Here is a 144,179-nt window from a genome sequence, read left to right as displayed (position 1 = left end):
TTTTCTTTTTAAGTTCACTGTCCCTCGTGCAGGTCCATAAATATCAGTTCAAGAAACTCTGGATTATGTTATCATAAGTCCAGAACTTGAAGGAATTTTATGAGTCTTCTAGGCTAATTTCCTCATTTGACAAGTAAGTGATAGAAAAAATATTCAAACCCATATGCTGATTCCAAATCTAGCACCCTTTTCTTTTGTGCCTCATAGGATTTGAGCACTTTAGTTTTTCAAGGGTGTGCTCGTAAATATTTGAGAACTAAGTCTGAAAAAAAGGAATGTAGCACAACACCCTTTTAAGTTCAATGTACATTATTAAATTACTCCATCACTCTCTTAAATCTAGATAATCATCAAGATTAAAATAACTGAGCCTGATTTACAATGCTTGATTATTTCCAAGGTGTAAATGTTTACACAGAATATTTAACTATCAGCTCTCCTGAGCCTTGACAAGCTAGCTCCAACACACTCCTGAAGAAAGGTCTTAATTAGTATCATATATATTCCTTGTCCTCAGTAAGAATAATTTCAAATGATCAAGATAAGAGAGGAAAGTATACAGTCATTATAAATAAAGTAATGAATTTATTTTATTTATACAGAGGGAGGGAGTAGGAGATGAGTCATATTAATGGATCAAGAGGGCTACTTTCACAAGGTAAAGATTTCCCAAAGAAGTACTGTAAAGTGTAAATTTATAAACGATTCATCTTGGCACAAATGAAAATAAAAGGACTCATCCATGCAAGATACCTGAGGTAAAGTTAAGTTGTGGGAGAAAGAAGAAAAAAAGTACAGTGAAAGCAGTAAGATGATCTTGTCTGAAACTGTACATGCTGTCCAGAATCCATGTTTTCTACTGAGGGGGAAAGAGAGGGAAATCCGAGATGGATTATGAAGAGTCTGCAAAGTCATTCACACAGAAATTAACATTTGATCTGGAAGATAAATTGGGGCTTATTATAAACCTGCAAGAATGAAGTGAAATGATTTTAGTAAAAAGGTACCAATCTAGTTTTATAAAGACTAGCTACAGTAAGGTCATCAAGAAAAGATTGCATTTCTTCAGATGTGGAGTATTTTTATATTTACCAAATATCATTCCTTATCTACTTAAGGATTACAAATTAAGTTGCTTTTTTTTTTTTTTTTATTCTGGCATCTGGTAGTACCAGGATAATTAAGGTGACATGCACTATTTTCATCAAAGGCCATAATTTTTGAATCACACAGTTCAGTACAGCTTTATTAATTTTTATCTGAATGAAACCTTAAACCTAATGCACTCTGAAGCTCATGCATTGGACAACACTAGGCCCCTGCCTAAGGGCTCTCTTCTGGACCCTCCTGGCTTCAGAGTGATTATCAGTAGTAACTGTTGCTGTTTCCCTCTCAACTTGATATCTTTCTTTTCTTAGCCTCATTAAAGGGACCACACCCTGGCTACTTCTTAAACAGGGCTATTCAATGAATGGGCATTACCTCACCCTAAGCGAGTACCTACATAGACCTTGGCCTAAAGGGGCCAAGGTCTCTCAGTGCATCCTGGGGCATCTCCAGTCATCCTGATGAATATCTGGTCACTGGATTCAGATGGTTCTGGAGGAGAAGTGAATCTGGTGATCTTTCACAGCCCACCCTCACTCAAAACAAAGTCAAGTGCAAGTCATGTCACCATTTCTCTGATGTCATGGTCTTCTTCGGCAATGAAGGACGAACACAACAACAAATAATTTTTATTAAAATGAAATTTACAACCAAAGCCTTGTTTTATATATGCATACAAATCTGTTTATTTTACTGACCTACCAAAATTAAAAGAAGAAAAAGAAAACCATATATTTGTTCCAGATATTTCTACCTTGGAACACTTTCCAAAAAATTAGATGTCTTCTTCCAAGGACTTATATATAAACATCCAGTTGAGGCATTTTGTTGGATCAATTAGAGACCAAAATTTCAAATGTCAATAATTGTCTAATGTGCTTGCTCAGTACATAGTTTTTGCCTGTAAACTTTGAAAAGGCTTAAATAAAAGCAAGATCATTGCACATTATAATAATGCAATTATATGTATTTACACTAATTATATACTTAGGCATAATTATGATAATTATGTAAATACATGACATTTGAGTAAATATTATTTTTAAAAACTAGGTAAATGCATATAATAAGAGAAGTAGGAAATGGATGTTAGGATTATATGATAAAAATTAAGGCTAAAAATACCAAAAACCCTGTAGGAGAGATTCTATTTCAGTGCATCCTAGTGTGACTGTATCTTGGCATTGTTTTAATCCCTACCATCTTGAGCTTGAGTCTTTATTGAAGTATTTATTATAAATAATATTTCTAATTTGGTGGAGTTTTTGTTTTTTTTTTTTACTAAGGTGCAAAAGTTCTCTTTGCATTAGACCAATAGGGATGATGAGGGGCCAACATTAAAAGTCGCAAAGGCTATAATCTCTTCTTATTCAGTAATCTTTCACTTGCACCTAGTGACCATCTGTTCCTTGGAGAGGGGCTGCTCTAATATTTACTGAGTATAGCTAGAAGGCATAGTGGAAGATTATTGGATCTAGAGTTACGAAGAGTTGTCTTTCTGCATTCAAATCTAGTCTCAGAGATGTGCTAGTTGTGTGAACTTAGGCAGGTCCCTTAACCTTGCTTACCTCAGTTCCTCATCTGTAAAATGAGTGGTGATGGAAATGGCAAGCCACTCCAGTATCTTTGCCAAGAAAAGCCCAAATGAGGTAACAGAGTCAGACACAATTGAAATGACTGAATAACAACAATGCTTATGCAAGAATAGGGATGAAAAACTAGACTTGAGTGCTACTGCTGACAGCTTGACTATAAAATACCATGTTTAATTATGTACTCGAAAAATTGCAATATAAATATTATCCATATCATTTGTTTTCCAGAGATTTGAATGAAGATAATGTTAAGATTTCTGTCAAGTATACTTGTTCAAACCTTGATCTATAATATCTGTGATGAGGAGGAGGCCAGAGACCAAGTTTCCAAGGCCTTTTGGTAAAACTATCCTTGAGAAGATATTGAGAGCAAAGAGAGGGCCCTATAAAATGGCTGAAGAGACTGATCTGAGATTCTGTAATTTAAAAGACATCATAAAGTCTATCCTGTACATTTGATTTGGTCTGCTAGAAATTAGGAAGTGAAATAAAAGTCAAAGCTTTCTTGGCCTATCCCAAAGTTATAACTAAAGAGGAGATAAACAGAGTTTTGGTCTAGAATAATGAAATTTAGAGGGCATGCAAATTAAACATATATTTGCCTTCAAAGACACAGAAGTTAGACACTAGAGTAACTAATATTCAAACTTGATTAATTGAACTTATCTTAAGTACTTCTTAAATTAGTTTCACATCAGTAATTACAAACACATTTTTAAAGGCACAATTTATGCTATTTGTCTGGGATGTATTTTGAACTATTTCCATCAGTTGAAAGTAATGCAGTGTCTAGAGACTTGGACTTGCAGTCAGGAAGATAAATTCCAATGTGGCCTCAGATACGACATATAAGACCCTGAGCAATTCTCTTAACTTTTGCCTGTTTCCTTAATTTATAAAATGAGAATAATGATAGCGCTTATCTCTTAGAGTTGTTGTGAAGACCAGATGAGATATTATGTGAAAAAGTGCTTAGCACAGTTCTGAGCACATAGTAGGTACTTAATAAAGGCTTGTTTCCTTCCTTTCCCCTTAACCTCTGACTTCAAAATCAATATTCTTTCTGTTGTGTCTGACAGCCTCCCAAACATTTATAAATGGCTGTGAATGAATCAGTGGGTGAATGCGCTTGTTGATAATTTCAAAACCATTACATAGTGTCAAACCCCAGACTGATCATCACGTAGGTCTAGTCCTTGGTTGCTCTTAGATAGGCTCTGCTTGTTCTACTTAAACAAAAAACTTAAAATCATCAAGCAATCCACCAGCTCCTTGACAATTTTCATGAACTCTTTTAATAATTTTCTAGTAGTAGAATTAAAATCACTTTTCATGGTATTGTTGAAGGAATCTAAAACTTTCAAGGAAAAGATTAAATTTTGAGGACTGTCACTAATTCATGTATAACTCTCAAACTCCCTTTCTGGGCCTCAGTTTGCTCCTTGGAAAATGAATAGGCAGAACAAGGTGATCTTTAGTGTCCCTTTCAGCTACTATTTTCTGTGGTTCTATATAATCACAATGCAGACATTTGTTTTATTTTATTTTTTTATCACAAGAATTCTCTCACTCTCTCTCTCTCTCTCATACACACACACACACACACACACACACACACACACACACATATACACATATCTATTAAATTTTCTGATAGACTATTCTTTGTCTTCTTGCTCTTGTTCAGCTATCTAGTTCCAGAGTAATCAACCCAACCTGAACAAACTATTGCTTTGTTCATAATCATGGCTCAGATGGGTGTCCTTGAAATCTTTACCTGCTTCCACTAGTAAGTTTACTATCTCCTTTTATAGAATTGTGGTGGTTTTCATGGATAAAATGAGATTAGCCCACATATTCTATGGCTAAGAGGTCCACAAGTGAGCCCTCGTAACCTTCAGTCGGCCTCAAACTCTATTATTCTACACACATCACCAAGGATTAGTTTATGAAACAGCTTCTGACAGCATTTGGGAGAATAGATCTAGAGTATCAAAGGAAATGATTAATTAGGGAGGATAGCACTTTCATACCCCAAACTATATTGTGAAACAACAGTAATCAAAACTATTTAGTACTGATTACAGATTAGAAAGACAGGTTGGTGAACAGACTTGACAAGAGAGATTCAGAAACAATAAAATTCAATAATCTAGTGTTTGATAAAGTGGAAAACACAAATTACCTAGGTAAAAACTCCATATTTTATAAAAACTGATTTGAAAACTGGAAAGTAGTTTGGCAGAAAATAACGTTAGACCTACACCAACCTGTACCTATACCAATTCCTTAATCCTTTTTAAATGAATATATGAGCTCAATGTTATATATGATAAATTTAAAAATAGGGAGTAGAGCCAAAATGGCAGAGTAGAAGTAGGAACCTGCTTGAGCTCTTCCCCTAAATCCCTCAAAATACCTGTAAAAAAAAAAAAAAACTCTAAACAAATTCCAGAGCAGCAGAAGCCACAGAGTGACAGAGTAAGACAGATTTCCAGCCCAAGACAATCTGGAAGGCTGAAAGGAAAGATCTATTACACCAGGATGAGAGTTGAGCACAGTCCAGCATGGTCTGCACAGACACAGACAGGACTAGAGCAGGCCTCAGGGTACTGAATCTTTGGCAGGTGTAGCTGTCTTCAGATTTCTCAACCCACAAACACCAAAGACAGCTTGAAAAATCAATGAGAAATCTCTCTCACCTGGGTAAAAGAGAAATGTGATCTGGCCCCAACTCCACCTTCTGCCCCAGGGCGACTACAGCCAATGCTAAAGCTTCAGTGGTGGCTGGTTCTGGAGCTCTAAGCCGATAGATAGATAGATAGATAGATAGATAGATAGATAGATAGATAGATAGATAGATAGATTTACATCATAGAATCTCATTCAGGTGTTGATTGGTGAATTTTTTCTTCTATTTCTACTTTCCCTTCTTATTCTAATGCTTCAGGGCAACTTTATTTAATTATTTCTTGTAGTATTGTATTGAGATTCTTTTTTTTTTAAATCATAGCTTTCAGAGAGTCCAATTATTTTTATTTTTTCTCTCCTTCATCTGTTCTCCAGATCAGTTGTTTTTCTTATGAGAAGTTTCACATTCTCTTCTATTTTTTCCATTCTTTATATTTTGTTTCATTATTTCTTGATCTCTTATGACTTTGCTGGCTTTCCTTTGCTCAAATACTATTCTCAAGTAATCATTTTCTTCCTTAAGATTCTGTATCTCCTTTTCTACTTGGTTGAATTTTTCTTGATAATTTTCTGAGTTTTCTTGGATTGTTCTTATTTTTTTCAGTTTTTCCTCAATGTCTCTAATGTGATTTTTAAAATCTTTTTTTAAGTTCTGTGAATTCTTTTTGGGTATGTGATCATTTGATATTATTTTTTGAGCTAGAAGAAGTTTTTTCTTTTTCTTTTCTTTTTTTTTTGCTTCACTATTCTCCTCTCAAGATGAATACCAGTCTTCTCTATTTCCATATTAACCCTCTATGGTTGGTTTCTCCTTTGCCTGTGCAGTTTTTTTTTTTTTGTAATAGCTTAATTTTCATTAATACCTCTAGTTCTGAGGTATGAAGAATGAGTAGTGCCTCTAGCCTAAGATCCTTCTTCAGTTCTCCTCTCTAACCTTGTGTGGGGTGGCAAGACCCATACTCAAATTGACTACTTGGAGGCATCTCAAGGTACAAATAAGAAATCCTTTATTTGGTTCTCACAAGAAGTGGATGTCACCTTCCCCTATGCAGTCTAGAAGAGGGAGGCACAGTACAGAAGCAGAAGCATGGTTATATAGCTGAAAACCACAAACCCACTCCCTCCCTCCTGCCCCTTACCCTTTTGGTCAAGAGCTTGAGCAAGCAACTTATTTTCAGAAATTTATCCCAGATACAAGGCATAAGGAAATGGAACTAAGCAAACAAGGGGAGAAAGATGGTAAAGGGTCTCACAATTTAGAGTTCCCCCATGTCACTTGATTCCCAAGAAATTGAAACTTAGGCTTAGGGTCAGATCTACTTTAGACTTGGGTTCCTGAGAAGTTTTCACTGATTTATCACATTTACCTTTAATCCAAAGTAAGTCCAACCTCTTACAAGTGCCCATAGCCAGTCCCACTGCTTCTGCACTCACCAGACCTGTGTTGATTCCTTCTTTCCCTGGCTTTTTCTCCTTATCACAACTGGGTCTGGTGTTCCTTGTCAGCAGAGATTCTCTCAATCTTCCCCAGCTCAGACACTCAACCCTCCTCACCATCTAGGGGGTAAAAGTCCCTGTGACTGAGTCTGAGGCAGCCTCCCAAATCAGGTAATCTCAGAGTTTGCTGACTATTATTTAAGCAGACCCTATCCTAGAGGGGTTTACTCTTCAAAGGGACCTAACTTGTCCCAGGATGTTTCTCCAGATCTTCCATTGTCTTAGGAGGACCCCTGTTCTGCCTCTTATTTATTTTTGCCACTCTATGTTTGTCCTGAGGAGCTGTTTCATCTGTTTTGTGTAGAAAAATCTTGAGAGCTGACCTACTCTGCAATCTTCCTAGAATCCTTTCTAAGAGATATATTCTTAATCAACAAGAAATAGAGGAAATTGCAAAAGATAAAATAGAAAATCTCAATTGCTTTTAACTGAGAAGATTCTGCATAGACAACATTAATGCATCAAGGATAAGAAGGAAAGTGGATGAATGGAGAAAAATAATATTTGCATCAAGTTTCTCTGAAAGGGGGTTGTTATCTAAGACATAGACATATATATGTACACACATATGTATATATGTGTGTCTGTATGTATGTTTATACATATGTGGGGGTAGCTAGGCAGTGCAGTGGATAGATCACCAATGCAGGAGTCAGGAGGATCTGAGTTAAAATCTCACCTCAGACACTTGACACTCACTAGCTGTGTGACCTTTGGCAAGTCACTTAACCCCAATTGCCTCATCCTGGGTCATCTCCAGTCATCCTGATGAACATCTGGTCACTGGATTCAGATGGCTGTGGAGAAGTGAGGCTGGTGACCTGCACAACCATCCCTCACTCAAAGCAAAGTGCAAATCACATCATTATTTCTCTGATGGCAGGTCTTCTTCGGCAACAAAGGATGAACACACACATATACATATGTATATAGATACAAAAACATGTACATATAGGAATAGTTTTATGTATTTATGCATGTGTGTATATATATACACATATATATGTATGCATACATACATATGTCAACATATCCCAATGGTCAAGGGATATGAACCAAACAGTTTTCACAAAAACTGCCAAGTATTCATAACCACATGAAAGTATGCTCCAAATCACTTATATTAAGAGAAATGCAAATCAAAACAACACTGAAATTTTACCTCATACTATGCAAATTGGCATAGATGACAATAACTGTAGCAGTCAATGTCAGAGGGGTTGTGGAAAAATAGATTAGTATTTTAAAAGTATTATGGGTGTAGGTGCAAATTTGTACAACCATTTTGGAAAGCAATTTAGAATTATGCAAATAAATTATCTAAGTTGTCCATGTCCTTTGAACCAGAGACTTCATTACTAGACTTATAGCCAAATGAAGCCATAGATAAGAAAGAAGTCCCTACGTACTCCAAAATAGAATCACTTTTTGGGATCTTTAAGAATTTGAAACAAAATAGGTACCTATCAACTGGGGAATAACTAAACAAATTATGGTACATAAATGTAATGAAATATTACTGTGCTGTAAGAAATTATGTCATGAATACTGAGAAGCATGAAAAGATATACATGCAAAAACAAATAAGCATTACTCCAAAGCACTATACATGATAACTATAACAATGTAAATGGAAAGATCAATGACAACAAAGAATTTAAAATAAATGAAAAAAATTATTAATATTTTGATGCCTGGATGAGTTTACACTGGAGAAGAAGCAAAGGATGTTAAATGTGATAGATTTTTTATTGCTGACTTTCCTGTGAGTACAACACAAGAGTGATAATAACTGTATCCAACCCTAAGATATGATTAGTGAAACTTTGCTGTTAAATCTTTGAGATGGTGAATTTTCTTTGTTTTCAGGTATGTTTGTGTCATTAAGTCAATGTTTCACTGCTTCAAGAAAAGTGTCAGCAGCTCATTGAACTGCTACTGGTGGGTATCTGTCCCTAAGGAATATTTTGGGGGGGAGGAATTGTGGGAGAAGTAAAGTCATGACCCTGAGACAGGATTTAGAACCTAGGGAGGAGTGCAGGTCTGTCACCAGGTACAGCCTTCATCAAGGCCCCCTTTTCTGAATCACATGCAGAGATGAATTCATCCAAAGAGTTCATTAGCTTCATATTATTTTTCCCGAAGAAATTATGATTCATGTGATCACCAGTGTCCTGACAAATACAGATGAAGAAACACATGCAGTTCTAGAGGCATGAAAAGTGAACAAGAAATCTAGAACCACATATGTCTTCTACTGTTGGGAAAGGATGAAACTATTTTGAACAACCAAATATTCAGGATGGGTAATTGTTCTAGAAATGACCTTGAAGCAGAAAGCTAATTTAGGTGGTAGTAGTGGGGTAGTGATTAGTTTTGGCCTAGAGTACCCTAATTTAGAGGTTTCTGAAAAGACGTAATCTTTCACTAGTGCTGAAGCCTTGAAATACTGGAATTTAGCACCTAGTTTATAAGAAGAACTAGTGAAATACCAGACTATCAGATGACTACCCCACTTTCTAATGCTCCAAAAAAAAAAAAAAATGAGAGGAAGGATCCTTTTAGGCTATTAGCCTCAGGTATGGTTTGTGTTGCCCCAGGCACAAATTCATTGTGGGAGAAGAAGAAAGCTAGCTCTTTGGACTCCTTATGTTAAAGTCTGAATCATTACAAAATTGAATACAGAAAGGTCCTTGTCAGAGGGCACGTTGATTATTGCACAAGCTACTTGAGCAGCTAATTAGGAGAGTTTGAATCTGTTGACCTTCCTTCAAAATTCATTTATTAAGTCAAAAGTAAATTTCCAGGGAAATCATGGTTTGGATTTTTGTCTCCTTGGGAAGAATATGTTGTCAAGAAGAATTCTCTAAGTTTCTCTTTCCTTCTTTTCCTTCTTCTTCTTCTCTTCCTCCTTCCCCCCTCCCAGGTAAAGGTTTAGGAATAGTCTTCAAAACCTGATTTACACCTGAATATAAGCAAGTGTTAAAAATAGCAGCAGCAATGTGTCTTTAATCAGTATGTTTAAGAACTATTCTAATATCAGTTCATCAGATATTTGGAGCAGCCGTTGATAATCAAAATGCTAATCTTCACAGGCCATTTGTAATCTCGTTGTGCTTATGATAAATAAATCTTGAGGGTTAATATGTATTCCTTATGTTTCTGTGACTTGGGCTGAAAGAAAAGCAGCTTTAAAGTCTCATGTAAAACTGATGCACACATTCCCTTCTTGTTTGCATTCATTCCTCATAAATCCAACCAAACAGATGTGTACACTTGTTGTCAGCTGTATTTGTCACTGTACAAGCTGTCTCTTGCCAGTTTTCCAGCATGTTGTTAGATATGATTTATTGGATGCTGTCAGTCCAGTGGTTTCTTTACAAAGGAGCAAATTTAACTATGGATCCTGAAAAAAAAAGTCGTCACAGCAGTCATCAGAAGAAGGCAGAACTTAACTAGTTCTATCTTGCTTGAAGTTTACCAGATCTCTCTTCTGGGTGTCAATTGCCTGGGCAATTCTTTTTTTTTATAATTAAAGTATTTCCACCTTAGGGAAAAATTGATCAGACTAGAAATACTATACTATTAACTAAATACTGCAATCTTTGCACTGTGTATTTTTTAAAAGCCTTTTATTACTAACAGTGAATTTCTTAGTTATCAGAATGCAGAACCAGTTCCCCATTAGCACACCGTAAAACTCTGCATAAGAGATGATACATGGCCCTCGCATAAATCTTTTCTTCGATTTCTCTGTCTCATCAAAAAAATCTAGCTCATGCCAAATGCATCAGTATAATCGAGTCACCTGTGGATCCCCACTGGAGAGCTCTCTTTTGGTTAGAAGAGGGATGAAGATGGTTAAAATAGACTGTAGCAGTTGCTAACTAATCCTCAACACCCAGGGGGGTTTAAAATCCAAGTCAGATTTGGCATATGGCAGACTTTTAAGGGGAAAAAAAGGAAATTCTTTAACAATCGTCAGTCTCTTATTCTTGAGTTCAACCTTCGAGCTCTCAGACCTTAAACCTAAATCATTCAGGCTCTCTTTGACTGGCCAACAGTGGGTTCCAGCCCAGCCTCACTTGGTTTGTTTGGATTCCGATGACTCATAGTGAGTGTAAATAGCAATTGTTTCTGTTTTGGCCAGAAACCCCAAGGGTATTCTCCTCCCAGGTTTATTTTTTTTTTTATTTGACCATCTAAAAGAGGCCATTCTTTGACTTATTTTTTACCTAGCCTAAATCACTGAATGGGAATGGGCATCACCTCAGACAAACTGAGAGCTGGGAAAGATCTTCACTTAAAAAGACCAAGATTCCCCACTGCTTCTGGGACCATCTCCCATCATCCTGATTGCTATCTTGCACAGGACCCAGATGGTCCAGAAGAGAGAGTGAGGCTGGTGGCTTTGCACAGCTCTCTCTCACCTAAATCTAATTCAGTTGCAAGTCATGACATCTCCTTCCTGATGTCATGGTCCTCTTCAAGAATGAAGGACAAACCACAAGAGCTCTCAGAACTAATGCATCCCCATGTGAGAAATGTTCCAAACTGCTTTTTAGTATCTTGTCTTATAAAAAAACAAACAAACAAACAAACAAAAAAAAAACGAATCTGCAGGATATGAGTACTCCTAACATTTCTTGGCCTTTAATACATTATTTGTCCCTTTTTAAATTGTCTGTGGAAGGAGAAGAATGCTTGTAAATATATGGCAAGGTCAGGGACTGACCCACTGAGAGCTCTCTAAATTCCATTCATTTCAGCTATTATTTATTAAATATCTTCTCTGTGTCCTGCTAGGTTCTAGATATCCAGTGACCGAAAAGATAAAACAAAACAAAACATTTGCCCTTAAGATGTTTACATTCTGGGAACAGAAGGGTAGAGTCTTCTCCCTTGTTCATCATGTGGATATTAAAAAAAATATCTTTTGGGGGGAAGTGAAGAGGAAGGAAAGATTTTGACCAGGGATGAACAACTGATAGCTGAATCTCTCTTAACACTAGCAACCCTAACTTTATTAAAAAGGAAAGATGGGAATCAGCTCTCAGGAACCCCAAGCATGAGAAACTGACAGTAACATTAATACATTCCACTTTGTTCTCTGGCCAAACAAACTAGTTGTCCCATAGACTCAGACTGAGAACCTACTTCTAATCACTTCTGATCCACTTCAATAACCATGCCTTCTATTAAGTGAGGGTCAAAAAACAAGGTCATTAAGACATACAGATGCCAATTGGGTAATAAAATATGCAAAGCACCCTGGTAAGTTTGAGAAAGTTCTTTCTGACAGAAAGATATAAATTCAATGAGTTATATCCATATTTTGAGTTCGGGGAAGGAGACAATATAAGTACGTGGAAGCTTTATTTTTATTTTATGAGCATGTCAAAGGTGATGGCACAGAGGCACTTTAGAAACTGGCAAAGACTTGCCAACCAAATTACTTAATCTTTCATGACAACCAGCTTTTTTTTCCCCTTAGCTTCCTACTGACTTTCACACAGACTCCAAAACAAAATCCACCACCGACTTCCTGAATTTTCCACATATTTTCCATTAATATACTTTTGTAAGCTTCAACTATAACCCTAGATCAAAAAGAGAAGCCAGAAGGACTTGATGAGTATACATGATCCTGCGCTGTTTATTTGAATCTTAACCAAAGTATTTATTTCCCAAACTTCTGGATGGGGCAAATGATTAAAGAGCATGTGAATTCAAACTCCAGTTTCTTCACCAAAAGGCAGGAGGGAGGAAGTACATGGTGTCTTCTGTTCTTTCCTGTGCTTGAAGTTGAACCCTGCTTATACCTCAATCCCCTGCAAGTACTTTATTCCTCATACAAGGCAAGAAACAGAATGGTGAGCTGTATTGCATTCTCTTCTCTTTTCTGAAAACTCCATGCCAACCCTGAGATGACCTTCTAGTCTATCCTCTTTCCTATTTTTTTTTTCTTTTCCCAAAGAGGAGAAATGAAAGAGAAGAGTTACATATGGGAAAGTAGCATCTGGGAGAAAGAAGTAAAACTCATGATCTAAGTAGTGCAGAGGGAAGAATAAGGGCAAATGCAGTTTGAGAAATCTTTCTAAAAGGGAACCCTGGAGTAGAGTTTGCCTGTTTTGGAAGCATGGCTCCAAAAAGAAAAAACAAATCTGGAAATGAGAGAATGTTTTGAAGGATATGACTTCTGTTTGAAGTCTAACTCATATGGGTCCCTGTAATACGTTTTGCCATCTACTGATGCAGAAAGATGAAAGCACTGTGTTCAATTCTAAAACCAAGTCAGATATTTCACAAATTCAATAATTTTGGGTCTTGGTATGGAAATATCATTGAAGGCATGATTTTCTGTTGTATTGACTAAATTTCAAAGACTGTATTTAAAATATACTTTGGGAACCAAAATAATAATTGTTAGAATGAAAAGAATAAATAATCAAACAAATCTGCTGCATTAACAGAGAAAAGAGGGAGGAGGGGAAGGCAAAGAAAAATCCTCCCACTCTCCTAAAATATGTTTCTGTCTCTAATACAGTACTTCATAGAGTATAGACAAGACTTCATTTCTATCTAAGGCTAATGCCCCCTCTAAATCTGTCTTCATACTGTGGAACCAAATTCTTTAAAGGAATGAAAGAAAATCAAATAATAAGGGAAGAGTATAATAGAGGATTTTGAAGTGAGAAGAGATGTGAGTATTTTCAAGATTCCCCATATTTCCTGACAACCTATCAGATCTTTCTTAAAGGATTCTTGGATTTTAGTTTCTGAGTTTGGTGAGTATTTGAAAGTAGGTATACAAATGTGAAGAAAAAATGAAAAATAACCCTCTAGAATTCTGATACTTTCACAAACACACACGTACAATCACTTCTTTCTGATCAGCTTGAGATTGAGGGGAAAAGATTTGAGTGGATGATGACTTTATTAAGGACCACCATCACCATGGTGTTTATAACCTAAATGGACATATTCCATGAGCTGAGAAAAACAAAAATTCCTTGTAGAAATTAGTGGGAAAATTTCCTTCAGCTATATGTTTAGTGAAGCTCATTTTCATTTCATTTAATTCTCTTGGTTATATAATAAGGATTTTATAGTTTTTGATATTGGTTTACTAAATGTCATTTTTTTAAATTAGGTGAAAGGGAGTCAATGGGTCATTTTCATTTGTGTAACATTCACAAAACTCATATTTAAATTGTTTAATATCAAAGACTTCACTAGTATACAATGATAGTAATAATAATAAAAACATTCTTTCACGTAATACATTGCCTGACAGATTAAACTGAGTAAATTTGAACAGTCAGAACAAAATCACATCCTGTCTCCTTCTGCCAAAGGTACAAATAATATGCTCAAAACTAAGTCCTCCAGACTCATGGATATAGCCATCTGTAGGTGAGAAATGGTCTGTAATCACTCTGGAGATAACATCTGGAGATACTGTATTGCTATTTGGAGAGAAATGACTTGGAGCAAATATCTTTTCTACTCTAGCTTCCCACTTTAATTCTTGAGACCTACAGACCAGGATGAATTTCATAGAGTTTCTATTATTTTCTAATAAGGCCCTGGGGAAATTAATACCAATGAGTGATCCACCTAGATAGTTCCATTTACCTGGTAACCTTTCTGCAGATGTGGTGCTGCAGTTGCAGTAAACAGATGTTTCTGGATGTCCCTAGCACAGTCTCAATGGCACTAGAATTTCCCAGATTCAAGTTTCTTGAGGGATGTAGGTAGAGGACATAAGTAGGGTCAAGGCAGTACTGTTCAGCAGTTCTTTAAGGTCATCATTGTCATTCCTGAATTGGCCCAGCCTGGCAAATGCTTCCTTGTGTGATGCCTCAGCTTCATTCTTATGCTGCAAACAATGCACCAAGGAGAATTACTTTATCAGCAAGGATTGCATCTCCCTTCCCTCTTCTCCCCCACCCCCCATTCTAAATTCTCATCTGGTACAATACTTATTTATTATCTCCTTTGGATCATTTTCATCCATTGTGTTAGAAATTTGCCTCTATGGATGGTAAAAATATTTTGTCAATGCTAAGGCTGTACTTAGGTTGTGCATTTGATATTCCTTCCTCTCAAGAAATACAACTAAATAGTGCAGTAGATAGAATACTAGGTATTGAGTAAGGCCCAATTTCAAATTGAGCCTTAGACACTTGCAAACTATGAGAACCTGGGCAAATCATTTAACTTCTGTTTGTTTCAGTTTCCTCAACTGTAAAATGAGGATAATAATATCTGCCTCTCAAGGGTTGTCACAAGGATCAAAATGATAATATCTGGAAACTGCTTAGCGCATGGTAAGTGCTACATAAATGCCTGTTTACCCACTGGAGGAGTGGTTCTGTCAGAGGACCTGAGTTCAAATCGCAATTCTAGTACTTTCTGTGTAACCTTTGGTCAGTTTCTTCACTTGCCTAGATCTCAGTTACTCATCTTCAATAAAGGCATTGAATTAGATGGTTTCTGAGATTTCTTCCACATAGAGATAAAAAATAAAAATACTTAGTGCTCCCTACAAGGTAGATGAAGTAATTTGGCATGAAGTCCCTCAAAGTGAAGATTTTTCTTTTTTTTTTAAATATGCTTAAGTATATAGTGAGGACAATTATTGCTGACCACTACCTATTTTCTGGGGCACCTAAATGGCAAAGTGGATAGTATACTGGGATGGAGTCAAGAAAACTCATCTACCTGCGTTCATATCTGGCCTCAGACACTTATAGCTGTGTAATAATGGACAAGTCACTTACCCTGCTTGCCTCAGTTTCCTCATTTGTAAAATGAACTAGAGGAAGAAATGGCAAACCACTTCGATATCCTGACAACAAATCCTCAAAAATAGGGCCATGAAGAGTTGGACATAACTGAACAAGCAATTTTACAGGGCTCTACTACTATCTGCATTGACCCAGTTAACATTGTCTTCCTGAATATTTATTTAAAGGAGCAGGACATAAGCATCTTCCACAACTCAACTTCCAGAGAAACCAGAGTGTGAATCACAGAATCTGTAAGCTGGAAGAGGACGTCAGATATTGTGCAGCCCAATTCTCCCTGAACAGGAATTCCCTCTGCAACATTCTCAATAAAGGGTTCTAGATCTTGTTCAAAGGTCTCAGTGTTGGCATGTCCACTGTAATAGTAATATTAGTAACAAATTTGCATAGGGCTTTCAGGTTTGTGAAGTGTCTTCCTCACAACCATCTTGTGAAACAGATCTATTTCATGTGAGGACAGTTTTACTGTAATTTTTACGATGTTTCTCTGATTTGAACTAAAATCTTCTTCTGTGAAACTCCTCCCTGGATACAAATAGAATAAGTCTAATCCCTCTTGGAGGAACAAAGATCTAGAACCAGAGAAAATTTCAAAGATTGTCCAGTGCACCCTCTTCATTTTTACAAATCAAGAAACTGAGACACAAAGAGTTAGTGGCCTGCCAGAGGTCATGCAAGTAGTAAGTAACACAGCTGGATTTGAACCCAGATCTTAGACCTTGTGCTCTTCCCATTCTGCTATATTATCTCCAGACATTCAAATACCTGAAGACAGTTGTCACTGTCCATTAATGTCTTTCATTTTCTTTAGGTTAAATGCCTTTCTTTCCTTCAACTGATCTAAATACAGATCCCAAGATTAACCATTGGTATTATCAACTCTTTTTTGGATACTGATGCTGTATTAATGCATCCTAAGATCACCTTAACTGTTTTGCCTATAAGGACTCTCTACTGACTCATACTGAGTTAGCAGTGCTCTAAGATTCCTTCAGATTTTCTACTTTCTCATTAGACTAGAAGAGCCCCAGCAGGATAATAAAGATAATATATCCCCAGGGAATAAATAAACTATTTCAGGTAAGCATGAGTGAATGGAAGGGGAAAAAATATATTTAGTGCTTATCATGTTCCAAGAATTGTGCTAAGCTCTAGATTTGAAAGGGTTGAAAATTTCACAGAGGTTTACTTGGTACTAAGCTTAAAATAAATTTCCCTAGAAATTTTCACTTAAGTGAGACACTGTTTTCATGAAGTGCTAATTGAATGAATATTCCTTCAAGATGTAAACTTTGACATGTTTCTCCTTCATAATCCCACTCCACCAGAAAGCACTGATGTCTCTCGACCACCAACTAAGCAGGAGCTAGTTGAACACACATTGATACTCATCTTTATTTGTATAATTCATTGACCTTTGGAAATTCATCTCAGTGGCTACATCTGGTTTCATCAAGTTCCTACACTGGATTAGCTATTCAACTGCTGTGCTGCTTGAGGAGCCTAAAGTATCCTATGAAGCTATCCATTTAACAAACAACCAAACAACAAGCCTTTCTCCAACTGTTCTCTGCAAGGGTAGAGGGCACATACTGAGTGTTCTGCTATGATGAATGAAAAACTAGCTTACAGCTTACATGAAAGTAATAGATGTAAAACCCTTCTCAGGTCAGGTAAAAAGATTCAGTTATCTTGTTGAGATAGAAATAATTACTTGGGGAAAATATCAAGAAAAAATTGCAAAACAGTAAGTCCTTCCACAATAAAAGTTACTACATAATCTCTAACCTGTATGACCATCGCCTCTCACATAAGAAAGAATGAATGACTACAACACCAACCGATAAGCATTTTTTTAATTGAGTGTTTCTCATGTTTCATAAAGTTACTGGGCTAGAACTATGGGTACTACAAAGAAACCCACTCTTCCCTTAAGTAGCTTACAATAGACATGAGAGAATTAGACATGTGTAAAAGAAAGTAAAACTACTTGATAAATATTAAATGATAGGTAGAAAAATTATTTCTTTCAAAGATGAGAAGCAGATCATTTACGGCCTCTGGGCCACACACATCCTGGGGGTCTGGAGACAGCAACGCTTATCTCTTTCCTGCCTTCACAATCTGCTCTGGGTTCATTGCTCTGGGGTTGCACGTCTCCATATTAGGGGAATTTCACCTCCATTTCAGACTCCTGAGGGACAACTCCAGTCTAAGAGATCTTCTATTATTTTAATTATGTGTATCTTACTTTCCTTGTCAGGTAAAAACAGACCAACAGAGACCATGAAAGTTCTCTTCTCTCCTTGATCTTCTTGGACGACATAGCAGAAGAATCTTTTCTCTTTTTCTTTCTATAAAATTAAGACTTGAACCTCACAATTGGCACTACAGTACATTCTTTTCTCCTGCCATCTTGGCAAGTAAGCAGTTCTCTTTCTGTGTACTGTTTAGCTTCTCTTATTCAGGACGGAGCAAGAGAGGAAATTGTTGCTTTTTTTGCCATTTTTGTGGTCAATAATAGAAAGCTGGTTGCTCTTCTGGTGAGTAGAAATATAAGAAAAAATCTTTTTTTCTCTCCTTGCTAGTATTGGAAAATCAGTGTGGCCTCACTGTTTCCAACCTCAGCTACACACACACACACACACACACACACACACACACACACACACACACACACACACACACACATGCACACACATACACACACACACGCACACACACACACTCACACGCACAATAATGTATGTATATTGATTGATAGCAACAATTCATTTGTGACTGCCATATTTGATATATTAGATATGTCATATTTATATAGACACATATAGTATATACACTAGCTTTCTATATAAACTCAAATAGTAAATATTTATTTTCAGATCTGAGTTAAGGATACTAACTACATATTTGTAAATACATTTATTATTTATAACATCTATCAATATAGTTCATGTTTTAAAATGCAAATTGTACAATATTTATACATATGCTTTATGATTATAACTATCTTAAGATAAATGGTATATATATAATGCTATATATGTATATATGTATGTAGATATAAAACACACATCATATAACATATCATATGTGTCATTATATAAACGTAAAATGCATAACTATGTTATAGGTATCAAGGTAGTAATGTATATGTGTATATATACGAATATGTATATATGTGTATACATACATCTATGGATGTATATATGCATACATACACAATGTATATATACATGCACACATATATGTGTATATATGTATATTACACATGTGAGCTACCTCAACAGGAGGACATAAAGATATTCTGCTTTCAGAAATAATTATATATTTCATATTTTAAGATTAGTGTTAAGAATGCTACATCATATATATATTATATATATACAAACATTCATATACATATATTTATATCTATCAATGTGTCTGTCTTTAAAATAATTGCATGTATTTTTACTCAGCAAGGATTTTCCCAAGAGAATCCATGTCTTTAGTATTTCCTTATCAATTGCCCCTCTTTCTATCTGTGCAAAAATATTTGTAAACTTTATGTGATAACCTGTCCTGTACTTCCTTTGTGGATAGGTGAGAGAGGTAGGTAGGGCAGGTCATGAGCTCTGTAATAGTCAAGGAGTATGAAGACTTGGGGGGGTTGGGGGTGGGGAAGAGACACCAGGGGCTTCTGGGGGAGAGTGGAAGCAGTAGCAGCAGTGAATAGGCAGTTACAACAGGAGGAAACTGTGACCGAAAGATGAGTTGCTAAAAGTGTCTAAGGCGCTTCACTGTTCTTTCCTATCCTGAATAAATACTATATATTTTAATGTTTATTGTTAGTCTGTTGCTTGCAGGATTGAAATTGAACATCCCTAAGCGAGAGCTAAAATGAAGTTAATGGTTAGCTCTGGTGTAGGGCAAAAGTCAAAGAGAATATTAACTAATTAAGAAGCACTTTCATTTGGACACAAAGTCATGTATCCCAGAGCATTGGTTATGAGCAATAAGTTGTAATTGTTTGTGTATTTAATGAGGATCAATTTGCGTGGCTATAGGTCAGTGACTAAGAACACCTTGATAACATAGGACTTCAGGTTATTTAGGTTAAAGTATTTCACAGAACAGAGTGAAGGTATGTGCATCCCCTAGCTAGCTCCTCCTCTCCTTCAGAAGGGTGTCCCAAGGGTGATCAATGAACATTCTAGGAGCTTGATCTTTCTCTTATGGGGCAGGGAATGAAATATGCCATCTTCCATATCAAGTAAACAAAAGTCTTTTCATTCACTCATTAATTAATACAATTGTGCCATTGAGAGTACGATTACTTCCATTTTACAGATGAGGAAAGGATGACTCAAGGTGATTAAGTGACTGACCAAAGGTCACCCAATAGAGAGTGTTCAAAACCATTTCTCTCCTTCCAAGTCACATCTAGCTGTTTTCCCCACTTCCCATGTTGATCCTATTAAGAGATAAGGTTTAAAATGTGTTATCTCACCCAAAAGCATAGCCATTTAAACATGTGATACCTAACTCCAAAAGGAATCCAACTGGAATGGCAGTATTTTAGACATTAGAGACAACCTGAGTAAGGAGGAGCAGATGGGGGGGGGCACAATGGGAGAAACAGAAAGGTCTTTATGATACTTGTCAAGTTCCCCATGAAAGGGTCATCTATCTCTGTCTATGACTGAGGTCAGGCCTGTTATTACTGCTGGTTTGTAGGGCTAACTACTTTAGAAATACTCTTGCCCAAATATAAAAGGAAGTGATTGCAATTTACAATAAAAAAAAAAATTGCTTATCCAAACACCGGTCCCACACACTTCCACAGTGAAAATAATATTTAAGGGAAAACAAAACCAAACCAAAAATGTAACTGTCAGCAGCTAACATTGCTCTTGGAAAAAACCACCTGCTTCTTTCTCATTCGCTTTTTATCTTTTTTGGATTCTGGCTCCTCCACAACTTATGCTTGTAAAACTATATGAAGCAACTCCATTTCGTTTGTTTGAAGGGTCTTGTCAGATCTGATACTGTTACATAAAAAGCTTACAGAGATTTTGTTGAGTTTCATGCAGCCAACTTGAAAGCTTCCACCAGCAATCTCCTAATGAATTTCATTCATGCAGTCCTAGCAAATGAAAACGACGACACACCATTTTTGTGTGAAGGGTAGCTTATAACTGCACATATGTAACCCCCTTTGGCAAAGTAATGAAAGGAGAATTTTGAGAGCCAAGATGATTTCAGGTGAAATTCAGCTTAAAAAAAAAACACAGAAAAAACAAAAAAGCAAAAAAAAACCCTTTTAAATCTAAAATGAGAAATACAGAAAGACACAGAGAGAGGGAGAGAGAGAGAGAGAGGGGGAGAGAGAGAGAGAGAGAGAGAGAGAGAGAGAGAGAGAGAGAGAGAGAGAGAGAGAGACAGAGACAGAGAGAGACAGAGAAGAGAGAGGAGAGAGAGAGCTGAGGATGATTGACTGGAAACACTGCTCAAGTGTACAGAAAATCTGCTGCAATGATAAGAACTTTTCTGATATGAGTCAACTTTATTTTGTAAATTGTTTCAAAAAGAAAGCAAAGACAAGAAGCTGAGGCTGCGTTTTTCCACAGGGGTCTTTAATGAGAGGAAGAGCCTGAAAGAGCCAGAGTAAGAACCAAAAAATGACTTTAGGCTTATACTTTCCCTCTGTGGTCCCCAGGCTACAACTGGAAATTCCCTTGGCTGCTGAATGCCTTGGGGCAAGGTCATCCCATCACCATGGACAGTAAATTGAAGGAGACATCTACACCATTTACCTCAAATAGCTAGTGATGTATTTCCTTAGGATCAAGACTTGAGAACTGGTAGGAAACTGAGGCATCAGCTAGATAATCTATCACTTATTAAATGTCAACTGTATTCCAGGAACTGTACTAGGCAACAGAGATTCAAAAACAGAAAGAAAATAATCCCTGACCTCAAGAAGTTTACATTATATGAGAGGAGATGGCATGTGTATAAAAAAGGAAATAGGCACATGCATACATGCACATTTATACACACATACATATATTTGTACTCATATGAACTATATATAGTATATACACACACTATATATGTATATGTACACATTATAAAATACGTATGCATATAGACATGAACATATATTAACTCCTATATATGCAAACATGTGTCTATATGTGGGCATATTAGCTTACATGTGTAGATGTGGACACACACACACACACATATATATATACATACAGGCATATACGTGTGTATATATATACATATATATGTATATATGTATGTATGTAAATATATACATACACACACATATATATACACATATATGTATATGTATGTATGTATATATATACACACATATATAAAATTTCATTAGTATGAAGAATTCCAAAGAGAAAACTTCCCTTACCAATGCAGATCAATATCTTTGCTGTCACTTGTCATCTGGGGCAGGGGTGGGGAGCCTGCTGCCTTGAGGCCACATATGGCCTTCTAGAGCCTTAAGTGTAGCCTTAATTGAATCCACATTTTACAGACCAAATTTGATCTGGGGAGATTGCCTAGAACAATTAGAGAATAACTGATTGGCCCAGAGTTTTGCTGTTCAGTCAGTGATTTCAGTCATATCTGACTCTTTGTGACCCCATTTGAGGTTTTCTTGGTCAAGATCCTGAAGCAGTTTGCCATTTCTTTCTCCAGCTTATTTTACAGATGAGAAACTAAGGCAAATAGAGTTAAGTGACTTGCCCAGAGTCACACAGCTAGTAAGAGTTCGAGACTGAATTTGAATTCATGAAGATGAGTCTTCCTTACTTCAGGCTGAGCACTCTATCTGTTGTACCAGTTAATTGCCTAAGGTTATATAAACAGCATGTGTCAGAGATGATACTTGAATCCAGGTTTTCCTGTCTTTATGACAGATGCTTCTCTATATAAACTATAAGGCAAAGGAGATACTAGACAGAGGGTGGTGGCGGGAGAGGGAGTAATAAAGTCTCTTACAGGAGGTTGCACATCAACTTGAACTTCTAAGATGCAGAAGCAATAAAGGAGTATATTCCAGGCATGATAGGAAGGAGATGGAATGTCATGTTTGAAGAACAACAGCTAAGTCATTTTGCACCCTAGAGTGTGTGAAGGTATGTGATATTTAGTAAGTCTGGAAAAGAAGGCTAAAGCTAAATAGTGAAGAGCTTTTAAATGACAAAAAGAGAATTCTGTATTTGATCATAGTGGTAATAGGAAGCCACTGGAGTTTATTTAACAATGAATGAATTGGTCAATCTAACCCCCTCCTTTTACAATTAAGGAGACTGAGTCCCAGAGAATGTGATTAATTTGTCCAACATTATACAGACTATTAAGTGAATAATCTGGACTTCAAATCTAGGTGTTTTGACACCATACTGTGGAATCTTTCCATTGACTTGTTCACAAGGCATAGAAATACTTGATAGGCATAAATTAGCATGCTCCTCTTGTTTTAACATGGCAACAATTTCCTTTTCCAGCTCAGAGGGTGTTTTAGACTAGGTTCAGAGGACAACATTACAGGTGCAGTGGGGAATACCAGATAGAGTGCTGAACTTAGAGTTAAGAAGACTTGGGTTCACATCTCTCCTCCCACTTATTACTTATATGGTGCTGGGAAAGTTGCTTAACCTCTTTGTGCTTCAAGTTCCTTATATGCAAAATTTAGAAGTTGGCCTCAATGGCCTCTGACTCTAACTCTAAAATCTAAGCATTTTTTAAAAAGCTGTTCCAAGAATACATCTAAATAATAAGATTTGTGGTAATGACTTGTAATTGCAGTCAGAGAAAAGAAATAAAAGACATCAGGATCAACTGAAGAAGGCAAAGTAGGTTTCAAGGAGGAGGTAGAAATCAAACTGGGATTTAAAGGACGCAAAATGTCTTTTCCACGATAAAAAGTAGACAGATAAGGGAATAAAGAGGACATTCCAGGTAGAAGTAACTGTGTTATAAAAGGCATAGATCTGGAGATATGTAAGCAGGGAATGGTGAAGAGAGCAAAGGTCAGATAAGATTGACTTATCTGTGACTTCAGTGATACACTAAATGAAGGAAAATGGATACATGCTTAACTCAAGATACTAGAATGCTTTTTTCACCTGTTTCTTATTTTACAAATACAGAAACCTGTGGCCTGAATGTTTCTGGTGGGATCATCCAGGTATCTCAAAAGCTCTATGAGCCGTTTTCTTACAGAATTATTGCTTAGAGAATTATAGCCAAATTCTTTGCATGATGGAGTTTGCCAAATTTTTGCTACAATATTTTTCCTATTTGTTTCTAATTGATTTTGTGGTATTATAATTCAGGTGATAAGTAATATATGCCAGTGCTTCAAAGGGAGGGATAGGAAGCCATCTAGGGACATGCAAGTAGGTCCAGGTAGGAAACAGCTCTTAGGCTGATCAATAATGGAACTGATCAATGAGGAGCCTTTGCACTTCTAATCTGTGAGAGATGGGGAGATTCAGTTTAAAAAATAAATAAGCATCTACAATATATCATTATAATATGATTGTTAATAAAACCATGTATCTCTATTGCATAAGCTCACTTTTAAAATATATAGTAAATTAAACATGGTTATTAAATTGAACTCATACTACTCTACTTGTCTTTCTCTTTCTAAACTTCTTTCTAGTCTGTTTCTTTTTGTAATATTTCATGACATGTCTTATATTCTTTTCTTATTTTTTTATCACTAGAGTCATTCCTTAACTCTGCCTCACAATTTTTCTCCACAAGGAAAACAAAAGCTGTCTTATTTAAACAATAAGCATAGTCAAGGAAAAGTAATAGCAACATCTACAACAAAACAATTAATTGTATACCTTGGCTGTATCTGAACATGTGTTTTACACTTCTCTGCAAGAAGTGGGAAACATTTTGTCATCAGTCTTTTAGAGTCATGATTAACCGTTTCACTGATCTGAGTTCTTGAGTCTTTGGAAATTGTTTTCTTTTACAGTGTTGTGATCAGCATATAGATCATCCTTGTTTTTGCTTATTTTACTTTGCATCAGTTCATACAAGTCTTCCTAGGTTTTTCTTAAATCATTTCTTTCATGACTTTTTAAAGCACAATAGTATTCCATTACATTCACGGACAATGATTTGGCCATTCCTACTTTGATGGGTACATACTTTAGTTCCATTTTTTTTAGATGGGATCTCAAAAACTTTCCTTTATCACTGAATACTATAACAGAGTGGACATCAGAAGGATTATTGAACTTCATATCAGCTCAAAAGTTCTAAATCCAAACTGACTCCTTTTATCTATCTTCTATGTGGAAGACACAGTAGAATCCATGCAGTCCAAATACCTAATTTTACATGTGAGAATACCGAGGGTGAGAGAGGTAAAAATTTGCCTTGGGTCATACGGCTAGCAAATATATGAGGCAGAATTTGAAGTCAGCTTTTTCTTACTTCAAGCCAGTTATTTATTGACTGAATCATTTCAGCTGATCCTTCTGGGACAAGAGTACTTAGTGAGTGTGTGTGTGTGTGTGTGTGTGTGTGTGTGTGTGTGTGTGTGTGTATGAGAGAGACAGAGAGACAGAGAGAGAGATCCTTTCATCTGATGAAACCTAAGGACCCCTTTTAAAATATATTTTAATTGAATAAAATGAAATATTAGAATTATAATAGAAACTATAGAGAAACATATAAATTTTCCATCCCAAATTCACATTTGGATGATATTTTTTATTACATTATTTTATATTATAATAATATTTATTATTATATTATTTTAAAGCCAATATTTATATAGCACTTTAAGGTTTGCAAAGTACTTTACAAATAATATCTCTTTTTATTCTCAAAACAACCCTGAGAGGCAGGTAATATTATTATCCCTATTTTACTGATAATGAAACTGAGGCGTATAGAGGTGATGTAATTTTCCTGGAATCATATAACTAAAAAATGTCTGAGGTTGTGTTGGGATTGGAAGCTCAATTCCGTGTGGACGGTCTCGGGCGGGTAAAAGTGGGACTTCTAAATCTTAGAGTCTTACGAGGCCCTCCATGAACAGTGGGGGTTCGAGAAGGTCAGACTGAGCTAGCTCGGCTAGCTCGGGTATTTCCGCCTCTCCCCTGGAGATACGTGATGGGTGGAGTCTCCCTGCCCTCGAGGTCGTCCCGGATTGGAGCACACCTAGTTACCTAACAGCACGGTATTGAGATGCAAACTGTGTGGCTGAAGATTAAGTAGGATTGAGGAAGCCAGAAAGCTCTCTCTTAGCACATGTGGAGCCTAAGAGGATAGTAGGGCTCCGCTTCTTTTCTTTCCTCTCTCCCCTCCCCCTCTCTCCCCGCTTGTACTTCTACTTCCAATCCCTTAAGCTTAGCCTCCTTAGGAAATCTCCCCCTCTTCCTCCTAAGGAAGACCCTCCTGCATTTGTAACCTGGACCCTGAAATAAAGCTCAACCCCTGTTCGACTCTGGAACGTCCTTTCTCTCATACGTTTATCCGGTTTGGCCAACTGAAGACCTGGGACAGGTAAGAAAGACTTGGGTAGCCCAATACAGGCCTCTAGGCTTGGCAAGGTTGGATTTGAATTTTTCTTCCTTACTTCAGGTTCAGAGCTCTAGTTATTATATCAGCTGTTCTAGGTGTTTTGGCTTTGGGGAGTATATTTCTAAATTATTTTCCAGGACGGTTGGATCAATTCAGTACTCCATTAGTGATATATTAGTGAGCCTGATCTCCCAAAGCCCATCTAATAATTGCACTTTGCACTTTTTTGTCAATTTTGCTCATCTGATGGGTGTGAGGTTATTTTCTCTTCATTTTTCTATTAATTATGTGAAATATGTTTTTCATAGTTTGATAGTGAGGTTTTCTTACCTTTAGAACTTTCTAGTCTTGTCCTGTCTTTTTAAAATCATTTCCTCAACTCTCAAAAAACTTTGCAACAGAAATGTGCTGCAAAGAATTTACCCTTAGCTAACTTTACCTTCTAATTTTAGTGTGTTGATTCTGTTCTTGCAAAAAAAAAATCCTTCAATTTTATGTAATCAGAATTGTCCATTATATTTGTGATACTCTCCCCTCTTTGGTCAAAATGTCTTCTCTTATCCATAATTGCAAAAGGACTCCCAGATCCTCTAATTTGTTTATGTAATCTTTTTATATCTATTCATTTGGAGTTTGGGACAGCTGGGAGGTACAGTGTATAGAGTGCAGGAGTAAGGAGGACCTGAGTTCAAATCTCATCTCAGACACTTGACACTCACTATCTTTGTGACATTGGGCAAGTCATTTAACCCCAATTGCCCCATCCTAGGTCATTTTCCATCATCTTGATGAGTATCTCTGGTCACTGGATTCAGATGGCTCTGGAGGAGAAATGAGGCTAGTGACCAGCACATCCCTCCCTCACTCAAAACAAAGTCATGTGTAAGTCATGTCATTATTTCTCTGATGGCATGGTGTTCGGCAACAAAAGATGAACACACAGACACACACACACACACACACACAGCTGTTCTAGGACCAAAGGATTTTAAAACTAGCGTTGGAGGGACTTTAGATATTATCTATTCCAACTCTCTCATTAGACAGAGGAGGAAACTGAAGCTCACAGAGATCAAAGGGTTTTTCCAAGGCTTTGTTGTTGTTCAGTCATTTCAGTCATGTCTCACTCACTGGGACCCCATTTGAGGTTTTCTTGACAGAGATACTGGAGGGCTTTGCTATTTCCTTCTCTAGCTCATTTTGCAGATGAGGAAAATGAGAGATATTAGGGTCAAGTGACTTACTCAGGATCCCATAGGTAGTAAGTATCTGAGAGTAGATTTGAATTCACAACTTCCTAACTCCAAAGCAAATGCTTTATCCACTTTATCAACGATAAATGTTGTCAAACTTAAACATTCTTATGGATTTTAAGCTCCCTGAGAGCAGAGATAATTTCACTTCTGTTTTTTGTATATCTGGTGTCTAACACCAGATATGGTTTTCCTTCAGTTGTGTCTGATGTTTTGTGACCCCATGGACCATACTATCCATGGAGCTTTCTTGGAAAAAAATTCCCTATTTGTTTGTCATTTCCTTCTCCAGTGGATTAAAGTAAACAGAGATTAAGTGACTTCTCTTTTACACAATCTCTAGCTTTTCTCCTGAGAGTTCCAGACTGGTTTTGTTGAGATTCGGAGTGCTGGGGACCCCAAAATATCAACACACCAAGTCCTGCTCAAATGAACTTGACACAAGTCTTCTTAAAGCCAAAGAAAAACAAAGTTTATTGAAGATTCGCCATATTGGGTTGACTCTTAAGGAACCTAAGCATTTGTAAGGCTTGTATTCACAAGCACGCCAGATAGAATCTCATCTAGATAGAGTCTGAGCTGGATTGACTCTGAGTGCCTTTATGGAGGCAAGTTGGAACTTAAATACAGAAAAAGACTGAGGGAAGAATCCAGCTGTTGCCAAGCAGTCTGGGGCCCTAGGGATGGTCTTGATAAGGGAGGTCAACCTGGAATGTAGATCAAATCCAGGGAGGATCTTGATGGTAGTGGCCAGCAGCCTGGGGAATGGGATTTTGATAGGATCAAGGGAGGGGAGTACAACAGAGACTTGGGCACAGTGATAGTGAAAAGCCCATGGGCCTCTGGAGACTGCCAGATGAAATGGAAAGATTCAAGGAGAATTCAAGGAGGTTCCCAGAATCTGTACCCCATCAGTTTCAGTGTCAGTGGGCTGAATTATTTTGAGGTGTTGACAATTGTTTCTGGAGATCTGTGGAGACGTTTAACTTTCAAATGGCTGAAACATTTCAATTTGGTCACCCTAAATTGGACTGGTAGGGGGCCCTCCCCAGATCCCCATGCACTAGATTTCAGCATCATTTTCCCAAGGCAAATAGATTTTGCCCCCTCCCCCCCTGCAATGGAATTATTTAATTTGCAATGATATTCCTCATAGTAAGGACTGAAATATTATTTAGGACTTCAGAAAAAAAAAAACAACTAGCTGTGTGTGTGTGTGTGCACGCACGTGCATGCATGAGAGAGAGAGAGAGAGAGAGAGAGAGAGAGAGAGAGAGAGAGAGAGAGAGAGAAAATCTGTATGTGTATGTGTGTGCATATGTGGCTGAGGGGGCAGGGTAGAAGGGAAATGAGAGAAATAGAAAAATCCAGCTAATTAAAGAGAAAACTGAAATGTTCCTTGAAAACATGTTGGAGTTGAAATAAAGTCTTATGAAGTTTGGTGTGCTTCCTCTGTCCTTCTATGGAAGGTAACTATCTTTTAGTTTTGATTTAATTGTTCTGAACATAGCTGTGTGATAAAAAAGTTTTTTATGGAAATTTCTCACAGAGAAACACAATCAATCATATTTCCAACTCATGTGCTGTCTTGAGCCCCTGAGCCTCAAAGACTTTTTTTTTCTATGAAGCTTACTTGTTAAATTAGCACTGATCAAAGGCTAAAACATTTATCATGCTTATTAGTGAATAAACCTAGCAGCAGGTATCCCAAGTGAGGAAGCAAATCCTCATTTCCTGCAAGAATGAATTGGAAATTATCCAAACTGCTTGCAAACAATTTTCAGGAGTGACAAATTGTCAAAAAGAAAGCAGCTGCTAGATGTGGCAGCACTAGGGTTAGGGGGGGAGAAAGGAATATCTTTCCAAGGTATCTTCAAATTCACCCATGGGGATGTTCCACGGTTTGATTTACTGTAATTGCCTTTGAAATCTTCTATCAGCTGACCTTACTACTGAGTTCCAAAATAACTATTCCTAACTATCAGGGCTCTTAAATGGGAAAATCTTCACATTTTTTCAAGCTATCCTTTTGTGAATTGCAGTTGACAAGTACCAATGTGAAAGGCTATGTTTGGTAAGTTTAAAAAATGATATCAGGAACAGAATTGCTGGAGTTAGTATCTCATTAACATTTCACTTTTTTTTTTCACTTTCATTTTTGTGTGTGCACTAATGCATAAACTTCCAGTATGGAAACTTCCTCTATTTAGACAGATTAACAATGTATCTATAATCTATAGTTTTGGAAAGTTGTCTGGGAGACTGAGAGGTACAGCTCAGATTGTGTCAGAAACAGGATTTGAACCCATGATCTCCTAATTTTTCTTGACACAGGTAGCACAGTGGATAAAGCTCTGAGTCTGGTCAAGAAAACCTAAGTTCAAGTAAACTGCTCACTTAGCACAGTATCTGGTACACTTTTGTTCAGTCATTTTCAGTTGTGTTCTACTCTACGTGACCCCATTTACAGTTTTCTTGGGAAAGATAGTGGAGTGGTTCACCATTTCCTTCTCCAGCTCATTTAATAGGTAAGGAACTGAAACAAACAGGGTTGATTTGTCCAGGGTTACACAACTAGTAAGTGTCTGAGGCAAGATTTGAATTCAAGTCTTCCTGATTCCAGGCCTACTTCTATATCCACTGCACATCCTAACTGCCCTGTGGTACATAAAAGGTACTCCATAAATGCATATTCATTTCTGGGGGGGTCATTTCTTGTCATCCTGATTTATATCTTGCCACTGGTCCCAGATGGCTCTGGAGGAGAAAATGAGAGTGGTGAACTTGCACAGCTCTCCCTCACTTAAATTCAATTCACTTGCAAGTCATGGCATCACCTTCTTGATGCCACAGTTCTCTTTGAGAATGAAGGAGAAATGATAACCTGTAAGTAATATGGTCTGCCTTACTGAGGACTTAAATGATCAATTCCAGTTGGGCAATTCCACCCCTCCCTATCTTCCTTTTTCCTCTCCTCTCCTTTTCTCTCTGTTCCTTTCCTTTTCTCTTTTCTTGGAATATTAAAGACTATACCTTCATTATTTCTATCCTGATGCAGTGGCCCAGTGAATATAATCCCAGTTCCAAAGCCCATTGGTATCAGACTCCTTCCTGGCAGAAATCAAAGTCCCATGTCAGTGGGAGAAAGGAGAATCTCTCCAGTCTTCTTCAACGTGCCTTCAAGTTGCTGAGTCTCTTCCAGCTCTGCCATTGTAATCACTTATGGAAACTTTTGGTTTCTAGATTCAAGAGAGAAAGTGGAACAGACCAATTCCACTGGCAGAAAAGATTCTGGGAAGAAGTCAACCAGAGTTACATTAATATTTATTATTATGAACTAACACTGGACTTGTGCACAGAATCCCTGGGCTCTGCTTCTGGCTGCCTTTTACCAGGTGTGTGATTTTGGGGTAAATCATTTTATTACAAGGATTCCCAGTTTCCTTAGTTTCCTTCACAGAGTTGCTGTGAGAATCAAAAGAGATAATAGATGTGAACTCCAAATGTCATGCAAGCATGAGTTATTATTTAATATGGCACTTTTGAAGATTATCCAACAAATCAGACATCCACAAAATCCCTGCATATGGAAGGAGATGAGATTGTCTTATCTAAACTCTCTGTCTTTTCTGATGCCTAGCACATAACTCTAAGTAATAGGTATTTAATATATATTTGCTGAATGGAATAAATAAGAAAGGGATAGGTTGAAAAAAATTTTTCATGGCTTAGATGTTTAAAAAGATAAATAAGAATTGAGTGTTAATTTTTTGGGTCTGGTACAATACATATACTATTGCTGTTTAATACCATAACAAATATTTGAATGTTGCAATGTGTCTGTGACTTCACTGAAGTGGATGACTCCCCCCATAGTACAGATAGAGATCCTTCTATTCTTTTTTATCAAGTCTGATTTTTGTCCAAGTCCTCGAAAACCAAACATATCTTTTCATCCTTGTGTGACTTGTTCACATCCTTTTGTAAATCTTCCGGAGAGGTAACACAATACTTTAGAAACCTTCTGCCTCTTAATATTATGGTGGCACTGATATATGCTTATGCTTTCCACCTGTTATTTTTCACTCTCTGTATATTCCTGATACACCTCTTATTTCTGGCCATACATCCCTTTGATGGTATCTTTTAAACCACTTCTTATACATGGTTCATTGTTGGTGATATATTTTAGCATACATACCTAGCCACTATAAGTTTCTTCCTTGCCCTTTGAGTGACCTAAAATTTTGATTCTTTAGAGATTGTTGTATAATGTGATTTATACCACATGGCATCACTGGAAAAATATCTTCATTATAAAATGAGCTTTTGCTTCAAGAAGTAGGTAGGGTCAAGAAAAGTATTGATCAATTTCCCAAATGCCAACCAAATGACTTTCTTCTTTCTGTTCCATGCTGGACCTAGTTCCTTATCAATATATGCTCTGTCCAAGATAAGTAAGATAATGGGCCAGTTCAATCTGCTGACCATTTTAACTGTTGAATACTAGGTTTACATTAATTTCCTGTATAGAAAGTTAGGCTAAATTTTTTAAAAGTACTATAGATCATTCAGATATATGGATACTTGAAAGACTATGCTTTTGTCAGTATAGGAAATTCTTAGTGTCATAAACAAAGGCTATAAAGCAGAAGTGGATGTTCTAGCTGAAACATCAATTCACAAAAGTCCTAGAATTTAAATATACATATATATGCATATATATGTATATATATATATATACAAATATGTGTAGAAATTTGAAATTAGAACCTCTAATTTTTACAGATAAAGAAACTGAGTCAGAGAGCTTAAATAACTTGTTCAAGGTCATACAAATAGTAAGAAGCAGATTTCCTGATTCCAAATACATAACTCCATTCACTACATTGACTTGGTCCAAATCCCTCATTTTGCAGCAGAGTAAACTGAAGTCCAAAGAAGTGAAGGACCTTATCCAATATCATTCAGATAGCTCAATAGCTGCAGCACCATATGTAAAACTCAGGTGCTCTGATGCTTTCTGTTATAACATCATAACCCTCAACCTCTGGTAATCTTACCAGATAGCAGCATCTCTACTTCTCCAATTCAATACTTCAAACCCTTCCTGAAATTTTGGACATGTATTGCCCAATCTGAACTTCCAATCCATTTGTTATATTAAAGACTTCAGATGTTTTTCTTGATCCCTCAAATCCTGAGGTAATTCAGATTTTCTTGGCCTTTCTTCTGTTCCTGCTCATATCAAGATATTAGAGTTTTCCTGATAAGAAAAGAGATATTTGGAAACCTTTTCCCCCCAGAGACAATTGGGGTAAAGTGACTTGCCCAGGGTCACGCAGCTAGTAAGTGTCTGAGGTCAGATTTGAACTCAGGTCCTCCTGACTCCAGGACCAGTTCTTTTTCCACTACTCCTCCTAGCTGCCCCAGTATCTAAAATCTTCTTGTGTCATTATTCTATTATGGCCAAAATCTATCATCGAAGGACCCCTAGTCATCTGAGAATATTTTCAGGAATTTTTGTATATTTGTTTCATGTGTGTATGTGTTGATTTTAAATTGTTACTTCACTTTTAAAAATATACTGGATAGATGGTATGGAATAAGATAGAGGGAAATTTTTTCCCATTTTGTCTCATAATGACATGTGCTTCTGCACATTCTGAATATAATAACCTGGAAAATATTGCAACATAGGAGGAATCGAAGAGTATAATTAATCTTCATCTTTCCTTATCATGCTACCAAAGATTTGAATTTCTTTTTTTTATTTTGTATTTTCTGGTATGGAAATGATTTTTCTTAGTAAGCATGCATAATGAAAGTTAAGCCGTTCTTGCCTTCTTTCTGACATCTGATTTGTTATTGCTTATTTATTGCTTCTTTTAATAGTGTATACTTTGCAAACTGTTGGTGTCCTATCTTTGTATTTGGTTATAAAATCTTGAGGGCAGGAACTACATGTTATCTCAATTTTATATTTCCTGACTAGTCTGGTATGGTGCTCTGTACCCATTATTAGGTGCTGAATACATAGGGCCTAAGGACTGGACCTGCTCATTGGTATAGATGTTCTATCAAAGCAGGTTGGCACCTTCTATTCAATTTATAGTTTTAGAGAATCACCTAGAGCACTGAAAGATTAAGTAATTTGCCTAGAGTGAGGCAGCCTGCAGATATTAGAGATGGGACTTGAATCCAAGTCTTCTTGAGGCTCTGAGGCCAACCCTCTATTCACTTTGACATGCTACATCTCCCATGCTTGTATTTACATTGGTAACCTACAGGTTGAATAAAATGGATAATCTCTAGCCCCATCTGAGGATTATTTTCTGTTGCCATACTTTCATTCTGATCAAAGTTAATCATTCATCTTCCTGACTGTGTTGGTAGTTGGTACGACTCTTTCTATTCCTACTTTAACTCCTCCTACCTTCACCAAGTCTGCCATTCTTCTCCCCTTCCTCCTCTTCTCACAAACATAATTGCATTTAATCTTGGAGCTGGAGTGAATAGTCAAATTCCCTCATTTGAGGATAAAGGGTCTTACCCAAGATTATACAACCAGTCCCAGATTCTTGACAGTGCAGTGTTAATTCTAATATTATATCCGGGAGCTTTATATCAAGACTTATTTTTTTTATTTGGAGATCTTTATTTATTTATTTATTTTTAGTTTTCGACATTCATTACCACCAGATTTTGAGTTTAAAATTTTCTCCCTATCTCTCCCCTGTCCCCACCCCAAAACACCATGCATTCTGATTACCCCTTTCCCCAAGCTTCACTCCCTTTATCACACTCCTCCCTACCCTTATTCCCATCTCCTCTCTTTTCTTGTAGGGCAAGATATAGCTCTATAAGCCATTACTTGTATTTCTTAAATCCAAGTTGCATGTAAAAACAATTCTCAAAATTCATTCCTAAAACTTTGAGTTCCAACTTCTTTCCCTTCATCCTTCCACATCCATCCCCACTGAGAAGGCAAGCAATTCAATATAGGCTATATATATTTTTTTTTTCAAAAGACTTCCATAATAGTCATGTTGTGAAAGACTATATTTCCCTCCATTCTATTTATTCTATTCTGACGCCTATTTATTCTATTCTCTCTTTTGATCTTGTCCCTCCTCTAACGTGTTTACTTCTAATTACTCCCTCCTCCCATTTGCCCTCCCTTCTATCAACCCCCTCACAACCCACTTATCCTCTTCTTCCCTACTTTCCTGTAGTGGAAGATAGATTTTCACACCAAATTGAGTGAGCATGTTGTTCCCTCCTTAAGCCAAATGTGATGACAGTAAGCTTCACTTTTTCCCTGTCAACGTCCCCCTTTCCCCTTCCATTGACAAAGCTTTTTATTGCCACTTTTATGAGAGATAATTTGCCCCATTTCATTTCTCCCTTTCTCCTCCCAATATATTCCTCTCTCATCTCTTAATTTTACTTTTTTAGATATCATCCCTTCCTATTCAATTCATCCTGTGCCCTCTGTCTGTATATATGTGTATAATCCCTCCACCTACCCAAATACTGAGAAAAGCTTCAAGAGTTACAAATATTATCTTTCATGTAGGAATGTAAATAGTTCAACTTTAGTAAGTCACTTATGATTTCTTTTTCCTGTTTACCTTTTCATGCTTCTCTTGATTCTTGTGTTTGAAAGTCAAATTTTCTAGTCAGCTTTAGTCTTTTTATCAAGAATTCTTGAAAGTCTTCTATTTCATTGAATGACCATTTTTCACCCTGAAGTATTATAGTCAGTTTTGCTGGGTAGGTGAGTCTTGCTTTTAATCCTAGTTCCTTTGATTTCTGGAATATCATATTCCAAGCTTTGTGATCCTTTAACATAGATGTTGCTAGATCTTGTATTATCCTGATTGTATTTCCACAAATACTCGAAGTTTTTTTTTTTTTGTCTACTTGCAATATTTTCTCCTTGACCTGGAAACTCTGGAATTTGGATACAATATTCCTAGGAGTTTTACCTTTGGGATTTCTTTCAGGAGCTGATCAGTGGATTCTTTCAATATTTTTTTGCCTTCTGGTTCTAGAATATCAGGGCAGTTTTCCTTGACAATTTCTTGAAAGATGATGTCTAGACCCTTTTTTTTTTAATTTCAGGTAGTCCCATAACTTTGAAATTATCTCTCCTGTATCTATTTTCCAGGTCAATTGTTTTTCCAATGAGATATTTCACATTGTCTTTTATTTTTCATTCTTTAGGGGTTTTTTGTAATTTTTTGGTTTCTCATAAAGTAATTAGTTTCCTTCTGCTCTGTTCTAATTTTTAAAGAATCATTTTCTTCAGTGAGTTTTTGAACCTCCTTTTTCATTTAACTAGTTCTGCTTTTTAAAGCAATCTTCTCCTCATTGGCTTTATGGACCTCTTTTGCATTTGAGTTAGTCTATTTTTAAAGGTGCTATTTTCATCAGTATTTTTTTGGGTCTCCTTTAACATGCTGTTGACTGTTTTTTTATGATTTTCTTACATCACTCTCATTTCTCTTCCCAATTTTTCCTCCACCTCTCTTACTTGATTTTCAAAATCTTTTTTGAGCTCTTCCATGGCCTGGCACTGTTGAATATTTATTTTAGAAGTTTTGGATGTAGAAGTCTTCACTTTTATGTCTTCCTGTGATTGTAGGCTTTGTTCTTCTTCACCCAAAAGGCTGGAAAAAAATACCTATTTACCAAGAAAGTAGTCTTCTGTAGTCTTATTTTTTCCACTTTTTTGGGCATTCCCCCAACCAGTTACTTGACTTTTGAGTCCTTTATCAAGAGGAGGATATACTCTAGGGACCTGTAAGTTCTCAGTTCCTCCAAGGTGGCACAATCAATGGAGAGGAGTTTCCTCCTCTCCTGGCCTGTGCTCTGGTCTGCAAGCAACCACAAGTTTTTCTGCCTAGGATCTGCAAATAGAATTCCTTCTCCAGACCCTCCTCCACCTCCACCAAGTATGTCCTCCTCCTCACCCCAATACCCCCACTTAGGGTTGAGATCCAGATCAGAAGTTCAATTCCCCCAGGATTTTGAGGTGGAGGGCTCCAAAAATGGACACTCCTGCTGCTGAAGGCCACCTGGGGCTGCTTCGGGCCACAGCTAGGGCATGATCCTGCTCCCTTCCTACCCAGGTAAAAGAGCTTTCTCGCTAACCTTTGAAATTTTCTTTGGCATTTGCTGGTTGAATAATGTATGAATCACAGCTACTACCAGTGATTCCATACCCTGGAGCCTGTTTTGGTCCTATCCCTGCTACACCACTCAGTCAGGACTGGACTGTGCTCCACTCTGAGCTGGGTGTGATCACCCTTTCCTGTTTGCTCTCCAGGCTGTTGTGGGCTGGAAATCTCTTTCAGTTTGTTGTTTTGTGGCTTCTTTTGCTCTAGAATGTGTTTAGAGTCATTTTTTACAGGTATTTTATGGGATGTGGAGGAATAACTTCCACAAGTCTGTCCTTCTACTCCACCATCTTCCAAATGTTTGAATTTGTTATTGTTTGGACTTAGCTATTATTCAATTTGAGTGACTTCTCGGAACAGCAACATTGATAAGTTGTGTTATAACAAGTTTGTTACTTGAAAGGAAAATGGGTTAGAAACAACACTTTTGGTCATGATGCTATCCCAGGTCCTATCATATTTCATCTCTCCTCTCCTCTCCTCTCTTCCCCTCTCCTCTCCTGTCCTGACCTCTTTTCTCCTCTATTCTTCTCTTCTCTCCTCAAATAATTCCAAAATTATTTCCTTAACAGTCATAGAAATTCACAAAGTCATCAGAAATATATTTGTCTTATTTTCTGGAACCTTTCTTATCTTTATTATTACTATTTTTGCCATTTTGTAGTGTGCAAGATTAAAGTTGAAATGTTTCAATTTTCATTTTTTTTAAGTCACTAATAATTTGGAACATTGTTTCACATAGTTTTGTATAATTTTCTGTTCTTTTTTCTTGAGGACTATTTCTTCATATCTTTTTACTATTTTGTATTACAGAATTCCTTTTGGTCTTATATATTTCTCTTAGTTCATATTTGCCTTGAATATCAGACCTGCTGTGAGTAATTCTAGCAGACATTTTACATTTAGAGCCATCTGTGATTTTTTCTTTGCAAAATCTCCAAAGGATTTTGAAATATCTGGGCAAATTATTTGAAAGGAAAGAAATTAACTAGTTAGAGAATGGGACTCTACAGGTGAAACAGATTACTGGACCAAATCTCTCACTTTTTTTGTCTCTCTATATTGTCTCTTATATTTCCTTTCCCCAACAGTCTGTCTGGTTATGTTATTTAAGATATTTTAATTCTGATAGCTGTGTCTTGGCAGTTATTTGAATGCATTCATTGAATAGTATTATAGCATGCCTAATACAGAAGAGAATTCTTCAGACATCTATCAACCCATAACTTGAATAAGTGAAGTCAAATCAATATATATCCATTAAGCACTTACTATGTGAAGGAACATAAAGAGATGGCCAACAGTGGCCAACAGTGGGTAGACTTATCTGGCATTAATGATGCCATATAAAAAGTAGGGAAAGTGTGTATATTTTTTAGGACCACACACTTTCAATTATGCTTTACTTTATTCCTAAAGAAGATATACACCTAAAAAGTTGTAAAAATTGCAATGCTTTAAAATTGCATCATTTCAAATGCAAAAAGGAAGCTTTTTAATCAGGGTAAAATAAAAGACAAATCATAATAAATAAATAATTCATATTTCTACAAGTTTGCAAGGCACCTTATTCACAATAACACTACAAAGTAATAGCACAAATATCCTCATTCTCATTTTATGGATGATGTAACTGAAGGTCAGAGATACAATCTAACTCATTCAAGAATACATAGCACTGGTACGTTGGAGGTGATAATCAAGTTAAAATTTCATACCTCAAAATTCAGCATTCTTCCCATTATGCAATTCCATCTTTTTTGGCATAGTTGATTGAGACCTGGACATAGAATTAGGGAATGTAAGATTAAAATCTAATCCCCTGTCAAGTTAGATGACCTTAGACAGGTTGTTTTTTTTTCTGAACTTCTGTTTCCTCAGCTGTAAAATGGCAGTGAGAGGAAATTAGTTATAATGGGTAAAGACTTAGCTTTGGAGTCATAAAAGCCTGGATTTAAGAAATGTCTTTGACACATATTGTCCATGTGACCCTGGACAAGTTGGTGTGCTAGGCCACTCTCTAAGACAATAAGTGCAGAATTTTTCTAGACCTAACTTGGTAAAAGGGAATTTCTCATCAGAAACCCTCAATGAAATTATAGATCCACTCCCTCAAAATAACTGCAGCAATTGTAGTCTTATGCAAAGTACTCAAGTAATAATTTTAATAAGGCTTAATTTCTGTGACAGTGACCACAATGAATTTGTTTTCTACTGGCTTTGGGCTAACTCAGAATATCTGATTTTGTCCACATGTAAAAAAGTATATAATTCATTTCTCCTACTTTAGTTGGCTGTATAATAGCTGAGGATGATATTTTGTGTCATGCAATGCATTTCATCTTTCTCTTTTGTTGTTTTTAATTATGAAGTTTTTAAGAATGGATATTTCTCCTCTAAATCATCATTGATTAGTGAAATGCAAATTAAAACAACCTTGAGGGACCACATCATGGCTTTCAGATTGGCTAATATGACAAAATGGGAAAATGTTTAATGTTGAATAAGATATGGGAAAATTGGAACGCTAATGCATTGTTGGTGGAGTTGTGAACCGATCCAAAGGTTCTGGAGAATAATTCAGAACTATGATAAAGGGTTATAAAACTATGCACACCCTTTGTTCCAGCAATACCATTACTAGGTCTATATCCCAAAGAGATCATAAAAAAGGGAAAAAGACTTACATGTACAAAAACATCTATAGCAGGTTTTTTTTCGTGGTGGCAAAGAATTAGAAATTGAGGGGATGGATGTCCATCAACTGGGAAATGGCTGAACAAGTTGTGGTACAGGAAAGCAATGGAATTCTATTCTTCCATAAGAAATGATGAGCAAGCAGAATTCAGAAAAGCCTAGAAAGACTTGCATGAACTAATACTAAGTGAAATGAACTGAACCAGGAAAATATTGCACACAGTAGCAAAAACATTATTTCATGACCAACTTTGATAGACTTAGCTCTTCTGAGTATTGCAATAAATTTAAAACAATTCTAAAAGACTCATGATGAAAAATCCTATCCATATCCAGAGAAAGAAATATCCAGAGTCTGAATGCAGATTGAAGAATATGATTTTTCCTTCCTTTTTCTTTCTCATATTTCAACCTCCCCCCACTCCCTTTGGTTCTAATTTTCTTTAAAAAATAGATAATGTGGAAATATGTTTAATATGATTGTGTACACAGGAGCTATATCAGATTACATACTATCTTGCAGAAGGGGAGATGAATGAGGGGGAGAAAACTTAACACTCAAAATCTGACAAAAGTGAATGTTGAAAACTTCAAATAAATAAATAAATACTTTAAAAGTAATTTTTATAAATCAATTTACTTTTTCTTTCAAGATTATACCATTGTTAGAAGAAGTACAGATGAGTCTATGTGATTTGGGTATCTTTATCATGCTGTAATAAACAAGAGTGGATAAAAAAATTTCAAAATTCAGTGTAGCCACTGAAGGGATGATAAACTCTGATAAATATATACTGTATATACAGTATATATATTGAAAAGCATACTTTTCCCCCCAGAATTACAATCACAAAAATGTTGCATGATGCCACTTATCACAAGGTAAGAAATAATTCTCCAAGAAATGGAAATAAACCAGTTTCAATAGATAGAAAGTTAACTACTTTAAACTTCATCATAAACCTAAGGCTAAAACTAATGTTAAACTTAGACAAATAGATTGTTCTTAAAAGATACACTTAATATGACCTTTTATGATGAAAAATCAAGAATATGTATCAAAGTCTTTTAAATTCCATTCTAAACCATGTAAAACAAGTGATTACCACAACTGGAAAACATTTTGCATATTAAAAAAATAAAAAATAAGATTGGTAAAATGGTAGAGTAGGTAAAAAAAATTCCAACTCTCAAGATTTTCCTCCAAGAAAGAGATAAAATTGAGCCGCAGGGCAAAAATAAAGAGGTAAAAATAAAAGAGTAGGGGCAGAACAAGGGTCCTTCTGGGACAATCAGAGATCTGAAGAAAAATCTTAGGAAGAAGTTCATCTCTGTGAAGAGTAAATGCCTGTAGGTTAGGATATCTCTCAAACAGTAAGTAGCTAGCCCTGGGGTTGAGTTGTAAGGTTGCCTCAACCCCAGCTAAGAGAACTTTTACCCCCAGTACAATTAAGGGAGTTGACTGTTTATACTGGCAAAGATGTAGGGAACCTCTGCTGATAAGGAACACCAGACTGTGTTGTAGAGATGCAGGGGTCAGGGTGGGAGGCAAGAAAGAACCAGCACTGGCCTGGTGAGTGTAGAAGCAGTGGGGTTGGGCAATGCTGGCATTCAGCACTTACTCTGGCAGGCTGAAGGGCTTGGTTTGAATTCAAGGTCAGAGGGGAGAACTGAAGATGATCTGAGACCAGAGACACCATCTCCCATATCCCAGGACTAAAGGTGATTACAAAAATTAAGCTACTACCAAAAAGAGAAAGAAAGAAGGAAAGAGAGAGAGAGAGAGAGAGAGAGAGAGAGAGAGAGAGAGAGAGAGAGAGAGAGAGAGAGAGGAAGGAAGGAAGGAAGAAAGAAAGAAAGAAAGAAAGAAAGAAAGAAAGAAAGAAAGAAAGAAAGAAAGAAAGAAAGAAAGAAAGAAAGAAAGAAAGAAAGGAAGGAAGGAAGGAAGGAAGGAAGGAAGGAAGGAAGGAAGGAAGGAAGAAAGAAAGAAAGAAAGAAAGAAAGAAAGAAAGAAAGAAAGAAAGAAAGAAAGAAAGAAAGGAAGGAAGGAAGGAAGGAAGGAAGGAAGAAAGAAAGAAAGAAAGAAAAGAAAAGAAATGCACAGGCAAAGGAGAAAGAATTCAACCATAAACAACTACTAATGGAATAGAGAAGACCAGAATTCATCTTCAAAGGAGGACACTGAAGCAAAGAAATCCTCTTCTACCCCAAAGAATAATGTCAAAAATGCCCCAAAAGAATTATTTGGAGAACCTAAAAAAAGACTTTAAAAGTCAAATGAGAGAGAATGAGGAAAAACTAAAAAGAAAAATAATAATCCAAGAAAAACAAGATTATGAAAAGAAAGTCAACCAATTAAAAAAAGGAAATATAAAATCTTAAGGAAGAAAATGACTGCTTGAAAATCATAATTAGCCACACAAAAGCTAGTGAAGTTATGAGACGAAGAAATAAAAATGCAAATCATAAAAAACAAAAAGAAGAGAATGTGAGACATCTCATAACTAAAAAAAAACTGTTCTAGAGAACAAATCAAGAAAAGAAAATATAAGAATAATTAGATTACTTGAAAGCTATGATAAAAAAAGAATCTTGATACAATACATGAAATAATTAAAGAAAATTTTTCTAAAACATCAGAACAAGAGGGGTAAAAGTAGAAATAGGAAAAAAAAATCCACAGATCACAACCTGAAAGAGATCCTATGAGGAAAACTCATAGGAATATTATAGTTAAATTCCAAAACCCCTGTCTCGATGCCAAAATATCATCAGCAACAAGGAAACAAGAAACAATTTACATATGACTGTGTCACAATTAGAATCACACAAAACCTTGCAGTGGTGACACTAAAAGATCACAGGTCTTAGAATGCTATTATCAAAGAGCTTTGGGTTCATCCGCAGCAAAGATAAGCACAATTTTGAATGAAAAAAATGGACATTTAATGAAGCGTCAAACTTCGTTAAAATTGTTAGGACTTTGTTAATAAAAAACAACAACAAACAACCTGAAATAAGTAAAAGATTTGATATCCAAGATAAATATAAGGTACATATTAATGACCAATTACTAGGGACTCAGTAAGGATAGGTTATTTACCTTTTATGTATGTAAAATGTAAAACCTATGTCTAATATTGTTATTAGTAATTAGGTAGCTTATAAGAAATATTGGGGCAGAGCTGAGCATAATATGACTGCAAAAAGTAAAGCCGTTTAAAAACAGCTAAAACAAGTATAATTATACAAATGAGGTACAAGAGAAAGAATTGATACAAAGGAATTAGATGGGGGAGGAGAGCTGGTAGTTTTGGGAACCTACTTTCATTGGGAATGGGTTCAAGAAGGAAAAATACATATACATCCAGACAAGTAAGTTTAAATTTAGAAAGAAATAAAACTCTAAGGGAATAATGAGGTGGAGGAGAGGACAAAGGAGGGATCTTTAGAGGGAAAGATGAGGGAATAAGATAAAAAGGGAAAATAAAAGGATGTTTAGATCAATAGAAAAGGGAAGATAAGGGAGGGTTCTTTAGAGGGAAGAGTGAGGGGATAGACAGGTCATAGGATTGTACAAAATGGTGTTTTGATATATGGGACGGGGAAGAAAAGAGAGGGATTGTTATGGGGGGTAGGTTAAGGAATAAAAGTGCAAGGTAGTGGGTAGAAATAAAGTAGAACAGTTAAGAGAAATGGGATACAAGAGATATGCACAAACATAAAAACAAAGATTAGTTGTAGAATCTTTTAGGGAAAGTATCTATTTATATATGTAAGTATATATGTATCTACGTGCATGTATATATCAATGTCTATACATAAATATATCCATGCTTAATTGCAGCCAGGGGAGAGGGTGAAGGAAGGGGGAAAAGACAAAGTAAAAAGTGTGTAAGCAGAGAACAAAAGAAAACTATAAGCAAGCAAAGATTGAAAGTTTTCCACCTAAAACACAATATTTAATACATAGGCTTTCTTGAAATGGAAAGTTATTGCTATATATTCTGAATCCTCTCCTAAGTTCTGTTGTTCACATGAAATGATTTTTTCTTTTCTTGTTTTATATTTGTTTACTATTTCTTTATAATATATTTATTTTTCTTTTCTTATTATGTATGTAAGTTTTAGTGTTTGTCTACAATTTAAAAACGATTAAAAAAAGTAAAAAAAAAGTTACAAAGTTTAGTTGTATGTCAATAAATTTAATCATTTCTACTTTGTCCCAGTTAATTTCTGCAATACTGTACCTCACAAGGTGAAGAGTATCAGATGATAAAATGTAGATTAAGCACTTAGCAAAGTGTAAGGTGTTATGTATATATGAGTGATTTTTTTCTGATAAAAATCTCATGATCATCTAATCTTAAATATATCCATTTTATAAATCTAAATTGCTTGTACCCAGTTTCCTAAAAGCAATGGATCTCAGTAGCAACATCTGTCTTCAAGTTCTACCTGGGAGAGTAGGGGGATACAGAGGACAGTATATCACTTTTTCAGAGTCACAGCATTGTTACTGATAGACTGGAGACTTACCTGGCTCTTGACAAGACTTGAGGTTTCCAATAAACTACCCTGGTCTTTTGTGTTGCAAATAGGCGGCACTCAACAAATGCTTCTTGCTAATAGCATTGTGGTGTTGTCACAATAAGATCAATATATGGTATGTACCTTTGCCCTAAGATCCCATACTAAATGACTTTAAGGGGAAGCTATAAAAACAGATTACAATTCTGCAGAGTAGGGCATACTTGGAATTTGTAGGGAAAGACCACTGGTTTGAGAATTAAGGTTGAGCACTGACAATGAGCTATCTTACCCTTAAGCATAGTCTGACTCATAGCTTCCTATAAAAATGTTGACACAGGAGAATGAACTAGGTAGGTAAATTCCCTACATTATTAATTGTTTTCAGTCTTCTCTTTCTACATATGCCCAGAGGCGAAAGAAATAGATACATCCTCTAAGTCATAAAAATAAATCTCTGTGTTTCTGTACATGTGATATTGCCATAATGGTTTAAGAAGAAAAAAATATGAAAAGGAAAATTGTGTTTACTATATAAGTCAGTACTGTTATTGTTTATACAGTCATGGAAAATACTGGTATCACCTGTCTTAACTGAGTTTATTTAATTTTAGGACAGTTAGGGACAAACTTCTTTCTCAGGATCTCAGCTATATGGCAATTCTGGGTTGGAAACAGTGGAAAATGGACCAGTAGATCTCACTGGGAAGAATTTGGGTCATTATGTTAGAAATTGCATTTTGAAGTCTGGGTCTGTGAATTAAAGATCAGGCTCCATTATATATTGTCTAAATATTTTTCACCCTGCTTTCTGAAATTTACCTAAATAAAAGTTGATGGAACTAGTTATCTCATTATTTTAGATAAAATTTTGTCCACTTTTTCCATAACACACATTTCCAACTGTATTTTCCTTTTCCCTTCCAGAGCCATCTTTTCCAAAAAAGATTTTTAAGAAGAGGAAAAACGTTAACCACAATGAACCAAAACACTGAAGAATTTTTATTTGTATTTAGATATCTTCCTATTAAGGAGATCCTTATTCAAGATCTGATAGATGAAATTAAGAAGTTCACAATATTCAAAAGACCAAATACGGTTCATTTAAATATGCAAAATTTCCAGAAAGTAGAATCATTTTTGGTGAAGAAACCAAACAATGAAGGTGAGAATAAAATGCATGCAATGTCTTAAGGGATTATACATTTGTAAATGGTTCTAAAACCGTTAAGGGCAAAAATATTTACGTATAATCTGGTTTGTTCATAAAATGGTCTTGTTTTACATCTCTAAAATTTATTTAGAAAATAATTACAAATTCACTTCAATTTTTGTATTTTATTACAAATTGCATGCAACTTGATATACATATAATTTGCATAACTAAATATATCTTATCATTATAGAGTATAAACAAATATGTATTGTTAAAAACATATAAAGAAATGCATTTTGAAAAATATTGTGTGCTGTATTTCTTAGAAAAGGAGACGAGGAAAAGGCCTGCACAAGACCTTACAAGTTCTCCCTCTGACATTGACTGTGTTAGCTCAAGTGAACCACTTAACCTCAAAATGTTCTAGGTAATGTCGTAGATAAATAAAGTATCTATTAAATGTTTATTACGTAAAATGGATTGTGCTGAGCATTTAGGACATGAATACAAGCAAGCAAAGCTATCCCTGCTGCTTTAAAGGAATTTATATTCTAATGAATGAAGATAACATAAAAATGGAAGCTAGAAAGGGAAGCGGGGGGAGGGGGTAACATATGGTGTAGTGATTTCTAGTAACAGACATTGAAACCTGGTTTAGGGTAAGACAAGATGAAAACTCCCCTATGAGAATCTTGTTTCCTAGGGATAGATTAAAATATTCCAGGTGGAGAGGTGGTGAGGATTGTGGTCAAGGCACAAACTGTTAAAGAATAAATTATTCAGAGGATAGAGCCAGCAGAATAGAAGCAGAGGCCTGTCTGAGCTCTCCCCACAAATCCCTCAGAATACCTGTAGAAATGACTCTAAACAAATTCTAGAGCAGCGGAATCACAAAATGACAGACTGAAACAGATTTCCAGCCCAAGATAATCTGGAAGGCTGACAGGAAGGGTCTGTTGAACTGGATGGGGTCTGAGTGCAGCTCAGTGAGGGCTGTGCTGGCACAGATGGGACTGGAATAGGCCTCAGGTTGCTGAATTGCTGGAAGCTGTAGCTATTTCTAGACTTCTCAATGCACAAATGCCAAAGACAGCTTAAAAGGTAAATGGGAAATCCCACTCACCTGGGTAAGAGATGATCTGGGCCTAGCTTAAGCCCCAACCCCAGGGCAGAGGCAGCCACAGCAGGGGGTCTTTCTGGAGCTCTCAACCTACAGATGGTGAGGGAATCAAGAGGCTGATCTGAGTTATAGTCTTGGGTGGTAGTCCTGGGGTGAGGAGGAAGGCTACCATGGCAGAGCTGGTGGCAGCTGTGGAGAGGGAATTCTACTTGCAGTTCCAGAGCAGAAAAGAGTGCTAACAGTTATTCACAGAACAGAGATTTTATAGGTCCTTAGAGATATCTATGAAAACATCTGCACAAAACCCCTGAAACTTGGGACAGTACACCCTCCACTTAACAAAGAGCTCAAAAATAAAGTAATTGGTTGGGGAAATGACCAAAAAAGGGGAAACATAAGACTATAGAAGGCTACTTTCTTGGTGAAAAGGTATTTTATGTCATCCAGGAAGATCAAGGCCTGCAACCAGGAAGATTTGATCCAGGTCAAGGCTCCTACATCCAAAGCCTCCAAGAAAAATACGAATTGGTCTCAGCTCATAGAAGAGCTCAAAAAGGATTTTGAAAATCAAGTAAGAGAAGTAGAGGAAAAATTGGGAAGAAAAATGAGAGTGATGCAAGAAAATCATGAAAAATGAGACAATAGCTTGCTAAAGGACACTCTTAAAAAAGTTGAAGAAAATAACACATTTAAAATTAGACTAACCCAAATGGCAAAAAAATGCCTTAAAATTCAGAATTAGCCAAATGGAAAAGGAGGTTCAAAAGCTCACTGAAGAAAATAATTCCTACAAAATTAGAATGGAGCATATGGCAGCTAATGACTTCATGAGAAATCAAGAAACTATTAAACCTAACCAAAAGAATGAGAAAATAGAAGACAATGCAAAATACCTCATTGGATAAACCACTGACCTGGAAAATGGATCCAGGAGAGCTAATTTAAATATTGTTGCTTTACCTGAAAATCATGATCAAAAAAAAAGAGCCTTGATGTTACCTTTCAAGAAATTATTAAGGAAAATTGGCCTGATATTCTAGAACCAAGGAGTAAAATAGAAATGGAAAGAATTCACTGATCACCTCCTGAAAGAAATCCTAAAAGGAAAACTCCCAGGAATATTGTACCTAAATTCCAGTGTTCCCGGATAAGGAGAAAATATTTCAAATAGCCAGAAAGAAACAATTCAAGTATTGAGGAAATATGATCAAGATAACACTGGACTTAGCAGCTTCTTCACTAAAGGATCTGAGGACTTGGAATATGATATTCCAGAGATAGAAGGAGCTAGGGATAAAGCCAAGAATCACCTACCCATGAAAAATGAGTATAATCCTTCAGGGGAACAAATGGAATTTCAATGAAATGGAGGACTTCCAAACATTCTTTTTGAAAAGACCAGAGCTGAATAGAAAACTTCACTTTCAAATATAAGAATCAAGAGAAGCATGTAAAGGTAAACAAGAAAGAGAAACCATAAGGGACTCGCTAAAGTTGAACTGTTTACATTCTTATATGGAAAGATGACATTTGTAACTCTTGAGACTTTTCTCAGTTTTAGGGTAGTTAGAGGGAATGTGTGTGTGTGTGTGTGTGTGTGTGTGTGTGTGTGTGTGAATAGGTATGCATATCTATATATTATATATGTGTGGATATATGTGCATGCATGTATATATATGTATGCATGTGTATATATGTATATTTGTATGTGTGTGTGTGCATGTATGTATGTATAGACAGAGGACACTGGGTGAGCTGGACATGAGTGGGGGATACCTAAAATCTAAAATTCAGTGTTGAGAGGAATGTACTGGGAGAAAAGAATAGGAAAGGTAGAATATAGTATATCATCTCACATGAAAAAGTCAATAAAGAGTTTTTACAATGGAGGAAAAGAGTGGGAAAATGAGAGGGAATAAGTGAGCGTTACTCTCATATGGATTTGGCTTAAGGAGGGAATAACATACATTCAGTTGGGTATAGAAATCTATCTTACCCTTCAGGAAGGCAGGGTGGAAAGGGATAAGGGAGGGAGGATAATAGAAAGAATAGCAGATTGAGATAATGGGTAGTCAGACGCTAACAGTATTGTGGGGAAATAGGTCAAGGGAGAGAATTGCATAAATAGAAGGCAAGACAGAGGGAAATGTGCTTAATCTTTTGCAACATGACTGTTATGGAAGTGTTTTGCATGGCTATACATATACGACCTATATTAAATTGTTTGCTTTCTCAGTGAGAGTGAGTAGGTAGGGAGGACAGGAGAGAATGTGAAACTCAAAGTTTTAAAAATGAATATTAAGAAATTGTTTTTGCATGCCACTGGGAAATAAGTTTTTAAGGACAGTGAGGTGTAGAAATATAATCTTGTCCTACAGGACAATAGAGGGGAGGGAGATGGGAGAAGAGTAGTGATAGAAGGGAGGGCAGATTGGGGACAAGGTTGGTTGGGGTGTACACTGTCCTGGGGTGGGGAAAGGTGAAAGATGGGGAGAAAATTTGGAATTCAAAATCTTGTGCAAGTGAATGTTGAAAACTGAAAATAAATTATATTTTTTAAAAAAGAATAAATTGCTTATATGCATTGAGGGAAGAAATTTCCTCAGTGGGAGTTTCTCTGTTAATGATATCACTAAACCAGTCCAAAAATATTACATTTATAAGTATAAAAATATTTTCTTAAAGAAGATGAATGCTGATAATCTAACCTTTCTAGAAAACAATTTGGAAACATTCCCCAAAAGCTATTAAACTGTTCATACCTTTTGACCCAGAAACACTTTTGTGCCTAAATTGCAAAGACATCAAAGAAAGAGGAAAAGGACCTATATATACAAAAATACCTAAAGCACTCTTTTTATTATGGCAAAGAGTTAGAAACTGAGGGGATACCCATCATTTGCTTAATGGCTGAATAAGTTTTAATACATGAAATGATGAAATATTATTGTATTCCATTACATAGGAATGATGAAGGGGATGGTTTCAGAAAAACCTGTGAAGTCTTATATGAATGATGCAGGCTGATGTATCAAGAGAGCATTTTATATAATATTATGTATATAATATTATATAATAATTTTATATAATTTTATATAATATATAATATATTATATAATATATATAATTATATATATATAATATATATAAATAATATATAATATATTATATAATATATTATATAATATATATAATTATATATATATTATATATAAATAATATATAATATATTATATAATATATTATATAATATAATATATATAATATATATAATATATATAATTTTATATAATAACTAATATTGTAATAATAACTTTGATCAACACAATAAACAGCTGCTATCCAAAAGACTCATGATGAAACATGCTACTCACCTCCAGGTAGAGAACTGATGGACTCAGAATACAGATTGAAGCATGTTTTCATCAATTTTTCTCTTTTGGGAGGGCTGAGAGTGGTAAAAATAGTAACGAAGTAATGTATTTTGCATGATAATACATATTTGTAATGAGTTTTTTTTTTTGCCTTCTTAATGTGGGGAGGGGCTGGAGGGAGGGAGAGGATTTGGAACTGAAGATAAAATAAAATTTAAAGTAAAAAAAAAGACAATGAATGCTGAGGAATTTTTTGTTTTGTTTTTGTGATAGGGATCTAGATCATATACATTATGTCTCAGAGAGCATATCGCCATGTGAGGAGTTTGGGAAGTCTGTTTCCAGTTGAGTCATGAAGATGTGTGATAGAAGTGCCTTGGAGAGCAACGAGAACATGCATAGATATTTCACAACTAGTTAAGTTAGGTGAAAAAGAGACTCTTGAATTGAGATTGGATGTGAAGGAATTCCAAAAGGTCAGAATTAACCTCAACCTTGCTAGTTTTTTCAGCTGCTTTGTTTGTGATTGGATTCCTTCATTTATAGCATCCAGTAAGAGTTGTTGTTTATTGAGCCATTTAAGTTCTGTTCAAGTCTTTGTGACTCTATTTGGGATTTTCTTGGCAAAGGTACTGGAGTGTCATTGTTCTTCTCCAACTCCTTTTTATAGATGAGGAAACTGAGGCAAACAGGGTCAAGTGACTTGCCCAGGATCACACAGCTAGTAAGTGGATGAGACTAGATTTGAACTCAGATCTTTCTGACTCCACATCCTGAACTCTGATTCACTGCGCCAGTTAGTTGTCCTATTCAGTGAGAAAAGTGTTCTTTTTTCAGTTCTAAATGAAAGTACTGGGGTCTTAGTTCAGAAAAGTGAGCATCCAAGCTTCCTTCTGTCCAGATTTTACAACTAGTCTTGAATTTTTATCAGAGGATTAAGGACTACCCTTGAAGGCCAATTCAGAGGTTGGTGAGACAAAAATTCATTGGCAATCATGGTGCAGGATATGAGCTTGGTGGGATTTGATATTTCAACTATCTTTCATAATGACTGTTTCTTTTTATTTCATCTCCTGTTTCTGTATTTTTTGCAAAGACTGTCTCTCAAGCAAGGACAGCTCCCTCTACTCACATTCACATCTTGGAAAACTCATTTCGATTCAAGTACCAGTTCTAGTTTGAAGTAATTTCTGACCTATGGTTACAACTGAACACTCTTCTATGTGTTGTCTTTTCCAGTTAGAGTATGAGTTTCTTGAGAAGAAAGTAGTTAATAAATTTTCCCTTAAGTACTGCATTCAACATATCCCATATATTTTGACATGTTGTCTCACTGTTATAATTATGTTGAAATTATTGAGAGTTTCTATGATTTGTTTTTCGATCCACACATTTTTTAGGATTACACACTTTAGTTTCCAATTAATTTTTTATCTCTTTCTTCATGACCTCTCATTGGATGTGATTTCATTGCCTTATGATCTGAAAAGGATGCATTTAATATTTATGATTTACTACATTAAGTTGTGAGGTTTTTATGCCTTAAAACATGGTCAACTTTTGTGCAGATGCTATGTAGCACTGAAAAAACAGTGTTCTCCCTTCTATTCCCATTCATTTTCTTCCAGAGGTTTATCATATTTAGCTTTTTTGAAATTCTGTTCATCATTTTGGTTTCTTTCTTGTTAATTGTTTTTATTTATCTAGTTCTGAGAGGGAAAGGTTAAGGTTGCTTACTAGCATAATTTTACTGTGTTCTCCTGTAACTTACTTTTTCTTTAAGAATTTGGATACTATACCATTTGTTGCATATATGTTTAATATTGATGACACTTTGTTGTCTATGATACCTTTTTAATAAAATGTGAAAAAATTTGGCAAAATGTGAAACAAAACAAAAATACTTATCTCTTTTATTAGACCTATTATTGCTTTTTCTTTGTGTAATGCTTCTTTGTCATGATTGCTACCCCTGTTATTTTTCTTTACTTCAGCTGCAGCCCATTAGATTCTGCTCCAGTCCCTTATTTTAACTTTGTGTGTATCTCTTTTTCAAGTGTGTTTCCTGTAAGCAGTATGTTGTTGGATTGTATTTTTTAATGCATTCTGTTATCTGTTTCCATTTTATATGTGATTTCGTCCAATTTATATTCAGTTATGATTACTGTGCATTTCTCTCTAATTCCCTCCTCCAATTACCTCTCTCTGTCTCTCTGTCTCTGTCTCTCTCTGTCTCTCTTTCTCTCTCTTTCTCTCTCTCTCTCTCCATCTGTCTCTGTCTCTCTTCACAAATCTGTTTTGTTTCTGACCACTGACTCAATTCACCTTTTTTTTGTTCTTGTTTTCTATCAACCAAACACCCTTCTCTTATCCCCTTCCCCTCTTCCTTCCGTGTGGGTTATGATAGATTCCTATAGCCAAATGAGTATGTATGTTATTCCTTCTTTGAACCAATTCTGATGAGGGTAAAGTTTGAACATTCATTGCCCACCTGCCCCACATTGTTTTCTCCATTGTAAAAGTTCTTCCTTTGTGATTCTTTTTTCTTTATTTTAAACTTAAACACAAAATGAGAAAAGGAAAAAAAATAAACATTGCCATGTACATAACAAAATATAAGAAAAGATTCAAAATATAGAGTAATAAATTTCCACTTCAGGACAACCTATATAACGAACACTATATTGTGTTCAGAAATGTCCATCTTTTCTTTGCTTCCTTGTAAGTTTTCTTTTGTTCTCTGCTTTGCAATTTTTACTTTGTTCTTTCCCTTAACCTCCCTTGCCACCCAAGAAGATGACAATTCAGCATATGTGTGTATATACATATGCACACAAACATACATATATACATACATACATACATAAACACAATACATACACTTACACATACATATACTTAGATATCTACAATCATATTCATATATAAACATATATTCATATACATTTATGTAAGATTGTATTATACTTCTTTGCCTTCTGTTCTCTGAGAGTGAATAACATATTCCTTCATAAATCTGAATCTTTCCATATTTTTCTAGGTCTACTACCTCATCATTTCCTTCACCACAGTAATATTCCAATCTTATCTTGTCTAGCTATTTAAAATAGGCTTAAACAACATTAATTACTATGACTGAAATATAGTATAGTTTCTCTATTTTTCTCTTTTGATTAAATCTATTTTTGCTTTAAATTTGTCTATGATCATGATTACTACCCCTGCTTTTTTTTCCTAATAAATTTTACTCTTGGTCTTTGTTTTATGTTTGCATGTATCTCTTATTTCCTATCCCTCTTGACTCCTCTATTTAATTCTATCTACTACCTTGTCCTCCTATTACTTAACCTAACTCCTTTAAAGGTCCCTCCCTTATCCTCTCCTCCCTGTCCCCTTAGTTGTTTCTTTTTGAATTTGGAAGACTTGTATAGCCTTCCAAATCTATATGTTATCCCCTCTTTGTCTCATTTCCACCCTTCTATAACCCTCTTATCCTTATTTCTTTGTAAATTTAGTGGACTTTTCTTCCCTTCTAAATGTATATATCGTTCTCTTTTTAACCCATATATGAAAGGAGTAGTGTTTCCCCTCAAAATCCATCCCTTATCCTCTTCCATGCACCTTATCCCCTTAGTTTTTTTTTATTTCTTTCTGAATGTAGAAGACCTTTATGTCCATATATGCATATATATGTATATATGCATATATGGATATGGATATATATTGTTCCTTTTTTAACCCATTCCCAATTAGAGTAGGATTCCAGAACTACCCCCCTCTATCTTATTCCTCTGTGTCAGTTTTTCCTCTCACACCTCAACTTGTAGAAGATGATTACTCTTTTTACTTTTTTCCTAAATGGTTTTACTTTTTGGAATCTCAGCTCTTCTCCAATCTTTCTTTTGAATTATCCAATTACTGATAACAACATTAGATATATATTTTGTATTTCTTCATATAAAAAGTAAATAATCTATCCATATTGAGTTCCTTGAAATTAATTTTTAATGTGCTGCTTATTTTTCTGTAGGATATTTCTTTTTTTTTTTGACAATATAATGCTGAAAGTGTGGCAATTCATTGAATTTCCTTTTCTTTCCATTTAGAATTGTGCTTAACTTTAGTGGGTATGATGACAACCCCTGTTCTTTGATATAGAGTGTTCCAAGATCTTCAGTCATTTAGTATTGCTGCTGGTAGGTCTTGTGTGACTCTAAGTGTGGTTCCGTCTTATTTGTATTTTTTTCTTGTTGCTCATAATATTTTCTCCTTGAGCTGGGGATTTCAGAATTTGACTATGCTATTCCTGTAGGTTTTCCTCATAGTATCTCTTACTATCCTAATAATGATAAGGTTCTTAGGATTTATAAATATCATTTTCCCATATAGGAAGATAAGTAGTATGTCCTTATTGAATGCCTTTTGATTTCCCTTTTATGGTTGCTTTCTTATTCTTTTTTTATTCTTGTATTTGAAGATCAAAGTTTCTGTTCAGCTCTGGTCTCTTCGTTAGGGATGTTTGGAAGTCATCTACTTCACTGAACATTCATTTTTCACCCAAAGGATTTCATTCACTTTTGTGAGGTAGGTGATTCTTATAATCCTAGCTCCTTTGCCTTCTAGAATATCATTGCAAGTCCTCTTGTCCTTTAATGGAGAAGCTACTAGATCTTCTGTTATACTGACTGTAGCTCCATGATGTTTGAATTGTTTTTTTCTGGTTGCTTGTAATATCTTTACCTTGACCTGGAAGCTCTGGAATTGGACTATAATATTCCTAGGAGTTTTCATTTTAGGAAATTATTTTCAGAAGGTGTTCAGTGGAGTCCTTTAGCTTCCATTTTACCTTCTAATTCTACGATATCATGGTTATTTCCCTTTACAGTTTCTTCCAAGATGATATCCTGGCTCTCTCTCTCTCTCTCTCTCTCTCTCTCTCTCTCTCTCTCTCTCTCTCTCTCATGCAGTCCAGGTAGTCTTATAATTCTTAAATTATTTTTCCTCAATCTATTTTCCTTTGTCAGTTGGTTTTTTTCAATGAGATATTTTGGATTTTGTTTACTGTTTCTTGAAATTTCACGGAGTCATTAGCTTTCACTGGCTGAGTTCTAATTTTGAAGGAATTATTTTTGTGAGAGAACTTTTGTACATCTTTTACCATTTGGCCAATTCTGCTTTTAAAGTGGTTTTTTTTCCAGTATTTTTTGTGCCTCTTCTACCAAACTCTTTCCACAATTTTCTTGTATTACTGTCACTGCTTTTCACAATTATCTCTCTACCTCTCTTATTTGATTTTTAAAATCCTTTTCTGGGATTCTTTTTGGACTTTTTCTTTGAGACTTTGCATGTAGCTACTTTGATTTCATTGTCTTCTTCTGAGTTTGTGTCTTAATCTTCCCTCTCTCCATACTTAGTTTTTTTGTTTATTTGTTTAGTTTTTGCTCAATTTTCAATATATTTCTTGACTTTTAACTGTATGTTAAAGTTCTTCTCTGCTCCTAGAACTGAAGGGTGCTGTCCCAAACTTCAGGGATTTTTGTGCTGCCATTTTCAGAGCTAGTTCTGGTGGTCTGACAATTATCTTCTTTCAAGCTGGTATAATCTAATGAGAGGTGTCACTGCCCTCCTGGTCTATGCTTTGTCCAGAGAGCCTCCACAAGCACTCTTCTATAGCCCAGAACCACAACCACTCTTCTGTGGCCAAAAGAACTCTCAATTCATCTAGTTTTATAAATGTAGCTCCAGTAAGTAATACTGTTCCTCTTCATTCTATACCTGAGACAAGGGTCCCTTGCTCTCCTCTCAGCAAACACAAACAATCCTCTCTGTCTTGGAACTGTGACCAGGGCTTCTGTTCTTTGGGACTGTAAGCACTTGGACCACTACCTGGAACTATTTTTGGGAATGCAGCAGTCCTGCACCCCGTGCTAGCAAAGGGTCTTCTGCAATTTCCTTCCAACCAGTTGTCTGAACCCCTCTACCATCTCTGGATTGAAAGCTCCTGCAAATGCTACCTCACTGAAGGAGCTGCCCCTACGGTTCAACCTGCTCTACTTTCATTGAATTCCCAGCCCCAATCCTACCCCTAGATAGAACTTTCCTCTGGAAAATTGTTTCACCCCAACCCTTTTTTAGTTTATCACTCTAGAAATCAACTTATGACATTATTTTAAAGTTATTTAGTGGAGAATCTGGGAAGATTCAATTGAGCTTTTGTTACTCAGTCATCTTGACTCCATCCCTTCTGATCAATTGAAAGTTAATAAACTTTTTTTTAAAGCAAATGCCTGTTATGGACCACACATTGTGCTAAAAGTTGGGGATACAAAGAAGAAAAAGAAAGACAATTCTTGATTTCAAAGAACTTACAATTTCCCCCACAAAGGGAATGCAATTCACACAAAAAAACTGAAAGAGGCAAGTGCTGAGGGTATCCTGAATTGGTCATGATGTTTGTGGAGTCAAAACTAAGCAAAGCAGCTATTAGGAAATAGAGAGTTTGTTGGAAATTCTGAGCCTTCTATACAGAGAGGCTTTGGGAGAAGTTTTTGGTCTTTCCTTAAGCTCTCTAATCAGAGGTGAGAGACTACTAAGGGTACTAAAGAGCTGTTGAATAAAAATGCTGAAGCAATCTCCATGATGATAAAATCTCTGATGTTTATTGATTTTAGTGGAGGACAGGCTGCTAGAAAACTATTAACAATTTACCTTAAATATTGTAATAATGTCTCCATCATTTTAAATATGTAGAAACAAAATACATAATAAAATATGTTGATAATACATGTTGCATATGATACACTATATTTAATAGAATGCATTTGTATACAAATATATGAATGTACAAAAAAATCATTTTTGAGTGGTGGGAAAAGATGCCAGAAAAATGTTCTCAGAAATAGGAATCTTTCATTCTCCTGAATTTTTAATATTTTTACATCTTTCTAGAGCAAACCAGTGAATGATGATTAAGATAGTTGCGTATTGGGAGATTAGAATCTTGTAAGTTATTCCTCACCAAAGGATGTTTAGAAATCACTTGCCATTGTTTTTATATTATATACATTTTTACTTCCCTCTCCCAGGAAGGATAATGATGGGAAGGGAAAACTGAGAAAAGTCAATGAAGTAATTGAAAAAAAACACACTAGATATTCTATGCAATGGTCCTTTCTCCATGGACCCCACCTATGGAGGAGGGAGAGTATATATTCTCATATCTCTTCTTTGTGTCCAAGCCTACCCATTATACTTTGTACACAGTCAATTTTAATTGGTTTGTTTTTATTCCTTCCATTTACATCGTTGTGGTCTTTGTATACATAGCCTTTCTGCCTCTGCTTATTTCATTTTGTGTTAGTGCTTTACATGCTTCTCAGCAGTTATCAGGTTCATAATTTCTTACAGTACAGTATTGTTCAATTAATCTTAAATTTTCACACTTTATTTTGTGATTCCTCGATTGTTGTACATCTACTTTCATTTTAACTTTTGCTACTACAAAAGTTCAACTACACATATTTTGTTGGATATAGAAGATATATATGCATATGTATATATGCACATATCTTTGACCACCTCATAGCATATTCCTACCAGAGTAAAATACCTAGGTCAAATGGAATGGATGTTTTAATCACTTCATATGTATAACTCTAAAACCTCTTCCAAAAATGTTTCTAAATCACAGTTCTACTAACAGAAATATTTATGAAATATATAGGATAGTCATATTTTTGGCTGCAAACATTGCCTAGAAAGACATATAACCTATAAATGAATATTCAGTGGCTAAAAATTCCACTTTTGAAAATTTGAAACTAAGAACTTTGTAAAAAGAAATTAATCAGGCAAGTACGCTGGTTAAGAGACAAAGCAGAGAAACAAATGAAATAGCACATCACAATTGTCCTTGTTCATGGTTCTTAATGGTTTTTCATTTCCCATGATAATCAGTAAAGATTAGTTGGGCTTAGAGTGCTTTCCACATCAGTAGTGTAACTGTGTGCATAATGCCATTTAGAAGTCCAAGTTCCTCTGTGTTTGAGGGATGACAGCTACAGATCATCACAAGTACTAATATGTATCCAAAGTCTAAACATTTTTAAAGACTATGAACTATAGGAGTTTCAGCTTTTCTACAAAAAGTTTAGAATTAGAAGTGAAGATGCCAATACAATATTTTGCATTACATTAAAAATAAAGAACCAAAGCATTAACATGAATTCAAGTTCCTTGTCCATCAAATCTTAACTCCATCCTCAGGTAACATGGGACTTTGAGGCTGAGCAGTGACCTATCTCTGCCAAATTTAAATTAACAAAACCCAAGAGAGGGAAAAAGGACTGGAAATTCCACAGAACATCAAGGACACAGGGAAAATATCCCCTTTCTCCATTCAGTCAGTAATCATTCCAGAGAGAAAATATGATGAAAGGAGGAAAGAAGGTCAAGACCCAACATTGGTTAATCTGTGATCTCATTAAAGAGTCAGCACTTAGCAAATGGGCTTTCCTTTTCCCTAAGACTTCCTAGAAGTGTGTATAAGATTTCTAGATATCTCAGGAGCACTTCTTATGCATAATAGCTTGTGCTTTCTCTCAGGATAATAATATGGGATTGTTTTTTATGATAATTTCTTATTCTGGAATAGAAGTACAAACCAATGTGATCTGGAAAGATTAACAACACAGCCCCTCCCCAAAATAAAACAGTAATATAAATATGTACCTTAATGCTTATTGTAAAAAAAAAGCCACTTTAGAATCATGATTATATGTCAGAAATGTGCATGTTTTGTTGCAATGTGTGGACTCTTGTGTAGGTAAAGAAGAGCAATTACCATCATTTTGAAAAATCACAACATGAGTCATCCATTTAACACCCATCCTTTCACAATTTGAGGTGGTGGACCACAGCCCAGCAGAGAAGTACAATGTGGTTTCTATATGGGTTATTCACTACTTCTGAATTATCCTGTTTTTCAAGATAAACAAACTGAAGCACTGAATGGCAGCAGAGAAATGGATTTTTGCCACTTGGCAGCAAAGAAATAAAAGCAGATTTAGGTAGGTAAAGTGAATTTAATATTCGGATGGACATATTGATTTTAAAAATAATTTTAAAAAATCAATCACATATTCTTTTCTCTTTCACTGTTGGTGCTGGGTAAAGTCTCTGTTTGAGTTATTTCCTCCCTACTGTACAGCTTTGTATGCTGGTGAAAAAGGTAATACTTTGCCCCTAGAATCTTTTTAGGATAACAGAAAATGCATCAGCAACTCAGATTCAGAGACTGTCAGACCATTTGTATTAAGTCCTCTTTAGGGGATGGGGTGCAATAAACACATGAATAAATAGAAAGATTAATGTATAATTTTTCATTCTGGGATCTAAGGTATCTCTATGTGATATGTAGTCACATTTAAATTATTTTATTCTGATTTTTCCCCTTATGTAACTGATTGAATTATTGATTCCACATTATAGCATAATGAAAAGAGAAATGGACATATAGTTAAAGGACAGGGGTTCAGATCTTGGTTCTGATATTTGCTGTGAGGGCCTCAATTTCCTCATTTGTAAAATGGAGCCAGACAAGTGATCTGTAAAGTTCCTTCCATATTTCTACCATTCAGTAATCCCAGTCCCTTGCTTTATGGCATCATGGTGGTGACCCAGGTTCTCCAAGACTGTGACTACATACATGAAGCTTTGACAAGTCTTACAAAGGAAAGTCTTATAATATCGAATTGGTTTTGGGCTTCTTGTTTATAGTCTAAGAACCAGCATAACCTAGTTTGGACAAGTGGATCTCCAGAAGTTTGACTAAAAGGTGATAACTTTTGCTCCTTCCCAACAACTTGGGAAGATACTCTCCTAGGCAGTAGAAAGCTTGTGATCTGTATGTTAGTTGAAGCAATACTCCACACTAATAAATTACCAAAAAAAAAAATCTTTGTGTGCTCTAGTAAATATTTATGAAGAATAAAAATATTGGCCAAAGTTAGCTCATCAGTTATTATGGAAACATTCAAGATTAAAACCTCCTTCTTAAAAACAAAAGCACATTTTCAAATATTCCTTAGCAATTCTGATCAGTTGTATCAAGTTCCTCTAGCTACTCCTTCCTAATTTATACATCTTAACAAACAGTAGTTACAAAACTACCTGCTAGGTACAAAATACTTGGCTAAGGAGTTTATAGTTTGTTCCATAGGAATGGTGCTTTCAAGATGAACTTATTTTGAAAGTGTGACAATGTTCATCCATTTACAATTTAATCATGGCAGAGATATGAAAGGAAGAAATAATTTAGGGAGAAAATTATGGTATGAAATTCTTAAAGGATTTAAGCCAAGGTATCTAGGTATTATGATCAGTAGTATTTATACTATTTGGAGGGGTTTGTTTGTTTTTTTCAGTTTAGGAGATTTTCTTTTAAGAAGGAACTAGTGTTTTCCTGCATGGATGGGCATATCAAATAGAGGAAGCTATATTATGCCCCTCTTGAACTCCATGTTCTACTAATACCTAACTGAAACTCAATGAAGACTGAGGGAAAATTTTAAGTTCAAGCACCAGCTGTCAGGGAAGGTATAATGGGAATGAGTGCACAAAGAATAGTAAGTGGATTTGTTCCCAGTTTCAGAAGGAGGATGAGTGAGAAACAGCTCCTCCAGGAGATCATGGAGCCTATACCTGGCAGTAGGGAAAAGGGGATAAAAATCATTCAACCTAATCCTTTTGAGAGTAAGATTTGGGACTCCCATTTTAGTGGGACAAAACAAAAATATAATAATAATTTTCAGTACTGCCTAGACAGCTATTTTGGGAACAATTCAGTCAAAATAGGGGGGCATGTAAACAACATGTGTATGACATTAGAGTGACTCTGAAAGACCTGACTTCAAACCTCACTAACAAGATAGTCCACAGAAAAGCGGCCTTAGTGATCAAATGGTAAAAAAAAAAAAAAAAAAAAAGGACACAACTGAATAAGTCAACAGCAACAATGAGAATACAGATTTGACTGATGGTACCTGTTTGGGGAAGGAGTTATGGTTCCAGAGCCGGACCTCCTGAAGTTGACAGCTGTGAAGGCAGAACTATGGCAACTGTCAGCTGAGCAGGTGGAGTGTTTGTGATTGACAGCTGAAGCAACTGCTAGCTGAGGAGGTAAGTTTTCAATGAATCACTGTACTGTATGGCTACCTTTAGCAAACGAGCTTCGAGGAGGGAAAGGGTTGCCTGGAGAAATGTGTCAATAAAACAAGCAAGAGTCTGGAGTGACTTTCCTTTATCTCCCTGATGGGGAATCCATTTCTTTTCCTCAGTGGCAGAGTAGTCTATTGAGGGGATTATTTCCAAAGTGCGTGTGAGAAGCTTAAAATTATTTAAGTTGCAGTTCAACATTTTAATATTAGCTGTTTAGTGATTTTTGAGGTTTATGAGTAGGGTTTGAACTGGATGGGGATTCAAGGTATACATTTTCCTCTATATTTAACCTAAGTATGATAAGAAACCCATAATAATGGGAGGCCTTTGGTAGTCTATATTTAAAGCATTTGGTCTAATATTAACCTTGAGAAATTATGCTTGAGTGGAAGATAAATAATGCATGTAAAATAGAAAGTTAAGAATTATTCTGAAATATAATTCATCAATAAATCACCTCGTCCATCTTCTCGTTGGAGAAGGGAAGAAGGGAATAATTAATTTTAAATACCTACTCTGTGCCAGGCACAAGGGAAAGTTCTTTGAAAATATTGTCTCATTTGCTACTCACAGTAACCCTGGAGGTATTAGCTATTATTACCCCTGTCTTACAATATAGGAAACCGAATCAAACAAAGGTTAAAAGAAATACATGAAGTTGGATTTGAATCAGGTCTATCTGCAGACCCGGAGCTCCATCCACTGAGCCACCTAGTTGTCTGATTACATATAGCAATGCTCTGAATACCTCTGTAATATCTTAGAAGTCTGTACTAGGGTTTTATCATTCTAACAGCAACATATTCAAATGTACCTATAGTATCTTTCCTGTCTTAAATCATTTCCTGTGGTTGGAAATTCTTCTGAAGAGGTGAAATGGGCTATGTTTTAAAATAACATTTTGTATATTATTTTAAATGTTGTATATTTTACATATACATATGTTACCTCATTTGGATCTCAGGTAGATATTATGGGCATCATCATTGTTCTTACGCTGATGAGGAAACTGACATTAACCAAAGTGAAGCGACTGGCCGCTGGTCACGTACTTTTGGAAGCGGATTTTGAACATTTGTCTCCCAACCACCTAGTCCAACATTATATGCGTTGTGTCATGCTGCTAAATACCAAGCTTCACAAAGCACTCTTCCATTTCGGAAGAACTTGACTATAATGTTCTGTTTTGCGTTTTTTGTTTGTTTGTTTTATTGCCTCTCCATTTAAAAACAATTGAAAACTTTTACTTAGGGTCTTTTTGTGAGACTTCATGATACTTAATACTTTCCGCCAGTCAATAAAAAGTAAACATTTATTAAGTACCTAATATGTGCCAGAGACTGTGCTAAATTGGGGGGATAAGAAAGAGGCAAAATATAGTCCTTGTTCTCAAGAAATTACAGTTTATAACAGAAGCAGTTTTGTCTCTCATTCAATTCTTTAGTCTGTCACATGCAGTCACACAGTTCTTTCCGTTGAAAGAGCAGCAAAACATACCAAGCTTCAATTACTTAGTGGGTGAATGTCTTTACCATTGTCTTTGCTACTCTTTTCCCATACTTTCAGGGGGTTGCCATGTCAAGAACAGACTGAACAAGGTGCCCTTGCCACCTGTGTTTTTCGGTTTACCTTAGAACTATCTTCATACAAGTACAAGTAATGGGAATGGAATTCTTTTTGATTCAATGGTATGGCCATAGTAATGGAACACAGTAAATTGACTTGACAGAATATTTGTCTCCGATAATTAGGCTTTTTTCTTAAGATATACAACTTTGATGGACAGAACTCTGAGATTATTGGAAAAAGAACTGCCTAGGAAGACAGAAGACTAGAATTTAAATTGTGCTTTTATTTAGTCAAATACTTTCTAATTTATGGCATTTAAATGGTACTACGAAAAGAAATGCATTTTTTTTTTAAGTTAGCAACATTTGGAGAGAAAAATGACTTGGTTTGTGTGAAGTTTATCCCAGGGCTGAAAGAACTCTTTTAAACATTGTTAAGTAAAATAGAATTATGGTTGAAGATTAGCTAGAGGCAAAGAATTAATGAAAAAACTACCCTGTTGTGAAACTCAGAAAATTAGGAGCTAAAAAATGAGTATTATATTTAGCAGTGTTAAAACTATTTGGAGTTTCTAAGGTTGGGGGATTCTATATGCCTTAATATATTCAACTTAATATTAACCTTGAAAAACAATGTCCAATAGTGGGGAAAAAAGAAAATGTATATGTTTTAATGATTAATTAGATAATTTGTATAAAAAGATCAAGTTAAATTCTGTTTTCCTTGTGATCTGTTTTAATTTTAACACTCTCAAGGTAACATTGTAAGTCCTCAGACAGACACTCAAGTGTCTAAGAACATAACTTAAATATGCATCTTATCATAATTATGTTGGATAAAGGATTCTGAGACTATTTTAGCTGGTGGATATTTCAATTAAATTCTATAACATTTCTATTTTTAATCATTTGTTTCTGAAATTACACAAATAAATATTCTAGATTGTTGTTCTGGAATAGATCATAGTCTGTAACACCTTTTGGCACCTCAGTTGATATTATAAAGTACACCCTTTTGGGTAAGCCCAAGTTTGATAAAGACCTGACAGCATCTGGATTCTTCCATTAAAGGCAACAAAAATATCAATATGATGGAACACAACCTATAGGAAAACAGTTGCCCCTTGGAACCAGAGGCAAGGAAAATATGAACATATGATCTATAATAGTTATCGGATGTAATAACAATTATTTCATTGATTGAGGTGAGGTTGGAAAAGGATGGACCATTTTCTACTTCACATTTTATTTGTTAATCTTTGGCCATTAACCACACATCCACCAACAACTAAATTAAGGATGAACTTTAGGCTTGACAAAGATTGGTTGTTGGTTTTTTATGTTGTTGTTACTGTTTTCATTGATTCCTGTGTCTCTGAGACTATATATAGATAAGGATTCTTTAGGGAGCACAGGGAAACATATTGAAACATAGTCTTTATATACAGAAAACTGAACAATAATTCATAGATCTACAAAAATAAATAAATAATAAACAATAGATTATAGATTTAGAGCTAAGAAAGACCTTTGAAATTATCCATTTCAGCTCCTTTTTACAAGTGAAGCAACTGAGGCCTAGAAAAGTTAAATAATTTCACTAAAGTTACTTGAGTAATAAATAAATATCAGTAATAGCATTTAAACTCAGATCCAAATTCACTACTTTTTCAAACTGAACCATGGTTATATTGTTGTTTGTAATGAATATAAAGAGTAATTGGTAATATAATATGGTAGGATATTTAACTTAGAATAAGTTGCTCAAGTGTATTATGAAATTTTAATACGTATATATTTTTTTTAATTCATCTTCATATTCATTTGTAATTAGAGCTTCTTTTCTGAGGAAATTGATCAGTGAGGTTTCTTCCAGTTTTAAATCAAACTATCTGTTAGATTTTAGTCATCATATTAAGGATTTAACTGGTTTCCAAAGAAACAAATGACTCAGTTTATGGACCTCTTTCAAAGATTCTACCTTTGGAGTCCACAGTTCTTTTTTACAGGAGTGGGTTTCATTTTGTTACGACCCTTTTATCTATCTATCTATCTATCTATCTATCTATCTATCTATCTATCATCTATTTACCTATCATCTATCTATGTAATATTGCATTATATGTCTTCTACCTCTATCTTCTCCTTTTCCTGTTTCTTTTCTACCTTCTCCTCTTCTTACTCCTTTTCCTATTGTCCTCCTCCCCTTGCTCATCCTTCTTTTTCTCCTATTCTTTTATTCTCCACTATATCTACATCTGTATTTATATCCATAACTATGCTTATATCAATATATGTCTGTATATGTGTATGTTCTAAAGTTCCTTCATTTATTGATATACACGTGAATAGTGACTATGCCCATGTAAACAAACATTTATATGTTAACATAAGTGTACACATAAAATACAAGTATACAACGTATAAGTCTATATATCTATAAAGCATTTATATATGAAAATATGAAATATTCATAGAATATTCAGTCCAATACTGAATACTATATTTCACTTGAAAAAGCATATATTTCATCTCTGCTGACTTAGGACCAAAGCTGAATGTATCTATTTCCTTAATCTTTCTAAATAACAGAATCATACTCCTCCTTTTCTTCTCTTCTTTCTCCTCTTTCTTCACATTTTCCTCCTCTAGCTTTTACTCTCATCCTTATCTTCCCCTTCTCCCACTTGTCCTTAGACCCCTCCTCTCCTCCTATTCTCTCCCACACCTTTCTCCTCCCTTATCCTATCCTCTTTCTTCTTATTTTATTCCCTCTCTTTCTTTTCCTACTATTCCTCTTCCTATTCTCTTTTCACTATCTCCTATTACTATCTCTTATTCCTCTTTCTCCTCCTCTACCCCCTCTTTCTCCATCTTCTTTCTCCTCTTTTTCTCTTTCCTTATCTCCTTTCATCCTTTCTTTCTATCATTTTTTTCCTCTTTCTTCTTTCCTATTTTTCCATCTTCTTCTTCTGTTCCTTCTCTGCTTCCTCCTCCATCTTCTCCTCTTTCTTATCCTTCTTCCTTTTACAATTTAGTTCTCCTACCTTTCCTCCTCTTTTCCCTCCTTTGCTCCTTCTCCATCTTTTCTTTTTCCCATTATCTTTTTTCCCATTCTCTTCTTTTTTTTCTATTTTTTTTAAATAAACAATCTTCTCTTCCTCCTCCCTTTTCTCTGCTTGCTCCTTCTTTTCTTCTATACTCTCTCCTTCCTTCTGCTGTCCCTCTTTTCGTCTTTCTCTCTTCCTTCCCTCCTGAACAGCTTTTGTTTTTAAAGCTTCCAGGGCTGGGGGTGGGAACAAAGTCAGAAGTTGGACCTCAGCATTAAAGAAACTTTGACAGGTGCTCACCTTCAGGGGAAAGAAAAACTGGGCTACTGATAGCTAGGTGCCACAGAGTTGTTGCTTTCATATGTAAATCAGAGTTCTTGCAGCCTATCAACAATTCAGAAAATAAATTGCATACATTTGAAAATTAAAATATTTTGCCACTAGAAGGGGGTAGAAAATTAATCTGCATCTCCCTTTGATGTGACAGAAGATGTCATCTAGCAACAGCCTTTCTAATGGGTCTGTTCCCCCTACCTCCCCAATAATTGAGTTTAATGTCAACTCACAGATCACGGGGGCTGTCAGTCAGAGCTCCAGGCTACTTCAACCACTGATGCATGTTTTGAGCTTAGGTGTAAATCTCAGATTGGGTTGAATGGTCATGTTTTCCAGATAGTCATGGGCTGTAAGTCAGAGGCTCCACTTAGAAGCCTATTTATTTGAACAGAGTAACAAGTAGGCATTGATAAATAAACTTTTCTTTGTGAGGAGGAATAATTGCTAGGAACATGGGTTGCCACACCAGGCAGGGGCTCAATCACTCCATTTATTTATTTAATCAGGAGAAAGTTCCTGAGATAGGACTGATTTATAAAGATATTCTGGTTGGAAACAGCAGTCACCAGAAAGCTTATATAACCATAAACAGGGAAAACCAGGCTTGCTGTGAGCCTCCTGTGATGGCAACAGCATTAACTTTCAGACGAATGCCATGGATTAAATGCAACTTGTCTGGACTTGAACAAAAACTTGAGACCACCCAGAACCACAGACTGTCTAGTTTGGAAGGGGGTTCAAAAGTGATCTTGCCAAATTCCAATCTGAATCACTTTTCTTGTCCATCCCATTAGAATAGACACGATAATGTCATAATCCTGTTGGACTTAAAAAAACAGAAATTTGGTCTCCTGTTATAAGGCCAAACATTTTTCTTACAATATTTGAATATGTCTGGGGAAAATACTTAGAATAAAAAAAAACAAACAAATTGGGATTAAAAGAGATCTTCAGAAGATGTAGATGTAGATGTTAGAAATTCTGAGGTCTAAGTTCACTCTGAACCATGATTTATTTTTGGCATGGACAATGATCATATTAAGATGAATTTAAAGGAGAGTTAATTTAGGTAAAAACTATTCGTATTTACATTTTCTGAATTTGAAGCAATGAAAATGTCTGAACAACATCTTTGACTGACCAGTTACGTTTTTCTTTAAATTAATGATTAAGGGATAAAATGTGTAAGAATCATCAGTTCAAGAATTAACCCTTGAAATTTCAGGGAAAACAATTTTGTATTGTATTTTCACTAGTGCTAGTAATGAGATAGCTGAAGCACTTGAGGCCAACTAGATGCAAATACTCAAAAAATTATCATTTTCTCCCACCCACTCCGTTTTACTTATATTTTCATTGAACTTTATGAGACCAAATAATGCCTTTTTCTTTTCTTTCTTTCTTTTGGAATATACAGAAATAAGTAAGGATGGAAACTACCCCTCACAATAATCAACCAAATATTAAAGGATAAATAGGAGTATCATTCTAAGGAGAAAGATATAGAATGATAGATCAGTAAATATAGATGTATATTCATACATATTTGCGTATGTATTCAAGAAGATAATGTAAAATATCTTTTGTTATAAGATATCTCCTCCCAAATGCTTTTTCCCCAAAAAAAAGGTCCCACAAGAAATGAACATGAAGATTTTCTTCTCGTTCTATACTATTTTGCTTGGTAATCTCATCAACTCCCATTGATCATCAAATCTCTGAAGATGATTCTAATATTTATCCAACACTGAACTCTCTTTTTATGTCTAATCTTCTCTTATTGAACATCTCAAGCTGGATTGTCTTGTAGAGATATTAAAATTAACGTTTCCAAAATTGGACTCCCCCCAAATAAAGTAGCCTTCCCCCAAATAAAATAACCTCCCCTTTTCTTATTTTCTCTAATACCATTAAGGATACCACCATTTCCCCAATTACCTGAGATCACAACCTAGATATCATCCTTGACCCTTCACTCTCTCTATCTCATTCCCCAATATTCAATCAGTTACCATTTCCTGTCAATTTAACTTTCATAACATCTCTTGTATATACTCCTTCTGTCCTCTGACACTACATATGCAGGCCTAATGCAGGCCCTCCTTTCCTCAGATGACCAACTGCACCGATTCAGGTGATCACCACTGTATGCCAGCACTGTTGCTATTGCCTTTCAATTGATGCACCTACTTCACATTTTTCCCCATTCTAGTTCATATTCTATTCAGCTAAGAATTTGTTCTTTCCAAAGTTCAGCTTGATTATGTCACACACACTCTCCCCTCTCACTTTATTAAATCAACACATACATATACATGCATACTTACATGATATACATTTATATACATACACACAGTCCTATATATATGTATATATAAATACATATGTACAGACACCTATATATTGTGTGTATATGTACATTTATGTGTGTGTGTGTGTGTGTGTGTCCAAACTATGGTCATTTTCATTGACTGTCCCCCATGCTTAGAATTCTCTTCCTCATCATCTCCATATCTTGGTTTCCCTGACTTCCTTCTGATCCCAGCTAAAACTCAACTTTCTACAAAATACCTTGTCTATTCCTTAATTCTCTGCTGATAATCTCCCATTCATTCTGTCTATGTTTTATTTGTACATGGTTGTTTGCAGTTTGTCTCCCACATTGGACCTTGGGCTGTTTGAAAACAGTGACTGACTCTTGCATTAGTTTGAATACCAGCATTCAGAACAGTATGTGGCATGTAGCAGGTACTTAGTAAGTACCTGTTGATGATGACTTCACAATATGAGAGCAATAGGAACAATATGGTTCTGTAGTAGAAAGCCTATGTATTTCCAGTTATGTTAATAAATCATGTCTTATGCAATTTTGAGTATGCTGTTGACAGTCAGTAAATACTAACTGCAAGAATTATGCCATTATTTCTATCTCTAATCTCCTGAGAGCTATCCTTAAGTGAAGACAGTTTATAATATTTTAACACTTTCAGACTGTTGTACTAAGTTCTCTTACCTGGGCAGAGAAAAGAGTTGCAGCCACCAAAGACCAAGGTCATAGATGGAAGCAGCCTTTGAACAAGTGTTTTGCACCATAATTTAAAATGTGGTAAGGGTTCTTGTCACTCACAAGCCCAACAGAGGAAGGCACCAGGGAATTTGAAGTTAAGCAGTTTAAAGTCTGTTTCATGCCCTAGGTTCATTTGGGCTTCATTGTTCAACAGATGAGTTTACTCCAGAGTTTATTTTCAGTAGAACATTGGATTGAATTCGGAAATATTTTTTTTCCTTTTTTTAAAATTTATTTATTTAACTTTTGACATTCATTTTCACAAAATTTGAGGTTCCAAATTTTCTCCCCATTTCTCCCCTCCCCCACTGCAAAATGCTGAGCATTCTAATTGCCCTTATCACCAATCTGCCCTCTCTTCTAACGTCTCTCCCTTCCCTTGTCCCCATCTTCTCTTTTGTCCTGTAGGGCCAGATCACTTTTTATACCCCATTACCTGTATTTCTTATTTCCTAGTAGTAAGAACAATACTCCACAGTTGTTCCTAAAACTTTGAGTTCCAACTTCTCTTCATCCCTCCCTCCCCACCCATTCCCTTTGGGAAGCAAGCAATTCAATATAGGCCATATCTGTGTAGTTTTGCAAATGACTTCCATAATAGTCGTGTTGTGTAAGACTAACTATATTTCCCTCCATCCTATCCTGCCCCCCATTTCTTCTGTTCTCTCTTTGGATCCTTTCCCTCCCTAAGAGTGTTGACTTCAAATTGCTCCCTCCTCCCTCTGCCTTCCCTTCCATCATCCCCCCTATACTGCTTACTCCCTTCTCTCCCACTTTCCTGAATTGTAAGATAGATTTTCATACCAAAATGAGTGTGCATTTTATTCCTTCCTTTAGTTGAATGTGATGAGAGTAAGCTTCATGTTTTTCTCTCACCTCCCCTCTTTTTCCCTCCACTGAAAAGTCTTTTGCTTGCCTCTTTTATGAGAGATACTTGCTCCATTCCATTTCTCCCTTTCTCCTCCCAATATATTTCTCTCCTACCGCTAAATTTCATTTTTTTTAGGATATGATCCCATCCTATTCAGTTCACTCTGTGCTCTCTGTCTCTCTGTCTCTGTCTCACTGTCTCTCTCTTTCTCCGTATCTGTGTGTGTGTGTGTGTGTGTGTGTGTGTGTGTGTGTGCGTGTGTGTGTAATCCCACCAACTACCTAGATACTGAAAAGTTTCAAGAGTTACAAATATTGTCTTTCCAGGTAGGAATGTAAACAGTTCAACTTTAGTAAGTCCCTTATGACTTCTCTTTGCTGTTGACCTTTTCATGCTTCTCTTCATTCTTGTGTTTGAAAGTCAAATTATCTTTTCAGTTCTGGTCTTTTCATACAGAATGCTTGAAAGTCCTCTATTTCATTGAAAGACCAATTTTTCCCCTGAAGAATTAATACTCAGTTTTGCTGGGTAGGTGACTCTTGGTTTTAGTCCTAGTTCCTTTGACTTCTGGAATATCATATTCCATTCCCTTCAATCCCTTAATGTAGAAGCTGCTAGATCTTGTGTTATCCTGATTGTATTTCCACAATACTTGAATTGTTTCTTTCTAGCTGCTTGCAATGTTTTCTCCTTGACCTGGGAACTCTGGAATTCGGCCACAGTGTTCCTAGGAGTTTCTCTTTTTGGATCTCTTTCAGGTGGTGATCAGTGGATTCCTTGGATACTTATTTTGCCCTCTGGTTCTAGAATATCAAGGCAGTTTTCCTTGATAATTTCATGAAAGATGATATCTAGGCTCTTTTTTTGATCATGGCTTTCAGATAGTCCCATAATTTTGAAATTGTCTCTCCTGCATCTATTTTCCAGGTCAGTTGTTTTTCCAATGAGATATTTCACATTATCTTCCATTTTTTCATTCTTTTGGTTTTGTTTTGTGATTTCTTGGTTTCTCATAAAGTCATTAGCCTCCATCTGTTCCATTCTCATTTTGAAAGAAGTATTTTCTTCAGTGAACTTTTAGACCTCCTTTTCCATTTGGCTAATTCTGCGTTTGAAAGCATTCTTCTCCTCATTGGGTTTTTGAATCTCTTTTGCCAGTTGAGTTAGCCGATTTTTCAAGGTGCTATTTTCTTCAGCATTTTTTTGGGTCTCCTTTAACAAGGTGTTGACCTGTTTTTCATACTTTTCTTACATCTCTCTCATATCTCTTCCCAGTTTTTCCTCCACCTCTCTAACTTGATTTTCAAAATCCTTTTTGAGCTTTTCCATGGCCTGAGCCCATTGAATATTTATTTTGGATGTTTGGGAAACAGAAGCCTTGACTTTTATGTCTTTCCCTGATGGTAAGCGTTGTTCTTCCTCATCAGAAAGGATGAGAGGAGATATCTGTTCACCAAGAAAGTAACCTTCTATGGTCTTATCTTTTTTCCCTTTTCTGGGAATTTTTCCAACCAGTTACTTGACTTTTAGGACCTTTGTCAGGAGTAGGGTATACTCTGGGAATCTGTGATATCTCAGTTCCTCCAAGGTGGCATAATCAAGGGTGTGAATGCAGAGAGGGATTTCTATGCCCAGAATTTTAGCAGTTACCTCTCCACAGCCACCTGCCCTCCAGTTCCCAAGTCAGCATTCCCAAGTCAGCACTGGGGAATGATTTTCAGATTAAGCTGGATGGGCAGGGCCACCATTCAGTGTGAGACAAAGACCAACTCCCCCAGGGCCTCCACACAGGGTGGAGGCAAGACTCAGCTCTCCAATGCCCCCAGGGGTTTATTATGCTCCAACAATGGAGATTCCATATGGGCTGCTGTGCACGCTCTGTGGTGGCTTCCTGCTGCTGGAGCTATGGGAAGGCCCTTCTCCCTTCCTGGCCTGCTGATAAAACCCCGTCACTGACCTTTGGTGCCTGTGGGCTGAGGGATCTGAAGAACTGCTACTGAGACTGGAGATTCCATCCCCAAAGTGTCCTCCTCCCAGAGTCTCATTGCCCCACACTGTGTGGCCAAGGCTTGGCTGGGCTCCACGCTTGGCTCCGTGTCTGGCACAACCGATGTTTCCATGGGCCTTTCAGGTCACCGTGGGCTGGCAATCTCTTCCACTCTGTTGTTCTCCCCTTCTGCTGCTCCAAAATTTGTTGAGAGTGTGGGAAGGACCTGTGTAAGTGTGTCTTGCTAGTCCGCCTGATTTCGGAAATATTAAAAGAGAGAAATAAGATAGGACAACAGAAAGCAGTCCTGTTTTCTGAAGAGGTTTAATGGTGACCAAAAGTTTAAAATAAAACAAATGTCAGGACAGCTGACAAATTACTTTATTTCCTCATTTTAGCCCTCTTAGGAAGGTTGGTAGGGCTTTGAACTTTTCTACTTAACTTACCTGTGCAGAGTCATAACCAGGAAGAAGGGATATTACCCAGACTATGTCCCAGAATGCTATCATCTGGGCAACATGCATTTCTTTTGATAGTCCACAACTTAACAATTCCCCACAAACCAGTTTAGTGGCCCCTGATACTTTATCCAATCCTTGATCAACACTTTCATTGTTCTATCATTTTATAATCTTATCCCTGGTTTCACTTGTCAAGCTTCTTCCTGCTACCTTCTTTCCTCATACACTTTTTTCTTGAAGGAGGGACTTCATGGTAATTGACTATGCTAAAGAGGCACAGAGAGGCACATTCTTGGGATGGTTCAATCCTCCAACAATGTTTGTCAATGGCAGGTTTAAACTGAAGTAGAAAGATTATTATTCAGATTGCGTAAGGCATGGGTTATACTCTATGGAAGATGGGCATCTTCCTTTTTAGGGTCTCTGTACACTGGGGGGACTGTCTCCTATAGTATAGTAATCCCCTTACCCTCATACACACTTTATAACTTGGTTGGACACAAAACTTTAGCTGCAACTTAGCAATGCTGCCAATTCATGAACTGTTTTTCAGAAGTAAAATCTCAATCAGTTGGATTACTATAACATGTAAAGGACAGAGAATGACCCCTATGAAGAATAGTAGCTTTGTTTGAAAATGTAAAGTGAAGGATAACTGCAAGTGGCTCACTCTATTTTTAGACAGCTCTGGTTTTTAGAACAATATTTCCTCATATCTCATCTAAATCTGGTTCTGCACAATTTCTGCCCATTGCTTCCAGTTCTCCCTGGAGCCAAATAGAACAGTTATAATCCCTCTTCCACAGCACAACCCTTCAAATGCATAAATATAGTGTTCAGGTCTCTCCTAAGTTTTCTCTAGACTAAAGCATCTGTGCCTTTCACCCTTCTTGTTGATCTTCCTAGGATCTTGTAAAGAATAGGCTAGCCTCCCCTGGATGCTAAATGATAAAGCCTCCTTAGAAGCCATAATGAAAACAAAACAAGGCATAGCAAATAAAACATACAAACAAGCAAAAGAAAGAAGAAAGGAAGAAAAGGAGGGAGGGAGGGAGGGAGGGAGGGAGGAAGGAAGGAAGGAAGGAAGGAAGGAAGAAAGGAAGGAAGGAAGGAAGGAAGAAAGGAAGGAAGGAAGAAAGGAAGGAAGGAAGGAAGGAAGGAAGGAAGGAAGGAAGGAAGGAAGGAAGGAAGGAAGGAAGGAAGGAAGGAAGGAAGGAAGGAAGGAGGGAAGGGAGGAAGGGAGGAAGGATGGAAGGAACAAAAAAGAAAATTCCAACCCACTTTACCAGAGTAATACCAGCAGTAATAGCTGAATACACCTTTTTGCCACTGGATGAGTTTGGATACCAACTAGCTGTTAATCTCACCCTTTTCTCCCTCTCATTCACCACAACATGAGTCAATACCAGTTCTGAACTTTAACCTATACTCTAGGTCTGAGTTCCCCAATTATTTTTGTTAACTCCTGGTCCTATTTGATCCAGATAAGGACACCATAAAACTGCATCATGTTTCACCTGTGTTTTGTGTCTAATCCATCCAGCACTTCAATGGATTGCCCAATATGGTTCGGACAATGTGTGTGTGTGTGTGTGTGTGTGTGTGTGTGTGTGTGTGTGTGTGTGTGTGTGTGTGTATGTGCATTTCCATCCCCTTTAACAGCTCTTCTACTGTGTGACTATTCTTCCTTGTGACCCCTCTGTAAAATTTACTTTCTACTTGTCTACTCCCAGATATCATTTTGCATGGTGATGCTACAACTGCCAATAGTAACTCTGTCTTTTAGAGGCAGGAGTTGTCACCTACTGAGGAGACTAGGATTCAGCAGTCTCACCTACATGGCAAATTTTTCACTTAGGTAATGTAGAAAGTGAAGGATGTATTGGGAATGGCATGTTTTAGACAGAACCCTTCTATTCCCCATCACCTAGGTTGTGACTAGGGGCCCTGCCCTAGGATTTTTCCCCATCACAGCAAAAGTAGGAGCTAAGGGAAATTATAGGGTTTTTTTATAAGATATTTGAACCTCCCCAATCTGTGTTAAGATAGGCATTCTCTAGGTGATCAATGTCCTTCCTACAATGTGGCACCCAGAAGTAATGGCTGCATCTGAGCAGAGGTCAAGAGGACATACAATAATTTCATAGATTTTGAGTTAGAAGGGAATTTTTGTATCATCTAGTTAATATTCCTAATTTTATATAAAATAAAACAAGTCTGTGAGGTTAAGCAAGATGTCAAATTTTGCATAAGTACTAAGGGGTAAATTCAGGATTTGAACTGGTATCTAGGTGGTGTTTGGTCAAGAAGACCTGACTTCAAATTCAGCCTTAGACACTTGCTAGGTGACCCCAAGCAAGTCATTTAAACTCTGCCTACTTTAGCTTCCTCAATTATAAAACAAACAATAAAAGAACCTACATCCAAAGGTTTTACAACGATCAAAAGATGATATTTGTGAAATATTTAGCATAGTGCATGTAGTGGGTATTTGATAAATGCTTGTTTCAGGTCCTTCTTTTCTTCTAAACAAAATCTGTGTGTGTGTGTGTATGTGTGTGTGTGTGTGTGTGTGTTTGTGTGTTTTAACTGAACCAGCTAGGGAAACAACAATGAGGAAACAATGAGTCTTCTCTTTAACAGTAAAGTTATTATGGTAAATAATAACAGGCTGTTATTCTTTTTGTGGGAGGAAAAACTTTACTTTTTTATTTCCTTTTTAAAAATAGTATAATTGATTTATGATACGATAACGCTGACAAATATCTGTTCACAATTATAGCTCACATTGAAAAATAAAGATGATTAGTGTGGTTTTCTGTAACATTGGAAAAGACTAAGAATCCTAACTGCACATATAGAAAAAACAAGAAACCTTTTTTGGACATTTCCATGCCCTAAAACTACAAATAGGAAAGGTTCTGGACTATAAGTTCCCGAAAAAGGAAGAATGATATATCTAACCATACACAGGTGAAAAAACAACGAACACTTTGTTTTTGTGATAAATTAGTGCACAAACTAATCCAGTAAGGTTCAAAAACGGACCGATGAAAAGCCCCAGAAACATTGCCTATGCAAAAGAAATTAATAGAATTTGAAATACAAGAAATTCTCTTTTGTAATGAGGCACACTGTGTACATGAACTGAGACAATCTCAGTTCCATCTGACTGTAGGCTGTGATGCGGAGGAGTTAGAGAGCAGAATTACCCCTGTGGATCTCACCGGATCTGCTCTAGAAAGTTTCCTGACTTGGCTCTCAGTATCTTCTAAACAGAGTAAAACTGGAGCATGTAAGTTGAATTGAAACCAAGAAATGCTTATAAAACAGTAAGGATTGTATAAATGAAATCCTTGCCACCTTCAAAGCTTACCTCAAATGGTACCTGAAACAAAAAGCTTATAATGATCTCTGCCTTCAGTTAATAGTGACTGCCCTCCCCTTTTACTGAGTATCTCTTTTGTATTTATTTCTTTTGTACAAATTATCAACTCTCTAATCTCCTGCTCCCCTATTATCAGAGTAGAATGTAAAGTCTCTGAGGGTAGGGACTGGTTGGGTTTTGTTTTTTTGGAGCTTCAATACAGTGTTTGACACATAGTCAATGGATATTTATTTGAATTGAATTGTTAACATAGGTATTTGTCTTATTTTCCATTGTTCTTAAAGGTGATTCTACAAGTATTCTGTATTTTTCTACAATCATCCATAGAGATGTAGCATCATTAAGTGGATAAAAAGACTGATTTCGAAGTTGAAAGGACTTCAGTTCTTGTCCTTGCAGTGCTAGGCAAGTCATTTAACCTTCAGTGCCCCATTGGTACAATTTCTAATTGGTACCAAAACTGAGGTCACTGCATTCCTGAAATAACAGACCTAGGCACAAAGGGTAGTGCAGGGGGTAAGACTATGGAGGAAAATTATTTTTCTATTTTAATAATGCTTATTATTAAATTAGGATCCAAGTTTTTCTTTTTTTATTTCCTCATTTAGGGCCCAGCCCCTATAGGTCAGTCATCCAGTCTCATAAGGACAAGGTTAACAGATGAGGTTGCCCAAATCCTCTGGGTATATGCTCCTCATTCTTGCAAGGAGATCTTATTTCTGTTTAGAGTGTAAACAAAATCCAATATAGATGAATTCCAACCTTAAAACATTGAGCTTATTTCTTTATATCCCAGCCTTCCCCAATCCACATTGAATTTTAGGGTTACACAGCTAATGAAGAAAAAAAAAAAACAACAACCAGTGTTCTAGGTAGAGATGGATTCCTCTGTCCATACTGCTGGAGGTGGGTGAATCTTATGACCAGGCCACTTTCTCATCAGGAAGAGCTGCAAACTATAAGCAGACCTTCCTTTTTAAGTGTTAACCCCCTTTTCAAGGGCACTCTCCTTAAAGTCTGTTAGGGCATTCAGTGTCTCCATTAGATGTCTTTGGTTACTGAGAGAAGTTACTGACTACCAATTTATTGATAATTAGCTAGCTTAATTAAGAAACTCTATCTCTTGGTATTTTTCATTTGTCACAATAAAAAGACAAAAATAAAACAATTCACACCTTCAATTTCTTCATGCACATTGGCTGTTTAGTATCTATGAAATTTTCTTGTCTTCTTGCTCTTTTAAAAAAAAACCTTTCCTTGGCCTTTTTACATTGGTCAACTACTATTCCATTCCCCCCCCCCATTTTTTTCCTCCAAATTAGCAGAAGTTGCCTATGTTTCACCACCCACTTTCTCTTCAAGATTTTGTAATATATTTTATGCCTTATCATTCCATTGAAAATATTCCCTCAGAGGACATTTAAAACCTCCTAGTCCAAAATGACCAATGACCCTTTTCTCATTTCCTTGACATTTCTGCAGTGTTTAATATTATTTACCATTCATCTTGTAATAGATTCTCTCTCTTTTGGATTACCACAACCTTCTAATTATCCTCTAAATGGGAATAGAAATTTATCTTCTTTGCCTTGAAACATCCTGAACTCTTCTACAGGGCAATTTTGGACTTATGTTGCAAGATCCAGGCTTACTTCATATTTCCTGGTTGTCTTCTTGTCTTGTCTTAAACTTACTTTTCCATCTTCTAGGGGAAAGGTTTAAGACCAAACAAAAAGTAAATCAGATCATAGAAATTAAAAAACAAAAGGTGATTGTGATTACATATATTTTGATTAGGTCATACATAAACAAAGTTAATGCAATAAAAAATTAGAAGAAAATGAGTTAAATGGGGGAGAATACCTTTTAGAGAAAGTTTGTCTGACAATGATCGGCTGTTCATCATATGTAAGGAACTGCTTCAGATTCATCAGAACAAAAGCCTTTTCCCGACTGGTCAATGGATATGAATAATAATTTGAAAAATATTCAAAATCATTAATAATTGGGGAAATGAACATTAAAACAGAGTTTCCACATCATACCTATCAATATAGAAAAAGATGACAGAAAAGGAAATTTTCTGAACTTATACAACCATTCTGGAGAGCAATTTGGAACTATGCCCAAAGGGCAATTAAATTGTGTATACCCTTTGATTCAGCAACTTCACTATCTGTCTGTAACCCAAAGAGATCACAAAAAAGGGGGAAAAAGACCTGTATGAACAAAAATATTTATAGCAGCTCTTTTTATGTTGGCAAAGAATTGGAAACTGAGGGCATGCCAATCATTTGGGGAATAGCTGAACAAACTGTGATATATGAATGTAATGGAATACTGTTATGCTATAAGAAAGGATGAGCAAGTAGATTTCAGAAAAAAAAAAAAAAAAAAAAAAAACAAAACCTGGAAAGACTTACATGAACTGCTACTGAGTGAAGTGAGCAGAACCAGAATATTGTAGACAGTAATAGCAACATTGTGTGATGATCAACCTTGATCGATTTAGCTCTTCTCAACAATACAGTGATCCAAGAAAATTCCAAGACCCATGGCAGAAAGCGCTATCTGCATTTATAGAAAGAACTGATGGCATCTGAATGTGGATCAAAGCATACTATTTTCACTTTTTTCAGTTTTTCTCCTTTTGTTCTGTTTCTTCTTTCACAACATGACTAATATGAAAATTTGCTTTACATAATTGCACATATATAACCTATATCAGATTGCTTGCCATCTTGGGAAGGGGTGAGAGGAAAGGAGGGAGAAAAATTTGAAATTCAAAATCTTTCAAAAATGAATGTTGAAAATTGTTTTTACATATAATAGAAAAATATTTTTTTAAACTATTAGTTTTTTTGTTTTTTTTTAAGGAGATTGCCAATTGCTGTAAGAGATATAGGGAAATAGGCACACCCATGGATTGTGGATAAAACAGTGAATTAGTCCAGCCAATTGGAATCTCTACTCCCAAAGTCATTAAATTGTGTATACCCTTTGACCAAGTAATATGCCTATTTGGCTTATATCCCAAAAAATCCAAGCAGGAGGAAAAAAATGTCTTATAAAATGATTACAGCAGCTCTGTCTTAGCAAAGAACTAGAAACTCTGTGTGGGGGAGGGAGGAGTGTTCCTATTGACTAAAGAATGGTTAAACAAAATATGATATATTAGTGTAATATTACATTATTGTGTATAAATATAACCAAAGGAATAGATTCACAGAAATTTGAGAATATTATTAACCAATATAGAATAACATGAGCAGAATACAGAGAATTATTCACACTTTAACAAAACCATTGTAAAGATATATACATTTGAAAAGCTTAGGAACTCTGATCAAAGCAACAACAAAGCCAGATTCCAGAGGGAAAAGTTTAAGACTTTTTTTTCTTGTTTTTGTTTTTCAGTTATGTCTGACTCTTCATGACCCTATTTGGGGTTTTCTTGGCAGAGATACTATAATATTTTGTCATTTCTTTCTCCACCTCATTTTTACAGATGAGGAATTGAGGCAAACAGGGTCAAGTGACTTTCCCAGGGTCATATAGATCATAAGTACTTGAAGGCAAATTTAAACTCAGATCCCAACTCCAGGACCAATGCTCTATCTGCTGTACCACCTACCTGCCCCATAAGACATGTTTCCCATTTACAAAGAGAAATCGGTGACTCTAGCTGCAGGAGATGAACTGTATTTTTAGATAAGACAATGTGGGAATTTGTGATGATAGACTATGCATATTTGTTACAAAGCTTTTTTTTTTTCTTTATAAATTGGTGGAAGTATGAGAAAATAGGGAAAAAAGAGGAGAACTAGAGATAAGGTTGCCAACAAAAAGAAAACAAGAAGAAAGCAACAAAGAAAGAAAAGAATAAGAAAATGGAAAAATCAAAACATACTTTTGAAATGCCTTAAAGAAAACAGAAGGAAGGCTGGACAGAATCCTGACAAGTAGCACCACACTTAAAATTGTGTGTTGAATTTATCATTTATTATAAAACATCAATTAACTATAGCTAAAAGAGATTAATAATTTCTTAAGTACTAATCCAACCAATATTTACCAGACTTTCAGTGATCCTGCTAGGTCTTTACAGGTACCGTAATGATTTGGGGGCAGTAAGGAGTCTGTCTTATTTATTACTTGGATTGTCTTTTCCCAGAATTGATGCTTACCTCTCACTCGCATGAAGAGGACAATGATTTGTGCTTCAAGGGAGTTAATAATTATTTTGTGGTTGTGATTATGATACTTTTTAGATAATGGTGGAAAACTTAGAATTCTTATTGCAAATTTTAGATACTCAAACAATTATTTCCAAATTCTTATATTTATTTATCTAGTTCTAACCTTTCTCCTTATAGTAAGTTTCACATTGCCAGTTGCTGATTGGACATCTTGAATGGGATTTCCCATAGATATCTGAAACTCAGCTCACCTCTCTTTTGAACTCCACTGTTACTGTAAGGCTTTACCATGCTTGATCAGCTAGACTTACAATCTCAAAGACATCCTTGACTCTTTGCTTGCACTTACCCCATGTATCAAATCTGTCCTTATGTCTTAGCATTTCTGCCTTTATACTATCTCTTGAATATATCCTTTTTTTCTCCATTCATGTAGCTATCACCCTGGTTTGGGTCCTCATCACCTCATGTCTGAGTTCTCACAAAAGCCTTCTGATTGGTCTACCTGCCACATAACACTCCCCATTTCAATTCTTTCTCCATTCAGTGCCCAAGTGATTTTCCAGAAGAATAGTTCTGACTATGCCCTTACCCCTAACAACCACAGCCCCATTCAATAAATTCCAGCTCCATATTATCAAACATAAAATACTTTAGCTTATGAAGCACTTTACAACTTGGACCTTTCAAATCTTTCCACTTTTCTTATTTTTATATATCCTATGAACTAGTCATGCTGTGTTCCTTGCACATGAGACTTCACCTACTAACTGAATGTGGATAGCATATGGTTGGTCCATGCGAACTGAAATGCTTTTCCTTTTCACCTCTGCTTCCTGACTCTCCTAACTTCCTTCAAGAATAAGCTTTAATCTCATCTGCAAGAGGTGTCTCTTGATCCTGTTCTCCCCCCTCCCTCCCACTCCAGTCTACCCCTAGTTCCTTCTACCTTAGGTCACTTACCATTTACAATGCATAAAACTTACACACACTCACACACACACACATACACGCACACACACACACATTTATTAGCATATTGTCTCATCCACTAAAATGTGAATTCCTTGAAGGGTAGAGACAATGTGTTGGGTTTTTGCCCCTTTTTTCCTGTAGCCCAGCTATTACAATAGTTCTTGATACACAAAAAATGATTATAAATAATTATTGCTAATGATGATGATGATGATTTCTGGATACCTCAGCTTCTGCTCAGATAATTTCTCTTACTCATGTATAACTGATTTGAGACTCATCTAACTTTTGCTTATATGTATGTGTATAATCTATTTTTAACTTCTTTTTTATTTTTTTAAATATTGAGTTCCTAGTTGTCCCTTCCTTTTTCCTCTTCCCTACCTATTGAGAAGGCAAGCAATATATCAATTATACATATTTTCATATTAACCATATTGCAAAAAGGTAAGAAAATTATACTTCAGTTTGCATTCAGAGTTCATCAGTTGTCTCTGGGAAGTGGATAGCATTTTCCATCATGAGTTATTTGACATTGTCTTGGATCATTATTTTGATCGGTGTAGCTAAATCTTTTACAGTTGAACATCATTACGATACTATTGCTACTCTGTACAACGTTTTGGTTGTGCTCATTTCATTTTGCAACATTTATGCTTATGTCTTCCCATGTTTTTCTGAAACAATTCTCATTAAAATTTCTTATAGTACAGTAGTACTCCATTACAATCATTTCCCACATTTTGGGCATTCTCCAGTTGATGGATAGCCCCTCAATTTCTTTGCTACAATAAAAAGAGCTGCTACAAATCGTTTTGTACATATAGGCCCTTCTTCTTTTTCTTTGATCTCTTTAGGGGTACAGGCAGAGAAAGGGTATTTCTGGGTCCAAGAATGTGCAAAATTTTATAGACCTATACTGTAATAAGAAATTATTCTTCGGAATGGTTGGATCAATTCTTAACTCCACCAACAGCTCATTAGTGAAACTATTTCCCCTCATTTCCTCTTATCATTTCTGAAAGATAAGAGGAATTTTAATTTGTATTTATCTATTCATAGTGATTTGGAGCATTTTTTCATATGACTATTGATAGCTTGATTTCTTCATCTGCCTATTTATGTTCTTTGACCATTTATCAATTGGGGAATGACTTTTTTTAATGAATAAATTTGACTCAATTCCTATGTACTCGATAAATGGGGACTATATTAGGTAAACTGAACATATATATATATATATATACATACATACATATATATGTGTACATATATACATATATATGTATGTATATATATATATATATATGTATACCTTTTAGCAAAATGTAGTTTCCCTGATTGTCTCTTTTAATTAGGTATATTTTTTTTTCCTTTGTTTGAAATCATGATTGCTGCCTCTGACATTTTTGCATCAGTTGAAGGACTATAGATCCTGCTCTAGTCCTTTATTTTAACTCTGTGGGTGTTCCTTTCTTTTTCCTGTAAACAACATATTGTTGGATTTTAGTTTCTAATCCATTCTGTTATCCATTTCTGTTTTAAGGATGAACTCATTCCATTCACAGATGTGATTATTAATTTTGTGTTTCCCTACATCCTGTTTTCTTCTGTTCGTCTCTCTCTTTTTATCTTCTTCTTCTTTAAAAGTGTGTTTTGCTTATGACCCCTGTTTCTCTAAATCTGCCCTCCCTTTTATCACCCCCCTCCTTCTCTCATTCTCTTCCCCATTTATTTCCCTGTTGGGAAAGATAGATTTCTGTACTCACCTGAGTGTGTGTGTGTGTGTGTGTGTGTGTGTGTGTGTGTGTGTGTGTGTGTGTGTATATATATATTCCTTTGAACCAATTCCAATGAGAGGGAGGTTTTTGCATTGCCTATTCCCATCTCAATTTTCCCCTCCACTACAAAAGCTCTTCCTTTCACGTTTCTTTATGTGAGAAAATCTATTCAACCTCTCACTTCTCCTATTTCTTACCTTTTAGACTTTTCTTTAGATTATCTCAACATAATTTATTCAGATGTATATCCTCTGTCTATGTAAACTCCTTCTAAATGTCCTAATAATGACAAAGTTCTTAAGAGATACATGCTTCATCTTCCCATATAGGAATGTAATCACTTTTACCTTCTAAAGTCCCAGATTATTTGTCTTTTATGTTTACCTGATTATGTTTCTCTTGAGTTTTGTGTTTGAATTCCAAATTTTCTATTCAGTTATAGTCTTTTCATTCTTAAAATTGTTAAAAGTCCTTCATTGCACTAAATATGCACTTTTTCTGACTTAATGATTATACTCAGTTTTGCTGAATGTTATTCTTAGTTATAATTCTGGCTCCTTTGCCTTCCAGAATACAATATTCCAAGGCTTTCCCCTCTTCTTCAACATGAAAGTTGCTAAATTTCCTGTGATTCTGGCTGTGGCTCCATGGCATTTGAACTATCTTTTTCTAGCTCCTTCAAATATTTTGTCCTTTACCAGGGAGCTCTGGAATTTGACTTTATTATTCCTGGGAGTTTTCCTTTTTTGATATCTTTTGGGAAAGAGGTGATTGGTGTAGTCTTTCAAATTTTATTTTTCCTCTCTTTCTAGGTTTTCAGGATTTTTTCCTTGTAATTTCATGAAGAATGATGTCTAGGTGTTTTTTATTTGAGATCATGGTTTTCACGAAGTCCAATAATTCTTAAATTATTTCCACTTGATTTATTTTCTAGGTCAGTTATCATTCTGATGAAATATTTCACATTTTCTTCTATTTTTTAAATCCTTTTTTATTTTGCTTTGTTGTTTCTTGATGTCTCATGGAGTCATTAGCTTCCACTTCCCCAATTCTAATTTTTAAGGAATTATTTTCAGAAATGAGCTTTTGCACCTGTTTTCCCATTTGGCCAATACTGCTTTTTAAAGATTTGTTTTCTTCAGTTGATTTTTTACTTTTTTCCCATTTGGCGTATTCTGATTCATAAGGAGTTCTTTTCTTCAGTGTTTTCAGTCCTCCTTTTACCAAGTTGATAATGCTCTTTATAATTTTCTTGCATTACTCTCATTTCTTTCCCCAGTTTTCCCTCTACTACTCTTTTCTCTTTCTTTAACTCTTCCAGGAATTCTTTTTTGTTGTTCTATTCAATTAGCTTTAACATTTTTGTCTTTTTCTGAGTTTGTTTCTTGGCCTTTCTTGCTACCATATTAGCTTTTTGTGGTCAAATGTTTTCCCATTTTTCTAGCCTATTTCTTGACTTTGAACTTTATGTCAAAATTGGTCTCCTATGATCTATGATGGGGAAGCACTATTCCAGGCTTTAGGCTTTCTTGTACTATCTTTTCAGAGTTAGTTCTGAAGGTCTAGAAGTACTTCCAAGGTGGTGGGATCTAAGGAGAGGTGTGCTCACTGCTTTTCTGTTCTGTGCTCTGGTTTTCATTCAGGAAATACTCTTGTTCTCCTGCAGGTGCAAGCACTATCACTCTTCTAGGTTCCAGAACTGTGACCTGGATGGCTGCAAGTACTAATGTTCCTCTTTGCCTTGGAACCATGACCAAGGGCCCTGTTGATTTGTGACAGATCACAAGAGCTCCTCTGTACCCCAGAACTGTGAACCAGAACTGCTTATGAGCAACATAGGTATCAGTCAGTGCTAGTAGGACCCAGTGTTATTAAAGGGTACCCTGTAATCCCTTTCTGATCATTGATACAACCATCTCTGGATTGAGAGCTCCCAAATTGCTCCAGTTGCTATTCTGCTGGCCTCTAAATCCCACCTTTAGTGCCACTTTTTCAAAGGACTGCAGGGTGGCTGCTGTCATAGACTTTTCTGGTGTCATACACCTCATTTGCTTACATCCTATGTTGTCTTAGATTGGAAAAAAGTCTCACCTGACATTTTGTTGATCTGCTTCTCCAAAATTCAACTTGAAGAATTATTTAAATGTTACTGCTTATACTCTACAACCCTTATTAAACAATTTTTAGTGTTATACAGTGTTTGAAGTAATTTGTACTCAATAAATTTCATAAGTTAAGTTAAAATTTCATAAATTTCACATAATAAATTTCATAAACTTCACACATTTGTGAAGTTTTTTAAATTTGTAATCATTAGTGATACAATAGTGAGAACATATGAGATTTCAGATGTCAGACCATTAACTATCATTCACAAAAGAGTAGTCATAGTTTTGGGGGGTTACAAAAATAAAGAAATTTTATTTCTTTAATAAAATAAAATAAAATAAAAAGTAAAGAATTGTTGGAAATTATTTTTATAAAAAAAGAAAAAGAATATGGGATCTCATCTATAGAATATATATGCATACATATGGTGTGTGCATGTATTCTTGTTTAGAAGAGAGAGAGAGAGAGAGAGAGAGAGAGAGAGAGAGAGAGAGAGAGAGAGAGAGAGAGAGAGAGAGAGGAGGGAGGGAGGGAGAGACAGGGAGGGAGAGAGAGGGAGGGAAAGAGAGAATTTTTCATTCCATAGAGATGTGTCCAAGTGATGAATGTTTCTTCTTTAGAGTATTAATAACCACATTTTTTTAATTGAAAGGAAATTTCTCAAAGAGTTATGCAGGGATTCTGTTGCCAGGATCCCACTAAAGTCAGTGGGGCTTGTGTGGACCAATATTTGCATATTGGGTCAAATCATAACTTCATCCATACTTTTTTCAATGGACATGGAAAAAAATGATTGTAGCTTAATGTGCTCTCCTCACATGAAGAGGAAGATGGATACCTAAATGTTATACCTTTTAAGATACAAGTTATTCCCATTCTCCAAGAAAGATGGCTTCATACTCATTTACTCATTTTGCATTCATTGTTTCAAAAATTCATGATTTTCCCTCCCATTGATGTGTTGTAATAGCTAATATTCATATGCATTTTTATATTGTTTTATATTTGCCTCCCTTTCCATTTTACTGATGATGAAACTGAGGCTTAGGAAGGTTAAGTGATGTGTTAGGGTCACTGAACCATTAAATCTCTTATGCTGAATTTGAAGACAGTTTCATGAACTGTTATGACCATTACATTTTATCACTAGGTGATCAACTTTTGGGCAACAAATCTATCTGAACTTTGTTATATTGGTCTTTTTACAGTGTGTTATGGGACTGTATTCCTTTCCAAGTTTGATTGGGCTTCCCACAGCTTACTTTCAACTAAAACAGCCTTTAAGAACCAAGGATAATCTATATGCCATGACAAAGATTTGATTTTGTTAGAGGAAATGATTTAGTATGTTAATGTCTGTCTTTAGAATAGAGTTTAATTTGGGAAGCATTTTATTAGACCTCAAATGTCAATCTTACCTGCTTTGAAGAGGTTGGTCTCCTCTACCACTTTTTATCTATTTTTTAACATAAAGTTTATTTATTTTTAAGTTTTCAGCATTCACTTCCACAAGAACTTGAATTCCAGATTTTCTCTCATCTCTCCCCATCCCCCATCCTCATCCACCCATTTCCCCAGTTTGTCCTCCTTTCTATCACCCTTATTTTCTTCTATCTCACTCCCCTCTATTTTACTGTAAGACAAAATAAATTTCTATACCACATTGCCTGAACATCTTATTTCCCAGTTGCATGCAAAAACAGTTTTAACACTTATTTTTAAAGCTTTGTGTTCCATATTAACTCCCTTCCTCCCTCCCCACCCACTCTAATTGAGACAGCAAGCAATTCAATATAGGTCATACATGTGTAGCCATGCAAAACATTTCCATAATAGGCATGTTGCAAAAGACTAACCACATTTCCCTCTGTCCTATCCTGCCCTCCATTTATTCTATTCTCTCTCTTGACCTATCCCCCCTCATAGTGTTTGCTTCTGATTATCCCTTTCCCCAATTTGCTGTCCCTTCCATTATTTCCGTTTCCTATCCCCTTTCCTTCACTTTCCTGCAGAGTAAAATAGATTCCCATACACAATTTAGTATGTGTTATGCCCTCCTTAAGCCAAATCTCATGAAAATAAGACTCACTTATTCTCTTTCATCTCCCCCTCTTCCCCTCAATTGTGAAAGCTCTTTCTTGCCTCTTTTATGTGAGATGATTTGCTAAATTCTACCTCTCCCTTTTTCTTTCTATTAGTACATTGCACCCTAGAGTAAATTTTATTTTTTAGATATTCTCCCTTCATATTCAACTCGCCCTGTCCCCCGTCTATGTATGCCTATGCATATATAATATATACATGCATACATACATGCACACACACACATATATGTATGTGTGTGTGTGTGTGTGTATATACATATACATATGTACCCTCTAACTATCCTAATACTGAAAAAGGTCTCATGAGTTACAGATATTATCTTTCCATGTAGGAATGTAAACAGTTCAACTCTAATGAGTTCTTTATGGCTTCTCTTTCCTGTTTATTTTTTCATGTTTCTCTTGATTCTTATATTTGAAAGTCAGATTTTCTATTCAGCTCTGGTATTTTTAGCAAGAATTCTTGGAAGTCCTCTATTTCACTGAAATTGCATTTTTTTCCCCTGAAGTATTATACTCAATTTTGCTGAGCAGGTGATTCTTGGTTTTAATTCTAGCTCCTTTGACCTCTGGAATATCATATTCCAAGCCCTTTGTTCCCTTAGCATAGAAGTTGCTAAATTCTGTGTTATCCTGATTGTATTTCCACAATACTTGAATTGTTGTTTTTTTTTTTTTCCTGAGTGCTTGTAATATTTTCTCCTTGACCTGGGAACTCTGGAATTTGACTGAAATATTCTGAAGAGTTTTCCTTTTGTGATCTCTTTTAGAAGGTGACTGATGATTTCTTTCCATTTCTATCTTGCCCTCTGAATGTAGAATATCAGGGCAGTTTTCCTTTATAATTTCTTGGAAGATGATGTTTAGGCTGTTTTATTGATCATGGTTTTCAGGTATTCCAGTACTTTTAAAATTATCTCTCCTCGATTTTTTTTCCAGGTCAGTTTTTCCAATGAGATATTTTATATTGTCTTCTATTTTTTTTCATTCTTTTTAAAAATAATTTCTCGATTTCTCATAAAGTCATTAGCTTCCATCTGCTGTATTCTAATTTTTAAAGAACTATTTTCTTCAGTGAACTTTTGAACCTCTTTTTCCATTTGGCCAATTGTGTTTTCAAAGGCATTCTTCTCCTCATTGGCTTTTTGGACCTCTTTTGCTATTTAGGTAAATCTAGTTTTAAAGGTGTCATTCTCCCCAGCAAACTATTGACTCATTTTTCAAGAGTTTTTTGCATCACCTTCATTTCTCTTCCCAATTTTTCCTCCACCTCTCTTGTTTGATTTTAGAAATACTTTTTGAGCTCTCCCATGACCTGAGACTATAATTTTTTTTTGGAGGCTCCACATGTCAGAGCCTTGACCTTGCTATCTTCCTCCAGTTGTATACTTTTTTTCATCTGAAAGAATGGAAGAAAATACCTTTTCACCAAGAAAGTAACCTTCTATAGTCTCATTTTTCCCCTTTTGGGACATTTTCCCAGCCAATTACTTGACTTTTGAGTTCTTTGTCAAGTGGAAGGTATATTATCCCAGGCTATAGAGGTTTTGTGCAGCTGTTCTCCAAGATATCTCTAGAGATCTGTCAGTTCTCAGTTGCTCTAAAGAGCCATAATCAAGGCAGAGGTGTTTCTTCCTTTCCTGGACTATGCTCTGGTCAGTGAACAACCACAGGCACTCTTTTCTGCCCTGGAACTGTGAGTAGGCTTCCCTCTCCATAGTCACCACCAGCTCTGCCATACCAGTACTCCTTACCCACTCAGGACTGAGACCCAGATCAGTCACTCAGTTCTGCCAAAATCAGCCACACCATCTGTAGGCTGAGAGTTCCAGACTCAGGGTCTGCTGGGACAGTGACTCCCACTGCCCTGGAGCTAGGACTGGAGTCAGACCACGCTCCCTTCCACCTGGGTGAGAGAGCTTACTCACTGACATTTGAAGCTACTTTTAGTGTTTGGGGTTTGAGAAACCTGGAAAGTCCAGCAACTGTACATGATTCCCTCCCCTAAGGCCTGCTCCAGTCCCCTCTGTGTCGGTATGGCCCATGCTGAACTGCACTCCTCTCTAAACTCAATAAAATAGAAACTTCCCGTCGACCTTTCAGATTATCTTCAGCTGGAAATCTATTTCACTGTGTCATTTTGTGACTTCTGCTGCTCTAAAATTTGTTAAGAGTCATTTCTACAGGTACTTTAAAGCCTTTGGGGAGAGAACTCAAACAGGTTCATGTTTCTACTCTGCCCTCTTGGCCACACAAACCCTTTTTTTTTTTTTTTTTTTTTTTATTGAGCACTGATGTAGGTCAATGGTATGGAATGGAGAAACATACAAGCTCTTTTCTGCTCTATTTCCAAACCGTCTCTTACTATGTTGCCATGAAAATATTCTTGCAGATAATATTCTCCCAAATTCCAGTCTCTTTCTTTTTGTTTGTCATGAAGATGTTTGTATTCAGATTGATGAGACAATTTCAGTTTGCCAATCCTTTATTCAGACAAAGCATTACATTCTGCTTAGTTACACTACTGCCTTCTTGTATATTTAAATAATATGAATGTCTTTAAATATCCCCAAACAAATTCTTTTTCATTTCTCAAGTATTAGGCTAATAAATATATAGTATATATTTTAATAATTATTTCAACTAATTACCTCATTATAAAATGGTGGATACATTAGAATTATGAAAAGTATCAGTGTATTATACATCCATTATGCATGAATTACTGACTTCTAAATAAAATATAGTCATTAGGAGCTAATGTGAAAACTTGATAAATTAAACTAAACTAATAGATATTAATTGTGATATATTGTGAGTTACTGGTGCTAATTTTAAAATGTTGTTGCTTTGGAGCAGATTTTTTAAAAAAGAATATTTTCAACACTCGGGTTTAAAACTTCTGTAGGGTTATTTGACAGATGTCCTGTGAGCAACTCTGAAGCAGAGGATAAAAGTATGATGCTCTAAATGAGAAAGTGTGAGCAGAACGGCGGTTGGGCTTGTGGGTGGAGAGGCTGGCACTTTCTCAGTTCAATTAAGTGGAATTTAAAATTGTGAATTTGAGAAGAACTGAGAAAAGACATCTGAGTGGAAGTTTGTTTTCATCCTTAAAGGGGGTCTGTTCTGCCCTTGATACTCTCGTATAACTCCTATTGATGCTAACATTCAGACATGCATCATGCAAAATGTGGGACACGTTTATGGGAACATGTTTTTCTTCCACTAACTAAATTAGGAAGGTGCTATGATCAATTTCTTATCAATATACCAGATGTAAATTCTTTTCTATGAGCTACATTTGTTGTCTTAAATTCCAAAGGAATTGCAGTATGGATGATTATCTGATAGTCTATTCAATTTTTCCTTTATCTTATTATACCTATTTTGAACATTAACAAATCCCAAAACATCTAAGTATCTGGTGTTTATTGTGTTTTTAATAAATGCTGACTCTATATGTCAGATGGGTTAGGTATGCAGTGCTGCAGATAGCATGCTGGGCCTGGAGTCAGGAAGACCCATCTTCATGAGTTCAAATCTGGCCTCAGATACTTACTACCTGTGTAACCCTGGGTATGTCACTTAACTTTCTTTACCTCATCTGTAAAATCAACTGGAGAAATCAATGGCAAAGCACTCTAGTATCTTTGCCAAAGAAACCCCAAATGAGTTCAGTAAGAGTCAGACAGGCTTGAAATGACTAAACAACACCAGATATTCTACTAGGCAGAGATAAAATGATGAGATGCAATAAAACTACCTTATACAGAGTGCCATCCATATCATATTTTAAAATTTGTAAGGTTTTTAGTTCTCATTCTCATTCAATAATAAGTAAAAGCATTTTGGAGAAAGGGTCTAAAACTACAATTTCATTTGTGTTGGGAATTTCTGATGGGAAATTCTCATCAGCATCTGTAAGTCAACTTATTTGCCTGTTGCAAACTTGTTTGCAACTTGGCTACTTGCTTGCCTATTATAGTCTTAGTTGCTGAGAGTACAAGCAGCCATAAAATTTTGACCCATTCTTTAATTTTTCATCTTTAAACCACAGTTTCATTGCAATCAACAATAAATGCAACTTTATGAATTTTTTCAGGATAATCTGAAATTATGTCCTTTAGGCTTTCAGTTTTGTTTATATAAGTGAGAACCTACCAATATCCACTGTAATATTTATAATAATAAGTAAAGTGTGCTTTTTAAGAGCTGCAACTTTTACACATTCCCTTACAGTAACATCTATTGTTAAAAACACATAATTAAAAACATGAAGAAAGAATAATTAAATGTACATGTAAAACACAAAATTGATCAATCGATCATTGGCAGACAGGGGTGGAGACCACCTCAATCCAGTTTCATCTGGCTCAGTGTCAGTAAAAGCCCACGGATATGAACACTGTGGTGTCAAAATCAACACACACACAAATAAACACACAGTTATCCTTCCAAGTAAGGAGCATACCACAGTAAGCATGCATACATGCATCTATACACATAGCATGTGTACACATAGTCCCATCTCCAAAGACTTTTATTTAATTAATTAATTTATATTTGTTTTCATTTTGGAGATAAAAATGAAAAGCTTGTATTGAATGAATAGTGAATACATTAAGTGCCATTTGAATTCAGAAAAGGGTGGGATCTGTGCTGGAAAATGCAGAAAATGTTTTATGGAGGAAGGGGAACTTTGTGCATTGAGAGATGAGTAGATAGAGAACATAAAAGAGGGCATCTATGCAAAGAGAAAAGATTAAACAAAAGTGCAGAAATAGAAATGCATGCAAAGTGCTGAAGGAACATAATATGTTCAAATGGATATACCTGTTTGTCTGGAACAGAGAGTTGATGGTTAAAGCCAGACTGGGTATATACTTGAATATCAGATTATGAAATTCACAAAAGTAAAAAAAAAAACAATCTCAAGATTATATATAAAGTCTACCTAGAAAAAGAGAATGTTATTTTTCTACATTTCTATTCTCACTTGTCTGGCATATAAAAAGCAAGTTATATTGTCGTTCTTAATTTGATGCCAAAAGGAAGACATTCCAATTAATTGAAGGTATATTCTTAGAACAGTGTTTCACAATTTCTTGCTGATCAGAGCACATTTTCGATTTGGTAATTCTTCCAAGGTAAGGGTGGGTGGGGAAAAATCTTTGGCTTCTTAGTTGCAATGAATATATTGTGTTCACTTGCTGGTTGATAGAGAAGTGAAGGTTTAAAGATAACTTTCAATCACTCAGTGGCTCTGTTTTACTAAAGGAGCAAAGAATAAAGAAGTATTATAGTTGAAAGAAAGATAGGAAAATGAAATTAAAAGAAAAAGGGAAGAGTAAAGATATGAATACAAAAGGGAGAAAAGTGAAAGAAAAGAGATTGAAATATATACACATATATATATATACACACATATTTATATATACTGCCTATAATATGCTGTCACTAGTACACTATACACTCTTCTGTATCTATATGCACATATGCATGTGTTCATATGTATGTATATATGTCTATTTATATGTGTATGTACAGAGAGAGAGAGAGAAAGAGAGAGAGAGGGAAAGAGAGAGAGAGGGAGAGAGAGAGAGAAAGAGAGAGAGAGGGAGAGAGAGAGAGAAGGAGAGAGAGAGAGAGAGAGAAAGAGAGAGAGAGAGAGAGAGAGAGAGAGAGAGAGAGAGAGAGAGAGAGAGAGAGAGAGAGAACAATTAAATTGCAATGGATTTTAGAATTCTATCATCCAACCTTCTAGTCACCGACTGAGGAAACTTTTTATAGAGTAACCCCAACAGATAGCTATCTAATTCACCTTCTCAGGAGAATTTTTATCTTATGCTTGAAAATAATTACTTAACATACTCTTTATGAGGTTAAATATAAACTTGCCTCTTTACAACTTCCATTTCTATGACCTATGTTCTATCTTCTAGAACAACATTGTGCATTTTATTCTCTTGTCTACCTGATAGATCTTTAGAGATTGGAAAACAATTATCATGCATGGGCTCAGTCTTTAGAATTAAGTGCCCTAACTTCAGAACCATGAATCACACTGACCTCATTATTCCAAATTATAGAATCTAAGCAACTTAAAGACTATCAAGGCCAACCTTTTTATTTTATACTTTATTTTTAAAATTCTGATCTTAACATATTAAAGAAAAATCTCATATACAAAATAGAATAGAAGGAAGCTAATATAACATGAATATTTGTTTCCTGTTCACTCTCTCCTCCATTGTCATCACAATCCAGTGGCAGGACAGAATTAAGACAACTGGTTATAGCACAAGATACTTTGTGATCTGAATAATCTTGGCATCTTCAGTCTCCGACCAAGGACTAAGTACTCCACAGTGCCTGCTTCAGTTGCCTTCATGGCCATTGGAAAAAATTGTTCTCATCCACCATTTCACCAAGGGGAAGTCTTCATATGCTTGAGGTAGACAGCCCCAAGTCACCAGTGGGTTTGAGACCCCTCAGTTACCCTTAACTTGTTTTAGTTCATCTGCTGAAATGGTTTACTGTGGTGTGGTTACTGTACATACTACAGCTTCCTGAAGGCACAGGTGAGAGTTAAAAGGAACAGGTGGGAAGCAACCTTGAAAAGGGATTGGCAGCTGTCACATCAGAGGAATGAGTCTTCCCTGAAAACACCAAGATCTACAGGGTAGGGGGTTCATTGCTCATACAAAAGCTCACTGAAATTTTCCAAGTTATGTGGCAAGAGGAAGTTATCGCTGAGAAGTTCAAGGACGCCTCCATTCTCCAGCTCTATAAAAGTAAAGAAAATAGATTGCCCTGTGACAGTTGGGGGGGGGGGAGTGTCTCTCTCTTAGTCATTGCTAGCAAGATTATTGCCAGAGTACTCCTTAATATGTTGATCCTTTACCTGGAAGATGGTCACCTACCTGAGAGCCAGTGTGGCTTCAGAAAGGGATGATCACTTTTTGATATGATTGATGTTTGCTTCCAACAACCCCAGGACGAATGCCAGGAGCAGAACAAATGCATGCACACAAAATTTCTCGGCCTGACCAAGGCCTTTGATACTGTCAGACATGAGGGCTTATGGAAAATTTTATCAAATTTGGTTGCCAGGAGAAGGTCATCAGCATTGTATATCAATATCATGACAGCAAGTTCACCCAGGTTCTGGATAATAGACAATGCACCCATGCTTTCTCAGTGATGAAGTGAAACAAGGCTGTGTCCTTGCTTCCATGCTTTTCAGCATGATGTTTTCAACCATATTGTTAAACACCTTCAATGAGAATGAACATGGCATCAAGGTCAGCTACTGCTCTGATGGTAAATTCTTCAACTTGTAAAGGCTACAAGCCAAGACCAAAGTGAAGGGAGTGATGGTGCATGATTTTCTGTTTACAGATGATTGCACACTCAGTGCAGTCTGTGAAGCTGAGATACAACAAAGTATGGTTCAATTATCTGCTGCTTATGCTAATTTTGGCCTAACAACAGCAAGAAAACACAGGTGCTCCATCAGCAACCACCATACCTTCCATATGTGGAACCATCAGTTACAGCAAATGGAGTTTTGAATGCTGTGGATAAGTTCACTTACCTTGGTAGGGTACACATTGATAATGAGGTTGACATAGGCATTGCCAAAGCTAGCTCAGTGTTTTGGAAGCTGTGAGGGAAAGTATACGCGAGAAGAAATATTATACTGACTACCAAACTGAAGATCTACAGAGTTATTGTGTTGACCTCATTGTTGTGTTGCCTGTGAAACCTGCACAGTATACCAGCACCTTGCCAGGAAACTGAATTGCTTATATTTGAATTGTCTTAGGATGATTCTGAAGATCATCTGGCAGGATAAGATATCAGACACTGAAGTCCTTTCTCAAATTAAACTGCCATGCATTCAAACTCTGCTTCAAAGTAGACACAATTCTGAAGGGCTGACCACGTTGTTTGAATGCAAAAATATGCTTGCCAAAGGACAATTTTAAGAAGAACTCACACAAGGCAAGTGCTCACATGGTGGTCAGAAGAAGTGATACAAGAATACTCTCAAGGTCTTTCTTAAGAACTTTGGAATTTATTATGTAGCATGGGAGATGCTGGCACAGGATCATTCAGAATCATATGCCCACATCAGAGAAGGTGCTGTGCTCTATAAGCAAAGTAGAATTGAAAGAGCTCAAAAGAAACACAGGGTGCACAAATTTAGAGAATGTACCCTAAATGTTCACATGGACTATTTGTGCCTAACCTGTGGTAGAACATTCTGAGTTTGTATTGGTCTGATTGACCGTAGTCAGACTCATTGAAATTCGACTCTAGCGTGGTGATGTCATTTTGGTCCTCTTCAAGAATGAAGGACAACAACCAACTATTTCCTATCGTTTGCTTTCAAGAGAAAATAGAAACTGTTACTTTCAAAACTTTTTTCTGTACTCCTGTGCACACTTTAAAATCTTTTTTCAATGGCTCTACACTTCTTTTAATTTTTTTATCTTGTTTTTGTCATTACCATTGTTTTATGAGAAAGCCAGTTTCTGCGTCCTAACTCATTTTCAGGTGGGATGCTTGGATTGCTGGATCTGACCCTGAGTCACCTGGTTTCTTGTGCTGGCTTCTATCTCCCAGGTTTAGGTTCCTCTGCCTCATGGATATCCAGAATGTTAGATCTTCATGGTTATTTGTGATTAATTTTGATAGGACTTCAAAGCAGCTGAAATTGATATATCTTTGTCAGGGTATCTCTGTGTCTTCACTGGCTGCTTTATGTCCTCAATAGTTCAATGGTCCCTGCTGTGGATTTCTAATCAATCTAGGCCTTTCCCCAAAAAACACTACATTTGCTGCCTTTGGATACTGATTATTGCACTCAACAATTTTGTAGTGCCTATCTCCAGGATACCTGGTGAAAACCTTTCCTACAACTTATGGCTGGCTTTTTATACAATTCTAGGGTAGAAGAAATAACTTACTTTAGCTTTTCATTAGAGGAGTTGATCATTTTTTTGAACTGATGTGATTTGAAAGTTGTTATTCTTGCTTTTTTGAGCAGGCATAAGGAAGTTTTTTGCTGTCAGTCATCATGACAGGAAGTCAATCTCTTCATTCTACAGAGCTGTAAACTGAAATTAAAAAAGAATGACTTGCTTCATATAGAACAACTGGGCTTTAAAGCCAAATCCAGAGCTTGAATCATAATATAATAATTGTAATAATATTTTCCATGTTATTACACCCATTTTTATGTTTTGACGGTATACTCTGTACTGTTTCATATTGCAAGCCACCACCACCACCATGCCAGAACCAATATTTCATCATTTGTTATTTCTGCTCTTATCTTTCAATAAATTCTCAATAAAAGAATCACTCCACACATTAGATACCTTCCTGTGTCATAGGGCAACCAATTGGTCCATCAGGTGTTTCTCATTCTCACTAATTAACTAGTCTCCCTCTTTTTCCAGACATTTGTGGGAACATAGATATAGAGCAGGAAGGGACCTCAGAGGTCATTAAGCTAAGCACCATTATTTTGTTGTTTAGTCATTTTTCAGCCATGTATGACTTTTTGCGATTCTATTTGAATTTTTCTTGGCAGAGATACTGGAGTGAATAGCCATTTTTTTCTATTGTTCATTTTACAGATGAGGAAACTGAGGCAAGCAGAGTTAAGTGACTTCCTTACAGTCACAAAGATAGCAAATGTCTGAGAAAAGATTTGAACTCAAGAAGATGTGTATCCTCGACTCCAGGCCTGGTACTCTCTTTACTGAGTGCCTAGGTGCCCTATTATATTACCTATGAGGAAATTGAGACCTAGGGAGGTTAAGTTGCTTGATATTTCCTCCATGATATATTTCAAATTACATGTGTCCAAAAAATATTTTTGGAGTGTCTTAGATTTTATATAAAATGAGAGTTGATGAAAGAGAATTGTGAAAAAAGAGTCAACAGTCTGGAAAAAGAAAACAATTTCTTAAAAAGTAGAATTGGTCAAATGGAAAAGGAAATACAAAAATTCACTAAAGAAAACAGCTTCTTAAAGAGTAAAATTGGTCAAACGAAAAAGGAAAATAGAAAAACTAACTGAGGGAAAAATACCTTAAAAGTTAAAGTATGAGGATTCTGGGAGCCAAGATGGCAGAGTAAGGAGTGGATTGATGTTTTTCTCCCATTCTCATCCCCAGACAACTATAAAATAGTATCACAGAACAGATCCTGGAACAGTGGAGTCAGCAGAAAGATGGGGTAGATCAGTCTTTTCATCCAGGACACTTATAGGATTGGCACAAAAGGTCTACATCACTCAGTCAAAAAGGGATCATAGTCCAAGACAGGAGGCTCCTCAGCAAACCAGTGGGAGATCTTGAGACCCAGAGTGATGAAGGAGGCAAGTACCAATACCAGCACCCTCACCCCCCTGTGCCCTAGCACATCCAGGGGAACCATCACATTCCAACTCAGAGAACCACTATGTGTACTGGCACTGCTCCAGGCAGGCAAGTGTCTTCCAATAGCTGGGCCTCTGTGTGCTTCAGGGCAGCTCCCCCAGCAGCCAACTTCCCTTTGCTTCATTGTAGCCTTAGGAAGGCAAGTGTCCTCCAGCAGCAGCAGACCTTCACTTGGTATAGCCCAGGTAAATGCATAAAAAACCCATTTGGCCTCAGCACACACCAGACATCATGACTAGGACCCAATTACAGCACCAGGTAAACTCCCAGACTAATACAGACTTCACTGGGGAGCACCTAAGAATCCAGGGCACAAAGTTAATGTGATTAGACCCCTGGATACCAGCACAGGAAGTTAGGGAAAGTGTAGCCTATGCTCCAGCAGAAGAGCTCAACATTAAAAGCCAGGAAATAGGCAACATCATGAGCAAAAAGCAAAAATGAACATTGACCATAGACTCTATGGTGATAGAGAAGATCAAAATACAAACTCAAAGGAGGACAACATTGCCAATATGCCTACATCAGAAAGCCCAAAGAGGAATATGAATTGGTCTCAGGCCTGAAAAGCCTTCTTAGAAGAGCACAAGAAAGATTTTAAAAGTCAACTAAGACAGGTAGAGGAAAAACTGGGAAAATAAATGAGAAGTATGTAAGATTGAGAGTCAATAATTTGGAAAAGGAAGGACAAGAAGTGATTGAAGAAAATAACTACTTAAAAAGTAGAACTAGTCAAGTGGAAAAGATTGTACAAAAGCTAACTGAAGAAAACAATTTATTAAAAATTATAACTGGGCAAGTGGAAACTAATAACTCTATGAGACTTCAAGAATCAATCAAATAAAATCAAAAGAATGAAAAAATAGAAGAAAACATAAAATGCCTCATTGGGAAAAAAAAAAACAATTGACCTTGAAAATAAATCCAATAGAGAGAATTTAGGAATTATTTGTCTACCTGGAAGACATGAACAAAAAAAAAAAAAAAAAGACCCTGGACAACATCTTTCAAGACATCAAGGAAATCAAGGAAAAGTGCCCTGAGGTCCTAGATGCAGAGAATAAAATAATCCATCAATAAAATAATCCATCAATCACCTCCTGAATGAGATTCCAAATTGAAAATACCAAGGAATAGTGTAGCCCAATAACAGAATTATCAGACCAAGGAGAGAATACTGCAAGAAGCCAGAAAAAACAATTCAAATACTGTGGAACCATGGTCAGGACTATGCAGGACCTTGCAGTTTTTATATTAAAACTTCAGAAGACTTGTAATATAATCTTTGATAAGGCAATTTCACTACCCAGTGGAACTGAGCATAATCATTCAGGGGAGGAAATGGAAATTCAATGAATAGGGGTTTCCAAACCTTCCTGATGAAAAGACTAAAGCTCAACAGAAAATTCAGTCTTTAAATACAAGACTCAAGAAAGACATCAAAAGGTAACCAGAAAAAAACAACAACATGTTATTCAATAAGGGTAAACTATTTACATCCCATGGGAACATGATACTTGCAACTCTTGAGAACTGTATCTTTATTACAACATCTATAATGGAAATACATATACAGTGGGGGTGGGTTTAATTTGACTTTGATGTGATGATAAAAACCTAATTAAGTGGTGAAAAGGATTGCAATGAAAGAAGAGGAAAGGAGGAGGCAGAAAATGGTAAATTCTATCACATGAAGAAACAGAAAGATATATTACAGTAGAGGGAAAGAAAGAAGGGAGATGAGCATTGTTTGAATTTCACTCTCATCATATTTGGTTCAAGGAGAAAATAAGATACTTAGGTATAGAAATCTAACTTCCCCTATAGACAGTTGCAGAAAAAAAGAGTAAGAAAAGGAAGGGTGGCTAATGAAAGGGAGGACAGATAGAGGGAGGTGGTGGTCAAACAAAAACTTTAGTGGGAGAAAGGAGGGAAAAGAAAACATAACCAGCGCAGGGGGTGAGGGTCGGGGTGGAGATTGAATGGAGAGAAAGACACAGATAGTTATCACAACTGTGAATGTGTCTGGGATGGAATATCCCTTAAAGTGGAGGTGGATAACAGAATGGATTAAAAATAATAACCCCACAATATGTTGTTTAGGAGAAACACCTTTGAAACAGAGGGATATACACAGGCTAAGGGTAAAAGGATGGAGTGGGATATATTAGGCTACAGCTGAATCAAAATCATAAAACAAAATAGGGGTAGCAATCCTGATCACTGACAAAAAAGAAAGAAAAAAAATATATTTAATTAAAAGAGATAAGGAAGGAAATTGTATCCTACTAAAAGGCAGCATAGACCATGAAGTAATATTATTACTAAACATATATGCAAAAAAGTGGTATAGCTTCCAAATCATTAGAAGAGAAGTTAAGGGGGTTAAAGGAAGAAATAGACAGCAAAACTGCACTAGTGGGGGACCTCAAACTTCCCTTCTCTGAACTAAATATATCAAACTGCAAAATAAAGCAGAAGCAAGTTAAGGGGGTGTATAAAATTTTGAAAAGTTTGAAATGGTAGAATTCTGAAGAAAACTGAATGGGGATAAAAAGGAATATGTCTTTTTCTTGATGGTAAATGTCACCTACACAAAAATTGATTATATACTAGGGCATGAAAACCTCAAAATTGAATGTAGAAAGGCAGAAATGTTAAATGCATCCTTTTCAGATTGTGATGCCATAAAAATATATAATAAAAGGCCATGAAAAGACAAACTAAAAATTAATTTTGGAAGGACACAATCTAATCCTGAAGAATGAGTGGATGAAACATCAAATCACTGAAACAATCAATAACTTCATCCAAGAGAATGACAATAATGGGACAACATACCAAACCTTATGGGATGAAGTGAAAGCAGTTCTTAGGGGAAATTTTACATCTCCAAGTGCTCACATGAATAAAATAGGGGAAAAGGAGAACAATGAATTGGGCATGCAATCAAAAAAGCTAGAAAAAGAACAAATTATAATCCCTAATTAAATAACATATTAGAAGTACTGAAAATGAAAGGATTAATACAAATTGAAATCAAGAAAACTATCAAACTAATAAATAAAACTAAGAGTGGGTTTTATGTAAAAATAACAATAAAATAGATAAGTCTTTGGTCAATTTAATATTTTTTTCAAAGAAGAAAGTAGTATCAACAAAGGAAAGGATAAATTCACCACCAATGATAATGAAATTAAAACAATGATTAGGAGCTATTTTACCCAACTGTATGCCAAAAAGTTGACAATTACTGAAATGAGTGAATATTTACAAAAATATAAGTTGCCCAGATGAAGAGAAGAGGAAGTAAAATATTTAAATAATACCATGTCAGAAAAACAAATTGAACAAGCCACCAATGAACTCCACAGGAAAAAATTTCCAGGAATTTTCAAGTGAATTCTCTCAAACATTTGAAGAACAACTAATTCTAATACTATATAGACTATTTAGGAAAATAGGAAAAGAAGGAGTTTTACAAAATTATTTTTATGATACAAATATAGTATTGATACCTAAACCAGGAAGAGCCAAAACAGAGAAAGAAAATTCTGGACTAATTTCCCTAATGAATACAGATGCAAAAATTTTAAATAAAGCATTAGCAAAAAGATTACAGCAATTTATCTGTAAGAATATACAGTATGACTACATACGATTCATACCAGGAGTGCAAGGTTGGTTCAACATTAGGAAAACTATCAGCATAATTGGGAAAACATATCAATAACAAAATTAAAAGAAACCATATTATTATTTCAATAGATACAGAAAAAGCTTTTGATGAAATACAACACCCATTACTATTAAAACACTAAAGAGTATATGAATAAATAGAGTTTTCCTTAAAATGATAAGCAGTATCTACTTAACACCATCATCAACAAGCATTATACGTAATGGGGATAAGTTGGAAGATCAGGGGGAAAGTAAGGAAGTCCATTATTGCCACTGTTATTCAATATGGCACTAGAAACAGTGTTAGCAATAAGAGAAGAAAAAGAAATTGAAGGAATTAGAATAGACAAAGAAGAAGCAAAGCTATCACTCTTTGCAGATGACATGATCACATACAGAAAGACCAACAGAAAGGACTTCCAAGTGCCTGATCATAGATTACCTGACGGAGAAGCACTAGCATCTAGGTTTTCAAAGCCAGGGGGCTTCTTAAATCACTTGCCCAGTGTCTCTTCTGGCACATGAACCTTCTTCCAAAAAATAAGCCCCAAAGCAAAACTTCACCTCAGAGTATATACCCTATTTTCAGGGCTAGAGGGCATGAGCTTTGGGACCTTGTGCCTCATTAGAAATTAACAAAAGGTGTCTGAGGCCTATTAATGGATGAGGAAGATCTTTAACTCTTCCCCTCACCCACTTTTAATCTTACATCATCTCAGGAAAAACATTCCAAAATAAAAATTCTAGGGAACATTGTAGTCAAATTTCAGAACTATCAGGTCAGGGAAGAAAAATAGTATAAATGTCCAGAAATAAACAATTCAAATATTGGGGAACCACAACAGGATTATAAGAGACTTGGGCAGCTACAACAGTAAAGGATTGGATATCACAGAATATGATATTGTGTTAGACTAAGGAGGTAGGACTAAAACCAATATCACTTACCCAGTGATATTAAAGTTAATACATGAAGGAAAAAAAATGATCATTTAATGAACTAGAAGGATTTCAAGTCTTCACAAGAAGACAAGAATGAATCCAAAAATTTGACCTCCAATATCAAGACCCAAGAGAACCATGAACATGTAAACAGGGAAAAGAAAACATAAGGTATTCAATAGAGCTAAACTATTTACCTCTCACCATGGGAAGATGATACCTGTAATTCTTTAAAATTGTATCACTAATGGTATAGCTAGAAGGAATATACTTAAGCAGAGGTCATGGGTGTAAGATTAATCGAAGGAAATGACATAAAAGTAAATGAAAAAAGATTGCAGACAAAACAAAGAGGTAAATTGATATACATGAAGAGGTAAGAGAGACCTGTTATAGTGGAAGAGAAGATGGATGCGTGGGCATTGAGCATCATTTGAACCTTACTCTCATCAGTATTGACTCAAAGGGGGAATCATATAATCAGTTGACTATAGAAATCTTTCTTACCTGAAGGAGGTTGGAGGGGAGGAAATCAGGTAAAGGGTGGAAATAGAGGCTAACAGATGGGAAGCTGATGGGTGATGATAGAGAAAAGCAAAGCAATGGTGAAGAGGGAAAGGGTGAAAGTGAGAGCACAGATAGGAAGAATAGGATGGAGGGAAAGACACATAAAATGGAAGTAGAGAACAAAGTGGATCAAAAATGAAAATCCTTCAAAATGTTGTTCACAAGAAACACTTGAAGCAGAGAGACACAGAGCAAAGGTACTGGGTTGGAGTAGAATTTATTTTGCTTCAGCTGAGGCAAAAAAGCAGGGTTAGCAATCCTGATCTCAAACAAAGAAAAAGTGAAAAGATGCCTAATTAAAAGAGATAAGAAAAGAAACTACATCTTGCTAAAAGGTACCACAGACAGTGAAGAAATATGCACCCAATAGCATAGCATCCAAATTCTTTTTTTATTTATTAGCCATTTAATTTTTCCTTGCTACATGGAAAAACAAATTTAATAGTTGTTTTTAAAAATTGAGTCCCAAATTCTCTCCCTTCCTCCCTCCCAACCTCCCCTCTCATTGAGAAGGTAAGCAATTCCATATCTGTATTCATGCAAAATATATCAATAATAGTCACGTTGTGAAAGAAAATAGACAAAAAAACTCTAGAAAACTAAAGTGAAAAAAGTTGCTTTAATTTGTATTCAGACACCATCAATTCTTTCTTTTAAAAAAATACATTTATTTTTATTTGTTAGCATTCACTTCCACAAGATTTTCTCCCCATCTCTCTTTTCCCCCATGCCTCAGGACAGTATACATTCTGATTACCCCTTCAATCTGCTCTCCTTTCTATCATCTACCCCCCCCCCCCCCCCCGTGCTTAATCCTCTTCCCTTCTATTTTCCTGTGGAGCAAAGTAGATTTCTATACCCCATTGCCTATATAGCTTATTTCCAAGTTGCATGTAAAAATAATTTTAACATTAATTTTTAAAGCTGTTGTCCTCCATCCCCATCCACCCTCACTGATAAGGCAAGTGATTAGATATAAGTTATACATGTGTAGTCATGCAAAACACTTCCGTGACTTTCATGTTGGGAAAGACTATATTTCCCTCTATCTTGTCCTGCCCTCCATTTATTCTATTCTCTCCTTTGACCTGTCCCTCCACAGAATTGTTTGCTTCTGATTACTCCTTTCCCAAACCTGCTGTCCCCTCTATTATGCCCCTCTCTCTTATCCCCTTCTCTCCTGTTTTCCTGTTGGGTAAGATAGATTTCCATATCCAATTTAGTGTGTATATCATTCCCTCCTTAAGGAAAACGTGGTAAGAGGAAGGCTCACTTATTCCCTCTCACCTTTCCCCTCATCTCCTCCTTTTTACAAGCTCTTTCTTGCCTTTTTTATATGAGATGTTTTACTTCAGTCTACCTCTCCCTTTCCCTTTCTCCCAGTACATTGCTCTTAACACTTAATTAATTTTTTAGTTATCATTCTTTAATATTCAGCTTACCCTGTGACCTCTGTCTAGATAAATAGAAAGATAGATAGATAGATAGATAGATAGACAGACAGACAGACAGACAGAGAGAGAGAGAGAGAGAGAGAGATAGATAGATAGATAGATAGATAGATAGATAGATAGATAGATAGATAGACAGATAGATATTTCTCCAATTACCCAAATGTTGAAAAAAGGTCTTACAAGTCATAAATATTATCATTCCATGTAGGAATATAACCAGTTCAACTTTAACAAGTCCCTTATGTTTTTTTTTTCTTTTCAGTTTACATTTTATTCTTCTCTTGATTCTTATATTTGAAAGTTAAATTTTCACCTGCTGTGGTCTTTTCAACAAGAATGCCTGGAAGTCCTCCATTTCATTGAAATTCCATTTGTTCCCTTGAACTATTATGCTCAGTTTTGCTGGGCAGATGATTCTTGGTTTTAATCCTAGCTCCTTTGACCTTTAGAATATCATATTCCAAGCCCTCTGTTTAGTGTAGAAACTGCTAAACCTTGTGTTATCCTGAAAGTGTTTCCAAAACACTTGAATTGTTTCTTTGTAGCTGCTAATATATTTTTCCTTGACTTGGGAACTCTGGAATTTGACTACAATATTCCTAGTAGAAGTCCTTTTGGGATCTTTTTCAGGAAGTGATCTATGAAATCTTTCCATTTCTACTTTACCTTCTGGTTCTAGAATATCAGGGCTATTTTCCTGGATAATTTTTTTTTAATTTATTTATTTAACTTTTAACATTCATTTTCACAAAATTTTGGGTTACAAATTTTCTCCCCTTTTCTCCCCTCCTCCCCCAAACACCAAGCATTCTAATTGCCCCTATGACCAATCTGCTCTCTCTTCTATCATCCCTCTCTGCCCTTGTCTCCATCTTCTCCTTTGTCCTGTAGGGCCAGATAGCTTTCTATACCCCTTTACCTGTTTTTCTTATTTCCTAGTGGCAAGAACATTATAGTTGATCCTAACACTTTGAGTTCCAACTTCTTTACCTACCTCCCTCCCCACCCCTGCCCTTTGGAAGGCAAGCAATTCAATATAGGCCAAATCTGTGTAGTTTTGCAAATGACTTCCATTGTAGTTGTGTTGTATAGGACTAACTATATTTCCCTCCATCCTATCCTGTCCCCCATTACTTCTATTCTCTTTTGATCCTATCCCTCCCCATGAGTGTCGACCTTGAATTGCACTCTCCTCCCCATGCCCTCCCTTCTATCATCCCCCCCACCCTGCTTGTCCCCTTATCCCCCACTTTCCTATATTGTGAGATAGGTTTTCCTACCAAAATGAGTGTGCATTTTATTCTTTCCTTTAGTGGAATGTGATGAGAGTAGACTTCATGTTTTTCTCTCACCTCCCCTCTTTATCCCTCCACTAATGAGTCTTTTGCTTGCCTCTTTTATGAGAGATAATTTGCCCCATTCCATTTCTCCCTTTCTTCTCCCAATATATTTCTCTCTCACTGCTTGATTTCATTTTTTTTTAAGATATGATCCCATTCTCTTCAATTCACTCTGTGCACTCTGTCTCTCTGTATGTGTGTGTGTGTGCATGTGTGTGTGTGTGTAATCCCACCCAGCACCCAGATACTGAAATGTTTCAAGAGTTACAAATATTGTCTTTCCATGTAGGAATGTAAACAGTTCAACTTTAGTAAGTCCCTTGTGACTTCTCTTTGCTGTTCACCTTTTCATGGTTCTCTTCATTCTTATGTTTGAAAGTCAAATTTTCTTTTCAGCTCTGGTCTTTTCATCAAGAATGCTTGAAAATCCTCTATTTCATTGAAAGACCATTTTTTCCCCTGAAGTATTATACTCAGTTTTGCTGGGTAGGTAATTCTTGGTTTTAGTCCTAGTTCCTTTGACTTCTGGAATATCCTATTCCATGCCCTTCAATCCCTTAATGTAGAGGCTGCTAGATCTTGTGTTATCCTGATTGTATTTCCACAATACTTGAATTGTTTCTTTCTAGCTGCTTGCAATATTTTCTCCTTGACCTGGGAACTCTGGAATTTGGCCACAATGTTCCTAGGAGTTTCTCTTTTTGGATCTCTTTCAGGCGGTGTTCTGTGGATTCCCTGAATATTTATTTTGCCCTCTGATTCTAGAATCTCAGGGCAGTTTTCCTTGATAATTTCATGAAAGATGATGTCTAGGCTCTTCTTTTGATCATGGCTTTCAGGTAGTCCCAAAATTTTTAAATTGTCTCTCCTGGATCTATTTTCCAGGTGAGTTGTTTTTTCAATGAGATATTTCACATTATCTTCCATTTTTCCATTCTTTTGGGCTTATATTGTGATATCTTGCTTTCTCACAATGTCCTTAGCCTCCATCTGTGCCATTCTAATTTTGAAAGAACTATTTTCTTCAGTGAGCTTTTGAATCTCCTTTTCCATTTGGCTAATTCTGCTTTTGAAAGCATTCTTCTCCTCATTGGCTTTTTGAACCTCTTTTGCCAATTGAGTTAGGCTAATTTTCAAGGTGTTATTTTCTTCAACATTTTTTTGGGTCTCCTTTAGCAGGGAGCTGATCTGCTGTTCATGCTTTGACTTCAAGTCTCTCATTTCTCTTCCCAGCTTTTCCTCTACCTCTCTAACTTGATTTTCAAAATTCTTTTTGAGCTCTTCCATGGCCTGAGCCCATTGGGTGGGCTGGGACACAGAAGCCTTGCCTTCTGTGTCTTTGCCTGATGGTAAGCATTGTTCTTCCTCATCAGAAAGGAAGGGAGGAAATGCCTGTTCCCCAAGAAAGTAACCTTCTATAGTCTTATTTCTTTTCCCTTTTCTGGGCATTTTCCCAGCCAGTGACTTGACCTCTGAATATTCTCCTCACACCCACCTTGCCTCCTGATCCTCCCAGCTAGCGTTTGGGGTCTGAGATTCAAATGCTGCTTCCAGCCTTAGGGCTTTTGGCGGGGGCAGGGCTGCTATTCAGTATGAGATTATGTTCAGGTGCTGAGGTAGGGGCAGGGCTGCCTCTCAGGCTCAGTTCCCTCAGGGGGTTTATGCACAGACCTTTCACAATGGATTCAGGCTCCCGCCCACTTGGGGAGCCCTGGTCTGCAGCAGCCTCTCCGCTTCTACCTTCCGGGGGGGCCTGAATTATGGGGGCACCCCACTCCCTTCTCAACCCGCCAAAGAGACTCTCTCACCGACTCTCGTCACCTGTGGGTGGAGGGACTTGTGCGGCCGCTGGAGATCCCGTCCCTGAAGCCTGTTGGGATCTGTTTCTCTCGGTGCCGCGGCCACGGCCACGGCAGGTCTGGGCTGGGCTCTGCGTCTGCAGCGAGACGGACCTTTTGCAAGAGGTTTGCAGGTCCCTCTGTGGGTGGAGGGACCCGCGTGGCTGCTGGAGATCCCGTCCCTGAAGCCCGCTCGGATCTTTTCCTCTTGGTGCCGCGGCCGCGTCAGGGCTGCACTCAGCTCCCAGTCTTGGCGCCCAGTCCGCAGCGCAAAGGACCCCCCACAAGAGGTTTGCAGGTCTCTCCGAAACAGAAATTTCCCTCACTCCAATATTCCGTGGCCTCTGGGTGCAGAATTCGCCGTGTAGCCGTTCTATGGATTGTGAGTTCAGAGCTATGTGTATGTGCATCTTTCTACTCGGCCATCTTGGCTCTGCCCCTCCTGGATAATTCTTAAAAGTTGTCTAGGCTTTTTTTTATTATGACTTTGATGCAGTACATTAATTTTAAAATTATTTCTCTTGGATCTATTTTCCAGGTGAGTTGCTTTTCCAGTGAAATATTTTACATTGTCTTTTATTTTTTTCATTCCTTTGGTTCTGCTTTATAATTTCTTGATTTCTGACAGAGTCATTAGCTTCCATTTGCTCTATTCTAATTTTTAAGGAATTATTTTCTTCAGTGAGCTTTTGAACCTCCTTTTCCATTTGGACCATTTTGTTTTTTAAGGCTTTGTTTTCCTCATTGCCTTTTCATTTTAAAGGTGTTAACAATTTTGGGATCTCCATTAGCAAGCTGTTGAATTGTTTTTCATGATTTTCTTGCATCACTCTCATTTCTCTTCCTAATTTTTTCTCTTCTTCTCTTACTTGATTTTGAAAATCACTTTTGAGCTCTTCCACAGCCTGGGACCAATTCACATTTTTCTTGGAGTCTTTGGATGTAGGAGCTTTGACTTTGTCATCTTCTTCTGAGTGTGTGTTTTGATGTTCCTTATTACCAATGTAAGTTTCTATAGTATTTTTTCCTCTATTTTTTCATTTCCCCAGACAATTATTTGACGTTTTAACTCTTTGTTAAGTTGAAGATCTGCTTCCAATATGGAGATTATACAGTCCCACACTTCAGGGATTTTGTGCAGCTGTTTTCAGAGATAATTTTAGGGATCTGTAAGTTTTCAGTACATCCAAGGTGTGGTATGACCTAAGGAGACATGTTTACTCCTCTCCTGGCCTGTGCTCTTGTCTGTGAATAACCACAAGTACTCTTTTCTGCCCTGGAAGTGTTAAGTAGGATTCCCTCTCCACTGCCAGCATAAGCCCTGCTATGCCAGTGCTCCTTCTCTCCCTGGGACTGCTACCTAAGCCTGGGATCTAGATCTAAGTGTGGGTAAAGCAACTGAGTCCTGCCTCAGTGCCAGAAAAGACTCCTGTAATCTCCTTCTGACCATTTCATTGATCTCCTTACCATCTGTGGGTTGAGAACTCTGGAAACAGCTGCTGCTGCCATCACCACTTCTGCCACTATTGCTAATTCATTCACTCCCAAGGCCTTCTCCTGTTTTTCTGGGTCCGTTGCTGTGCTGGGGGCAGGACTGGACTGCACTCCTCTCTAATCCAGGTCTGACAGGCCTTTCCTATTGACCTTCTAAGTTCTTTTTGGCATTTGTGGGTTGAGAATTATGGAAATTACCATAGCTTCCAGTGATTCAATCCCATGAGGCCTGCTCCTAGTTTCCTGAGGTTCATGCTGAGTTCATGCTGACATGGCCTGCATTGGACTACACTTTTCTCTCAGCCTGGTGCAACAGATTTTTCCTATTGACCTTCCAGGTTGTCTTGGGCTAGAAATTTATTTCAATCTGTCTTTTTTTGGGTTATGCTTCTCTGGAGTTTGTTTAGAATAATCTTTTACAGGCATTTTCTGGGGTTTGGGGGAGAGCTTAGTTGAATATTTGACTTTATTCTGCCATCCTGACTCCACCCCCCATATGACATCCAAATTCTTAAAGGATAATTCAAGTGAGTTACTGGAAGAAATAGACAGCAAAATTATACTTGTGTGAAATCTCAACTGTCCTCGCAACTCAATAAATCCAACCAAAAATAAAGAAGAAAGAAATTAAAGAGGTAAATCAAATATTAGAAAGGCTAGATATGACAGACCTTTGGCATGGTTTAAATATAAAGGCTCACACCATAAGGGAATTAGTGGAGCAAGGAATAGTCTATCTGTCAGATCTATGAGGAGGAGAAGAATTCATGACCAAACAAGAAATGGTGAGAATCAGAAAATTAAAGTAGAATATTTGGATTATATTAATTAAAAAAAAAAAACTTTTGTAAAAACAAAACCAATGCAACCAATACTACAAAAAAGCTAGGAAACCATATGTATAGCAGGTATCTCTGATAAAGGCATCATTTCTCAAATTTATAGAGACCAAAGACAAATTTACAAGAATACAAGTCATTCCCCAACTGATCAATGGCCAAAGTACATGAATAAGCAGTTTTCAAATGAAGAAAACAAAACTATCTGTAGGCATATGAAGAGGTGCTTTCAATCTCTTCTGATTAGAGAAATGCAAATCAAAGCAACTCTGAGCTAACACCTCACACATAACTGAGGGGCTAATGTGATTAAAAGGGAAATAATAAATAGTAGAAAACTTGTGGGAAAATTGGGACACTGTTGGTGGAGGTGTGAACTGATTTAACCATTCTGGAGAAAAATTTGGAACTATGCCCAAAGGACAACCAAACTGTGCATCACCTTTGATCCAGCAATAACACTACTAGGTCTGTATCCCAAAGGGATCATAAAAAAAATAGAAAAGGACCTAATTGTGCAAAAATATTTATGGCAGCCCCTTGTGTGGTGGTAAAATATTGAAACTGAGAGGATGCTTATTAATTGTGGAATGGCTGAACAAGATGGGGTATATGAATGAAATGAAATACTATTGTGCAAGAAGAAGTAATGAACAGACAGATTTCAGGGAAAAAAAAAAAACAGAAAAGACTTATAGAAACTGATCCAAAGTGAAATAAGCAGAAGAAGGAAAACGTTGTATATAGTATCAGTAACATTGTGTGATGTTCAGTGAATCAGTTAATGACTCAATTCTTTATTGAAAAATAATGATGTAAGTACAAAAGACTCACAAAGGAAAATGCTGTCTTTATCCAGATAAAGAACTGATGGACTCTGAATGTAAATTGAAGCACACTTTTTTCATTTATTTTATTCTTTCTTTTTTTTTTTCTTTTCGATATGTTTCTTTGTTCACAACTGTGAGTGATTTGAGAATATTTTTGCAAGGTAGCATACATATAAACTATATCAAAAACTGCATACCATTTTCAGAAGAGGAAATTGGAGGGCAGGGAGGGAAAAAATGTTGGAAATCAAACTCCTGTTAAAACGACTGCTAAAAAATTTCTTGACATGTAACTGGGGAAAAAAATAAAATGTTATTCAAAAGGAGGCCACATTCATCATCCATATGTAAAACTGCTTTAAGATAACTATAGAAATAAATAGAGTTGCCACTCTGACTATTAAACTGCATTCTATAGTCTTGTCAATATGTGTCCTAGATCCAGTTTTGTTTTTCCAGTGCACATAGATCAATCTCTAATTATTACGTTTCACATAAGAGGCTTTTTTTTTGAAGGGAGGAGAACAAGAATTTGTTAAGCACCTACTATGTTCCAGGCACTGTGCTAAGTGCCTTGCAAATATTATCTTATTCAGTTCTCCTAACAGCTCTGGGATTTTTGTTGTTCAGTCTTTTCAGTAGTGTCCAACTCTTCGTGTCCCCATTTTGGTGTTTTCTTTTTTTATTAATTAATTAATTTTTAGTTTTCAACACCAACTTCCAAAAGATTTTGACTTCCACTGCAAGGCAAGGTGCATTCTGATTACCCCTTCCTCCAGTCTGCACTCCCTTTTATCACATCTCTCCCTTCTATCATCCTCATCCCCTCTATTTTCTTGTAGGACAGGATTGATTTCTATACTCCCTTGACTGCATGTCTTATTTCTCAGTTTCTTTAAAAAAAAATTTGTTTTTAAAATTCTGAGTTCCAACTTCTCTCCCTCCCTCCCTCCCCATCCATTCCCCTTGACAAGGGAAACAATTCAATATGGGTTATACATGCGCAGTTATGCAAAACACTTCATATTGTGAAAGACTATATTTCCTTCCACCCTGTCCTGCCCCCTATTTATTCTATTCTCTCTTTTGACCCTGTCCCTCCTCAAAAGTGTTTACTTCTAATTATCCCCTTCTCCCATTTGCCCTTCTTTCTATCTTCTCCCACCCCTATGTATCTACATTCCCTACTTTCCTGTAGTGTAAGATAGATTTTCATACCAAATTGAATGTGCATGTTATTCCCTCCTTAAGCTAAATTCGATGAGAGTAAGGTTCACTCTTTCCCCTTCACCTCCTCCCTCTTCCCCCCATTGAAAAAACTTTTTCTTGCCTCTTTTATGTGGGAGATAATTTACTTTATTCTATTTCTCCCATTCTCCTTCTCTTAATACATTTCTCACCCCTTAATTTTATTTTAATCATCCCTTCATATTCAAGTCACTCTGTCCCCTCTGTCTACAAATATAATTTCTCCAACTAACCTATCATTGAGAAAAGTCTCAAGAGTTGCACATATTATCTTTCCATGTGGGAATGTAAAGAGTTTAATTTTACTAAGTCCCTTATGATTTCTCTTTCCTGTTTACCTTTTCATGCTTCTCTTGATTCTTATCTTTGAAAGTCAAATTTTCTACTCAGCTCTGGTCTTTTCATCAAGAATGTTTGAAAGTCCTCTATTTCGTTGAATGACCATTTTTTCCCTGAAGAATTATACTTATTTTTTCTGGTAGGTGATCTTAGCTTTAATCCTAGCTCTTTTGACCTCTGGAATATCATATTCCAAGCCCTCTGATCCCTTAATATAGAAGCTGCTAGATCTTGTGTTATTTTCATTGTGTTTTCACAATACTTGAATTGTTTCTTTCTTTTTGCTTGCAATATTTTCTCCTTTAACTGGGAGCTCTGGAATTTGACTACAATATTCACAGGAGTTTTCCTTTGGGTATGTCTTTCAGGAGGGTATCAGTGGATACTTTCCATTTTTATTTTACTGTCTGGTTCTAGAATACCTGGGCAGTTTTCCTTGATAATTTCTCGAAAGACAGTATCTAGGCTCTTTTTTTATCATGGTTTTCAGGTAGTCCAATAACTTTTAATTTATCTCTCCCAAATTTGTTTTCTAGGTCAATTGTTTTTTCCAATGAGGTATTTCACATTGTCTGCTATTTTTTCATTCCTTTGGTTTTGTCTTATAATTTCTTGATTTTTTGTAAAGTCATTAGCTTCCATCTGCTCCATTCTAATCTTTAGGGAAATATTTTCTTCAGTGAGCTTTTGGACTTTCTTTTCCATCCAGCCAATTGCTCTTTTTAAGGCATTCTTCTCCTCATTGGTTTCTTGAATCTCTTTCAACATTTGGGATAGTCTATTTTTAAGGTATTATTTTCTTCAGCATTTTTAGGTCCCTTTTACCATGTAGTTGATTTGTTTTCCATGATTTTCTTGCATCACTATCATTCTCTTCTCAATTTTTCCTCTACTTTTACTTGATTTTCAAAATCCTTTTTGAGCTCTTCCATGGCCCGATATTAATTCATATTTTTCTTGGAGTCTTTGGAAGTAAGAGCTTTGACTTTGTTGTCTTCTGTTGTTTGTATGTTTTGGTCTTCCTTGTCACCAGAGTAAAATTTTATAGTCTGATTCTTTTTCTGGTTTTTGCTCATCTCCTCAGTCATTTCCTGACTTTTGATCTCTTTGTCAAGGTAATTCTGGCTTCCAGTAGGTGTGGGGAGTACACTGTTAGCTGCTCTATCCTCCCCCACAATCTGTGCGCCTAGAGCTCCAGAAATAGCAGATGCCCCTGCCCCTGCTGTTGCTGTGTCTGCTGGGGACTCCTCTACCTCCTCTGAGACCCTGGGGCTGGGGCCAGACCACTCTACTCTCTCACACAGGTCTCACAGGTTTTTTCCACTGACCTTCCAATTTGTCCTTTGTGTTTTGGGTTTAAGTCTAGAAACCACCATAGGTGCCAAAGATTTAGTCTCTGTCTCCCCAACCCCACACCAAGGGCTGCCCAGGTCTAGTCTGTGCCTGTGTGGCTGATGCTGGACTGTGCTCTGCTTTCAGTGTAGTATGATAGACTCTTCCCATCCACCTTCCAGGCTCTCTTGACCTGGATATTTGCTCCACTTTGTTATTCTGTGGGGTTTGCAGCTCCAGAATTTGTATAGATTCATTTTTACAGGAATTTGGCTGGGTTTGGGGGGAGAGCTTTAATAAGACCCTGCCTTTACTCTGCCATCTTGGCTCTACCTCCCTCCCCCCACTATCATTTCTTTATGTGGCACAGACAAATCACTAGAATTGGTAAAATCCTTATGTATTGTTTCTATTACTTGTCACCAGTGGAAATAATTACTATAAAAGATATTCATAGCTATTCCATTGAAAGTTTATTGCCCTCTTTTCAATCTCATCCAGAAACGTTGGCAGGACAATGTTTTGTGGAATCTCATGTTAATATCTTTGCATACATATTGTCTTTTTATTTGATGCATGACTCCCCCCAGCTCCTCACACATAGTTTTTTGGAACAATTATTAAACACAGTCATAGAATCAGAGATTTAGAGGTAAAAGGAAACTCAGAGGCCATGTACTCCAATACTTTCATTTTACAGGTGAAGAAATTGAGTCCAATGGTCCATAAGTACCTTGTCCAAGGCTTCACAAGACACATAATCCTTCTTCATTATGCATATCTAATGAAATCATACCTTAAATTGGTGTGGCCTTTGAAACCATATCTCCTTATTTGGTAAGGAGTTTGAGTATTTTCTGAGATTTTTTTTTGTCATTATGATTCCAGTTTTGCAAGTGGTTAAACATATCTATTAAATGGTCTTTGTCAGAATCAATGTCTTTTGTCCATTTTCTATTTTTCATCTTATAGCTTGTTAAAAACCAAGTCATACTTCCATTGTCTATTGTCATACACAATGCTTTCTTCATGTATTTTCCCCTCTATTTTAATTTGGTGTTTAATGTCCTCTAACCACAAAATGGCTTGACTGCATACACCAAACCATTTCTGAAATGACTGTAAAAGTGGAAATTTAATTATTTTGTGTCTGTAAAAATATAGTCAATTCCATCTTTAGAAAGCTATTCAAGAATCACTACTTCTAGTTTCTTCTGATTTGTGTGAAGAAAATATTAAGGAACTGCAGGAATAAAGTTTTGTAGTATTCTGAGAGCCTCTGACTTCTTATACATCTCTGTTTTCCATGAAGTTATATTAATTTCTTTTATTTTTGCATCACTGTAATTTCCAGATACATCCTAACCTCTGTCCCTATTCAGAGAGCTGAACTTTGAAACAGGAAAGAGAGAGAGAGGGAGGGAGAGAGAGAGAGAGAGAGAGAGAGAGAGAGAGAGAGAGAGAGAGAAAGTGAAAGTACAGAGACAGTCTAGTGAAATTAACCAAAATACAAAATGTCTGAAACTACTATATATGCAATGTTCTGCCCCAAAGAATGAACATTCACAAAGAAGGGGGACAGGATAGATCGTCTTATCTTTTATTTGAAGAGAAGATTGATCATCATAATTACATATCATTCAGTTCTATTCCTTCCATTCCATAGTTGTTTTTTCATGTACATTGCTGTCATCATTATGTATTTTGGCAAACCACATTTTCCAACTTATCCTCTCCTTCCTTCCTTCACATTCAAGTCACATATTACTACTACTACTACTACTACTACTACTACTACTACTACTACTACTACTACTACTACTACTGCCACTACTATCATTTATATATTACTTTAATACTTGCAACACACTTAACAAATATCTCACTTAATTCTCACAACCTTGGGAGTCAGGTGCAATTCTTATCTCCAATTTATTGATAAGGAAACTAAGGAAAACAAAGGTCAAATGACTTGCCAAGGATAACACATATCACAAATTTCCAAGGTCAAATTTAAACTCAGGTCTTCCTGACTCCAGGTTGATATCAAACATATGATGATGCATTTAGAGGACTTTGTTAGATTCTTCATAGAATTTCCATATTTCTCCTCTGCTATGGATATTGTCATTCAAACTGTACTTTGCTCAACTAATATGTCAGATTTTCCCCAAATTATATCAAAATCAGATTTGTTTACAAAAATCAAATTTGTCCTCAATACATGAAGGAGTCTCACCTTAATAATAATTGAATGAAGTTGATACTGTCAACTGTATTACAACTAAGAGTTTTAGATGTATATTAGAAAATATAGACATGGTCTGGGAATACACTCATGTTTTCAGTCGTATAGGAAACTCTAAGATGAGAAAATGCCCTCTACAAATCAGGTTGAGAAAGATAGTTTACAGTAACAAAACTCAATGATGTTAGGCCCAACACTCTATCCACTGGACCACCTAACTGCCTCTGTTGTTTGAATAGCAGTGGAGTATTATCATTGTCTTTATTTCTTTATTCCCATAGATGATTATCTATACATTTTTTTAATCCTATATCTTTTTGATGCCATATTTTACAATACTTTTCATTTGCAACTCATTGTTAGTAATATAAAGAAGCCTACTTTTTACCCCAAATAAGTCTCTAAATTACTCTTTGGGTCATTCAAAATTTTTACTCTTCTGGAATGGGAAATCCCGTTCTTTGCCATCATACAGCAATGTGGATTAACTTCATTGTTAAAAAGATAGCTACAATATTGTTAAAAGCATATTTTGAATATAGATGAAAGGGTCACAAAAAAGTAAGGTATTTTGCTGTCATTTTGTTGGTGTTAATAATGCTTTAAAATTGCTAAGTAATTCAAGAGTTTATGACTGTGTGGATTTCTTAAAAATATGTTCATGTTGACAGTTATCAGGTTTAAAATACATATATATGCATAGATAGATAGATATAAAAATGCATGTGTATATACCAACACCTATGCTCTCCCACACACATAATGTATATATGTATGTGGTTCCTTCAAAGAAACTTACCAAAGAGAAATTCCAAAACGTTAAGCAATGGCAGAATCTTTGACATGTATATAATTACTCAAGGTTATTTTTTAAAGAAAACAACATTCCTTTAAATGCAGAAAAAATGTGGTTTATTTGTTTTTCTTTCTTAAAAACCTATTACCATCTTTCATTAGTGGCTAACGTCAAAGAAGGTTTTTGAAGACTGTCAATAGAGGCTAGCCTGAACAAGATGGGAAGAATTCAAATTGAGATTAGGAGATGAACTGTACATCTATTCTATAAGGACTGGCTTAGTTATGTTTGAAGAGGCTTATCACCAAAACTTAGCAATCAGTAAATGAGTTTCTTTAAATTTCTTAAAATATATTTGCTTGATACCTTTAAAACTATTTCTGCCATTTCTCAATTTATTTCTCCACTCAGTGAGCTTTCTGTAGCTGTTGGTTAACTATATGTTCAATTTTCAAGGTGTTCTTTCCCGCTATTATCAATACATGTATTAAAAATGTTTGACATTCAATCATATGTTATCTCAACTCCATCATTCTGTTTTTTGTAATATTTTCTTGTTTCCATGATTTATTCTCTGACATACTCATTATTTAGGATTCTGTTATTAGGTCTTCAATAAGATTTACATATTTGATTCACATTTCTCTTATTGATTGCTATTTTATGTTCAAGTACATAAGATTGCTAACATTTCTGCTTTCCCACTTTTTTATGAGGTCTTTATGCTCAGTCACATAACTTTTGTTTTGTAATTGTTCATGTGAAGTAGAAAAACCATTCTCATCAAAGAAAACTAAATTAAAATTCTCATTAGCTAATTTCTATGTACCTTTCAAGCCTAATTTTTATTGTAGTTTTTCCAAAGCCTCATTTCCTTTTTGCTTATATTTCTGTAAAATTCTGAAAGGAAAAATGTCTCACTCTATACATTTTCTTTTTCATTTCAGTCAATCTTTTCTTTAAATATCTGTATATTAAATATTCACATTTTTCTATATTTGGTTATTTTAAATGTAATTACTTTCATTGCTTTTCTCTCTTATGACAATACCTAATAATATGCTATTTGGTGCTTTGCAATTATTCTTTAGAAAACTGTTGATTTATTTCTTTGATTATTTATTTGTTTGGATTTTTACTAGTAATATTTGATAGAATGGTTTTTTTCTGGTCCTGACAGTTTCTTTTCACATTACATCTTTCTTGGTTCTGCTTGTGCAAAAATGTTTTAATTTTGCATAATAGAAAACAGCTTATTTCATATCTTTAGCCCCTTGCTGATTAAAAATTCTCCTCTCTTATAAAGTTGCAAGAGAGACTTTCTTGTATTCTACTATCTTTTCTTTTACTGATATTGCTTTTCAAAAATAGTTTATGTATCATTTGAAACTTTGGGGGTATATGGTGTATGATTTTTGCCTAAAGTCAATTTTTACTAACCTATTTTTCCCATTTTCTTAGTGATTCTTTTTGAATAGGAGGTCACTGAAATCTTTAAGTTGTATTCTTAGGCTTACCATATGCTAGGCAAATATTTTATGTTTTTGTTTCCTTGTATATTAACATATCATCTTTCCAATTCACCTACTTTCCAATTTTTAAAGAAGTATTAAATAATTTTGAGAATTTTTTATGTGTAACAGTAATTGATAAGTGTTTATATCCTTTTCCTTCTTACTTCATCATTTTCTTTAATATTACTGATCTTTTTTTCATCAAAATAACATTTGTTTTCTTTTCTCACTTTTGTACCTTCTATTGCTTTCAGAATTTTCACGGTCTTTATGAACCATTAAATTGTTTCTTTGTCTTTTTAAATTCCTCATGAACTTCGAAGTTTTTTTTTTATGTCTTTTGTTCTTTTACTAGGTTCTGATCTTATTAGTGAAGTTCTTAAAGTTTTACTATTGATATTTTTAGAGATCTGTTTCCTATTAATGCCTTATTATTGCTTCATTCTGGAAATGTCACCTTTTATTCTTTTAACCTAAGCTATTAATTTATTTGATCTGGCCTCTTCTTGCCTATTCATCTTTTTAGTCTCTGATTTTTATGAGGTTTTCCTCATAACGACTTCTTTTCTTTTTGCTTTCCCCCTATTTTTGATGTTTTGTTTTATTTGATGCATTTTTTTTCTTTTGGAATAATTAATTGTGCTTAGAAACAAACAGTAGTGACATGTCCCTTTTTGATTTCCTGTGCACCTTTTATTTTATCTCCCTCCACTAAATTCCTATTTGAAGGCTCTTACTGCTGTTGAAGTGATCCTGTTTTCATAGAAGGATTCCTTCAATTTGGAAAAGATATGATTACATGCTTATTGAAGAATTGCATGACATATAATGGCCAATATAGTTAGGTGGGAAGAAATACTTCCTTTTAGATTCCTCATTCTTTACCTCTTTATAAATTCTAGAAAATCCTAGTTATATCTGGAGGCAAGAGGGATGACGTTTTAGGGTAAAGGACAATTTTGTAAAAGAGTATATCAAGTAGATGATATGTTAGCAGAAAGAATATTGTTGGAAATACTTTCTCTGTGGACAAGATTGGAAAGAGGGACTCAATTGAGCAAAATCATAACATGGATGAAGTTTTGCCCCCAGAGCACCATTATTGGGGGGGGAGGAAAAGGGTATGCTTTTTCCCACTGAAAGTTTTCCAATGCATCGTTCTTGTGTCTCATGGCTTTCTTTCATTTCTATACTATGTAATGTAACTCTAAGGATCCCATTCCTCAATGATGCAGAGGATCACTGGGGGCAGTAAAGACGCTCTGAGTTCAAATCTCACTCCAATCACTTGCTAGATGAATGACTATGGATAAATCACTTATCCTGCCTGCCTCAGTTTACTCAACTGTAAAATGGTGATAATAACAGCACCTAACTCACAGAGTTGTTGTGAAGTTCAAATGAAATATTTGTAAGGCGATTTGACACATAATTGTCATTTAAATAAACACTTTGTTACCTAGCCACTCTCTTCCAGTGCTCCCCTTCGCCACTGACACACCTCATCCCTCCTGAAATCTCTTCTACATAGCAGGGTGTAGAACCAGGATTTCTAGAGGACAAGTTGTATTGTCTCTCCACCCAACCACTATACCTAACTGGGACTGATTTTCTTATATATGACCCTTTTCTAATTCCATTTGTTTTGGGTACCAGAATTCTGTCTCTGAGTACCGCTGATTCATATAAGAGTTTTGCATAAGCAGAGATGAGACACTGAATAAGAAGGAACTATGAAGAAATGTAAAGGGACTTGTGAGTGTTCCTAGTATAAAAGCAATTGTATAAGTGAGAATGCATTCTGCAGACAAAACTAATAATAACTTACAGTTTTCTGGTACTTTATTATTATAATTATTATGTTATTTCATTTCAATTTTTACAACTCTATAGCGTAATTTAATTCAATTAAATTAAATAAGTATTCATTAGGGACTTAGCATTTGCAAGTAACTCTACTACATTCTGGCAACACAAATATAGGAATGAAATAATCCCCTATGCTTAAGGAGCTCTCATTACAAAGGACAAAATGATATATAAACAGATCAGAAGATATATAATATATTTTTAAATGGAGGAAGATGATTAAGTAATGGGGGAAATCAGAAAAGGTTAGTTATAGGAGGCCTTTTCCTTAAGCTGAGTTTTTGGGAACTAGTTTCAAGTCCTCATCTTCCATTTTACATAAAAAGAAATTGAGGGTCATGGCAACATCATTTTTCCAAGGTTGTATAATTTCTAAATGGCAGAATCAAAATTCAAACCCAAGTTTTGTGACTTTAATTGCAATTTGTTTTCCATGATACCAAATTGATATGGGCTTATATTTGGCATAATGCACACATATATCAAAGACTTTCTAGATAAGCTCTCTTCTGGCAGACTATAAGAAATAAAAGGCATGCTGCTTAGTTCAACTCTTGATCTCTGACTGGCAGCATACTTCTTCCATATGGCAAGATTATGGAGGTTTTAGATGCTAATTCAGCGAAGATAGGTTTGATCCATTTGTCCCTGGGCACTTGGGCTATAGATCTCTTAAAGAAAGTATGAATGATCTCTGGAATGTGATGAATCCATGTTGCTATGCTTTTCTGAATGTTGCTTTTCTCCACCTGAATATTTAAAATAGATCTCTTAAGGTCTAATCATACTAGGGAGGCAATTAAGTTCAGTGAGATGTGACTCAGGAGATACAGCTGTTTTTACTTTTCTTAAAATAAAACTCTAATAATGTGATTTTGAAACCATCATTTCAGTTAACTTATCTGAAAATGGGAGTGGTAATTCTAGGTTTCTTCCTTTTCACCGAAATTCCTTTACATTATCTTATTTGTGTACGCATTGTTTCCACCAGTACAATGTAAGCATTTTGAGAATGGGAATTATTTCATTATTATCCTCAATACTTAGCAACATGATTTATTCATGCACACACACACATGTTTAAGTACTCATTATGTTGCTACATTCAAAGAACTTATATAACTGAATAGAACATAATTTTAAGGATAGGACATTGACAACTGAAAGGATTGGAAAAAATCCTTCTGTAGGTGGTGGCTTTGGAGTGCACCAGTTCTTTCTCTCTTCAATTACTCTTATTTATACTGTAAAAATCTTGTATGAATATAGCTGTTTTCTTGTCATGGCCTCTATTAGAATATGAGCTCCTTGAGGAAAAGGAATATTTTTGTCTTTCTTTGCATTCCCAAAGCTTAACTCAGTGTTTGACTGGAACTAAATTATCAACCAGAGGCAGCTAGGTGGAACTGGAGTCCAAAAGGGTGAAAGATCCAAGTTCCAATCTCAACAAACTCTGGGCAAGTCATTTAACCTCATCTCTCTCCATTGCCTCACCTGAAATTGGGGATAATAATAATAACACGTATATTCTAGGATTTTTTAGGGTAAAATAAAATCATATTTGTAATGTGCTCTGTAAAAGATGGAGATAGGAGAAGGAGGGACAGGACAGAAGGAAATTTTTATGAGAGTCTGTTCAATTTAAAATAAGTTTATGTTTGGTCTACAGTATGTCATGAAAGTATAAGAAAATCAAAGTGAATTACAATCTAGGGCACAAAGAAAGACTTTTTTTGGGGGGTGCCTGATTTTTCCATCTTAGAAAAAATAGTCTTCTCGAAAGCTGATTGGACTTTTCTTTATTGATGGCTCCTTCCCCTAAATAAACTGAGTTACATTTAATTCAGCACTGGAGTAGGGCACAGGATGAACAGTTAACCCAAGCATGGTATTTTTAATACCAAGGTAGTCCAATTTGCCTAAGTCATAATATATTGGAATTGGAGCAGTCAGAGGGAAGGCTGGAACAAATTCCATAAATTATCATGAGAGAATAGTACTAAAAATTAACTTTCTTTGTTTTGAATTTTGATATTAATCAACATATATATCCTAGCAGTGGTATTACTAGCTCAAAAATGCAGTTTTTTTTTTACTTTGTTGCATAACTCCAAATTGCTTTCCAGAATGGTTGTACCATTACATAGCTCCAACAAAAATATATTGATAAGCCTGTTTTTCTCAGCCCCACTAACAGTTTCCCTTTTGGTAAATATGATTGGTATGAAGTAGAACCTCAAAGTTGTTTTAATGGGCATTTCTCTTACTATTAGCGCTTTGTGGCATTTTAATGTTCATATTGACCACTTCAATTTCTTCCTTTGAGTGCTGCCTGTTCATAAACTTTAGCCATTTATTTGGAAATCTTATTTCTTTAATTTAAATCAACTTTTTATATATCTTAGATATCAGAGCACTGTCAGAAAATCTTGTTGCAAATGTACATGTATATATATTTATATTATATATATATATATATTTCCCCAGTTCACTATTTCTTTTCAAATTTTAAAATCATTTTGTTTATACATCTTTTTAAAAATATGCAACAAAACTGTCCACTTTGTCTTCTCTGATCCTCACTATCTCTTGTTTGATTGTTGACTCCTCCCCTATTCATATTTCTGATATGTATTTTCTTCCTTGCTCCCCTAATTTATAAACAGGAGTTTTTATAACTTGGTTATGTATCCATTTGAAACTTTTCTTTGTTTTGCTATGTGATATTAGTAAAACCTAGTTTCTTCCGGATTCCTAACTTTCCTATAAGATCTTTTGTTGTTTTTGTTTTAGTATGATCAAATGCCTCTGATTGAATCTTGCCTTTATCAATCAAGAGTCTTTACAATTAGTAAAGTACAGAAATAAGAGTTTCTTTGACTAGAAACTGTGTAACTAGAAACAGCATCTGTATTGTTAATTATTTTAATATGATTAAATATCTTTCCCACACATTGATGGGCCTGACCTCTGTGGGAAGCTTGATTAGGGGAGTTGTTTTGTAGGAGGGTCTCAAGTACCTTTTGTTTTTTCTATTGAGGCACTGGGTCAAAGGGTTATGATGCCCTCTGGCTCTAAAAAACTATAAATATTCTGAGTTGAGGTTTTACTTTGAGGTTTAGTTTTTGCAAGAAGTTTTGAGTGCCAGATGAAGACTCTGCGAAGCTACTTTAAGGAGCCCTCTGGCTTTGAGAGCCCAGATGTCATGCTTCCCTCTCTGGAACGATGATCGGACAGCTTTACCTGTCTGTTGAATTATGGTCAGGCAGAGAAAGCCATGTCTGTTGATTACTTTGGGGCTAACTGACTGGAAGTATTTGTTTGACCAGATAAGGACTCTGGGAAGTCCAGATATTGTGCTTCCCTCTCTGATGATGATGGTCACACAGTTGGGGTCCAATTGTCTGTTGAATTCAGGCAGACAAAGCCATGTCTGTTGACCTTTTCATTTCTCTGTATTTTCTTTGAAATTCAGAGTGCTGATTCCCCTGAACTAACTGAATGATATATGTACTTGGTTAAAAGAATGATACATGTGCTTGCTTAAAGTGATTGCTAACCTCTCAAAAAGTTACTTTTCCTTTTATGAATGCACATCTAAGAACCTGTGATAGCAGGTCCCCTTATGTATGTTGGGGTGCTTACTGACACAGTTATGCATCCATTTGGAACATTTTTTTTTGTTATGGTATGTCATGTTAGTCAAACCCAGTTTATTCCAGATTACTAACTTTCCTTGCTCTAGGAGTTGGAGTCTTTCTGTTTATCACTCACCATGCTACTTTGCTACTTGTTTCAGAATATTTTGTTAACGATCTGTTTCACTGATTGGTTCTTTTATTTCCTAACCAGTACCAAATAATTTAGATGATCATTGCTTTGTAGAGTAGTTTGATATCTAGCTTTTGAGTTACTAAGCATCTTTTCTTTCTATTCTTTAAGAAAAAATCATCTCTTAAAATTTTTGATCTTTTATTCTTTCCACTGAATTTTCTTATATTTTCTAGTTCTATAATCTAATTTTCAATAGTCTCATTTGCCTGATATTGATAAATAACTTAATTTGGGTAGTATTCACTTTTTTATTGTATTGAAATGAGCCACCCATGAGCAATTAAAGTGTTTCTAGTTATTTATGTCTGTCTTTATGTCTGAAAAATTATTTTGTGTTTATATGAAAATGAACTGCCAATGGCTTAGTCAGTTTGGGTCACAGTTGTGGAAAATCTTAAATGACAGAGTCAGAGGTTTAAACTATGTTTAACAATGAGTAAGTGGGAGTTCTTCAACAGGAGAGAGACATAAACATAACTATGCATTAAATAGATGACTTTTACATTAGGACAATATTAAGCGGGGGAAAGAGCTAAAGAACCAAGAAATTCTCAGATCATCTAGGCACCTAGGTGGTGCATTGATAGAACCTGGGATCAGGAAGACCTTGAGTCCAAGTCCACCCTCAGATATTCCTTAGCTATGTGCCCCTGTTGGAGGCACTTGAGTGTTCAGTTTTCTCTTCTGTAAAACTCATATAATAATAGCAATTTTGTGAGGTTGTTAGGATGATCAAGTGAGATAATATTTACAAAAAGTGCTTAGTACAGTGACTGACATATAATAAGGTGTTATGTAAATGTTACTTGTGATTTTCTGGTTCCAGGTTTTAATTTTGAGATGAGGTCCTATCAGAAACATAGATTTAGCACTCCAAGGGACTTCAAAAGCCATGTCATTATAAAGATGAGGAAATTAAGTCCTGAGGAGGTTGTAACTTCCCAAGATTACATACACATGTATGTTTGCATATTTATGCATGCATGTACACATACATATACCCATATATATATATATATTTGTTAAGTAACTTCAGAGGTAAGATTTGAACCCAGCAGCTCTAATTCCAAAGCCAATCCTCCTTTCATTTTACCAAATTATTTGTTTAGGATGTCCCTTGGGAACAGTATCTACATATTTGTCTTTGTATTCTCAATGCCTAGTGTGTTTGGTGTCTTTCATATAATAGGTATTTAATAAATATTTGTTAAAGTGAATTGAAAGGAACAAGAAAAAAGCATTCTAGTAAATTGGTAGTTCAAATAATAGGAAAGTGTCTCAGCATTTAAAATATTAAGCCTCCTATCTTCATTGATTATGATGAGTTGGTGAAAGCCATTGTCACAAACCAGACTCTCCATTTTTGAAGTAGCAGCTTATTTAAAATAGAAGGAAAAAGCTGATCATTTATGGACTGAGTTCATCTGCTTAATTGCATGCGGTGAACATTCGTAGCATGGCTACATAAAGTATATGAGAGAAACAATTATATTATCTGTCTAAGGGAAGAGCAGTATTCATTTGAAAGAAATGCCTTAATCCTCCATTATCCTCCTTATAGGCAAGGCACTTTTCTAGGTAATGTATTGAAATATATATTTTGCTTGTATTTTAAAGGCTAGTTCTGTGGTAGCTGAAAAGTGGTTTCAGTTGACAGTTGCTTTATACTAGATGAATTGAGAGCTATTTGTTAGAAAGCTTTAATCCTTCCAACCTTGGGGAGCAAAGGGAGAGGGGAATAGCCCTTGCCCTCCTGCTCCACTCTCCGAACACTCTCCTGGTTTTAGCTATTGCCTCTTTTCATTTGATTCCAAAATCTTCTTCTCTAGCCCTGGCCTCTGTTGAAATTGAGACCTAAATCACCTACAGGAGAAGGGAAATGCTGGATATTTCTACTTAGATATTTGTCTTATCATCAGCTCAAAATCAGTACATGTAAAAGGGATCACATTAACTTCTCCCTCAAATTTGATCCTCCTCCTCCTGACTCAACTATTTATATTCATTGCTCTCATTTACCCACACATCCAGGCTGAAAACCATACAGAGTTCCTTTTAGGATATATTTATTAAATGCCTACTAAAAGCAAGGCACCATGCTTGGCACTGTGGGTATGAAATAATAACATAGAATGTAAGTCTCTGTCTTAAAGGAGTTTAAAATCTAATGAACAGATACATGGACTGAGATAAATAATATGAAGTTTAAACAAATGATCTCCCAAGGAATTTTAAGACAGAGGAGAGATCGTTAACAACTCAGGGAGCAAAAGAATCATGAAATGCAACTGTGTATATACACAACTCTTTCTATGTACATCAGGACCTATGTTCAGACATTAAGTTCTATAATATTTTTTTTAAATCATGTTATTCACATTAATTATTCAATAAACATCTATTAAATATCCATTTTTTGCCAAACTGGGCATACAAAGAAAAAATGAGAATCTCTTTGCCCTCACAAACTTTAGATTCTATCATGAGAGATATATACATTCATAAATTAGCATATACTTATGTGCCTATTATAAATTCAATGCATTAACCCCTCCACATTATTATGTAGACAAATTTCTATTTAACCACAACTTTACTATTTTATACTTGAAAATAAATTTCTTGACCTCAAATATGAGACTTTACATTTATCCAAATTATATTTCTTCCTATTAGATTTAGACCAATGCTCTGGCATAATAGGGTTTATTTCCCTGCCCTACCTCCCTCACTGCTTTGATTCTAATATCCAGTATATTAATTATCTTTCTTAGCTATGTTCATTCTTCAAATATGATAAGGATGCTATCCATGCCTTTCCTCAGATTATTGATACAAAAGTTAAATGGTACAAACCAAGCTGAAATTCCTGTGACTTTCCACTGGAAACCTCTTTCCAAGATGACATAGAATCAATAATGACTACTTTTTTGACCTGACCATTCAATAAGTTTCACAATCATCTTAATGATACAACGTCTGTATCACTTATCTCTGTCTTTTCCACAATATTATTGTGAGACATTTGGTGAGATGCTTTGCTTCAAATGTCATACCTGACATTCATAAGTTATGTGACTAAGGAATGTTAGTTAATCTCTGTGGGTTTCAGGCAATCTCTTAGAGTTATATATTAAGTCATAGAGATATGAACTGAAATGTATATTGAAGGGGGAAGTCCCCACATCACTTTATTGCTGCACCCTGACAAATCCTTTATATATGGTATAAGCATCTATGTTTAAACTTTGAGTACCCAAGTATCCAGGAAATCCTTATGGCATTAAAAGAGGTTGTAACAACAATTTAAGCTGAAAGAATAACCACACACACACACACACACACACACACACACACACAGTGAATGCAATGAAAACAAACAGATAAAGCATGATTCTAATGAAGATATGAGAGGACACCACTAACCCACTTCCTTGTGGAAGTGCAAGGTTGACAGGTACTATACATTGCACATATTCTCATATTTTTTGAAGAATTGATTAGAAATACTGATTTTCTTTTTCTTTTTTTTTTAAATATTATGTAATGTGCTATAGTTTTCTGGGATGGAGAGGGATATGGAGGTTAACTTTGATGATGTGAAAAACAGAAGGCATAAATAAAACCTTTTTTTTAAAGAATGTCCAGCAGTATACGCATAGCACTCTTACCTTTTGAATGGTAAACCTGAGCCTGGGCTGAAGCTATTTGTCACAAAGACACATGCTAGTAAAAGGCCATTTCCTAGTTTGAAGTCTCTATTTCTGTAATGGGGAAATGATACAAAGCAATCACTTTAATAACCCAACAAACCAAACTTCTCTCAAGTGACTAGTTTTGCAAAAGTATCTCATTTTACTGTCAGGTGATGAACCTAGCCAAAGGTGAGAGAATACATAAATAGCTCAGTCCTTTCTCTAGTCCTCTAGGTTTGTATTTCATCAAGGACTTATTTCAGAGGAGACCCACTATGTTAGGAAAACAATTTCTGCAGGTAAGAGAAATACAATTTTTATAATAAAAATCTCCCAAATCAAATGATGATTAGTAAAAGAGACTAGATACTCTTGTCTGCTTGGGATGTGACCTATTTATAATACCACCTTTTATTTTGAGTGGATTAGTCTAAACCTTTACATTCTATTGTAGTTTTTTCAAAATATCATGCCCTCCAGGGAGGAAGGGAAGACATCTCACAGTTAAAAGGGGGCTAAGAGCTGTTGTCTTGACATTTCCGATGAAATATTGGACTGTTCTTATGGCACTTCAGAAATTATGACTGGATGCTCTGCTTAACCAATTCATGTGGTGATACTGAACCCAGATAAAGGGGTTCAGTCAATCTGCCAGCTGCACAAGGAGCTCTGTGGCTTTGGCCTGCTTTGGGGGAGAAGTTGAAAGGCAGTAAGTATTTGGCCCTGGGGAATGAAGTGGTTGGAGTTCTATCTTAAAACAGCCAAGAACATTCCATTCATGAGAGGCCAACACTTGGCATCCTGAGCCTACACTTGGGAGGCCTTTCCTTTTTGCTCTTTGTAAATTGTCTTTTAATCACTGAAATCAAATTTTTGGTTAAGCTGTTCAGAACACTGTGCTCGTTTTTGTTTTATGATTCTTGCATTATCTCTTTCAAAGACAAGTAAACAGACCTCTCACAAAGCTGTTGGAACCCAAATCCAGTTTTGAGAGACTTTACCTTGGTATATTGACTTTTCTTGTTGTGCGTCTGTGAAATTTACCAGGAGAGCTATACTCATCTAACTCTTACATGCCTAATTTATTCATTGATATTTATGAGACAAGTAGCTTTTATCTTGCCCACAAGCTTTTTCTTTCCCCAAATTGAAAGTATATTTAAAAAACCTTTTCTTCTATAAGAACAGTGCCTATAGAAGAACATGTGGTCCAGAATGCCTAATCATTGAGTGAGGGGGTGGGAGGATCGTGGGGACAGACAGAGACACTGAGACAGAGATACAGAGAGAAATAGAGACAAAGACACAGATAAACAGATATAGACCAAGAGATGTGAAAGACACACTTCAGAGCTTTCTAAAGCTTTGCGATTACTATGAGTGATGGTGGTAGGACGCAGAGCTGCAACTAGGAAATTTTATGTTGGGCCAAACGTGCAAAATTGAATCAAATCCCTCCCTTAAATAAATGTTTTACAAGTTGGTGATAGAGAAGACACTGTCCTATGAAGGAAGACAGAAGCACTAGGATGCTGAGACCACACTGGAAAGATTGTTGCTAGTGAGAGAAAAGAGGAAGATAGGACTGAGGAGTGGATTTTGTGTTGTCAGGCAGTGGGGGCAAACTATGTCATGTAGTAATTTCCTATTTTGGCTAATTATTTTTGTTGTACAAGCTTGGTTCAGTTGTATCTACTCAGCTTGAAGATTTAAAGTGTTCAACACACTCTTAAATATTGTATAGATATAGTTTTCTAGTATCTTCATTTCCATATATATCCTTCCTCTTATCCTATCACAAGTCATCTCTTTAACAATTCCATTAACAAATAATAATAAAGAGACCAAAAAGCTTCAGCATCAATAAACTAAATCTATCTATCTATATCTATATAACCTTGCACTCATATTCCTTCATTTTTGCAAAGAGGACAATGTGTTTTTTTCATCTGTTCCTCAGAAAGGATCTTGTTCATTGTAATTATAAAATGTGCAATTTATTTTTTTGTTATTTCAATGTTCATTGTTACAGTCATTGAATATATAATTTTCCTTATTCTGCTTGCTTCACTCTACATTAGCTTATATATTTCTTTCCATGTATTTTTTATATCCTTTTTTATGGCATAGTAATATTAGATTATATTTTATTACATTCATATATTGAAATTTGTTTAATCACTCCTCAATCCATGAGAATTTACTTTTTTTCCCCAGGTCTTTGCTACTGCAGAAAAGTGCTGCATGAACATTTTGGTTTATATGGGAATTTTCTTTAATCTCCTTGAGGTCTATGTTTAATGATGAGATCTCCCAGTCAAATGATATGGACATTTTATCTACTTTATTAGAATAGTTCCAAATTATTTTTCAGAATGTTTGGACACCTTCATACTTAAAATGAGAGCAACTTTTAATTTTGTGTGGTCCCAGGGAAAAACCCACCGTGCCTTAGTTATAGCTCTGGTTAGAGGAAATATCCTGAAAATATTTAAGCAGGGGCAGGATAGTAAATGATAACACTAACTTTTCTTTCCCTACTAAGATTCCAGAAAATAGAAGGTAAATAGGAGGACATAACAGACTGCTACTACTCTCTGTCTCTCGTGCTCTTTTTCTCTCTATTGGTCCTTCTCTGCTGTCTACAAGCAAAACAATCACACAAAGAAAGGCATAAAGAATAAAGGGAGGGAAAGAAGGAAGGAAGGAAAGAATAAAAGAAGGAAGGAAAGGATAAAGGAAGGAAAGAGGGAAGAGAAAAGAGAAAGGAATGGAGAGATGGAGGAGACTGAGAACCTCAAGCTTCTCCCATGCTTTAAAAATCTTTCCTAGATCAATAATGTCCATTGGTTACTGTTCTATAATCCTCCTTTCCTTCTCAGTCAATCCCTTTAAAGATGTCTTATACCTTTGTTCCCTCCTCTTCCTGTCCTCAACCCTATGAAATGTGAATTCTGACTATTGTTCAATTAAAACTTCTCTCTCCAAATGTTCTTAGCAATAATCTCTTAATTTCCAAATCAAACAACCTTTCCCTAAGTCTTTATCCTTCATGTCTTTGCATCATTTGACACTGTTATCCACCTCTTGGATCTAAGATTTCTGAGTTTTCATAATGTTATTCTTTTGAGTTTCTTCCCACTTGTTTGTGCCTTTATAGTTTCCTTTATTTGTATTTCATATGTATGATGTCCATTAACTCTAGGCATATCCCAAGCTTCTTTAATAGGACATCTTGTCTTTTTTCTCTCTTCTCCTTCACTTGCTTCCTATTAGCTTTCACTAATTCCACTATTAAGTTGTTGCAGATTATCTAACTGCAGAAGGTGCATTTCAAATTGAACATCCTGAAGACCTCTCAAATTCAACACATCCAAAACAGCATTCCTGATCTAAAAACACCTGTTTTTCCAAATTTCTCTGTTACAGTTGGTAATCCCTTTGGTAATTCACGTTCTTAGCTTCTGTGTCCTATTCTACTCCTTACTTCCCTTACCCCACAACCAACTAATGAACACATCTTGTTCCTGTTTCTCCAATGATTCCCTTATGTACCCCCTTTGCTACATTCACATAACCAATACTCTTGCTCAGGATAGGGATGAACCAAATTTCAAAGCTTTTAAGATTTATCTGAAGATGCTAGATGTAGTGTCTCGATACACTGCAAAGGGTCAGAAAAGTGGGCTTTAAAAATATTTTAATGATAAGCATAGTTGAAATATGTACTGTTGACATAGTTTGAATGTAAAATGTATTTTTTAAATAAGACTCAACTTAAACATAAATTCTAATGTATCATTGAGGACTGGGACCTTTGCCATTATGGCAGAAATTCAAACACACCCACTCCAATTTTGTGCATCAGACTCAAGGACAGAGTTATATTTTTAGATGCATTTTGCACATACTAAATAGAGTAGAGAATTTTTTTTAGTCATAAAATCGGTGCTTAAATAATATTTAGATTCTTCTAACATAAGCATTAATAAAATCATGACATACAATTGAAGTATTTCCATACATGTGCTTTGTATTTATGAAAAAGCAAATTTATTTTTCCTTTAATCAGTCCATCAACAGCCTTCTGCTGGGAACCTCACGTGTAGGGCACTGTGCTAAGTAATTGGAATACAAGGAGGTATAAAACAGTGTCTCTACTTAAGAAGCTTACTGTCTACCTGGTGTAATGCCAATGTGATACCCATAGCAGCTGCTATGAATACGCACATGTATTTCCAGGGTAGATTCACAAAATATATCAAACTCTCTTCCTCAAAGGCAAAACCAAAATTTTTATTTAGAACATCACTTTTAGGATGCCAGGAGGCAAGATATAGCAAGATTATCATCACCAATCCAGAGAATGCCCACATCTTGAGTATTCTCTCTTTTAGGTCTTCCCACAAACAAGTTCCCCTAGGCAAAATTTCTCCCCTTGATGCTCATACTGACTTCTCTCTCCTCAATATTCTATTTCAGTTAAAATTCCATTGAGAAAACTCCTCCCACAAAGGATTCCATGTAACTCAGGCTCCATCACAACTGTGAGCTGGGCCAGAGCTCAAAGCAGGTCACATAGGCTTATTAATGGATGGGGAAGATCTACCTATTCCATTAACATTACACCTGAGGACAAATTTTAATGCCGTGACTCTATCTTAGAGGATCCTCATATTCCCACAATATTTAAAACAGAAACATTCATGCAAATAGTTAGCAAGCATTTATTAAGTACCTATTAGGTGATGGGTATTGTGCTAGACACTGGAAATACAAAGACAAAGTAAAACAGCTCCTGTGCTCAATGAACTTATGTTCTTTCAGGGGGAATAACAATAGGTATATACAAGCGCAGAAGGAAAAGTAATTTGTGGAGAGAAAGGAACTAGAATCTGCAGTGATCACAAAAGTCCTTAAGTAGAAGGTAGTGCTTTCATTGAGGCTTGAAAGAGATTAGGAATTCCTATGAAAAATAATAAACTACCTTACACACACACATATATATATACATATATATTATGTTGCTGTTATAGATGCATACATGTATATATTTTTATATATACACATATATTTTTCTAATTATTTAAATTTAATTTTAATTTTTACTTCCATATTCTAACTATCCTTCATTCTACCCCTTCCCTATCCATTGAGAAAATAAGATGTACAATAACAATTATATATATACATATATATAGAAATATACAGTCATGAAAAATATATACCTGTATTTGCTATACACAAAATTTTTTGAAAAGAATGAAGATAAATAAATGCTCCAATCTGCACTGATTCAATCAGTTCTCTATAAAAAGGTGTTGTTCAGTCATTTTTCCGTTGTGTCTGATTTTTCACGATCCATTTTGGGGTTTTCTTGGCAAAGATACTAGAGTAATTTACCATTTCTGTCCATAGGCATTTTAGATGAGGAACTGAGGCAAACAGGCTTAAGTGACTTCCCCAGGGTCACACAGCTAGTAAATATTCTGATACCAGATTTGAGGTCAAAAAAAGGAATCTTGCTGACACCAGGCCTAGCACTTTATCCTCTGTCCCCACCTACCTGCCTGACACTGAGGCAATTAGGTTTAAATGACTTGCTCTGTAAGTGTCTGAGGCTGGAGCTGAACTCAGATCTTCCTACCTCTAGGCCTCCATCCACTGCTCCACCTAACTGCTAGATGGAGAAAATCATATATCATTAGATATTCAGAGTTGTGATGGGTCATTTTATTCATCCGAGTTACTAAGTATTTCACTGTACTCTAAAGGATTTCAAAAGATCTTTAAGGAGGGAGATATTGCTATTGGTTAGGATGGTTAGATAACATGTATTGATCTTTGAATGGAAGGGGGAATAAAAAAAACTTTTGTGAAGATATATTAACAAAAAAAATTAATCAAATGCACATCAATAAACATTTGTCTAGACAATACTACATGTGAAGCACACAAAATGCAAAACAACCCCTACTCAAGGAACTCTACAGGATGATAAAACATTTAGAATAGTTCAAATATATAACGATTTAAGAAGCAAGAAAGCACTAAGAACTAGGGTATTAGAAAAGGTTTCTAGTAGGAGGTGGCAGCTTGAGTTCTGAAGATCAATTGATCAGAGAATTAGAAACTTAGATGATGAAAGGATTTTAAAGATGTAGTCCAACCCCTTCACTTTATGGTTGTGAAAACAGAAATATAGAGAAGTTAAGTGATAATTAAATTCACATTCTTCATATTAAAATGCAGGACTCCATCCTTGCTTGGAGAATAGGTGAGGGAATTTTTTGGTTCATAATCACCAAGGATATATTCACAACTCCATGATTTCTGAAACTGGTCCGGGAACAATGACTCATCCATTTGCACCTCTGGTTTGAGGGGATAATAACCTGGGCTGGAGATGAACTTATATTCTTTTACTGAGTAAGAGTCTAACAATTTACTGCCAACCTTTAACAAATCATCTCCTCTTCCTCTCAGAATCCCTGTGATTCAGAGTCACAACTACCATAAACATCTTCCCATCCCTCATATTTTGCTTACATCTCACAGGAAGAGATGGTCCTTTTTTTAAATATATAATTTATTTATTTTCCAGTTTTTAACATCCACTTCCACAAGAATTTGAATTCATGCACTCGATTCACCTCTTCCCCTAGTCTGTCCTCCCCTTTTATCATCCTCCCCCTTTCTCTAATCCTCCTCCGCTCTATTTTCCTGTAGAGCAAAATAGATTTCTATACCCCATTGCTTATATATCTTATTACCCAGTTGCATGCAAAAACAATTTTTAACTTTCATTTTTAAAGCTTTGAGTTCCATATTCTCTCCCTGCCTCCCTCCCCACCCACTCTTATTGAGAAAGCAAGCAGTTAGATATAGGTCATACTTGTGTAGCCATGCAAAACACTTCCATAACAGTCATGTTGCAAAAGACTAACAGCATTTCCCTCTGTCCTGTCCTGCTTTCCATTTATTCCATTCTCTCCTTAGAGATAGTCCTTCTTACAAAGGTCAATCACCTTTCTAATTATGCCCTTTATTCCATATCTCCCACTTCCTCTAACATGACCACAATCATTCTCTCTATAATATTCATTTTCTCTCTGCATCCACTAGGTTGCTTCCCACTTCCTGATTTGTGTGAAGAGCTTCCTATACTTAAAAATACTTCTCTTGGCACCTTCTCAATATATTAACATATATTTGTGTTTTGACTCACAAACTCCTAACAAAGGTGTTTATACTATGTGCCTCCTCTTGATTTCCTTATACACACTTCTCAACCCTTTTCTAACAAGTTTCCAAACCCATCGCTTAACTGAAACAATTTTCTCTAGACTGCTAACTTCAGAGGTAATTGCTCAGACCTCATCCTTGAACATTTATATTTTTTGGTGCAGTTGATTCCTCCATCCTCTTAGACATTCTTTTCTTCTTGAAGTTTTACGATACTTTTAACTTATCTTATGGCTCCTCAGTTTTCTTTGATAGACCATTGTCACGGTTTGCCTCCTTTGTGCTTTTGCAAAGACACTTTTCTAGGCTCTCATTCCTTTTTATACATCTATTATATTTTTATTTTGGCTAAGATTTATATAGTCCTTACTATATGCCAGACACTGTTCCAAATGCTTTCCAATTATTATCTCATTTTATACTCACAAAAGCCCTAGGAAGAAGGTGATATTATTATCCTCATTTTATACATAAGAAAACTGAGGTAAATAGAAGTTAAGTGACTTGTCCAAGGTCACCCAACCAGTAAGAACCTGAGGCTAAATTTGGATTCAAGTATTCCTTACTCTAGGCCCAGCTATCTGCTTACTATGCCATCTAGCTCCTCCACATGCTGTCTATGATTTCATAAGAATGTACAAGTTCAATTATTATCTCTAGGCAAATGACTTTCAAAGTTGCAAATCTGGATATCATCAAGAGAGTTCTGAGTTGAAACCCACAACATCAACCTGGATGAACCATAGTGACCTTAAAATCAACATGTTTAAAATAAATTCTTTATCTTTGCTCTGTCTTCTCTAGCAAGCTGTGCATCTTTCTATCTTCTGGATGTCTGTTGAGAACACCATCCTTTCAGTCACTAAGGTTCATCTCTGAGTCTTTCTCAGTTCTTTGCTCTCTCTTCCCTCCCATATCAAGTTAGCTGTCTAATTGGATCAGTTCTACCCTCACAATATCTTTCATGTCTTTTCCAATCTCTCCACTCACATTCTATCCTTGTCCCCAGTCCTGGCCCGTCATCATTTCTTGCCTGATCTTTTTCAATAGCCACCTAGTTTGACTCCTTGCATCTTGTTTCTCTCCTCTTCACCTTCCTCCACCAAGCTGTCCAACTGGAAGCACAGGCTATACCTATCACTCTTTATAATCTCTACAACAAAATGTAAATTTTTTCTTATTGCAAAGTTCTTCACAATATAGCTTCAATTTATTTATCTAGATTGATCTCACATTATTTTTATCCTGATTATATACTCCCTTCTAGTCAGACTCTCCTACTAACTTTTTTTCCTTACATTACATTTGATCTCCCATCCCTGTGCCTATGTTCAAGAAATTCCTCATGCCTGGAATGCTCTCCCTCTTCATAGAGTCATCAGTTTCCTTTATGTTAATTACAGAGTAGTCATTAACCAGAACTGAAGACCTTTTCTGATTTCTCTAATTGTTGGTGCAGCTCCCAGAATGTATTTAATCTGTATTTAATTACATATACTTATAAGTATTATGTTTTCCTTCAATAGACTATAAACTCCTAAAAGGCAGGTACTATTTGACCCACAACAGATGTTTGGCATGCAATAAATGCTTGCTTGTTGCCTTAAATTGAATTGAAAGTCAGAGCTGCGGAAGGAAGGCAAAATCTCAGAGACAGAAGATGGGATGCCAGGTATGGTCATGGAAAAGATCCCAGAAAGAATATATGCAGGCTCATTTATGATTCTGGAAGTGAGAGTGGAGATATCTTCAACACTATCTCTATGTTCTCAAATACTCATAAAATATTCCTTGGATAGTGTAATTAAGCTAATAAGAAAATGCCCTATCTCCTATAAATTTTGGATTCAGTCATTTGATAAAGAGTGCTGGATTTGGAGCTAAATGACTTGGATTCAAGTTAATAGTTCTGACTATTACTAGTCACGTGACCCTGGGGTAGTTACTTAGCCCCATGGGCCTCAATTTCCTCATCTCTAAAATTAAAAAAAATAAAAGACTGACTATATAGCCTAGCAAATTCCTTCTTTCTTTAAAGCTATGATGTTATAATCCCAAATGGGGATACTTGAAATCATGGTTTGTTCATTCCTCTTTTATAAGTGAAACGAATAATCCAGGAGTCTGGGAAACAAGACCCAAATGTACCAAAAAGATCGAATATAGGCACCACAAGTGTGCTCACCTTTATATCCCTGTACATCTCATGTCTCTCTTCAAATCATAAGCTTAGCCTAGGAATACTTTGTTCTTTCCACAATGGGATGGATCTGATTTGCCCAAATGACATGAGACTGTTGCATTAGTAAGATGAAAGGCTTTTATCTTGTTCTGAGACACACATGCTATAGTCATTTCAATAGATGAAATGTCAAACTTCATGGGAGTATCAGGGGTGACATATAGACAAGTAATTGCCTTGGGAGTCTCTAAGTTAGCAAGTAAAAGAATGCATAAGACTGCAGGACTGACTAATACAGCCACTGCTTCTTGCATCTATTTTGAAAATATGCGGCTTTTGTACCACCCCAACTCAACACCAGCTTTTTAAAGAAACTGTCAGATTTCATTAAAAATACTTTGCCTCTTGACTGCCCATTCCTGGTGGTAAATATTTAATCAATTATGGTAGATGTCATCAATGTGTTCTAATACAATTTTCCTTTGACCATCTAAGAGAACCTACATACCTTCAGAGCACAAAATAATCTTTCTGAGCAGAAGCAAATTATGGAAATAAATAAAGTTACATTCTAAAATGTGTATGCCTTAAACAGGTCTGCATTATGTAAATAAACTACTGTAAAAAAAACACAGTGGGACACTAAACATCTTAAGTGTAAAATCTGAGTGATGAATTATGTATTTGCATTTAATAGTATGGAATGTCCAAGAATCCTTTACCGTGTGTTTCTTCTTGCAGGCATTCAGTGTGTCTTTAATTCATAAGACTGTCTCATCTTTTAACTTAACATTATTAATTACCATTATGATTATTAAACTATGTAGCAAGATGGAGAAGAAACCCAATAACAAATAAATAAAATCTAACCACTACACTAAAGCAAAACACATTGTACTGAAATAATTTTAAACAAAATGGTCAGAAAGTTCACAGTTATATTTATAATGGTGCCAGACTGGATTTAGGTACCTATAGCTTTTATTACAACCTTCTTATTTTAGTCTTATACTGGGCCAATTTGACTTTTCAAGGTTCCCTCCATATAGTTGCCAACTAAGGGTTCCTTTGGAATTTGTTTTTGTTTTTAATGAAATTACATTAATCTTTTGTATATTTCCTTGATATTACATTTGTTTCCAATTTTATTCTTCCCTCTTTTCTGATAATAAGGAATCCCTTGCAATAAAGAATTAAAAAAGAAAAAAGTAATTCAGTAAACTAGTTAACATATTAACTAAGTTTGACAGTATATGCATATAAGCAGCCATCAAAATCTGAAAAAAAAAGAAAAAGGAAGGAAAGAAAAAAAGAAAGAAAAAAGAATAGAAGTCCATTTTAAAATTTATTCTTTGGTGTCAAATTATTATTGCTGTTGTTATCTTTATCATCATCACGATTATTACTATACTAAATTGTTTAATTTATTGTTTCTCATTATTTCCATTTATTTACTTTAGTCATTACATACCTTTCTAGTTGTCTTTATTTCGTTTTACATCAGTTCATATGAGATTTCATTCATTTCTCTGAATCTTTCATATTCATTGCTCCTTTCCATAGAAAAATGCCCTATTACTATTTATGTGCCAACATTTGTTTATCTATTTCTTAATTAATGAATATCTACTTTGGTTCTAGGTCTTTGCTAAAAAAAATAATCGCCACTATGAATACAATGCTGTATATGAACCTTTCGTTCTGTCTTTGACATTCTTAAGGTATATGCCCAGAAGTGAGATTTCTAAGTCAAAGGAGACAGACATTTAAGTCACTTTCTCAGCATAGTTTTAAATTGCTTTCCACAAAGGTTGGGCCAATTCACAATTCCATTGTGTGCTATTAATGTATCTATCTTTTTGTGGTGTTACACATTTCAACTACTTCAAACAGGACTTCTGGCATTAGGTGATTGAAAAAGAAATAACTCATGATTGTTGGTGCTGTCCAGCAGAGCCATAATTAGCAATCATTATTTTCTATGCAAGAGTCATGTTACGTGATGTGGACATGGAGGTCCTGAGAGTGATGTTGACATTGACAGGTGACAGAGAACTACCGAGGAACTTATTGGAGGATATGAGGAAACATGATCCAAAGCATCTTGAGTCTGTTTTTTGGGGGGGACATTGTCAAAGTGGACTTTGGAAAAGATCATTTTACCTTTATGGGGAGGGGAAGGAATTCCTAGAAATTCATATTTTTAGATTTTGGTGGTTTTTTTCCCAATTAGGTGCTGCATTTAGCTGTTTCTGTGCTATTACAGAAAGCTATTGATCTCAACTTCTTCAAACTTTCAATGACCTGGCAGCAAAGCTCTGAATGCTCTCCCTTGGCTACTGCTCTGTAGCAAGTGCTACAAGGGAAAGAATATTAGCTCTAAAGTCAGAGAATCTGAGTTAAAATCCTACCTCAGTTATTACCTATGTGACTGTGGCCAACTCATCTTAGTTCTCATTTTCCTTAGTCATAAAATGAGGGAGTTCAAATGAGTGACCTCTGAAATTTTATACATTTTGCTATTCACAATGCTAGGACTAGAAACTTTGCTATTCATATACCAGAAGTAGAATATGGCTGTGTTCGGCATGGATGAAGTACCAGAGAGTGCTGGGTGGGTTGGGGGATGTGGAAAACAACATTCTTTTTAAGAAATTTTACCCAATGTGCTTATTAAATTTGAATATCATAATCTGAACAATCAAATAATCCTTAGTGTATGGGAATTTTGAAATCTCTGAAAAGTTTTAAAGACTCTGGGAGAAAAAATATAAATTGTGCTTTTAAATACTAATTCATTATATGTGACTAAGGTTTGGAAAGACAAAATTTTTTCCTGAACCCTATAAAATCTCATCCATGGTTGAAAATGGTTTCCAAAGATGTTTAAAGGTAAGGCATTCATTCCTGCACCATTTTTGCATCTTACTGCACAGTAGTGATAATGAGCTCATGGAGTTGTTTATAATCATTTTATTGCATTCATCAGCTGAGACTAATTATAACTCAGATGAAAATCATCCTTGCAAAGTGCATTCTAAATATTAATAAACATAAATAATGCAAGTTTACTATTAAAGCAATTCAAAACAACAAACAGCACCCACAGGGAGTTTCTTAAAATCTAGTTGCACATTAATTCTTTCTTTAAAATGTTCAAAACAACAATACCCCCAAATTATAAGATATATTCAATTTTTTTCCTTTCCTCATGACCCAGTTATTTATTTTTCACCAACAGGATATTTTGTATCAAGGGTGATAAGTCAATAAAGGCTTAGCTATAACTCTGTCTTCCATCAGAGAGAATGATACTAATTTTAATGACAATAGGTTAACAAAATGTGGGATTTAGCAGCTCCTATGTCCTCATAAAGCTCTGGGACAATTTCTCTGAGATTTTGTGATACCATTCTTATAGTTTGCCTCCCTTTCTCAATTTGCCAAAGCAGTATGTGAAGAGTGGATGATTATCAGGAATAAGAGAATTCTGTTCTCTAATGATATGGTTCACTTAAAATTCATGAATTTGAACCGTAAAAATGAACCATTGTTCTTTGGTACTTAAAGAAATCTGCTTTAAAGAGGCATTGCATTTCAAAATTTTGTTTTCATTGATATATTTTGTTTTAAGGAAATTAACAAATATATTCAAATACACAAAATCTAAAAACACATTCTGAAAACCATTAATTATAACACCATAAGTGATTATATTTAAAACCATAAGCAATTGTATTCTTTTATAATTATTTTAAAAAACAGAAAAATATGTGCCTCAATTTTAACAGATTTATACCTATATTTATCAAAATTGAATTCTATTATCGTATCATATGAACTTTATATTGTTATCATCTCTGTGTACATTATTTCTTAGAATATGCTTCCTTGAATCCTTAGTTTCTCTTCCTACTCCCCTAAAAATTCCATCTCAAGGGTTTGGTTTTCAGGCCAAACACCTGACTTACCAATCACTGAAATTCCTGAATTCTGAACTGGCTCATAATTTTATATATACATATATGTACATACATACATACATACATAATACATACATACATAATACATACATATATATACACACACACACACACACACACACACACACACACACATATATATATAACCCACAATACAAGACCTAATTTCCTTGACCAGTCAAAACTTCAACTTTGGATTCCAAGAGCCACACTGGAGGACCTAGAGGGCCACACAAGGCCTCAAGGCCACAGGTTTCCTACCTCCAATGATTTTCAAAGACATGTATCTCACTCCCCTGCACTCTTTTTCTCTCTGTCTTTCTGTCTCTCTGTCTTTGTCTCTGACTTTTCCAAACTTAGTGTAAAGCTTATGATTGATTCAATACCTGATTAAGGTATAGAACAGTAGCATCTTTATACATATCTTAAATGGGATGGAGTAATTTAATTGATTCATATAATTCCCATCTTTAAACAAATTTTCCCACAAGAATGTGAACTCCTTCTATATACTTTTCCTTGAGTCTCACTGACAGATGGCACTGGGGTGGAGAGAATAGATTACTGTCTTTGGAATCAAAGAACCTCCCTTCGGATTCTATCTTTGACAGTTACTATGTGTTTGACCTGGGATACATCAGGTGAACAAATTGGAACTCAGTTTCCCAAAATGCAAAATGAGGAGACTAGACCAGGTAGCCCTTGAGTTTTCCTCACATTCTCAATCCTCACTAGAGAATTGGAATTGGAGTCAAAAAGAGGGGTGCATAATGGCTATGTGACTTAGAGAAAATCACCCAACCTCTCATTTTATCAGGCAACCTCTTTAAAAATTTAAGTTGCAAAAGAGATTCTGGACTTCATTGACAGAGCAAATTTCATCAGAGTCCTTTACACCAATGGAATCATAGATCCCGAACACTGCATAATAGTATTCCATTATGTTCATATATCACAACTTCTGTAACCATCTGATGATTATTAAACATTGTTTCCAGAATTTGGGGGGAACCGATTTTGTTAATTTTTAGAGGATTACTTTTATGTTTTATGGATTTTAAATACATTCAGTAGTTTTAGTACAACAAAATAAACAAAGAAACACCCACCCACATGCATACCTTACATTTAGCAAAACATTGACTACATATGGTATCAATATTCTTAACACCATTTCGGAAGTGTAGCAAAATTACAGAGTGTTGGTATTCATTCCAATAGAATCATCAGTTTATGGCACAGAGACCTTACAAGTCATCTTGTTCAATTCCCAAATTTTGTATAAAAGGAAACTAAGGCATAGCAAAATCAGATTGTTTGCTCAAGATCACACAGGCAGAAATAGCAAAAGAGGATTCAATTAGATCCTCTGACTCCAAAGTTAATGTCTTTTCTCAGGCACTCTTCTTTTCTCCCATCATACAATATCACTTGGTAATCTCATTAACTTCCGCAGATTCAAGTATCATATCTATTTTTTTGATCCTAAAATCTACTTACCCAGCACTATATTCTCTTCTGACCTCCAAATTCACATGTCCAACTACCTATTGGGCTTTTCAAAGCAGATATCTGAATGACATCTTAAACTCAACACATCCAACAACTCAATTCATTATATTTCCTCGAGAACGTTTCTATCACCTAATTTTCTTATTACTTTTAAGAAAACCAACATTCTCCCATTTCCCAGACTTATCATAAGCTAAGTGTCATATTCAGCTCCTCGCTCTGTCTCATCTCTCCCATATCCAATCTGTTGCCAAAGCCTATCAAATTTTCCTTCATAACATCTCTTGTATGTGTCTGTTTCTCTCCTCTAACACCGTGTCTACCCAACTACCCTGGACTAAATCATGATCATCTCATGTGGTCTGATTGGTCTGCCTGTCACAAATAATTCAAATCCATCTTCCACTTAGCTGTCAAAATGATCTTTTGAAAGTGCAGGTCTAACCACATCTTCCCTTACTATTCCTCTGTAAATTCCAGTGGCTTTGTTATCATCTCTAGGAACAAGTGTAAAATCTTCTGTTTGCCATTCAAAACCCTTTATAAACTGCCCCACTACCTTTCTAATCTTCTTGTGTCTTACATCCCATGTATGCTCTGTAACACAGTGACTTTGGTCTCCGTACACACACACATATGTATGTATGTATATATGTATATGCGTATGATTTATCAATTTTAGCTTTCAACATTCATTTCCATAAGATTTTGAGTTTTGAATTTTTTCCCCATTCATGGCATGTAATCTGATATAAGCTGTATTTATACATTCCTATTAAGTATATTTTCAGATTAGTCATGATGTAAAGAAGAAGTAGAACTAATGGGAAGAACCACAAAAAAGAAGAAACAAAGCAACAAAAGGAGAGTGATAGTGAGCTTCCATTTGCATTCAGACATCAAAATTCTTTCTCTGAATGTGGATAGCATTTTCCATCATTTGTCTTTTGAAGTTATCTTAGATTCTTGCATTGCTGAGAAGAGCTAAATCTATCAAATTCAGTCATTGAACAATATGGTTCTTATTGTGTACAATGTTCTCCTGGTTCTGACTCATTTCACGCAGCATCAGTTCATAGAAGTCTTTGCAGGTTTCTTCTGAATTCTGCCTGCTCATCATTTCTTATAGCATGATAGTATTTCATTATATTCATATACCACAGCTTCTTTAGCCATTCCCCAAATGATGGGCATCCCCTCAATTTCCAATTCTTTGCCACCACAGAAAGAGCTGCTATAAATATTTTTGTATATGTGGATATTTTTTCCATTTTTATGATCTCTGTGATACAGATCTAGAAGTAGTGTTGCTGGGTCAAAGGGTATGCACAATTTTATCTATGGTAAAGTTTAGCAGGATGTAGTTTCCTTCCTTATCTCTTTTACTTAGGTCTATTTTTGCTTTTACATTGTCTGAGATCAAGATTCCATTTTTGTTTTAACTTCAACTGAAGCATAATATATTCTACTCCAGTCTTTTACCATTACTCTCTGTGTATCCCTCTGATTCAAATGTGCCTCTTGTAAACAATATATTGTAGGATTATGATTCTTAGTCCACTCTGTTATCAGCTTCTGTTTAATGGAAGAGTTCATCCCATTCACATTCACATTTATGATTGCTATCTGTGTCTCTCTCCATCCTAATCCCTCGCATTTATGCTTTTCTCTCTTATTTCTCCCTTTCCCTTCTCACTAGAGTTTTGCTTTTGACCATTGCCTCCTTTTTATCAGTCTCCTTTTTTTTTTCCTTTTCCCATTACTACCTCTTTCCTCTCTTCTATCTATCCCTTTATTTTTCTTTCCCCTTTCTTCTCCTACTTCCTGTAGAGAAAGTTACATTTCCATACTTGATTATGTTATTCCCTCTTTGAATGAAACCTGATGAGAGTAAGGTTCAAACAATGCTCAACTTCCTCACTTCTTTCCCTCTACCATGATAGGATTTTTCCTTTTTCATGTGATGTAACATACCCTTGTCTTTTTCCTTCTTTCCTCTTCTCCCAGTACAATCCCTTTCCACAACTTAGAGTTTTTATCATCACATCAAAGTTAATTTATGTACATGCTCTCTGTCTATGTATACCCTTTTTAAATAGCATAATAACAGCATAGTACTCAGGAGGTGCAAGAGTCCTTTTCTCTTGTAGGGATGTAAAGACTTTGCCCTTATTAACAACATGTTTTTTTCTTTCCTGTTTAGCTTTTTCTCTCTCTCTTGACCCTTGTATTTAAAGAT

This window comes from Notamacropus eugenii, chromosome 3 (assembly GCF_028372415.1).
Source record: "Notamacropus eugenii isolate mMacEug1 chromosome 3, mMacEug1.pri_v2, whole genome shotgun sequence".
Lineage (NCBI taxonomy): Eukaryota > Metazoa > Chordata > Mammalia > Diprotodontia > Macropodidae > Notamacropus > Notamacropus eugenii.
This window is presented reverse-complemented; position numbering follows the sequence as displayed.